The 111,914-nt window shown below is 46.7% G+C and overlaps 4 protein-coding genes across 6 annotated transcripts; 2 read left to right on the top strand and 2 right to left on the bottom strand.

The window, feature by feature from the left end:
* Nucleotides 1-13,778: 13,778 nt before the first annotated feature.
* SMTNL2 (smoothelin like 2) lies at nucleotides 13,779-35,899 on the top strand. Of its 2 annotated transcripts, XM_081027241.1 has the most exons (10): nucleotides 13,779-13,854; nucleotides 14,135-14,177; nucleotides 14,319-15,193; nucleotides 22,590-22,680; nucleotides 23,209-23,451; nucleotides 24,123-24,195; nucleotides 25,211-25,390; nucleotides 26,472-26,589; nucleotides 26,979-27,130; nucleotides 33,863-35,899. In XM_081027241.1, the coding sequence occupies exons 3-10, from the start codon at nucleotides 14,795-14,797 to the stop codon at nucleotides 33,987-33,989; spliced, it is 1,383 nt and encodes a 460-aa protein (XP_080883367.1). In that variant the 5' UTR covers nucleotides 13,779-13,854; nucleotides 14,135-14,177; nucleotides 14,319-14,794; the 3' UTR covers nucleotides 33,990-35,899. The 2 variants fall into 2 exon arrangements, with proteins under 2 accessions (XP_080883367.1, XP_080883368.1); XM_081027242.1 differs by lacking the exons at nucleotides 13,779-13,854; nucleotides 14,135-14,177 and having other exon boundaries at nucleotides 14,696-15,193; nucleotides 23,209-23,364.
* Nucleotides 35,900-62,937: 27,038 nt separating this feature from the next.
* On the top strand, nucleotides 62,938-81,955 carry TEKT1 (tektin 1). 2 transcript variants are annotated; one of them, XM_081027240.1, is made up of 9 exons: nucleotides 62,938-63,169; nucleotides 63,304-63,430; nucleotides 64,676-64,882; nucleotides 70,529-70,694; nucleotides 72,860-72,988; nucleotides 73,637-73,780; nucleotides 75,606-75,828; nucleotides 81,035-81,231; nucleotides 81,702-81,955. In XM_081027240.1, exons 3-9 carry the CDS (start codon nucleotides 64,693-64,695, stop codon nucleotides 81,907-81,909), a joined length of 1,257 nt encoding a protein of 418 aa, XP_080883366.1. In that variant the 5' UTR covers nucleotides 62,938-63,169; nucleotides 63,304-63,430; nucleotides 64,676-64,692; the 3' UTR covers nucleotides 81,910-81,955. The 2 variants fall into 2 exon arrangements, with proteins under 2 accessions (XP_080883366.1, XP_080883365.1); XM_081027239.1 differs by having other exon boundaries at nucleotides 73,568-73,780; nucleotides 81,702-81,947.
* Nucleotides 81,956-86,788: 4,833 nt separating this feature from the next.
* FBXO39 (F-box protein 39) lies at nucleotides 86,789-89,433 on the bottom strand (the record flags this gene model as incomplete). Its single annotated transcript, XM_081028552.1, has 3 exons — nucleotides 88,347-89,433; nucleotides 87,229-87,405; nucleotides 86,789-86,917 (listed from the first exon to the last, which is right to left on the bottom strand). The coding sequence occupies exons 1-3, from the start codon at nucleotides 89,370-89,372 to the stop codon at nucleotides 86,789-86,791; spliced, it is 1,332 nt and encodes a 443-aa protein (XP_080884678.1). The 5' UTR covers nucleotides 89,373-89,433.
* Nucleotides 89,434-93,203: 3,770 nt separating this feature from the next.
* Nucleotides 93,204-106,375, bottom strand: XAF1 (XIAP associated factor 1). Its single transcript, XM_081027972.1, has 8 exons — nucleotides 106,220-106,375; nucleotides 104,600-104,735; nucleotides 103,925-103,981; nucleotides 103,381-103,576; nucleotides 102,063-102,148; nucleotides 95,771-96,112; nucleotides 93,792-93,859; nucleotides 93,204-93,638 (listed from the first exon to the last, which is right to left on the bottom strand). Exons 1-8 carry the CDS (start codon nucleotides 106,249-106,251, stop codon nucleotides 93,608-93,610), a joined length of 948 nt encoding a protein of 315 aa, XP_080884098.1. The 5' UTR covers nucleotides 106,252-106,375; the 3' UTR covers nucleotides 93,204-93,607.
* Nucleotides 106,376-111,914: the final 5,539 nt, after the last annotated feature.

Genomic DNA, 111,914 nt, shown 5'->3' with positions numbered 1-111,914 from the left:
GGGAAATGGGAGGAAGTTGGCGGGCTTGGGGGTCTGGGGTATGAAAAGACTGAGCACCTGGAAGGGTTAGGAAGGGACTGGGGAGCCAGATGAAAATAGAGCTGGGAATGAATTTGGGATTTAATTTGCTGGAGGGGACTAGGAATGGAAGAAACCTAGAGAGAGGGGAGGAGATGAAATTTCAAATGGGATGGATGGAGAAAGAGAGACGAGAGGATGTTAGTTGGGGATGTAGGCGGAAAGAGGTGAATGGGGAGAGACTGGCAGAAGCTGGGAAGTCAGGGAGGTCATTGGAAAGATGTTGGGGTCTGGAGTGGGCCTGGAGGAACTGGCAGTGACACACAGAGACTGGGAGGAGCTAGAAGGTTCTGGGAAGAAAAGGGAGGTACTGCGAAGAAGTGGGAGTGAGACGTGGGGAAGAATGTCCTGGAGGCCTTGGGAAAAAGTGGGAACTATAAGGCAACATGGGAGGGACTCCTTTATCTAGAGGTAAAACCTCGCACTATGATTAACAGATTTCTCAACTTCTCCTTGTAGTTCTACCAGTTTTGGCATTTCCCCACTGTAGGGATGAGTTATGTACACGCCTGACTGGAATCCCTGCCTCCACTCTGGTCCCATTGAAATCTACCCTCCACGTAGCATTAAAGCAAATCATGTCCTCCCCTTGCTAGAAACCCTCCTGAACTCCCATACCCTGCACCATTGCCCTCAAAAACACCCCTCACCTGACCCCAACCCCTCACCTGGCCTTGTCTCCCTCTCTGTCCTCACGTCTGTCCCTCTCTGTGCATCCTTCTAATCACCCCGTGCTTTCTGGTCTTTAACACTCCACCTTGGATCCAGGCTCAGGGGTTTGCTTTTGCTGCTGCTTCTGCCTGGAATGATCATTACCACACAGGTCTTAGCTACCTACCGTCTTACACTTCAGGGTTCAACTCACATTTCACCTTCTTTGGACAGGCCTGCTCAGACCACCCTAGATAAAGCAGCCCCTACCAGTTTCCAGTTGTGTGCCACACAGGCCTGACCCCGTGCTCCTACTGGCACTGACCAGTGCCTGCCGTCAGGGGACTGTGTCATCTGTGTGCATATTGACCTCCCCCATGAGAATATAAGCTACTGAGGGTTGAGTGCTCTCTTGTTCACTGTTGTATTTTCCCTGCACCTGCAGCAGTGCCTAGAAGGATGGTACATATTCAATAAATGACTGTTGATTGTCACATTCATTCACACCCACTCACACACTCGTAGTGGCATTGTTTACAATAGCCCCGGGGTGGAAACAATCCAAATGTCCATCAACGAATAGATGGATAAACAAAAGGGGTATTGCCATGCAATGGAAGATATTCCAGCCTTAAAATGGAAGGAAATTCTGACACATGTTACAACAGGGCTGAACCTTGAGGACATTATGCTAAATGAAATGAGCCCGTCAGAAAACGGCAAATACTGTAAACCACTTCTACGACATACGTAGAGTGGTCAAATTCAAAGACAGAAAACAGTGTGGTGGTTGCCAGGGACTTGGGGGGCAGGACATGGGAAGCTGTCTAAGGGGTCCAGAGTTTCAGTTTTGCAAAATGACAAAGTTCTGGAGATGATGGTGGTGACACAGTGTGAATGAACTTAACACTACTGAACTGTACACTCAGAAATGGTTAAGATGGTCAATTTTAAGTTATGTGTCTTTTACCACAATAAAAAAGGGCATGATAGATACATTCGTGGTTGCTGAATCTTATTGGTGGATTGTTCATTTTATTACTATGAAATATCCATCTTAATCTTAATGCCTTTTGCCCTGAATTCTATTTTGTCTGACATCACTATTGCCACACCAGCTTTCCTTTTTTCTTTGGTTTTGTGCCAAAAAAATGTATACACATTTTAAGAAAGGAAAAAACCATTAAAACTACGCTGATGGTAACCATTTTGAGCACCTCTTGTAATTGCAGAAGTCAAAGGTGACTTGTCTTCGTCTTTTGTTATCAGTATATATTGAGTATTACAATTTTAATGCAGTTTTTTCCTTTCTTAAAATGTGTATACATTTTTGGGGCACACTCTGTATTTTTGTGCACCCTTTACATTTCAATCTTCCTATATTGTAGTTGCTTTTTAGGCATGTCTCTTGTTAGTAGAATACAGTTGTTGGATTTTATCCATTTAGAGAAGTTTAATTTTTTTAATAAGTGAATTTAAGCCATTTAAATGTATTGTGATAGATACATTTGGACTTGTTTTGCCATCTCATGCTGTATTTTCTAGAAAAATATCTGTATGTTGTTCTTTCTATTTTCTATTTCCCACGGGCAATTGCTTTCTTATTTCTTTTTCAGCTGATTAAAAAAAAATACTGCTGTGTTTCTAAATAACATGTTTGTGTCAGTATTTCCTGATTAGTAAACTATTATCTTGCAGCTAAAACCTACTCTTATTTTGCTCTGCCATACAATGGAATATAATTCAGACATAAAAAGGGCTGAAGGACTATAATACATACATACATACATATAATACATACATGGATGAAGCTCGGAAACACATACTGAGTGAAAGAGGCCAGTCACGTAAGACCACACATTATATGACTCCATTTATATGAAATGTCCAGAATAGGCAAGTCCATAGAGATAGAAAGCAGATTAGTGGTGGAATTGGGGTGTGACTGCTAATGCGTACAGACTTTCTGCTTGGAGTGAGGAAAGCGTTCTGGAATTAGGTAGTGGTGATAGTTGCACAGCCTCGTGGATGTACTAAAAACCATTTACTTTACATCCATAAAATTCATTTCGTGGAGGTAAATAATACCTCAATAAAAAACAAATGAGCAAATAATCTGTGTCTCTATGATCCTCTGAAGAAAACAAGAACCTTAGTGTCTTAGTTCAGAGTCCTCTTGAAAGCAAAGCCTGCGCTAAGAGCTTATGTGTTAGACTGGTGATCTGGGAGGTAATGGCAGGAAGCTGGAGAGAGAGACTGGGAGAGTGAGAGAGAGAGGAAGCCACTCGGGGTGTGTTAGTAGGGTCTCCAATGTGGGCAATTTGGACTCAGTTCCTGCGGGGATTTTCTGAGGAGCCTATAGAGAGAAGCCTTCTCAAAATTATCCACGTGAACCGCTGGTGGGAGAATCATTTATCCATCAGCTGTCACCCGCCCCCCTCCCCACGCCCCCACTGAGGGCTGTCTTTAGAGGTGTGAAACACACTTGAGGTGAGAGCCTGTCATCCTGAGCACCCAGGAACAGATGGCTACAGCCTTGGCTGAAATCGGAGGTGAAGCTGAGGGGATGTGATGAGCTCACCAGCAGCATCTGATACGCAGGGCTCTTGACTGCCCTCCATACTTTGTCCGCTCAACTCCCACGTTCTCGTGATCTGAAATTTTAGTACCAGAAACTACAGAGGGCTATGTAGATTTGGCAATACATTTAGGTGATTTATTTGCTCATTATTGCTTGTTGCAACCCACAGCGTTTCTCTAGGCTCATTTTTTTCTTTTAAATGATATCTGAAAATGTATTTAATTTGCCATTACTCTTAAAGGCTAATAGTGCTGTGTCCACAACTCTAGGTGAAAGTTTATTTTCCTTCATCCATTTGAAAATATTAATTTATTGTCTTCTGGCTTCTAGTGTTGCTGATGAGGATGGTGATATCAGATTCTTGTTCCCTGCTTTTAGCTAATCTGTTTTTTTTTCCGGTACTAGGCTTTTGTTTTTGTTTTTTTCCCCTTGATGTTTGATGTTCTGAAGTTTTACTAAAATGTGAGACCAGTACGGATTTTTGTTTGTTTATCATGCTTAGCATGTGGAGAAAATTTTTCCCAATGTAAGGATTTATGTTTTTTCATTTCTGAAAAAATCAGCAACCATCACCTCTTTAGCAATTCCTGTCCATCATTCTTTCTAGCTATCTGTTCTGCATACATCTATTTCTATTCTCTTTGTGTCTAAATTTTTTCTTTCATATTTTTCATCTGTAATTTCTTAGTGATACGTTCTTGGAGATTTCCTCAATTCAGTCTTCTAGTTTATTATGTCTCTCTCCAGCTGCATTCAGTGAGGTATTAAGCTCACCTTTTGAGGGTTTTTTTCTGTAATTTTAGTTTCCCATATTTCTAGTGGAATCTGTCATTTGTCCTACTCTTATATTATGACTTCCTTTTGTTGTTTCATGGTTGCTATCCCTTTGATTTCTTTGAGAACTTTATTTATTCGATTTTTAATTAAAAATTTGATTCAATCCTCTGCTTCATCTAGCCTGCTGGTGATTTCTTCTAGTGCAGTCTTCATTTCAGTTATTGTATTCTTCACTTCTGACTGGTTCTTTTTTATGGTTTCTGTGTCCTTTTTTGTGCTTGCTCTCTCTTTGTAAAGTTCTCACTAAGTTTCTTGAGCATCCTTATAACCAGTGTTTTGAACTCTGTCTCTGGTAGGTTGCTTATTTCCCTTTTGTTTAGTTCTTTTACTGGCGTTTCCCCCGTCCCTTCATTTGGGACGTATTTCTTTGTTTTCTTATTTTGGCTACTTCTCTGTTTGTATGTGTTAGGTAGATCCGGTCTCTTGTCAGGTGGCCTTATGCAGTAAGTGCCCTGTGGGGCCGTGGCACAGTCTCCCTGCTCACCTGCTCCAGGTGCTCCAGGAGTGTCCCTTATGTGGGTTGTGTGTGTCCTCCTGTTATACTTGAGTCTTGATTGCTGTTGGCACTTCAGTGGGTAGGATTGACCCTCAGGCTGACTGGCCGTGGGATTTGGCCACATCCACAGCTTATGGGCTGCTGTGTGGGGGGCTTGTCACACAGAGCAGGATTCACCTCAGTGGGCTCTGGTGACTGTGGAGACCACCCTTTGGGTGTGCCACTTGTGGGACTAATTGGACAGTGCTCTGCGGTGGTCTGAAGCCGACCTCAAAGTGTTGATTCTGGGGCCTCTTGAGAGGGGCTCTGGTGCAGGCCCAGGTCACCCCCTGCCTGTGACTAGTCAGGGACTACCTGGTAGGAGCTACAAAGTGATCCATGGTTGGTTGCTGCCTGTGCTGGACCTGGAGACATGTGGGAGAGGCCACACAGAACTGAGGATGGCTGCCACCAGTACCAGGCCTGGGGGAGCTCTGCAAAAAGCCAGAGGCATGGAGGCCTGCTGCTGCCTGCTACTGGTTGCTGTCTCTGGTAAAGTTCAAATGTAGACTGTCTTCCAGGCTTCCCTCCAAGACCACACACCTTAGTCTGTCTCCCCCTCCCCCATATGTCTCCAACGTCCCCTGAGTCAGTGTCCTTCTGATGGAGCCCAGGGTGAATACTTGCGAGAGAGTGAATTGTGCATGGGCCCTTTAAGAGGATGGCTGGGTTTCCCGCTGCTTTCCATCCCACCCTGATAGTAGGAATCCCCACTGTTTTTCACAGCCAGATGTGGGCCTCCTCTTCTCAGCACCAGTACTCTGGGCTGGGGAGGTTGGTGTGGGGGGCTGGGGCCCCTTGCTTCTCCAGGGGGAACCTCTGTGGCGGACTTATCCCTCCCAGTTTTCATCTGCCACACAGAGGTTTGGGATCAGCCCTTTTCACACCTCTGCCCCTCTGTCCAGTTTTGATGTGGCTTCTTCTTTATTTCCTTAGTTATACAACGTCTGTTCACTGTCTCTGGGTGGTGAACACATGACGTGATACATAGATGATGTATTAACAGAACTGTACATCTGAAATCTATGTAACTTTACTAACAATTGTCACCCCAATAAACCTTAATTACAAATTGGTAGTTAAAAAACAAAAATTTCTGTTCAGCTAGACTTCAGATGGTTCTCCAGGTTATTTTATAGTTTAGTTATAATTTTGATGGGTTCAGGGGATTAGGCAAGCACAGCATTTATGTACTCTGCCATCTGAATCATTCTCTAGATAATTCTGATTGCTTTGAGGACTTTAAAGACACCTACTTTAAATTGCGTTAAAACTTGATTTTTTTTCAGCTGTCAGTTGTTCCCTTTGCAGGGTTTGTTTGTATCCTCAGTGCTCTGTAATTTTTGGTTGTGAGGTTCCCTGGAGATTCTTTAAAACACAAGATCATCTGCTAGTGACCTCAGCTTGCTCTGTATCTGGCTGGCTCCAGACCAGGGTTTTCTTAGAGACGTCCACTGTGGGCTCCACTTCGTGGGAGGGTGCATTTCTGCGACAGTCCCTTTGAGTTTGGTGGCTCTGCTGAGGGCCCAACTACAGCCCTGCGGCTTTGTGTTTTTGCCATGATCTTAAAGGGTCGTTGTAGCTGCTCTGCTTTATGTGCTTCGCCTGGCAGCACGAGTCCTGCCAGCACTCAGGCTGAGGCCCTGCCTGGCTTAGCATTTGCATTGTAGCCCACACCGTACACACAGGCCCGCTCACTTCCCAGTCCCCAGGGATTGCCTTTCTTTTGAAGGAGAAGCCTCCATTTCTTGTCTACAAACACGTCCCTTTTACGGTATTGATTGCATTTGTGTTACGATCAAAGTTTTAAAAATCTCACGTCTATGTGTTTAGAGCAGGAGACGTTTTCAGCCATTTTTAACCAGAGCAATGTGACGTCTCCACATGGGATGTGGCTGCTAGACGTGTGTCCCGAGCAGCTCTGCAGAAATGCGCACACCCGGAACTGTGTGTTATTCCTTGACTTGGATTACAGCCACTCACATCAGGCCTGTGTGGACCTGTTGGTGACCAGGATGTGGCTCAGCCTCAGGCAACAGGATAAAAGTGAAACAACCTGCAGTGTTTGAGAGTCAAGTTCGAAGCATGTATGCATAATATGTATATATATGCATGTATATATATGTATATACATATCACTATCTGCCAGATAGAATGGCTTTGTAAGGACCTTAGAAACATGAACTAATTTAATACAATAATCCTGGGAAACAGATACTATTATTATAATCCCCATTTTACAGATAAGACAACTGAGGTACAAGTAGTGGTGAGCCATGACTGAGATTCGCCCTATACTGTGTGTGTGTGTGTGTGTGTGTGTGCTTCCACGCTAATTTGTACATGGGGATGGGGGCGAGAAGTCAAACACTGGCCGTGGCATGATTTTCCATAGCTTGCAGTGAAATAAGGAAGGACAGAGGAGTGGCAGACTCGGACCGGGCCCACTAACATGGGCCTCCTTCCCCAGATCAGCTCTGCCCACTTCCTCCCTGCCTGCTCGCGTGGTTGTGGGGCTGACCTAGGTCTGGTTCAGACTTAGCAGCCTGAGGGTCCCACGGGAGCCTGGCTGCAACAGGGGCAATGGGTTCTGTCCTCTCCCATTCTCTCCCACTCCTGTCCCACCACCGGGAAAAGCTTTTCACTGCAGACTGTGGGGACCAGGGGCGGGAGAGTGGGAAGAAGGTGAAATAGCTCCCCCTGAGAAGAAAGGGCTGATTCACCACTCCATCGTTATTCTTCATATCTAGGGAGATATAGAGAGATGGAAAGAGACCGGGATACAAGGACCAAGGAGAGCAAAATATGCAGAGAAATGTGGAGAGCTGAGACAGAAAGGTGCCAAGACAGAAAAACAGACACAATGACTAGGAGAGAGAAAGATGGACCTGGAGGGTGTCTGAGATGGAAGCCGTGGGGAGATGGGGCAGAGGGTGATTCAAAACTGAGATGGAGGGTGAAATGCAAAGAGCTGAACTCCGGGGGCCCTGGCCTTGGAGTCCTTGGGGAGTCTGGAACAGAAGGGCCTGCAGCCAGGAACCCTACCTACCTGTGTGACCCTTTATCTGAGGGAAGGGCTGGGTTTGAGGCTGGAGTAAGTGTGTGTATGTGTGTCCAGCCCCCTCCCTGGGCTGCTGGCTTGCTGTCCCTGGAGCTGGGGACAGGTGCCTTGCCTCTGTGTGCCCTCCTCCTGAACGGGGCCAGCTGGCCCAACATCTACACCTCCCCACCAGTGTCAGGTTCCCGGCTGTTCCCTGGGGGAACTTTGATCTGGAAAGAATGAGAGTGACCGATCTGGCTGCTTCCCAGGGCCGAGCCATGTCACCGAGCCCTGGCCTGGGCTGCCCTGCTGCCTTTCCGCCCACTGGGACACCAGGCAGTTACTCTGGGGTTCAGGAGACACAGAAGGGGTCTTTTCTACTTTCCTTCCCTGCCTTGTTCTCTCCACCTCCATTCACTATTCAATCACTAGTTCATGCACTCATTCATTCAGCACTCCTCCCCCTTCATTCACTCATTCAATAAACATCGGCTGATGGAACTGGGGAGAGGGCGATAGGGCAGAGGGATGAGTAAAATAGGCTCCTGCCCTTTCTGGAGCCCCTAGCCTGAGGGTGATGGGAAGCTTCCCAGACACCCTTAAACAGAGATCTCTGCTCAAGAGAGGCACAAGCCCCACATTGGAGGAGGCAGATAGGGAAGGACAGGAGGAATATACATATTCTAAAGGGCGTGGTGGGGCCTGGAGTGGAGGCGAGGAGTGGTGATAGCTTCAGCAGGAACAGTTTCCCAGAGGAGGCAGCATTATCACTGGGCTCTGAAGAACTGAAGAATGAGCAGGAACTTGCCAGACAGGATGGCAAGTGCAAGGGGACACTCAGGCCGAGGTGCTGGTGCAGGCAAAACTGCAGAAGTGTGAGTTTTGTGCATTTTGCTGGAAGGACCTTGAATACACCCTCAGGCATTCCCCTGTTGGTGGAGGCGATCCATGGAGCAGAGCAACCATTTTGTTAGAGAAAGGTGATTGTGGGGGCTTGCAGAGGATGTGGCAGCCTGGTGAGCTCGGATGCTGGTCTCCGCCCTCCAGGCCTCCTGAAGGAGGAGCTGGTCCCCCCGGGACCTCCTGTACAAGCCCCCAGCCCCAGTGCTTTTGAGGAAGCCCGCTTGTCTATGGACTGCAAAAGGCTCCCGCAGGTCCCTGGACCAGGCCTCAGCCCAACTCCCACCTCAGCCTGGCCTCCCCACCCCCACTGCTCACTCTGAGTGACCAGACCTTTTGCTAGGCTGAAAGCAGACACTGCCCAGCCTGTGGGGGCCCCTGGGGAAGGCCCAGTGAGCTGTAGCCCTGGAGCTCTGGCTCCTCTTGTCCTGGAGGCCACTGAGCCAGGCCCTATAAATAGCCCAGGAATGGGGAGGGGAGGTAGGCCAGGCAGGGCTGGAGGGGCCAGGCCTTTGGGTGGGCAGTTGTGGAGGAGATGGGAAAAGGGAGAAGGAGCCCAGAGTTCGAGCCCAGTTCTGCCCCCAGGTGACTGCTTGCCTCCCTGGGTCTGAGCTCTCCGGGCTGAGGCAGCCAGGCTGGGCAGGGCAGAGAAGCTTCCATGCAGGGACTGTTGTTATAAGAGGAGGGGCCTGTCCTCCTTCCTCCCATCTCTGGGAGGGTTTCCGGAGGCCCAAAGATCAGGATATAAGCTGTAAGGGCCTCAGGCTGGGCCTGTCCTACCCCAGAGACCACTTTCCCAGTCTCCAGTGGCTTTGGCAGAGTGCATGCTCTTCCCGGACTTCAGCCTCTCCTCTTGGCTCTGCAGATCCCAGGGTGGGGGTGGGGGGGTGGGTGAGTCAGTGGAGACCTCTCGAGGCCATAGGGCCAGGGCTTAGGGGCTGGGATCTGAGGCGGAGAATCCTGGAAATGGAAAATGTGAGCCCAACAGTCTTATCTGGGCTGGAAGCAGCTGTCTCCACTCCACACCCTCTGGAGCCCCCAGCTCTGGGGGGAGGACCACAGTCTCGTCCATGCAGGGATGCATGTTGTTTGCTCTCCGGGTAGCCTGGGCCTCAGCAGAGTCCTGTGGGAAATTGCTCCTTCACTGGGACCAACGGGGCCCAATGTTGGTCCAGGAGGGAGGGAAGCTCTGTTCTCTATACTACCTCCCCAGATTGGGGCCACCCTTAGAATTTTATATGCAAGAGTCTCTGCAGAATGCCTTCTAGAAACAGACTTCTAGGTTGGGTTAAAGAGTCAGCAAGAAATGGCGCATGTGACACATGTTGTCAGGCTCACACGTATACTCATGCTCACACAATGATACCCACACAGACGTCTGACATATGTAAGCACATGTAGACACATGACATACATGTGCAGGCATGTGCATAGTATCAGTGGCATAGGACACATCCTGATGTCTATGTTGACATGCGTACTGCCAGCATGTGTAACAGATGTGAGTTCATAAACACATTCACCACCTATGAGCAAATGCATAAAAATCCTTTCTAGAAACATGGGTACTTGCAAATGTGCACACACCCCACATGCCACATATGCGTGCAGGTCTAGAGACTCTGTAACTCCCACATCTTTCTTCTTCACGGACACACCCACACATGTATGTGCAAGCATGATACATGCACAGACATGTCCTCAGATACGTGGGAAAAAGATGAACATTACAAGTTTACACGCGTGTTCGGCACGGTGTCACTGAAATGGAGGGATGGAGTTTAAAGAAGGGCTTGGTAGAGGGGAATGGGAGTGACCCAGGGGCAAGAGTCTCTTCACAACCTTCCAGGGGCCTCAGGGTCCCAGGATCAGCCTCAGTGGCTCTGCTTCCGGCAGGCAGAGCTATGAGGCAGAGGGCAGAGTCCGATGTGCCCCTCACCTGGGTGGAGATAAGGCTTGAAATGCCAGCACTTGCCCACCCCAGGGCTTCTGCTTCTGCACAACATTCACCATGGCTCCTGCCTCCCTGCTTTGTACTCCTCTTGGCTCCTGAACCCAGCAACCTGGCAGGAAAAGATAAACACAAGCCCTGCGTCCCCACCCCTATGGATCTCATAACAAGGCAACGGTTTCTAGGGCAGAGGCTGGGTTTCAGGATTTGGGAGGAGGAGTGGGGGATGGTGTGTTTGCCAGGGGGGGCTAGTGTTGGAGTGTACTTCTCTGTGGGGTCCTTGTTGGCTTGTTCCCTTTGAGTGCCTGACCGTGAGAAGCGGCGTGTGGCTGTTTTCATGCACCTTCCCAGTTATGAAGCCTGACTGCCAGGCCCCGTAGTAGCCCCGTCAAGCTGAGGGCAGCATGGACAGTGTGGCAGGCCCAATGAGGGCCTGACAGATAATGACCCATGACACTCCAACCTGGGCCCTTCCTGGCAGAGCGGTTTGAAGGGGTGAGGTGACCAGTGAGGTCAGCAGCTGCCTTTCACCTAGCACAAAGGCTGATGTGACCTTGGAGACAAGCTCTGTGTAGCATCTATGAGCTCCGCATGGCTCACTATGCCGTCTAATGTACCCTCTCTGTGACCTGTCTTAGTGAGTGGTACCCCTACAGCCCCAGCCAGCATTTGGGAGACACCCTTGCCTCTCTCCCCTGTCTCTCCCCATTTTCCATCCATCCAGGAGTCCTGTTGGTTCCACTGGCTCTCCAATGATCCCCTTTTCCCAGGCATTCACCCAGCATTTATTGAGTACTTTCTGAAGATACTGTTGGGATAGATGAGCAGGTGAGACAGACAGCCCCTGATCTCCAAGGATGGAGTCCGACACGTGCATACGGATTCAGTGTGGAGGGCGGTAACAGGCAGGTGGGCTGCAGAGAACCGAACCATCTCACTTCCTATGTCCCTGTGATTCCTATATGTGTTCTCAGGAGTCCGGGGAGTGGGTGGGACCTTCAGGACAGAGCACCAGAGGCGGGTGGGTATGGGGAGAGAGGCTGGCATAGAGGTGGAGAAGTGGGAGTCATCAGCCTGGATGTGGGGGTGGGTGACACTCCCCCAGAAAGGGCCTGTGGGTGAAAGGGGACAGGCCTAGCTTAGAGCTCTGGGAACTACAAGGGATGAGTGAAAGAAGAGTCACTCAGGAAGTTCCCTGGGGAGAAAAAAGCAAGAAGGCAGGAAGGGAGTCTGGAGACAGAAGAAGAGGGAGTGGTCCTCAGGGGCTACTGCCAGAGGGCCATGGGGTAGGGCTTCTGGAGACCTGAGGAGCAATTCTAGGGGAGAGGAGCCTCCAACCAACCTGGGAACAGTGAGGAGCTGCCCAGACTTGGCTGAATTTGACTGTTGCCCCAGGAGGTGAGCTGGGACCAGCACACAAGAAAAGTCTCAAGCCTGGGGCTGGGACCCGGGGTTCCAGGCCTGTCTTTGTATGCCTTGCTGTGTGGTCTAGGGCCAGTCCCTGTCCCTCCTGTCCCTCTCAGGGCCTCAGTTTCCCCATCTCAGGTCCATGACTTCATGGTTTTGGCCTGGCAGGGATTGGATCTCATGAGGGGGACTGACAGGGGGACTCAGGAAGGCTTGTCCCACATCCCGCTTCCAGCCTAGAAGCAGGGCAGATCAGGGAGCAGCAGGCAGCGGAGGGGTCAGAGCCAGGTGAAGGGGAGGCGAGGAGGGCAGGCGCCAGAGACCCCAGGACTCTGTGGGAGGTCAGCCTCACCGGCTCACTGACATCAGGGCTGGTGAATGTGGAGGGAGCTCAGCCAGGTTCATCAGCGCTCACCTCCCTCACAGCCTGGTACTGGGCAGGAGCTGAGCTGGAGGAGGGTGACAGGAGGGGGTCTGCAGCCGAGGCAGCCTCCCTCCAGCTGGCCATGGAGCCAGCTCTTGGGAGGCACTGGTCTTCCAGCCTACCCCACCCCAGAATCACCCCCTACCCGCTTCCTTCCTTCTATCCCCGCGTCTCTGCTCCTCTTCCTCCCATTCCTGGTTCATCTCTCCTTACCTCCTAGGCTCATCTCCAGCTTCTGACTCAGTGGTCTGACTGCTGAGGGAGAGGAGCCAAGGGGGATGGTTTGATTCTTGTACTGTCTGCCTTCCTAGAACCCACAGAGAGCCCCATCTCTGCCCTTGACAGAGTCCCTATTTCAGCTGCAGATGGAGCCCTACCCTGCCCTGCCCCCAAACAGCCCCGCCTGGATATTCTCATGGTGGATCCAAACAGACCAGATCACCTAGGTGAGGTAGGAGAGCGCGGATGGGTCCCGGCCAGCCAATCTCTCCAGTCTCACTTCTTCCTCACTAGTGGGATTCCCACCCCCAGAGACAGACCCGGCCAGCCTTCTTTCCCCTGGAGGATGGGAGAGAAGGCTGGACCCCTGCTACCCCCAGCTATGCTGCTGCTCCAGGCACAGGCCCACGGGCACATTGGCTGTGGGGCAAGGGGTCAAGCTGTCCAGTCCCCTCTAGGACGTCCCTCCATGGTCCTTTCTTGGGTCCTGCAAAGAAAGGGACTGGGTTTTTCTGGCTGTAATCAGGGTCCCTGAACTCCAGGCTCCCATGCTCAGACCCGTAGGGGCTACAAGTGCCATCTGGAGTGGAAGCTGCAGCAGCAGTGTCTCTCACGGTCTCTGTCAAAGATTTTACCCAAAGAAAGAATGCAGGGAGCGGTTTGGCTCACCCTGTCCAGACAGCTACTTGGAACACACACACGCACACACACATGCAACATGCACGCCTTTTGGCACTTGACTTTCTCATGAAATAATTGCTGGAAGGCTGCTTGGATTAGGTAACCCAGCATTCCTTCCTGTCCCCACGGTAGAGGGGGAACAGCATTCAGCATCTGTTATACTGATCTAGGGGCAGTCCAGGCCAGTCCAGGAGGTCTGTGGCTCCAAACATCTTTGGAAGCCTCATCTGACAGGAACAAGCTTTTCAGTCATCTGGCCGCGCCTGCCCAGCCACAGGGCCCCCTTCAGGTGGGCCAGGCCTGGGAAGGAAAAGGCTAATCAGGAAAGTTTTTTTTTTTTTTTTTGCACAGAGGACGGGATGTGCCCATTTTTAAGTCAGTTTTGCAATACAGTATACATGGAAACTTACAGTATCTTTGCTCATCATCCTATCATCCTGAACGAACAACTGTTTCCACTCCTCCCATTCTTGTGATGGTTCAGGGCAGGTGTTAGAAAGGAGGAATATTTGGGCTCAGGCATAAAAAAAAGTGTTGAGAGGGAATAGAGGTGAGAGCCTCGCCTGTGGATAAAGGCTAGTGACTGAGACTGATGGAGGGAGTGGGTGATTAGTCCCAAAGTCACCCATCCCTGGATTTGGAGATTACACCCTTTCCTTTCTGACCTCAGCCTCTCCTGATCTAACAGGACTCCCTTGATGAGCCTGAAGACTCTATTGAATTGGCCGGAGGGCACAAAGATAGAGCTACACAGAATGAAGCTGGGAGGCAAAAGTGCAGAATTGCAGAGACAGGGAGGGAACCTCACCATCTTTCTCCTTCTCTCTTAGGTCTTATAACAGGTGCAAGAAAATCCAGACGAAGGTCCCACAGGTGAGTGTGTGCTCGTGAGAGCCGTGCCCACGGTGTAGAGAGGACAGTGACCAGCACAGGGTGAGGGTCACGGGGCAATTCTGGGGACTGGTGCTGCTATTCTCGGGTCTCCCTGAGTAGTGGGTACGTCCCCATCTCCAGGAGGACAACGGCCCTGCGGGTGGGAGCGCCTAGTGAATGCGTCACCCGTGTCTGTGGTCTCCAAAGTAAAGTCCTCTTAGGAGTCAAGGCCTTGTTCCAGTGGGCCTGCAGCCCCTACCCCGGGCCACACGTCGCTCCACAGGTCAAGGGCGCTCGGACTCAGCGCTGACCCGGTAGCTAGCAACGCCAAAGGTGGGGCGAGCTCTTCTTCTGCGCCTCTGCGGGGCCCCCACCCCGCACCTTGCCGCGGGTCTCCAGGGGGCGGGGTGTCCCCAAGCCGGCCCCGCCTCCGAGGTCCCGCCCCCGCGTGGCGCCCAGTCCCGGGGCTCGAGGGTCCGCCCCGCCCTCCGCCCGCCCGCCTCTCCCACCGCCCCTCGGCGAGCCCAGCTGGGGAAGGCCAGTCGAGGCCCGGAGCTGCGGAGCTTGACTTCCCTCGCCGCCAGGTCCGCTCTCAGTCCGCTGCAGCCCGCTCGGCCATGGAGCCGGCCCCCGACGCCGCGGAAGCATGCACGGTGCGCGAGGCTCTGGGCCGGTACGAGGCGGCGCTGGAGGGCGCGGTGCGCGCGCTGCACGAGGACATGCAGGGACTGCAGCGCGGTGTGGAGCGGCGCGTGGCCGAGGCGCTGCGCCTGGCCGGCCCGCTGGCGCGCACGGTGGCCGAGCTGCAGCGCGACAACCAGAAGCTGCAGGCGCAGCTCGAGCGCTTGACGCGCCAGGTGGAGGCACTGGGCTTGGCGACCGGGCTGTCCCCTGCGCCCGGTACACCAGGCACGCCCAGCCCTCCGCCCGCGCCCGGTGTTCGGGACCGAGCGCCCCGCCTGGGCACCGCACGCTTCGCCAGCCATGCCACCTTCTCGGTGTCCGGCCGCAGCCAGGTAAGCCTGGGAGAGCGCGTGCGCGTGCGCTGGGGGAAGGGGGTTGTGCAGGTGCCGCCCTGCGGTCCCGACTGCGTACGTCTGCTGGGCGGGTGTGGGGGTGTGCGGGGGGGTCGGGGGGGCTCTCCCTCCACCCGCCGCTAGGATTCGGTGGTGGGAGTCCCGCCGCTACTCTAAGGCCGAGACGCACTGTCTTAGCCCGCCCGCTGCACCTGTCTCGGGCCCCCTCCCTTCTTTGGAGACGGGCCCTGTTTGCTCCGATTTCTGTCTTCCTCTCCCCGCTGTCCCATGACACCTAGGGCTTGGGCTCTGAGGTCCGGCCCCTGACCATTCTACACCACCCGGGGCCTCGCTGGGGTGTTGGAATGGTCAGCACCCGCTACTCCCCCACTGCCCTTTACGCCCCCTCCCCCCGTGTTGCCGCTTCACTGAGGCCTGACGGTTCCGGTTATCAATTAACCCAGATTGAGAACTCAAGCCCCTGTGTGTGGGGAGGACACCATCTGGTCAGGTGCAGCGGCCTTTGGGAACTCGCATTGCAGGGGGCAAATCCCTTACCGTGAAGGTAGAGACAGGGAAACCAGCCTTGAGCAGTCTGCAGATTCCTGGACTCAGTGACTGGCTAGAGGCCACACCGCCTGGGGGTGGGGCCGAGGCCGGTGTGGACCGGTCACTACCCTGAGCACGGGGCCTCTTGGAGTGGCTGGTTAGAATGTTTTCATGGTATGTGCAGTGGCCCTTGGGTGGGATTTTCCACCCTGCTCAGACATGTGCCCTGGGGTTGGGTTTCCAGGGTCTGGTCTGAGTAGTCCGCACCTGTTGCCCCTCCTTGGTTCAATCCATCAGGCACTCAGGTCTCCTGTGTGCACCTCAGGGGGCCAGGGGGAGGGGGACCAGATTAGCCCTTGGAGGTCCCAGTCTGGGTGGAAGGTGGCCCTAGATGGAGCAGAATCAATAGTGCAGGCAGTCAGCAGATGTTCTGCTGCAAACACCACCGTCCCTCCCCAGTGGGTGTCCCAGGAAGGCTTTGTGCTGAAGGCTCAGGGCTTGCTGCTGCTGGTGTAGATATGCAGGGGTGCTATCGGGGGCTGTGCATGCAGCCTCAGGAAGACTAAAAGGACTCCCTGGCCAGAGGGAAGCCGGGAGAGTATGAGAGTGGAGAGGCAAGTTGTGACGGTCCCTTGGATGCTGGGCAAGGGAGCTGGGCTTTGCCTCAGGACGTGAGAGGTACTTCAACATGTGCTGGCGGCAGAGCCCCTGGCTGACCCAGTGCTCCGTGTGAAGTGGAGTGTAATTCTGCCCTATGAGCATGATACACTCCATGTCCATGGTATAAAGTCACCACTGTAGGCTCACACGTGCCCAATAAACCGTGTCATCGGCTGTTTCTGAAGTTTTATTTTCACACGCGTTTGTTTGCTGCTTGTCTGCTCATGGAAGCAGCTGCCCAAGTCTTAACAAAAATACTCCCAGTCGTATATGTATGAATATGTGTGCATGCATACGTGTACACATATGAGAGGATTCTCTCCAGTCATCTAACCTTTTCAGTGGGAGTTGGCCGTGATCACCTGAGGTGCTGAGGGGCGCTAGGCACGGGAGGGACAGGGTCCTTCTTATATCTGGCAAGCTCCCTCCAGGATGGGTGGTGAGTTGGAGGGCGGCTGGAGACAGGCTAAGTTGGTTGCGATGGTCCAAGGCGAGAGGATGGTCATAGCTGGGGCAGTAGTGGGTGGATGGAGAGCTGGGCTGCCTTGGAGACGGGTCTCAGAGGGGGAATCAGCAGGGTGAGATAGTCTTTGGATGTGAGCAGGGAGGCAGAGAGAGGAGCCCTTCCTGGGGAACTGCTGGGTCACAGACCTGGTGGAGATCCTGGGTTCCATTTGGGTTGGGTTGAGTGTGAGAGGCTCTGGAACATCCAGGGTGAAGCTGTCACAGAGCAGGTGGAGTCGTGGATCTGCTGCCCAGAGCGGTCAAAGCCGCAGCTCAGGGAGACAACAGGGCAGAGCTGGTCGTTGAAGTCCTAGAGTGGGCTAGGTCTTCAGGGCAGTTGTGCAGCAGGAGAGGGTGGGCAGCAGTCCTGCGCAGAGGCAGAGGAGCTGCCAGGGAGCTAGAAGGCCCTGGAGAGCCCACTCTTAGGAATGGAGAGGAGAGCCTCCTGGAAGAAGAGGTTGGAGGTCAGCAGGGAGGCTGCAGTAGGTGGGGGGAGAGGATGGAGACATAGTTGGGGAGTAGGTTGCAGACTTCAGAAAGGCCTGGTGTGAGTGAAATAGCAGGCATCGCTGAGGACTGTGGGTGGAGGATGGTCAGGGTCTCCAGTGGGGTCAGACGCTCACTTCCTGGGCTGGACGTAGCTTCCCCCCAGCTGACTAGAAGCACAGTCAGGTCCCCATGTCTCTTGCAGCCCACCTCTCAGGAGTATGACACAGGCTCCCAGCTGGTTTCTGGCAGTGAGGGGGGCTGTGTGGAACCATCCATCCAACATGTTCCTGCTTATGTGCTGTGACCAGAATCGTGTGATCAGGGGCTTGGTCATGAACAGGGAATCAGGGCTCTAGGGCAAGACTGGACAGGGTTACGGCTGGGTGCCAGGGCTGCTGCTTCTCTGGCCTCTCATACCCCCTTGTCTATGTTGTGGGGGAGGGGAGTGGTCTGGGTGTGAGGGTCTCATCCCTACATGCCAGCCTGTGGTAGCTGTGGTCAGGCATTGTGGGGGCTGGTGTTACATTACCCCTCTGTAATGAGCAGTGAGACTGGGAGACACTTTTGCGTCCTGCTCTTTCAAAGTGGGGACTGTAGGAGTTGGAGTGGCGGGGGTCATACTCAGCATATAAATGTGCCCTAAATTCAGTGTGGAAAGGGTTGATCAAGTAATCTACTGTGAGTATACAAACCTGACCTTGCTAAGGACCTTGCACATCTCCCTAAGATAAGTTCGATGGGAGCCAGGTAGTGAGGAAACAGGAGTAGCCAGGGAGGCCCCGGGAGGAGGAAAAGGGCAGGAGGGCAGGGCAGTGGGATGTGAGAAATCAGGGAGGACTTCCTGTAAGAGGCCCCGGAGCAGACAGGAGCTGGTTTAGGCACTTTTGCTGTGAGGCCTTGGGGGCACCTCCTTCCCGCTGAACCTCAGTTTCCTTGTATCTAAACCAAGGGTGCTTGGCACAGTCCAGTTGGGCCTGTCGCACAGAACTGGGTAGTTACAACAGTAACATTAGCCCAATCCGTTTACAAAAGTGTCCATAGAGCCACGGCTCTATGGCTGGGGGCCTGCAGTGGATGGTGGCAGCCTGAGGCCAGGCCAGGCCCTGGAGCCTGGGCCACAGTTGTTCCCTGGAAAAGTCCTTGGCTGAGCTGGAGCCACAGGGTCCCCATGGCCAAGGCAGTGCAGTCCCTCAGGAACTACTGCCAGGAGCGCCGTGTCAGGCCCGGCCATGAAAGAAACCAGACTCTCCTTATCTGCCTTCCTTTCCCAGACACACTGTGTGATAAGGGAGTTAAATGCTTTAGGGAGAAGTTTGAATTGAGTCTTTAAAACCATGGTGTGAGTGAGGAGGAGGGTGGGGCATCGTGTGTTAACCAGCTTAAGATGAGGGTTCTGGCCATGTGGGCTGGGCACATGCGTGGGCTCCCGTGTCCACACATGAGCCCGTATGGGATCAGGCAGCACTGAGAGTGTCAATATTATTCCTGCTCTCACAAAAGTATTTAAACACTTCCCCAGTGAGAGGGCCCCTGAAATCAGGTTTATCGCAGTCCCTGCCTTTCCCCTAACATTTCTCAGGCCCGGGCTCTCTCATGGGAGCCTCCCCTTCTTAAAACAAAGCCCAGACAGGGATCTTGGAGGTGCTAGAGCAGGACCAGCTCCTGTCCCCAGGGCTGTCCAGTGATTTCTGCCCAGCACACAGAGGTCCCTCCCCGCTTCCCTTCCCGGTGGCCGAGGCAGGCTGCCCTCCACTGGGGGAAGTCCACTGGGAGAGTATGCCCAAGGCCTTCATGGATGGGCTTGAGATCCGGAGAAGTGCTCGCTCCAGCCCAGCCTGGCTTCTTGGTTTCAGGGCTTAGGTGCTGTTGGGGTGGCTACCCCGCTCACACCCGGCTTCTTCCCCCTTGAGGGGCGCACCAAGGCTTACCCTGCCCCAGGTCCTGGGAGACATATGTGTTTTGAATTGTCCCCTCTGCCCTCTGGAAGGCCAGGGTACTTTGTGGGCAGAACCCTGAGTTGGGGTAGGAGACTTGAGTCCCAAACCTTTGCTCTGCTAATGCCTTTAGTCTAGATGTCAGGTTTGGGGTGACCCTTCTCACACTGGGCTTACGTGATGATGGGTAGGAGGCTGGTCTCTGCATAGCCCCTTGGCCTGAGGTGTGGGCAGAGCCTTTTTCCTGGGTGAGGAGTGGTTCTAGTCTCCGGATGGGGCAGTGACGGCAGGGGAACCTGGAAATGAGGGCTCAGCCCTCACCCGGCTGCAGCACCAGGCTCCCAGCACGAGTTCTCCCTATCCCCTTCCCCTCTGCTGTGCCAAGACCCTTTGGCAGGAATCTTCCTGGTAGTGTCTGGTCCCTTGGGGCATTATGGGGGGTGTGGGCCTGCAACGTGCAGGGGCAAGCGTGTCTGTGGGGCCCCCCATAGAGACCCACATTCCTGGGAAAATGGTTTTGCCATCAGCCTGTCCCTCCAGGCCGCTGTCTGGACCTGTGGAACCTGTTGGACCAGAGCAGGGTGGGTGGGGGGACATGGAGACCCCAGAGCTGGGTGGAACCTGGTGATAGGTGGAGTCTGGGGTTCAGGAGGGACTGGCTGTTTCTCTACCCCCTGCTGAGTTGACTTCAAGTTAGCAATGCCCTCCCCACTCTGTGTGCCAGGAGATGCCCCCCACCCTACTCCATTGTTCCTATGAGTAGGCCTGGCCGCTCCCGCTCTGTCTTCCTGAATCTGAAGTTGAGGGGTCACCCCCTGTCCAAGGCCAGGCTCTGAGTCCTGTCCTCTCTCTAGGGGGTTCCCTAGAGACCCCACCTCTAGAGGGTCCCTTCACCTTGCTGGAGCCTTTCTCTCAGCCTATAAATGTCCCACTCCTTCCATCTGGAAGAATCCCTCAATCCCCTTTTCCCCTCTCCCCCCATGGCTAAAGTTACTGTGTTGTCTCCATTTCTCTCTGGCTTCTCCCCCAGGCCATCTCCTGTCCCCTCCCCTCGCCTCTGATTCAGTTCCTAAACCGTCACCAGTGACCTCCTTTTTTACTAAACCCAATGGATGCATTTTAGATCTCATCCTGACCTTCTTTTCCTTGACCTGATGCCACCTTTGGACGCTGCTGACGTGCCTGGCTTCCTGATACACTTCTACCTGTCTTTCTCAACATTCTTCTGGTTTTCGTCCCACCTACCTGGCTGCTTTTTCTCATTCTCAACTGCAGATGCCTCTTCTGCCCCTGAAATGTGGTGCCTCATCCCCGGCCCTCTCAGCCCAGAGTCAGCTCTTCCTCTCTGTGCTCTGGATGGAAGACTCCTGTTTCTCCATCGTTTGTCTGTCTTTCCTCCTAAACTTCACACTCAAATACCCAGCTACTTCCTGGCCTCAACTCCCTGATGCCCCAGGGCACCTTCCCCTAGTCCTGTCCCAAACTGAAGTACTTGTTTCCTCGCCAACGCCCCCTCCCTTCTTGGCCACCTCACTCAGGCCTGAAGCCCACGCTTGGAAGAAGCATGATGTCCTCCTCTCGCTCCACAGCCACTCACTCTCCCCAAAGCTCCGAGTCCTTCTTGCCGCCATTCACCTTCCCTCTGTCCCATCTTTCTTTCCCACATCCCCGCTCCGGGACTAGTGAGGGCGCTGGCATCTGGTTTCCCCATTCCATGCCACTCTCTCACTGGCTTCTGAAGGATGTTCCTAAAACACAGAGCTGATGACCTTCAACTCCTTTTAGTCCAAGGAGTCAAGTCCAAGTTCTCGGCACTGGCACCTTGGGCTGCAAAGTGCTTCTGCAGCCACCGGATCAGTATGTTGTGCCCTGTCAGCTTTTGCAGACACGAGTCACTCTGCTGGGAATGGCCTTCCCTCCTTGTCCACCTGGCTTGCTCTAGATTTGGCTCAAGCACTCCTGCCTCTGGGAAGCCCTCCCTGGCCCACTGGGCTGGATGACATCTGTCTTAGGCATACCCTCAGGCTGCCTTGGTGCCACCTGGTCGAGGTCCTTGTTCCCCCACCAGACTGAGTCCTCCATGGTAGGTGGCCACCTCTTGCACTGGTTGCAGAAGTAGCTGAGCTGTCTGGGGCTGGGGATGGGCTTTTGTTACCTGGGAACCTTATAGACAAGGGGGCCGGCCTGGAGGCATCTAGGGAGAGGTGTAGCCAACCTCTCAGGCCATCCATTGTGAGTTCTTAGTAGAACCCCTGGTAGGGTTCTGCCTCGATCCCCCTCTCGCCAGCAGACCCCAGCAGACTGCGAGCCCTTCACACCTCCCTCATTGTGTGAAAGGCAGGACTGTGGTTGAGGAGAATGTCCCTTCTGGCCACATGTCTTGGCTGTTTCTCACTGTGTAACCTTGGACTGCACACCCTCTCTCTGAGCCCTCAAATCCCCTCTGTAAAAGGGGGCTGGTAGCACCTACCTGGGAGGATAGAAGCAAGTTGGTATACGTGACATGCCCAGAAAAAGGGCCTGACACTTGGTAAATGCTCAAAATGGTGCCTGCGTAGCCTGCTCCCAGATCTGAAACAAAAACACTGAGACTCAGAGGGGGCATGACCTGTCCCAGGTCACCTGGTAGTTGGCAGCACAGGATGCCAGGCTCCCCCGCTGGTTCTTGGTCTTGGCTCTCTCTACACCCCTTCCCCACTGCTGTATCCTAGGGTGAAGGGAGGGGTTACCTGGAGCCAATCAAGCCCCTGTGATTTGGACATCCGGGCAAATCTTGGGACCCTGCATCCAATGAGAAGGCCTCAGCATGCGGGCCCCCATCATCGGCTCAGAAGAACCTTATGTATGTCTCTGGGTTTCGGCTGTTCCCACACAGGCAGCCACACCAGCCTGCCACCTGGAATGAGCCGGAGCCAGGCTCTCCTGACCCCTGCGTCTGGGCCAGCCAGGGGGAGGGGAGGGACCACCTTGAACACTCCTTTCGAACCCTCTGTCTTGGCCTTTGTCCCTAGCATTTTTGGGCTCTGGATGCGTCCAGAGGAGGTATTTGCCTTACAGGGTCCCAGGGGCTCAGCAGCTGGGGCTGGGTCCTCCCCAGCTTGCTGTGTTTCCTTGGCTCATCACTATATGTCCTGGGTGCTGTCTCTCTCACACATGAGTGTTGTTTGCCCTGCCGGAACCACGAGGGGCTGTGGGGAGTGATTTTGGGGGTAGGCTGCCTGCTCTGGCTGACAGGGCCCCAACGGTGTTTGTATGTCTAGAGTGTGGATCATCGTGATGAAGCCAGCGAGCCAGAGACGAGAAGGACCTCCAACCCATGCATTATGGAGAATGGACACCAACCAGGGACAGGTAGGGGCCAACTGCAGAGGCTGGCTGGCTGGCTTTGGGGGTCAGGGTCTTAGTGGCCAGGCATCTGTGCCAGGGCATTCCTTGGCTGAGAGGGAAGGCTTGAGCTTGAACCCCAACGTACGGAGAGGCTGCCAGGAGAACAGCTTGATTCAGTGTGAAGTAGACTTTTTCCACACAGAGGGAAATGGGAGATCTCGGAAAGTGGCAAGCCTTCCTGTTTCTGGAGGAATGTAAGCAGGGGCGGAGGAATCGTCCATGCACTGAGCAGGGTCGAGAGGGGACTGACACGCCCACTGGTGTTCATTGACCTGGCTGTGAGGGGAAGTTGGAGCGGAGGTCAGCTCTGGTTGGAGCAGCGAGAAGTCCCCAGTAGGGAGAGGTCACGGAGACGGGAGAGGTCAGGGAGACCATAGAGATAGGGGGTAGCCGGAAGCGGGTTCAGGGAGACTGGAGCTCGCCTGGGGGTCTGAGGCCCCTGTGGATTCCATGACTGACACCTACCACCCTCCCGCTGGTCACATGTTCCAGGCCCAGGTGATGGACCCCCTGAAGCCGCCCAGACCTTCCCAGCACCAGAGCCACCCAAGCCTCGCCCTGCAAACCTCCCCTTGCGGCTGCCCCACCAGCCAGTCACGGCCATCACGCGGGTCTCTGAGAGGTTTTCTGGGGAGACCTCGACCACAGGTCTCTCGCCCACATCTGCCACCATCCTGGGGGGCCTCAGCTCGAGCCCCAGCGAGGCCACCACACCCTGGACTCCCAGTTCCAGTGGTAGGAGCAGGGGAGCAGGGACTTAGGGGTTGACCCCACCTCTGGTCCGGGAGGGTGGGCGGGGGCTGGGGGATTAGCAAAAGACTCAGAAAATTTGGGGCAAAGCCCTAGTGCCCCCTCTGCCTGTCACTGTGACCTCCTTCTCTATGCTGTCTGTGCCATCCAGTGGGGCCCAACCTTGCCTAACTCCTCTCCCAGAGATGCCGTGAAGTAGCGTCATCCTCTGCGGGTGACAACCCTGGCTCTTATTACTGGTTGAGGTTGTGGTTAGAAGGTGGCCTCTTACCCTGTACATTTTGGCATAATCCCCTCACCCCGCCCGTGGTCAGGTGTCAGTGGTAGACCTGAGGTGGGGCTCTAAGGGCTTCCAAAATGAGGGTTCGGGAACAAAATGTTTGCTGGATATGTAGCACAGGAAGCTCTGGGCCCTGTGTTCTCAAAAGCAGGTGGGGACACTTTAAAAGACCTCTTTTCTGTCATTGCTCTATGTTCCCAGCCTCCTTTCTCCTCAACTGTTGGCCAAGGTGGGGCCAGCTTAGCCCAGGGGTCCTGCCTGTCTGTGGAGTGATGCTGAGTAAATGCGTAGGGCTGGGTCACAGGAGGGAGGCAGAAGGGACTGCCCCTCCCTGCCACCAGGGTTTGTTCTTTCTCTCCTTCCCTTTGTTCTGCAGAGAAGAATTCTGTCCCACTGTCTTTGTTGGGCTCTGGCTATGGGGCAGTGACAGCAGGCAGAAACAATGACAGGTGAGTCAGGGCTCATGTTCCCATGTTCCTGGTGGGTGGGGTCATCGCTCCCCAGGTGTCATCTGGGCTTTGCCTTGGACCCCGGATGCCCAGGCCACCTGCAGGGAGCTCCCTGTGCTAGTCGCAGGAGGAGGTACACTCACTCCTTGGGTTGGTGCCTCCAGAGAACTAAGGCAGCAGGGTTGCTGGGTAGGATTAGAGCAGGGGAAATGAGGCAGCGGGGTTTGGCTGGAGAGTTTTGTTGGGAGAAATATGGCTGCAGGCTGGTTTCTCTATGGACCCTTCAAAGCAAGTCTGTCAAAAGATTGGAAGAGTGTCTCAGTCCCCCTGGAGGAAGGAGGGTAAGAGCATGTCTCCCACTGTCCTCTTCCTCCATCCACCCTGGCTGGGGTCCCTCGAGCCGGGGTGCTTCCTGCCTGTGGACTGTGGAGGTATCTGAAGAGTCCGTAGGCTGGGGCAAGCCTGCAGGGGTTTGTGGGACACGCCTCCTCTTGGCCTGTAGGTGTCCCCTCATTGCCCCAGGCCAGCGGGGCGGTGGGGGGTGGGATGGAGGTAGGGTTGGGGGACTGGCTTGGCTTTCTTTTTTCTCTTAATAATAAAAGAGTTGTGACTTTCTGGCAAACGGTTCAAGTGGGGGAAAACAAAGGGGGTCTTATCTATTGGTGGTGGAGGAGGGGAGTCTGGTTCTGGTGGGACTGGTTCTGGGTACAGCTCCCGCCTAAGAGGATGCTGTCTGCCTGCCCCAGGCACTGACACCCTCACCCAGGAGGGGGCCCAGTCTCCCTCCCTGAGTTGGGTGTGCTGGCCAAGGCTGCCTGCTTCAGCCAGCAGCTCAGTTCAGAAAACCTGCCTAACCGGTCAGAGACTAGAGCAAGTGGTACTTTCTTTCCGCCTGCCTGCTACTGTAGCCCCCATTTCTGCCTCATTCCTCACTCAGTGGGGAGGAGGAGCCTGGGGCCTGTGTGAGCTAGTGATGGCTGGACCTGTATTCCTGACTCGGTGGTTCTCTCCTCAGCCCAGCTCTAGTAACACCTCCCCAGTCGCCCCCATCCCCACAGCCGCCAGCCACCGCTCAGGCCCATCGCCAGGGGGAGCGCCGCCGGGAGCTGGTGAGGTCACAGACGCTGCCTCGTACCTCCAGTGCTCAGGCTCGGAAGGCCTTGTTTGAGAAGTGGGAGCAGGACACAGCGGGCAAGTACGGACACTAGTGCCCAGACCAGGGGGCCCCCAGAGTAGGTCCAGATCCAGACTGGGGTCAGGAGGGCGCAGCACAGCAAAACTGGCCCCGTCCTACATCCCATGGGTAACCTTCCCTAAGACGTGACCTCTCGGGCAAGACACAGATTGGAACTGGGCCCCAGGGTGGGCCGGGGGCAGAGAGCCAGGCAAGGCCTCATGAGACCCCTCCTCTGTCCCCCATTCTCAGAGGGGTCCCTGGGATGCCCTCACACCCACGTTCTTTGTGGGTGGTCGCCCCTTTGGTTTCTGGGTATGACTGGAAGACCAGAAGGTCCGTCGATTGGGATTCCCAGTAGGAGCCAGGAAGTGACACACAGGACCCGAGTGCTGACTGGTCCACTGTCATGCCTCGAACCTCCCCATTGGAGATGGGCCCCAGGCTTGCCCATTTATCTGGCCCTCCTATCAGTGCACGGTAGTGATGCCTGTTGCTTGCAGGGTGCAGCCCAGGCCTGAGATGATGAAAGGACCCCAGGGCTGGCTCCTGAGGCACCGCCTCTAGTGAGGGAGAGAGACCCAGGGAGTGTCCCCACTGGCCCAAACCACCTCATCTCAACTGTTAGGGAGTGTCCTTGGGGCCCAGAGGAGGAAACCATTCTTGTAGGCTGGGAAAGAACCATCAGGGTGGGCGGCCCCAGAGGGAGGCTCACAAGGAGACGTTGGATGGGGGGAAGGAGGTTTCAGCAGGGGCAGAGGCAGGATCACAGGGTCATGCAGGCTCAGATCCTCTGAACCAAAGTTGCCAAGTGACTGCTGATTCCAAGTGTGGGAAATAATCAGGGCACCTGGAGGCTGGAAGGGGGCATGGTCCTGCTGACACCATCAAGGGCAGCTATGTAGCTGGTGTGCAGGGCTCATGCCTGGATATGGACATGGGACGTGAGGGACACTTTGTGCTGACAGAGCGTCCCCTGGGTGAACAGAGCAGCTGGGGCCATCTTCCCAGTGGTGTGGGAATGGCTGGGGACTTCCCTGCCTCTCAGAAGAGATGGCAGCTGAGGGGCGGCCCCCATGGCAGGCCTGCGTTCTCTCCACAGGGGGAAAGGCGAGGCCCGGGCCAAGCTGAAGCGGTCCCAGAGCTTCGGGGTAGCCAGCGCCAGCAGCATCAAGCAGATCTTGCTCGAATGGTGCCGCAGCAAGACTCTTGGTTACCAGGTGAGCCCAGGGTCCCGCCGCAGGCCTTGGGCACCCCGGCCAGAAGCTCGGCTGAGCACCCCCCTAACTCATTTCCCTGACCAGGGCAAGAGCCCCAGCCTGGGGCAGAGAGTAGGGGCTAGAGCAATTATGCCTTTCCAGTCGGTCCCTAGCTGCCTGCAGCATGTGATTAGAAATCCCAGGAGTCCTGTATCTGGACCCCAGCAGACTGGTTTAGGGCACCTTACAGGGTGAAGTCTGGCGACTCCAGCTTGTGGCTGAGCTGGGTGGATGGTGGACCTTGGGAAAGGGCTGGGAGAATTTGCTTGTGGGATTGAACTGGGTGGGGGAGCCGAGGTGGGTGGGGGCTGTACCCTCACCTTCCTGTGTGGACGTCGCCTCGCTTGCAGCACGTGGACCTGCAGAACTTCTCCTCCAGCTGGAGTGATGGGATGGCCTTCTGTGCCCTGGTGCACTCATTCTTCCCCGACGCCTTCGACTACAGCACCCTGAGCCCCACGCAGCCGCAGAAGAACTTCGAGCTGGCCTTCACCATGGCTGAGTGAGTATGGCGGTCCCGCTGGCGACTAGCCAGGCTCTCTTCTCGGTGCACCTGGCCTGTTTCATGGGTGCCCAGCCTCTGGTAGGTGGTCTGGGAAACCAGCCACAGACGAGGCATGACGGGCAGTGGGATAGTGTCCTCCCTGGGCTGATGGAGAGATGCAGTTGCCTGGGTGAGACACAGCCCCCGATCAGTAGGAAATGGAATGTATCTGCCTGGGAGACATTAAAAACACTTCTCCCGTAAGTGGATTTTGCTTCCTAAACATGTTCTAGCATTCACATGAAATCGCCTACCTCTGAAGACCTGCTCATCGGGAGAAGATTGGGTAGGGGCAGTTGTGGGATCAGGCGGCACCAGGGAAGCCAGTGGGGATTTGGTTATTGTCTGAGGGTAAACTCCAGAGCATCAGGAGCACCGTGAGGCGAGCTGTATCTGCCAGCACTGTGGCGGGGGTGCATTCATCCTGAGTCCGAGAGGGACCCCTGACAAAGGGGTAGGCAGGAGTGGGGGAGCCGAGCCCGGCGCAGTGCAGTAACCGCAGATACTCAGCTTGAAGTTAGCAAACTGGGCAGCGTAGCTGTGTGCAGAGGGCTGGCAGATAGGAGCTGTGCTTTTGGGTGGTGGATGTGACCAGCTCACAGTGGCTTGGTCAGGGGATACATACTCTGCCCTCACCCTCCTTCTGCCCTCACGCCAGGGTCTCCTGCTGGCTGAACGAACACAAGCAGAAGACAGAAGGCGGGGAAGCCATTGCTGTGGTCCATTGAGGCCCCAGGGTAGCGTGGGGCACAGATGAGGGTGTTCGGGGCTGCCTGACGCTAAGTTCGGGGAGCTAAGGCGAGGAAGGTCAGAGGGAAGGAAAGGCTCCCCAGAGCTGAGTTTCCTGGAGGGAACATTTCTCACTCTTTCTTGCCCGCCCACCCGCCTTTGTGCCTGTGACATAAGCGTCTGCTAGCCACCTGCGTTCGACCCCCTTTGTTTCTTGTCTGTGTCCCCAGTGCCCATGTCCAGGAGCTCTCCGGTGCTTGTTGAGTTGGCCTTGCCTGCCCTCTTCACTCCATTCCCTGCCCAACCTCCCATCCTCACTCACCCCAGCCCCCCACACCCAGCCGAGCCTGGCCAGGAAAGGAGTCAGAGCCAGCAGGTGACAAGACCCATACTTGGTATCGTAGGTCTCACCTTGAGCCCAGGCAGCCGCCCCGCTCTGAGCAGCAGCTTTCGCTCTGGGGGCAGAATGGAGACCTGGCTCCGAGCTCCTTGGCCCAAGTTGTTGGAACATGAGTATTGCCCCTGTTGTGTTGTCTCGGATGACGCGCTTGTACTCTCGGCCCCCTCGGGGTCATAAGAACTCCTTGTATACTTTAAAAGCCTTCTCTTTCTTGGCTGCTTGGGATTAGCTGTCATCCTAATTGCAGAAACAGCTTTGGACGGAGTGTGTTATGGAACTGGATCCAGAGTATGGTGAAGTAGAGCCAAGTGCATGATGTTGGGGCGGGGTGCCTCCCCAGGACGAGGCCCAGCTGCCTGCAGCCCAGAAATGGGGGGGCTGTCAAAAATAAGACTGTCCGTCTGCAGGGCTGGGGCCATGACATGGGCACCCCAAGACCCACCCCAGCTGGGTGAGGCCACACTCAAGTTACAGAGTTCTTTTCCATCAAGTCTAGTGGGCCAGGTGGTGGTGCCAGCTCATGCCTTGGTTGCCTTGGTCACTCTCAGCCCTGGACCAGGCTGGGCTGTGGTAGGGAGAGGGAGGCCTTGGGCCACGGGGTGGCGGCCCTGCACCCCAGCTCCCAGGGAACACAGCTTCCCTTGGCAGCTAGAGCCAGAGCGATTCATGGATCTGTGTTCCCAGCACAAGCTTTGAGCTCATGGAGCCTCCAGACTCCAAACAGATGTTTCTTCTGTTCCCAGCCTGGGAGAGCAGTGGTGGAGACTGCTCCAGGTTTAGGCTCCCTCCTCCCCAGAGCAAACAGCGGGGGTAAAAAAAACTTGGCCCTGCCTCTCTGTGGCCTGAGCCTGCTCCTGGCTGGGGAGGGGAGGTTGGTCTGCCAGACCCCTGAGACGAATTCTAGCTTTTCTGCTGACTCGAGGGGGTGGGGAGGGGCGCCCACAGCAGGCCTGTGTGGGGAGCTTGCTCAGAGTCTGGGAAGGTGCCTCCCCTCATGAGTCAGCCAGGACATTACCTCGCAGGTACTCAGGGGAGACGGCTGGGAAGGGCCTGCCTGACCTAGGCCTCTTGGGAGGACAGCAGCTTGGATCGCCCAGTTATTTGGACAATAGGCTGGTTAGAGGAGCTGGAAAGAAAGCACAGGGACACCTGCTTGAGGATACTGGCTACCACTTTCTTAATATACAGTATGTTCCTTAGGTTGGCCAGCCAAAGCCAGGCAGACACGCGGGGCTGTTAGAAGCCACCAAGAGCCACGCAGGCAGCAGGAATGCGCTAAGAAGGGTAGGGTGGGAGCAGAGAAGCCTGGGCTCTGATGAAGGCACAACCTTTGGAAGGGAAAGGAGGACCCGGATGGGGCCTCCTCACGTTGAGTCCACCTTGTATCAGGAAAGAAAAGTTTCCCGACCCTTCCTTCCATGAGCAACTGCCTTAAAAGCACAGAGACGCGTCAGGAACCTGTGGAGTAAAAGTGGCTTGAGCTGTCCCTTCCCCCAATAATTCACAGTCCCAAAGATTCCCCGTGGCCTAATCTGTGTGAGCAATGTGGTGTTGATAGCAAAACGAGCTCCCCTTGCGGAACAGGTGTTCAGAGCCTGGAAAGCGGGAGGACCAGCCCCTTTTATGGGTGCTTTACCCTCTTCATCCTTCTCCCCTCATCTCCCATGAAGCCAGACATTCCACCCGAGGCTCCCAATTGCCCTGTGGGGAATGTGCCCTGCTCTCGGGTTACCCCAAGCAGAAGGGGCTTCCAGGCTATTTGTAGTGTCCATGTGTCTCTGCCTAAAACCAAATAGGACGCTGCAGCCCAAGCCCTGGCATCTTGGTCTCAGAGAAGGCTTAAACAAATAAAAATAACCCCTCAAATCCCTCCTTCCTCTCCCTTCCAAGCCAGCCCTGTGGTGGTTGAAGATCACAATAGAGTGGTGAAGGAGAAAACCCTCTAAACCCTTTTGAACCCCAAACAAAGTGGGGCTAAGTAGGTTCATCTGCTAATAGGCAGATGTTAACTCTGGTTCTTGCTGTGCGGTGACATTGGAAGTGATTTGTATTTTCTGCTTTGGACTATTCCATGTTGTTTGAATTATTTAAAACAAGCTTGTATCATTTTTACAAAAGCAGTTTTATGTTTTTATATTGAAAAGGCAGTTGGGGCCTCTAATATTTGAGACTGAAATATTTTTTATAAAAGTCAAGGCTGGTCATCATTTTTCTTGTCTCCTATCCTGTCTCATGAGCTGTGCCTGCAGCTTCTGGCAATCTTGTCATTAATGTTGTGGTGGGTGGGGTGTGGTGGGGACCAGAGGGATGTGGCCCCATCCCCTGGTTGTTTGCTGGGGAAGCCAGCACCTTGCCCACGGCTTCCTGTCTGGTAGTGGAGGGTGATGTCAGGGTGAGGCCTTAACTCCAGTCCTAACCGCCACCTTGATCTTGAGGACTTGCTGCCTGGGCAGCGATGTCATTACTAGGAAGGTAAATGCAGCTTCTAGGATGAAGAAGGGGGTCAGCTCGCTCTCCCTGCCCCTCTCCCAGGTAGGACAACGCTTGGGACATGCCAGTAGTTCTGCATGCCTTCTGTGAAGAGGGCGAGAAAGAAATTAGACCAGCTCGGCGGACAGGGTCCCAGGTACCCTTTGGGGCAGTGAAGGAAACAGATATTTAGTTTCAGGAAAAGACATGCATGTAAAGATTCTCTTCCAACACGTGAAAGGCTCTTTCGTAGGGGGAAAAATAATCAGCCTTGTGAGACCGATCGATCTGAAGTACTAAGAGGGAAAAGAGCATGAGAAACTAAGGGTAAACTTTGTCATGGCCAGTGCCACCTGCAGAAGGATTCGAATTGTCCTTGGAGGAAATGAGGGCCCCTTCCTTGGACCTGAAGGTGAGCAAGCCAGAGCAGGGCCTTCATACAGATGGTTGGTGCTTCTGATGGAGGAGTTTGGAGAATGATATTTCAGTGCTCTTCCAAGTCTGAGGTTCAGGGTTCTACTGCTGCCCTCATTTCATAGGGGGGCTGCTGAGGCTACAGCTGTCAGTGGGGATACCGTGCACACATGTGCAGAGCCTGCTCACACACGCCTGAGATCCTCTGACAGCAGCCTTGGGAGGGAGGAAGGGAGGGAAAGAGTGAGGGAGGGAAGGCAGGTGCTCTCGCTGTGCTGCAGGTGAGGAGGAGGGCACCAAATGCTAAGTGATAGCTCAGGAAGGTGAAGTCAGGTCCCTGGAGGACTCTCAAAGAACTCAGATTTTCAATCCTTGACCATTGACAAAGCACCTTGGCATGACTCCCCTTGTCAGAGTACCGACTTCCCTGACACCGAGCCCTGCCCTGGCCTGTCCTGGGGAGCAAGAGTGCCCGCTCATTGGGCCAAAGCACTCGCCACCCCACAAAGCTGTTGGATTCCCTTACAGGCTGCCCGCTCCAAACTGAGGGGGAGGCAGTGATGGGATCTGGGACAGATGTCTCCATTTCACCTTGACATTTGCTTTCTGATAGGAGGCCTGGCGCCAGGCCAGTGCCACAAAGCAGGGCCCCGTGCTAATGTCATGGTCCTTGTCTTGGGGGCATACAAGCCCAGGAGGTGATAGGAATGGATGGTGGAAAGCACTGCATGAACCAGTGCACTGGTTCACAAGTTCTGGGGTCCAAGGCACGTGAAGACATGCAGCGTCCCAAAAAGAAGCAGAGGGGGAGACCATGGGGAGGGGGAGCAGGGGCAGGAGGAGCAGGGGCAGGAGTCTGTTTTTCTGCTGAGGAAAGGCGAAGCAAATGCTAGAGCAAGGATCTGAACCCGGCAATCTAGATTTCAAATGTTGGCCTCTTTTCCCCAGTGATCCCCTCTCCTTCATAAAGTGAGGCACGATAATAAAAACAGCAATAATAATCTCTTATGTTTATTGAGCTCTTTCTGTGTACCAGGCACTGTTCTACTGTGTTTCCCCCCAAAATAAGACCTAGCCAGACAGTCAGCTCTAATGCATCTTTTGGAGCAAAAATTAATATAAGACCAGGTCTTATTTTTCTATAAGACCTGGTATAATATAATATAATATAATATAATATAATATAATATAATATAATATAATATAATATAATATAATATAATACAAATACTGGGTCTTATATTAATTTTTGCTCCAAAAGATGCATTAGAGCTGATTGTCCAGCTAGGTCTTATTTTCGGGGAAACACGGTATCTTGTTTGCATGGATTAGTCCACACCACCCTGTGAAGTGGTTATTATTCCAGATGGGGAAACTGAGGCCCAGAGTCTCTTGCTCAAAGTCACATAGCTAGTAAGGATGGCACTGGGATGGAAACCCTAGTAGTCATGCACTTATTGACATGGGGAAGAGAAGGACTGGGGACCCCTGGAACTACTAAAGTGCACACAGCTGTCGAAGGAAGGACACTGATGATTGGACAAGTGCGATCATTTTGTGCTTTCCGTTCTGCCTGGTGACGTCAGGACAGCCACATCTGGCAGCCAGGGGAAGCATTGCTCAGCATTCCAGAGGACATTGGTTGTTATTTCAAGACTCAGTGCTGAGATACTCAGTGCAATCAATGTACCTGAACTGGATACCCATCTTTCCGCTTCCAGGAGACCTTGAAGCGGGGGCCCTCAGCCCGCTCCCAGCTGGGACGGCAGAGGGATCAGCTTTCTTTCCAGCCCAGTGAAAGGCCCAAGTTTCCACATGCATCTACACTAGAGGCAGAGGGCCTGGGGAGGGGGTAGCGGGTGCGGGTAGGTGACAAGATGATTTTAGGCAATTTTTTAAACACCCATAGGCAATAAATTTATTGGCTCATGACCGGCATTAAGATAAGAGGTGGAGAGATAAATAAAGATGAAATATTATAAATATTGGTAGTAGAAAGGATCAGTAGTTTTGTGAAACTTCATTTCCACATATGTGTATGTGTTTGCTGAATCATGATGAAAAATCTCTTTCTATAGGTCATGGTAAAAAAAAGTTTTAAAACACTGTTTTAGGAGGCAGATGGGTGAATTTACTTTATTCTTTTTAAGGCAGGTCCTTGAGTAACATTGTTTTGTTACAATGATGAGATGCCATAGGAACGTAACTCTTGACTCTTGGTTATATTAATTAGCCTAAGGTAAAATTGACTTTGTCACACGTCATTTCATTTAAGTCACAGAACCTATCCGCGATGTTAAATAAGGACTTACCGTATATTTTTATAGTTCATGCTGACTTTCCACATACTGCCGATATCATTGAATTTTTTAGTGAAATTTAAGTTTTACATTTTATTAACAAAATTGGACTAAATTAAAAAATGTACTTTTTAATTAGAACTTAATCTAGTGAAATGTCAAGGTGAAATTTCATTTCACTGAAAATTGACATTAACATTTGGGAAACACTGCGTTAGACGAAGTGACTCTAAAGGTTCTCCTGGGGTAAGAACCTTTCGAGTTGGGGGCCACTTGGCAGCCTCCAGCTTCAGGCTGAGTTCTGCTCTTGGGGTGATGACGGCCGTGGGGCTGGCTGATTGTGGGGACCTTCGTGCTGATGGGGCATCTGTGTTTCAGGAACCTGGCTAACTGCGAACGCCTCATCGAAGTGGATGACATGATGGTGATGGGCCGCAAGCCAGACCCCATGTGTGTCTTCACTTATGTCCAGTCGCTGTACAACCACCTGCGTCGCTTTGAGTGAAGCCCTTTGGGCCTGGAGCGCCACCATTGCAACCCCAGGAGGAGACTGTGGGGCCCCTTGTGTTCCCCGAGTCAGGATGGCCCTAGAAGAGCGCTGTTTGTTCTGTGGTGTGTGACGACGCTGCCGTCCTGCCCAGCTGTGTTACTGATTAAAGCACTGCTGCGCTGCGCTCCAACTGTGTTGATCACAGCCAGGGCTCGAAGGAAAAGGGAAAATTACCAGAGAGAAAGAGAGAGAGAGAGAGAGAGAGAGAGAGAGAGAGAGAGAGAGAGAGAGAGAGAGAGAGAGAGAGACAGAAATTGGTGCTAACTAATTATCTTCCTTTAAAAAATGCTTGTCTGTAGATCCTGGAATGCTAAATCACAATTTTCCCTCTGGTGAATCTGATACATTGGTTTCACAGGGTCACACTGATTACCAATTTTTTTTTTTTTTTTTTAATCAAAATACTCAGAGTTTTTTACTTCCTCACACTATTGTAGGTTCCTTTCCTCCCTCCCTTTGGGCCACTGCCAGGAAACAGAAAGACCGCTTGCTTAATCAGCAGCTTGACAAAGAAGACCGAAGTCTTGGGAAGAAAGTGTTTAATCACTCCCAGGTCCTAGGCAACAGATGACCTTCAAGTCACCTCGGCTCTCTGGGGAGATGGGAAAGCTCTCGACTGTCCCAAAGTGCTCCTGTCCTTCCCGGGAGGCCCCACAAGTGTTAGGCTAAGAATAGGCTCTCGTAGAGTTAACACTTTTGGGGCCAGACAGGCCCTTTGTGTAGAGAGGTAGTGTTTATTCACAGCTTTTCTAGGGAATATGCTGCAGATATTTATAAAAAATAACTCCATCTGTACCATCGACCATTTGTACATAAAAAGATGTGTCGCACTTCACTTGGGGTTTGTTATTTCTGTTTGGGGGATATGGGGACTGTGACTAAGAGATTTTGCACACATTCCAAATGAAAGTCTTCTTAAATGCTCCCTTAACTGTTTCTGCACCTAAATCACATGGCCAGAAAGTTGAAAATCACATTTGCTCATCTCCGTTTGTCGAAGGAGCGTGAACAGAGAGTGCCCCTTGCAGATCTGTCCCTGGATGGAGACTGACCGATCTGTGGTACACAGGGGTCTGCCGTGGCAGGCTCTGGGGTGGTCCTGCGCGTGGAGGAAGAGCACCCAGGAGCGCTGGTTTATTTTCACAGCTGTTTGGTGGTAGGCTTTACAACATCTTTGGATCCTAAAAAGCCACAGCCATCAGCTTATTCTAATTCAAGAACCGTTTTCTAATTGGGTTGGATTTCAGCTCTGAACTTCTAGAACTTCCCTTTAAGGAGCTAATATGTGTCTTCCACTCATGCCATGGGCTCTAAATATCAGTGCCCATGTGCCTTCTCAGAGTCACATGCTTGTCTACTGTATTGTAGGTCGTGGGGACAGAGCTCTTTTGGGGTGATAGGAGGAACATGGCAGAGCTCTTTGGGGGTGGTGGTGATAGGAGGAATGTGGCAGAGCTTGCCAGGTGAGGAAGCAGAGGTCTTAGCAGATTTGTTTGTTCAGGCTGCAGTCTTGTTCAATCCTTTGGATGCTCCCACAGTGGGAATCACTCCCTTGCGGCTCTCATCTCTGCGAGGCTCAGGAAGGTGAGCCCTATTATTAGCAAAGACCCAGCGCCTGTTCCTTTTTCATACTGAAGCTTAGGGTTTCAAACCTAAAGCCAATTTGGGAGCACAGGGGCTCTATAAAACGCATATAAGCCTATATGTTCCTGAGTACTCGCACATGTTAAATGGAGCTCTCCTGAATTGCAGACATGGCCTTGCACCTCCGCAGATCCTGTCGAAATAAGGAACAATTCCTCTTAAACTTGAAGACCAATGTTCCTCATGCCTCACAATGAGAATAATACAGACTAGATATTTTTAAAGTACGTTCTATGTTGTTGTCTTTGGGGAGAGCTCCTAGATTGGATGGGTTCTAAACTTGATTACCTCTAGGACAAAGTCTGAGGATTCCAAGGCACAGTGTGTGTGTGGGGGGGTGGTGGTGGTGGTGGTGAAGGAATGCAAGAAGGCCACACAATCTCAAGACATTTGGAAACCACCATACGAGATCAGGATTACGCAAAAGTTCCCATTTGTGAAATTTGATTTCAAGTTGCCTTCTACCATGGTATAAATAGTTTCACATTTTTGTTGTTGTTGTTGTTTCCTGTGATGCTTGTAAGACTCTTCTGCTTTTCCAGATAGATTTCTTCACCTGGATTTTGTTAAAACTTATTTAGTCTGACCAAATTGGCTTGTGTATTTCCCTGAAGTGAACGTTTCACCAGAGCCAAGATGGGTTTTAGCTTTTCTGACAGCTGATGGATATTTGTCAAGGCAAGTGAGAGCTCGTAAGCACTTTCTGAATATGACATAGCACATGCTGGTTAGAGGAGAATGCACAGGCCAGGTGTTTGGGGAACAGTTTGTTAAAGCCAATGGATTTTGCAAATGTGTTCGATGATGAAAAGTTCTCAGCTTTCCCAGTTGCAGTGGTCAGAGCTCTGTAACCGGAGAAGACAAGCACGAGAGAATATTTTATTCTCTGGTGTACCAGGTCTATATGACTCCAGGCAATTGGATGGCAGATTAAAAATGCTGATGAAGTTGGTCAGTTTGGGGTGGGACATCTTACCAACCCAGCAGAAGCAACGTCTGGATTGGATTTCTCAAACTGGTGACAGGTGGCCAGCTCATTCTGATGAATTGATTCTGCCTGGATTGCTGACCAACTAGTTTCATCTTTTTTCCCCTCTCCTAGCTATGCTCTCACATCTACACGATCATTGATCATCGGCTTCTGCTGAATGATAAATATACTGGGCGTGATTACCATCCCTCATCTCTCTCGCTTTTAAGATTTGGTTTGGGCTTGCTTTTAGAGACTTTGATCTCTTATCTTTTACTTCTTGGACTTGCTTTGACATCAAATAGTCCTCTGTGTCCTTTGAAAGAGCACATTTAAAATGCCTGCGCCTGTCTTCTCCCTAGAAAGCACCAGACAAGCAAAAAACACCCAGGAAGGATGGGGCCAAGAATGCTGCGCTTTCCAGGGTAAACAAGCAACCTCTACAGGAGGGAGACGGTCCGACCCGGTGCAATAAAGAGCTGATCGGGGCTCCGAATCAGTAGGGCAGGTGATATGATTGGTACTGGAGAGATGCCAAGCAGCATTTGGGTGTGTCTAGGCCCTTTACCCTCATTCCTCGAGTTGATCCAGTTCTGTCATGTAGGCAGGGGTAAAAATCTGTACCTTTTACTAACCCAATTTTTAATCACAGTTAAGTGTCCTTAGTGTGTTTGATGTCTCAGTGGCATTTGCACTGTCGATCCCACTTCCTGGTCTCTGTGACCCCACCCACATTCTCCAGGGCCCTCCCAACTCTCTGGCTGTTTCTTTCCAGTCTCCATCGTGGCCTCCTTTCCCTCTCTCCATTGCTCTTCTGTGCTATCTATGTCTTACGCTCTGTGCTCCATCTTCTACGTCAGGGGTTTGTAACCCAGGGCTGGAGGGGGCTTTAGGACTCTGTGGATGTCTGAATTGAATGTTTTACTCCCTTTTCCCTCTAAAACTGGCCCCTTCTCCAGTGTTTCCTACCTCAGCAAGTGGCAGCATGGTCATTACTTGTCCATGCTAGAGAACTGGACGTCACCTTACACCTGGGCACTTTGGACCTACTGCCAAAGCAATTCACTTGCTTCCTTTCATGCATTGTGAACCAGGCATTCGCAAAACCCTTGCCAGCGGAAGCTCGAGATTTCTCTTCTATTGAGTATCCTGAAGCATCAGAGCTATTAGTGTTCCCCAAGGTTTTATTTTGAGAATTCTCAAATTTACTGAAAAGTTGAAAGAAGAATTCAATGGACACGTGTATCCCTTTGCTTTGTTAACATTCTGCCATGTTTGTGTTCTCCCTTCACTTTTCTGAGCCATTTGGAAGTAAAGTACAGATGTCATGACACTCACCCCGAAAATACTTCAGCAGATATCGCCCAAGGACAACAACATTCTCCGATGTAAGCATGATATATGTTAGCATATCTAAGAAATCGAACATTTATTCATCTAATGTATAGTCTATATTCAAATTTCCCTAATTGTTCCCACATGCCTTTTATGACTGTTCAAAATTTTAAGTCTAGGATCCAATCAGAGTTCACCCATTGTGTTTGGTTGTTCTGTCTCTTTAATCTCTCTTAATCTAGAACAGTCCCCTTCTCTTTTTTGTTTACTGTCTATTTTTCAATGGACTCTTTCGAAGAGCCCAGGCTGGCTGCCTTCGGAGACTGTACCCCACTCTGCTTTTGTTGGTTGCCTCCCAGTTAGATTCCGGTGAAACATGTTTGGCCTGAGTACAACACAGGTGATGGATATTTCCATGGCATCGCAGCAGGAGCACGAACTGCGGGTTGGCCCACTGTTGGCTGTAGGAGGCTTGATTGAATGATTAAGGGGTGTCCACTAGGCCTCTCTAGGGTACTGTTTTTCCCTGTAATTTGTTAGAAGTCTGTGAGTAAAGAAGCCTTGAGACCAGGTGAGTATCCTGTTCCCCAACACCTTCGGATTCCCAATTGATTTCTGCCTGGATCTATAATTATACTGGGAGTTGAAAACGATGACTTTTTTCCCCAAACTTTTGAATTTATTTTTTAAGTGTGTTCTTCCAGCACCCATCAGCTCCAAGTCAAGGAGTTGTTTCAGTCTAGCTGTGGAGGGCACAGCTCACAGTGGCCCATGTGGGGATCGAACCAGCAACCTTATTAAGAGCATTGCACTCTAACCAATTGAGCCAACTGGCTATCCCGAAAAGAGTCTTTTAAATTCCATCATTTCTTCTATATTTATTAGCTGGAATTCCTCTGTAAAGAAGGACTTTCCTTCTTCCTGCCTCATTTTATGAGTATTAGTATGGACTCATAGATTTCTTTTTTTAATTAATTTTATTTTATTTTATTTATTTTAATTCTTTTTTTTTTTTAATTCAGTGTGTTATAATCCCTTACTGTCATTCTTTTTATTTACTTTTTTATTGGGGAATATTGGGGAACAGTGTGTTTCTCCACGGCCCATCAGCTCCAAGTCGTTGTTTTTCGATCTAGTCGTGAAGGGCGCAGCTCAGCTCCAAGTCCAGTTGCTGTTTTCAATCTCTTTGCAAGGGCTGCAGCCCACCATCCCATTTGGGAATTGAACCAGCAACCCTGTTGTTCGTGCTCTGACCAACTGAGCCATCCAGCCGCCCCTGTCATTCTTTTTTTTTTTTTAAAAAGATTTTATTGGAGAAGGGGAACAGTTCTTTTATTGGGGAACAGTGTGTACTTCCAGGACTTTTTTTCCAAGTCAAGTTGTTGTCTTTTCAGTCTTAGTTGTGGAGGGCGCTGCTCAGTTCCAGGTCAGGTTGCTGTTGCTAGTTGCAGGGGGCACAGCCCACCATCCCTTGCAGGAGTCGAACCAGCAACCTTGTGGTTGAGAGGACGCGCTCCAACCAACTGAGCCATCCGGGAGCTCGGCAGCAGCTCAGCTTAAGGTGTCGTGTTCAATCATAGTTTCAGGGGGTAGAGCCCACCATCCCTTGCCAGACTCGAAGAATTGAACTGGCAACCTTGTGGTTGAGAGCCCACTGGCCCATGTGGGAATCGAACTGGCAGCCTTTGGCGTTAGGAGCATGGAGCTCTAACCACCTGAGCCACCGGGCCGGCCCCCCCGGTCATTCTTTTTGATGCCCATGTTATCCAATGTTTGTCTAGTGGGAGAAGACAGCTCTCGTGTCCTTTTGACAAGTGTCCATCTGCCTTTGAGCACTTGCTTGCTTTCTGGCACAAGACACTCCAGGCTGACCTTTTACTTTCTTTGCCCTAACCCTGGAATCAGCCATTTCCTTAAGAAATCCTGGTCTCTTTTAGTGGGGAATTGGATTTATCAATCAAGATCTGGGAACTGCGTGTGTTCCTTGTGACTGGGTATCATGCTACTAGGCCCTTTCATTGAACCGAACTAAGAAATTTTATATAGAGATGCCTCCAAGCATATCAATACCACTAATATAAATCTAAGACCACAGAATTCACCTATGCTTTCCTGTTAACCCATATTTATGTTTGTTTCTCTGACAGTCCTGATTTCCAACAGTTTCAATATAGTTACAAATGTCTTCTATACTACCATACGCAGACAACAGTTTCATCATTTAAAAATGGATGCCATTGCTAATAACAAACACACTAAATAAAGTTGAGGATTCCTTTGTAGCCCTCTTTCCTCCTAGAACACAGCCTCGTAGGGTGCACAGAATACTGGTTTCAAAAGTTACTTGCATTATTTTTTTCTATTTGAAGTCATGTAATGAATTTGATATACAGTTTATTTGTTTCTGTTTATGTTCAATTGAAGGTTTGTTTCCATTATTTTATTTTATTTTTTAAATATGTAAATTCTTTACCTAGTTCGAAAGTCAGAACTATATGAAAAGGTATATTTCCATTCATAGTCCTCCCTCCATTCCTGCTCACTCATTTAGTCTCTGGTTCATTCTCTCTCTCTCTCTCTCTCTCTCTCTTCCCTCCTTTTCTCCCTCCCTTCCTTTCTTCCACAACATTAAGCAAATACATACCCTATATTTTCATTTTCCTTTCTTTTTTACACAAAAGATAGCACAGCGCATACTCTCTATGTACCTTGCTTTTTATTTTCATTAAGAAGTAAAATCACTTAGAAATCCTCCTCCTCTTTAAAAAATGGCTGCAGAGTCCTGCATTGTGTGGATACTTCATAGTTTTGTTTTTCAATGAGTCTCCTATGTAAGGGTATCTCGGTTGTTTGCAGTATTTTGCTATTCTACACAGGGCTGCAGTGGACAGCGTGGTGCATATGCTGTTTTACATATGTGGGGATGTATTTTCAGGGTCAAATCCCAGAAATGAGATTGCTAGGTCAAGCAAAGGGTAAGCACCTATGTTGTTATACTGTCAAATTCCCCTCCAGGGGGGCTGTAACCATTTTGTACTCTTACCAGCGACCAGGAGAATGTGTTATTTTTCCCCAACTCACTTTTTCCCTGAGTGCTGACGAAGTTTTGAACCTCTGTCAGTCTCGTAGGTGACAGATGGTATAGGTGTAGTTGCAGTTTGTATTTTCCTTATAAGTGAAGATGAGCGTGTTTTCATATTTATGGGCCATTTGTATATCTTTTTCTGTTAACTCGGTTCATGTCTTTTGCCCATTTTTCTATCTTTTATTCCCCTTGGTTTTTAAGAGCTCTTTATGTATGAGGAAGATTCCTGTATCTCTTGATTCCAGTTTTCTTCATCCGCTCTGCCCTGTAACCTTGTCGAGCAAGTATCATGTCTCTCTTGGATTAGAACAATTACCTCCAAAAACTGGTTTCCAGGCCTTCACTCTTGGCCTTCTCTAATCCATTCTTTACACTGTCACAGGAATAACCTTCTTAAAATGTAGACCTCATCACACCTCCATTGAATGGATTCCCATTGTCCTCAGGATAAGCAGTTCCTTAACAGGACATTGGACACCACCTAACCTAGCTATGGGTCTCCAGCCCCAACTCTCACCTTTACCCTTCCTCTCCCCTATTCCCTCTGCCCGTTTGCCCGAATATCTCCAGTTTGTGCTCAGAGCTCAGTCTAAACATCACTTCCTCGGGCCTTCATTGACAGCCCTCTGCTATCTCTGTTGCCAGGGCACCATGAAACTTCCTTTGTCCTGTCACTCGCCACTCTTATTTTATCACTAGACCATGAGGTCCATAAGTGCAGAGAGGGGGCCTGGTTCTCCAGGGCCCCTGCTGGGCCTCCAGGGCCTACCATGTGCCTGACACATAGTAGGTTCTCTGTGAGCAGTTTTTGAATGGATGGCCAGTATAGCCAAGTCACCAGTGCCAGGTGAACACAGGAAGAACTGGCTGAATGAACCAGTTCTGGGCCCCATGGACCTGGCCCAAGTTTCTGAAGGTTAAGTGCCTACTTTTAGAATTAATCAGGTGTCATTGCATTTCTTTCCCAGGGGACATTCTTATTCACGATTGCTTCAATTTCAATCGCCAGACAGGCTTGAGCAGCAGTGGGAGGAGACTCCGGCTTGAGTTATGCTCCAGTAGGCATTTGTTTGTTCAGTAGATGTTGATAAATGAAGTCAAAGGTAACGAGCTGTAAGTTAGCTTCTCCAGGCTTGAGTGGAGCCACCATTGGTTAAAAGGTTCCGTTTCCAGTCCTCCGAGTGCAGTGTCACTGCCTGGGAGGAAAGGTAGTAGTTAGTGTCACGGGGAGACCACTGGTCTCCTTGTCTTCAGTCATTATCATGAGATTGGAAAAAAAAAAGAAAAGCAAAATTCAGTGAGAACTGAGAAGTGCTGAGACCCCAGCCAGAGACCGTGCGGGGACCTGCACTCACTGGGAAAACAGCTCTACTGGCTCTGGGACCCACAGAATGATCAAGAGGGCAACCCTTTCCAGTGACTAGAACTCTGAAGCAGAGTAATAATCCGATCCTGTCCTAGATAGTTAAGCAAACGGGATTAATCACACCCACACGCAGAGTTCTGCCTGCTAAGAAAAGTGAAGCCTTCCGGAGCCACTCAGAATTTGTCCACTGTGAGCCACCTGGGGACAGAGATGGGGCTTTGGTCACGTCTGTTCCCACTGCCATCCCAGGCTTTAGACAAAGTGTGCACACAGTAGGAGCACAGCAGTTTCTGCTGACCTGACCATTGCTGGGTCATCTGCCTATGTGTCGGCACTGCTCCACCATCCATAGTCACGATTGCATTGCATGTTGGCAAATTTGGGGCACACCGTTTGCCAGGCCCCTTTATCACTTTAATAAGGGCTTTGACATAACCAGAGCAGGATTCTTTGTGTAACTAACTACAAATCAGCGCGGTAAGTAGCTCTGCTGAAGGCTTATGGTCTGCAGGGAGTTAACTGATTTACAGTGATCTTGCCTCCCACTGCTGGGTTTCCCTGCCCTCCCCACAGAGGGTTGGGCTCTAGGGCATACCAAGGCTACCCCTGATAGGGGCTCATTCTGAAGAGAAAAAACCCCCACAGTTCTGCCCAGCTGTGTGCCCCCTGCCCCCTTACTGCAGTTTTCCTCTGAGCCAAGGGATTTCATTCCAAAGGAGACCTGTTTGTTTCTTTCTGTTACTCTATCCAGCAGGCTTACACTGACCTGAGGAGGGTGACTAAGGGAAAATGGAGCGTTTTCAGCCAGGGGCCACCACAGTTGCTGTATCAAGTATCTTTTGGGACAGTGGAGTTCATAACAGGTGTATTTTTATTCAGGAAAAATAATGCACTTAATTTAGAGGGATGGCCTTCCCTTCCAAGAACATTCTCTTTCTCTCTCCCTTACCCCCATCCCACCCTGCCAGTATAACCTACAGTGATGGCAGCCACCAGGCTTAGCGTGGAGAGACCATTAAACCATACACCAGGATTTTCCACTCTCTTTTAGTGAATATGTGAACTCACCGAGCCATAGTTTTCTCCTCAAATGGCATCAGCCCTGCCCTCCTACAGGGTCCTTCTACTTTGAAGGACTTGGGAGGGATTTAGTGAGAGGATCTGAGACTTGGAAACCTGCAGGGGTCATGGCTACGACAGCATGTGAATGGTGCCCCTGCAGGTGTCAGCAAACTTTTGGGCCAGAGATGTGAAGGAGAAGGCAGAGTAGAAAGGGGACAGGGTTGGGTATTTTCTAAAACTGCCCTCTCCGTATGGATTCGGTATTCTTTTTCTATACATTAAAAAACAAACAAACCAATTTTACTGAAACACAGTTTACGTCCTTTTAAAACTAGCTCTTTTATCAAAGTAGTACATATAAAACACTGAATGGTACTGGAAGACATACCGAAAACACTAGCCCCTTCCCGCTCTCACACACTCACTCCGTCTTGCCCCATAGAGGGAACAATCCTTACAGCGTCTCCTATGTGTTTCCCTTTCCTTTATCCTCACCTTTCTAATTGACATTGCTTCTTCTTTCTTGATTTTCCCTGTTTATATCCGTTGATTTCCCACAATGGGGAATGAGACCTTGGGCCTCCCACACGGTGACCCCATCACTTCCTTCCCCTCAATTCCCCACAATGTGGTCACACCACAATTTTGGGTTGAAGTAATGGTCAGTGTTTATTATGATTAGGCAAAACAGAGTTCAACTCAAAATGTTCCCGCAAATGAATTTTTATCTTCTTCCCAAAACTTTCTGTCGTGGTTTTAAATCATGTTCTCAAATTCTTTGAATCTCCTTTTGTCTAGAAGGGGAATCTGATCCCCTTTCTACTTGAACTTGGTGAACTCAATTCTAAGGAATAGATTGAAGCTGTGTTGCGTCTGATACTGGGTCGTAAAAGGTGATAGGGCTTCCCTCTCTGTCTTGGGACACACCTGTGTTGAGCCCTGGGCCGCCATGTAAGTCTGGCTATTCTGAAGCCACCACGCTGGAGAGATCATGTGAAGAGGAGAGAAAGAGAGAGAGAGAGAGACAGACAGAGAGAGAAAGAGAGAGAGAGAGAGAGAACTGAAGAGAGAGACAGGTGCCCAAGGAGCCCTAGGTGGTCTATCCCCCAGCTAATCGAATCTTCTAGTAACTCTCATCTCAGACACCAAGTGAGACATGTCGAGCTGATCCCAGTCAGCTGCCAGAACCATGAGAGCTAACAATAATCAAATGATGTTGTTTTACCCTACTCAGTTTGGGTTGGTTCAGCAACAGATAACGGGAAGATTGTTCACAGTGTGGTCTCCCAATCTCATTTGACTGCAACTTCCTCCTTCCAGTTGCTCAGACCAGAAATCTTGGAGCTATTTTTGATTCTTCTCTTTCTTTCAAACCCCACATCCAATATGTCAAGAAATATTTTGGTTCTGCCCTCAAAGTCTAACCAGAATCCAATCACTTCTCACCACCTCTAATGCTAGCACCCCGCTCCAAGTCACCAGCTTTCTCTTAGGCCATCATCACTGTCTTTCACCTGGACCACTGCAGTGGCCTTCTACGGGGTCAGACAATTAAGTTCGCAAACTCATCCTAGAAGAAGTGCTACATACCTCATTGCTGAATATCACTACAGTCACCTTCGAAGTACTCCCCTTGGGAAGCTATGCACCGATGCCAGCACCTAGTCCACCCTTCAAAGCAATTTTGGAACTCTTTCTGGAATGGCCATTAGAGCTGTCATCGTATTACCCTTGATGTCCCGAAAGTCATCCAAATGTCTTCCTTTCAATATTTCCTTTATCTTCAGGTAAAGAAAGAAATAAGGTGAGTAGGGAGGGTGTTCCAATACAGTTATTTGTTTACTGGCTAAAATCTCTTTCACAGACAGTGCCGTGTGAGCTGGTGCATTGTTTTGATGCAAAAGCCATGAATTGTTGGCTTCAGGTCGTTTTCGTCTAAGTTTTTCATGCAGCCTTTTCAGCACTTCCAAATAGTACACGTGGTGAACTGTTTGTCCAGTTGGTACAAATTCATAATGAATAATCCCTCTGATATAAAAAAATGGTTAGCAACATCGTTGCAACCAACAAGTTTGCAACTTAATGGTCAGACCTGGTAATTGCAATAGCATCTTGCTTCTACCTTCCCCCTCTCTATGGTTTATTCTCAACACATCAGGTAGAATTATCCTGCTAACATGTGAGTGAGATCACGTCACTCCTTAGCACAAAGCCCTCCTGCAGCTCCCATAAGACTCAGCGTGAAAGCCAGAGTCTCCACAATGGTCCACCGGCACTTCACATCCCAGCCCCTATTCTCTCTCTGACATCATCCCCTAGTCTTCTCCCCTCCCCACTTCTGTTCTAGCCCCACTCTCCTTTCTAGTCCTTGAACATATTAGGCTCACTTCTACCTCAGGCCCTTTGCCTGAGTTTATTTCCTGGAACTAATAATTACTTTTTGTAATTATTATTACAAAAACAAAATTTTTCTTCAGTTATTTCCTGCATTAATAATTGCTTTTTTTGTTTTTTATTTGCTTAGTATTCTATATACCAATTGCTAATTCTCCCTCCTCCCCCTAAGTGCTTCAATGTTCTGGATACTGCTATTTTCTCCATCCTCAAACATGTCATGTTTCTTTTATTCCCTGGTGCCTCCCATCGGGAGCCTGCCATCCTCCTGCTTTCCTCTGGACTGGTTGCTCTCTCTCAGCTGTCATCCTAGCATTTCCTTTCACTGCCTTCCTGTATGAATTCCCATGACTCCTAGTTCCACACCTTCTTTCTCAGTTTACTTCCTCATTTGGTTGGTGTACATTCTGTAGTAGCTATTTAAGAGAAGAGATACATGTGAGGTTAACTCTGAGCCCTTGCCTGTTGGAAATGTTTTATTCCACTTTCGTAGTTCATTGATTATCTTGTCACAAATATTCCAGGCCGAAAATCATTCCCACACATCAATTTGAAGGCATTGCTCCATCAGTTTTGAACTTCTGTGTGGCTATTTAGAAGTCTAATGCTGCTCTGATCTTTCGTATTTTTTTTTTCCTCTGGAAGCTTTGAAAATCTTTTCTTTACGCAGGGTATCCTGAGATCTGTGATGATACATTTTGGTGTGAGCCTTTGTCCAGTGTGTCAGACACTGAGGGGGGCCTTTTGATCTGGAGACTCATGTCCTTCCGTTCTGGAAAATGGTATTGTTTTCGCTAGACTTTCCTTCCTTCCATTTCTCCTTTTCCCTGTGTTCTTTTCATAGCATTCCTGTTAGTTGGAAATTGGACTTCCTGGACTGGTCCTCATTCTCATCTTTCCTCAATTATTATTATTTTTAAATCTCTCTGTCTTTCCATTCTACTTTATCTTCCAAACTTTCTTATACGTATTTTATTCTTACTCTCCTTTTAACATATTTGCAAAATCTCATTCTTCTTTTTTTATTAATCCCTTTAAAAATAACATCCAACTCTTGTTTAATGGGCATAATAGCTCCCTGCATCATCTCTGTTGCCTTTAGATTCTGCTTTCCTGTTTGGGTCTCTGTCATTCAAGTTGGAGGCTTTCCTTTAATATTTGATGATCCTGGGCTGCCATTCTTGTCTAATCCTGATTCACGAAAAAGATAAATGGAAGCTGTGAGGGAGGGAGTGGGGCTTGTCAATGGGAAGGACTTCCTATAAGGTGATTAAGGCAGCAAACTGGCTTTTTAATTGTCGCGGGACTCCAAAAGGTTAGACGTTAGGAGCGTTCTTTGGAGTCATTCAGTTATCCAGAGACAACTCAAATCTGCTGGCAGCGGGGGAGGGAGGGCCGTGATATGTGAGTGGAGAGAATGGGGTGGCCTGCCTGCTATGCCTGCTCACTCTCATAAAGAAGGGGGACCAACTACCCCTACACACACACCCGACTTTAATGCCATGCCTCATACCCACCTTCTGTAGATCTTGAGCCTCTAAGTCCTTAGAACTTAAGAGTTCTACAAGGCCAATCCCCATCTGCTTGTTGGGTCTCCCTGTCTGCAGGTAGTGATTCCCAGTTCCAAATGTTTCTGGATGTATATATCCACTCTCTCTCTACATGTATAGTCCTTACCTGCCATTTGAGTGGGGTTTTGGAAGAGGGAAGTAAGCAATCTGCCATGCTCCCTCAGAAGGGGGTTACATTTTAAGAATGGAATTGGCTGTACGGCTCAAAGATAAGGGAAGGTGGTTAAAATGCCCAATTTTTATGCAGGATGTACATTCTCACTCACAAGCCACCGATGCTTTACATGAGGGCCAGCGTATCAAATTCCCAGATGGTGGACATGGTATTCACCCCACAGAGTAGTTAGGAAAAGTCTGTGAGCTAAGACAAGTAAAATGCTCAGCACACTGCCTGGAGTTTGAGTGCTCAAGTGGTAGCAATTATAATTATAATTTTGGAATGTACTTGACTAAGGGATCTGGGGATTTAGGTGAACTTCTAACTACCCTATTATGTGCCCTGAAGCAAGAAGCAGTCTTCTCGGAGCTTCTCCTGGGCAGCCCACTAGTCCATGGGTCTCGCGACTCTGTATTTTGAGGAGGCTGGGGAAATCCCTCTGGTCTTGGCTGCTCTGGCACTGTGCATAATTGGCACATATGGGACATCCCAGCTCAGCCTGGAATGTTCTTGTTTCTTGATATGAACCTGTCTCTTTGCAAACATAGTCATTTCATGTCTTTCCCCTTAACCCTCTTCTACCCATTCCTGCCCATACACAACTTTTTCAACATTGAAGTCACTCTTTGTTTGTAACAAAGAGACCTAGATACTGGTTCTCCAACTTAGGGTCTAGACTCGATCTGCCTGGGTTTGAATCCCAACTCTGCCATTGATTAGCCATGTCCCCTGGGCAAGCATGAAATCCTTTATGGGCCTCAGTTTCCTCATCTGTCTGATGAAGATAATAATAATAGTACCTAATTCAGAGGGCTGCTGTGGGGAGTAAAGAGATCATATACTGTGAAGCACCCAACCTGACACTCAGAATTCAAAAAAAGCCAGCTCTAACTGTTAGTTTCTTTTCCAGTTGAAACCCTCACACAAACTTTTCGCTCCGGGCACAACTGCAGATGAGGACTCTCAGGGGTACGAAGCTTTTCAAATGGCTGAGGCAGAGGAAATGTGATCGCCTTGATTTTGTTTGTAGCCTCTACTAGACCACATAGCAACAGAACAACATAGCAACTAACTGAAAGCCATTCTGTCTTGTTCAACTCAGTCAACCTGCATTAAAAAAAAAAAAAGTCATTCCCACTTAAAACAACAAAAACAAAATTGCCCGAGTAGTTGTGTTATAAACCACTATGGTAAGAGTGGTATTTGATTTTTGTTTCTGCTCAAAGCAGTTCTCATCACAAATTTATAAACAAATCACAAACTCCCTCGGTTCTTGCTAGTCTGTTATTTTATAAACTAGTTACTAGATTATTACCAGAGTGCCCTCTAGTGGAACATGGTTTCCTTCAGTGTGGGGTCTGGGCTTAGCTTGGGTCCTTTTAAATAGCAGGACCCCATGTGTTCATGGTATTAGGTTCATGGTATCAGGTTCATTTGAAGATATGGAATATTTCACAAAACTCTTTTAAAAATTACTTATTGTTTCATTTCAATCTTTTGAACGATGAAGGTTGTTTTTCACCATTTAAGAGTCTACCTTCCTGCAGAGCTGTGGGCACGTCAGTCCTGCTTCTAGAGCTCCTCCGGGGTCAAAGGCCTGCTTTCAAATTAGTCCACTGCAATTCTGGTACAGTGGGGAGGACAGCCTCACCAGGGCCCAGGCTAATTGTACTGCTCAGGGGTTGCAGCTAGAGCTCAAAGAAACTGCCTGAACTCATCCTTTTGTGCCAGCCCCTGTTCAGCTTCTCCCCAGCTGGATGTACTGATGGTTCTAAAGGGGATTAGCATATTCCACCCCAAAATATGCCACTTTGACATAAGGATTCTTTTGAGCTGAAGGTAACTGAGAAACAGCAGGTATAGGAAAAGCTCTCTGCCCTCCCCTCATCTGCCTGAAAGCAGGGCACACATTTTTCTTTGAGGAAGGTACCCTTCTGTACCAGGAAGAGGAGACTGACTCTTATCACTAGAGATTGGGGGCGGGGTGGTCACACCAATATGAGTCTGCATAAACAGACCTTACTAAAATAACTCTCATCTTCCATTAGTTTCCCCATGTGCTTCTTAGTCACTTTTCCACAATTTATAACCCCTCTAAGCCCAAATCCCCTTTCCTTTGTCTCTTCACTTCCCCACGATTTATTGCCCTTTATTAAAGTGATATATAAGCCCCTAAGTCTAGCTGCTTCTTTGAGTTTTCACTTCTTTCTTGTGAAGCTCCTGTGCATTTAAAAAAGTAACATCAAGAAAATTGTATGCCATTTCTCCTGCTAATCTGTTTTTGTCAGTTTAATTTGCAGGTCCCCATGTCCTGAACATAAAAGGATAGAGAACACATTTTCCCTCTTCTTCAATCCCGGTTATAATCGTGACAGGATGAGGAGCCTTTGCTCCACCCTGCAGGGGAGTAGCTTGCCCCTGGTTCCACTCTTGAATGTTACTACCTCATCCAATTCAGCAGCCTCAGCTGCTGTGCCTGACAAATGGCCAAAGACAAAAAGCCAACCACACAGAGAGTCCGGTGCACACTTCGCTCTGCCTCATCTTGACTTTCAAGAGGCTTTATGTGCTCTATGAAATGTTAATACTCCAGGGTGAAATCCAAGCTGGTTTATCCTCAGAGCTACCAGGGCCAGTAGTGATGGTGAGCAAGGAGGTACTACATTTCTTCTGCTAAAATACAAGGGGTCTATTCAACCAACTCACCGTTGCAGTACAAAAAGCTATTCTTGTGTCAGATCAACAAAGGGAACTGGTCCAAGTGCAAAGACAATTTGAGATTTATGTTCTGTTTCCTGTGGAAAAGTGAAACCCAGGGGAAGACCACTAGCAGGACAGAGCAGGCACCCCTGAAGGTGCAGTGTTTCTTAAACTGAACTTTGGATTCAGCAGGTTTGTGATGGGGCCTGGGAACCCATACTTTAACAAGCACCCCTTGGGGGTTCCAATGCAGATTATTGGAGGGCCGCCCGCATTCTGAGAAACACCCGATGGCGTCTGCCAAGATTCAATAGCAGACACCATTAAAACTGTCAGGAGCACAAGGCCATGACAATATAGTAAAAGGAGAATAAGTATATTTATATTTTCCAGGGTTTGGCCCAATCAGCCTTTGCTTGGCCCAGATAGGTATTTATAAACTGTAAACATATGTTTAGCATCTAAAACTATATTTTAAACTAGATCATTAGGAGTTGTTATTTATGCAATTAGCAAGTTCTCAATTAATATTTGACACAGCTAATGATTACTAATTAACACATAATTTTGAGTTTTCACTTCTTTTTTGTAAAGCTCCTGTGCATGTAAAAAATTAGCATAAGTACTATGCAATACTAATTATATCTCCCACAACTCATGGATCAGGTGGTTGTTCCAACTTCCGCAGAAGCCCGACTTATACCGATAGCCGTGATTGTCTCCTTTTCTTGGAAACTGGATCTTCAGATTTTGTTGATGTGTTTGATCATTTCATCACAAAAAACAAAGACAACTGCTATATCTGGGCATATTCTGCCATAGTGTGAAATGGTTCTTTATATAAAATCTGTTCAATATAAAGTTTATATGAGAAAAAAATACCCTTCAAGAAAAAAAAAAGCCCTGGCACTTCACTTTTCTTGGAAGTTTCTGTTATGTTTATTAGGGAATACAATCCAGTTTAATCACATTTATAAATATTTTTTGGCATTCATTCATTAAAAAAAACAAAGGTTACTGAATGGTTATTTTGTTTCAGTTGTTCTCAGTATTGGCCTAACTTCATCTTTAAGGCAATGTTCAGTGAATATAATATACTAATTGTATATTATGCACTTTCTGACAACTACTGTAAGATGGAATAGTTACCATTAAAATAAATTATTTTCTTGGGCATCATTTTAGCAGAAGTTCTGCTTCTTTTTCCCTCTTGCAGCAGAAATGTGTTTTCCCTAATTCAGTGAGTGGCCAGGAGAGAATTGCTTTCTCTTTCCTACTGGACTCAAGGGCAGACATTATTCTAGCAACCACAGGGCAGGTGACAAAAGTGATCTCGTGTCCTAGTTGTTGCCACTGAAAGCTCAGGAGTTCCCCTGAGATCAGACCCTGCAAGTTCTACATCTTACACAGTGAGGCAATGGGGAGAGAATGAAAATATTTTCAGTTAAAAATATGCAAAAAGCAGTGTTTTGATGTATTCTTACTCAAATCACTTAGCAGAATATATGTTGTTTTTATTTACATTAGATGCATGATACAGTTCGAATGAAACATTCATTTTTTTTAGTAAAGATGAATTCAAAATTGCTTAAAAAGTGAATAAAAGGATTTTAAGAGTGCATAACAATCTTTTTTTCTGTGAAAATCACTGTGTCTAATTCTTTATTCTCTAGATAAACAGGGAATCCGTCTGAGAATTAAACAGAAGTAGAAAAGCTTTTTGTCATTAAGGGAAAACATATCACGGGGATAAGAACTGGTTATAAAGGAAAATTGCTCATAATGAATGAAAAATAGGAAATATCATCAGAGAAACAGAAATTATTGAAAAATAACCAAGTGGTTGAATTCCAGAATTAAAAAAATATACAGTTTAGAAATATAAAATCACTGAATGGGCTTACAGTAGAATGGAAATGACAAAAAAAAAAGTCAATGAACTAGACGATAGAATAGAAATTATACAATTTGAAGAACACAGAAAAAAATATTGGAAAAAAATAAGGCATATGTTTGGAAAAAGTGAATACCCCATGGGAGAGGAACAAGTGCTGGAGGAGTGGGAGTGGGAGGTTTACTTCTCTTTGCACACCCTTTTATTCTATCTATGCTTTTAATCATTAGCATGTATTACCTATTTAAATAGAAAATAAGTACATACTATATTTATATGCCTCAGCCCTGCCCTGGTGACTGACTGAGTAGGTCTGAGAAATTTTTTAAAAAGGTTTTCAGTTGGTGTTCATACGAACTGCTCCTTAGGAACTACTGTCCTATGGTACATGCTGTTTTGTATCACTTATTTGATACTAGTATATACTGCCTTGTAAATGAACGTTCCTCTAACATTCTCAAGACACCAAGCACCTAAAAGCAAAAGGAATAAAATATTTACTGAGCATCTGTCACGTGACAGCACTTTGCAGCTATTATTTCATGTATCCATATACTAGTACCCTAGGAAGCAGTCTTGGAGATGAGGGGCTGCTTATCACTGAGTCAAACTGCCAAAGCAACTGTCAGGACTCTGTTGTGATCTAGGAGTCCATACTTCCGGTGGTAGGACAGCTGGAAGCAGGACTCCCGCCCAGGATGTTCTTGGCTGGGTGAAGCAACTTACAGGGGAGCCCCCAGAGATAGATGAGGAGCACTCACCAGATCACCCACATAGCCCACTTTTCCTGGTAGAGAATGTGGTGAAGGACATAATGTGGCCATAATATGGCCCGTGCTACAGACTTCAGAAGGTAAATGTGGGCTAGATGTCTTCCCAGATTCAGAGAAGGTCTCAGTCAAGCCTCTGATATTATGCATTGACAAGGTCACTTTGGACTAGCTTGAAAATGACCAGCCTGTCTCTTGTGAGCACATGAGTGAGTGCAGTGCTCAGAAAATGGGTGCAGTGGTTAGATTACAGACTCTAGAGTCAGGTCCTTAAAATCCTACTTCCAAAATACAAAGAACTCATACAACTCAACAACAACAACAAGAAATTCAATTAAAAAATGGGCAGAGGACCTAAACCGACACTTCTCCCAAGAAGACATACAAACGGCCAACAGATATGTAAAAAAATGCTCAACTTCACTAGCTATTAGGAAAAAGCAAATCAAAAACAATGAAATACCATCTCACACCTGTCAGAATGGCTGTTATCAACAAGACAAGTAATAAAAAGTGTTGGAGAGGTTGTGGAGAAACAGGAACCTTCATACATTGCTGGTGGGAATGTAAACTGGTACAGCCACTATGGAAAACAGTATGGAGGTTCCTCCAAAAATTAAAAATAGAATTACCATACAACCCAGCAATCCCTCTTCTGGGTATCCACCCCCAAAATCTGAAAACATTTATCCATAAAGATATATTTGTATACACAATGGAATACTACTCGGTCATAAGAAAAGATGAAATACTGCCATTTGCAACAACATGGATGGATCTTGAGATTATCATACTAAGTAAAATAAGTCAGAAAAAGTCGAGAACCATATGACTTCACTCATATGTGGGATATAAAACTGAAAGAGACAAACAAACAAACAAAACTCATAGACACAGACCAGTTTAGTGGTTACCAGAGGGTAGGGTGGAGGGGGTGTGGTAGAAGAGGGTAAAGGGGGTCAAATATATGGTGATGGAAGGAAAATTGACTCTGGGCATGAACACACAATGCAATATATAGATGATGTATTATAGAATTGTACACTTGAAACCTATATAATTTTACTAACCAATGTTACCCCAATACAGTTAATAAAAATTGAAAAAAGATAAAAAGAAATCCCATTTTGTGCTCAAGATGACTCAACAAATTAGAGATGGAGCTGAGATTCCACTTACTTTACTGTATCAGTTTCAGTATCTAATACTCCTCTTTATTTAAGAAATTTAGCTGCATAATAATTAGAAAATCCTGTAGATAAGTAGTAACAAATGATATTATTTTCCAGACTTGCAAATTCAGTGTATTTTCCAGTCAAAAGCTGATTCTAAAGCTTATAAGAATTAGTGTGAAATTTTGGTTTCAAAGTAGACATACACTATCTCTCATTCCTTGTCATAATTATAAATGTCAGACAAATAATATCCTAAATTCAATGATCACTGAAGCTAGTACTGGCTCACTTTTGATTGTACACCTCACTATTGCATTGTGACAAGAGATTGCATCCCAACAGGTGGCCTGAGCCTTGCCTTGCATTGATGAGAGGTGTCATATATGTCTTCGCTATGACAATTTTATATGAATAGACACACACACAGGCCTGGATTTAAAAAAAGCTCTACTGAATAAACCCTTCCTAACCAAAGACACTTTTAGATGTAGTTGAAAAATATAAAAATATGACAATGCGGTTTTAGTCTGAGGTCTACAAAATGTTGGTTGGCTCCAATGAGCTAAATGGGCATATAACATTTTTAATATATGAGACATTCGACTGTATATATTTTTATTACTGCTTTAAAAATAACGAGTTTAAAATAAATTCAAACATTTGTGAAACCACTGAGACATCTCTGCAGAACCCTGGAATTCTGGGGTTACACAATGCCCTCTTTCTCATTTTACAAAGGAGGAAATGAGGTCCCAGAGTGGGGAAGTGACTTGCTCGAGGGGTCAGTGGCAGAACGCGCTTAGCCCCGCCTCTACGCTGCTGCCCCAGGGCTCCTGCCACGTGCTCCGAGGCAGATCATTTCGGGCTCTGCAAAGGGCCACAGTTAAGTCAATTGTGCTGCTGCAACCAAAAGCTCTCGTTCTGGGTTTTTTGATGCAAAAAAGTCATCCTATAAAATCTACTCCGTTAAAATAATTACCTTTTTGCTGTGGGAGTATTACATACAATTTTTGACTAGAGGTAAACTGAAACAAATGAAGAGGAGATAGGATACCACGGAAGGCTAGAAATACTGTGTCAAAACCCAAACTCTGCATACGGAATAAAACAAAGCAGAAAGACGAGTTTATGTTTACAAGGCTTTTGACAGGCAATCTGGGAAACTCAAGGCTATAGGGGCAATGAGTTCCAAGTTGTTCACACGCTAAAGGGTTTTTATAGGACAAATACGAAGTTATGTGGCTTTTGCCGTCGATTGTTTGCCTAGCGGTCTTCTTTCTTATTTGGATCAGGGTATTTGAGTCAGGGGAACAAGGACATCCAGAGATGAATAGACCTGGCTTTCGGGGATTGGTTGGTGTCCTCTGCTAATAAAAGCTGTAAGTTCCTGTACAGTGAGGTTGTTTCCTTTATGCACCTGCAATGCCTGTCTCCATTTTGTCCCTTACATAAGTGATTCCATTTTTGTTTGGTTCTACAAATATCATATGAAGAGGAGTTGAAGGAACTTCAATATTTAGCCTGGAGAAGAGAATTCTTAGAGGAGAAAGGGCAGTTGTTTTAAAATATCTCAAGGTTGCCCCACAGATGGTCCAAGATGTGAACTAGTGCCATGGATAGAAATTACAGGAAGTCTTTCCAGCACAGCAGCCCAAAAGACTTCCTGAAGAGGTGATGAGCTCCCCATCACTAGCTGTGTTCAAACACTGCACAACCATTTGGCAGGAATACTAGAGAGGGCATTTCAACATTAGATTGGACCAGTTTCTTACAATTCCAAGAATCAGATTCTCCAAAAAGGCATCTCAAAAATTCAAAAGGAAGTGTATGTTTAAAAACTACCAAAATTGCTTTCCAAAGTTCTTTCATGCAAAATGAAATAAAGATGAGTAGAAACTCTAGTACCACATACAACAAGTGCTTAAAAGTTTTAAGGAATGGAACTATAAGATGTACCTAAGCGGTCAGAAATGTACATCAAAAGAAAAGGAGTTGTAAGACGAAAGAACAATGCAATACCATCTTTTACTGATTTTTCATCACTACCTCAAGAAGAAGAACAACAACAATAACAACAAATTACACTCGAATTGTGGGCTTTCTAAGATCTTGAAGTGTTTTAGCTTTTTGATAATTGGAATTCATGAGTATATAATAATCTTTTAAAAACCTTCATAATTAAATTGATTCTTGATAGGAGAACAAAATCAAAGTTAAAAAGAGAATTTGTTTGAGGTGGCCAGATGGCTCAGTTGGTTAGAGCATCAGTTCTTAACAACAGGGTTCTTGTTTCGATTCCCACATGGGCCAGTGAGCTGCGCCCTCCACAACTAGAATGAAGAACAATGACTTGACTTGGAACTGATGGGCCCTGGAAAGACTCACTGTTCCCCTATTAAAAAAAAAAAAATTAAAAATTAAAAAAAGAATTAAATAAAAAGATTTTTTTTCCCATAGCCTTTTCTACATTGAATAAAATGGTACTTAACAAAAAGTAAACAGTGATTGGGTAACAACTCAGAAAGAGCTAGCACATTGATTTGTTTTACTGAGTAGCTTGTTTCCTAATATTAACACAAATTTAGGCAATAGAACTTTGTCAGGCATCTTCCTGCTACTTAGGAGAACCGGGTTCGTAAATCCGTGCTGCTCACTTTCATTAAGGGAGAGAGCTCAACTGATTAGAACACATTTATCAGCACACGGAATTGTAGTGAGACTAGGCACTGTGGGCATAAGGTTTAGTCCTAGCCCTCAAAGAATTCACACTTTAGTGAAGACAAGGTGCCAGGTCCTGGTTTCATGAAGTCCAGTTAGCTTCATGGCCAGCCATCTTACAGACGCATGCTATGAATAGTAAGGAGAACTGGTGGAGTTCACAACGCATAGTAGACACTGAGAAAATACTACTGGACTTGTGGATTTGCTGTGACCACATGAAAGAAAGATGGCTGAGAGCATTTCTTAGTGCTTATTGGCAGTGGAAATATGCTATTTCAAAAGAGAAACATATGCTTTGCACTCTATTTTCTAAGGACCTCTTACAAGCACACAGCTCTTACATGGTAAGTTAGTGGAAGTTTAAAATTCCAATGAAAAGCTCTTAAGTTATCATGTTTCTTAACTGCTATTTTTTTTTTTTTTTTTGAGTAGAGCTACTCAGCAGAGACAAGGAAATTCCTGGTACAGACCCAGGACACCGGGTTCTTGAGTAGTTAGCTTCACACAATGGCCTATGATATTGAGACTTGACATAAAGAATGTAGAGAATAAATGTTGATGGTTTCTTATCAACGAACTCACTGTTATACAGTGAAACCTAAGACAGAAAACAATTCACATCTTACTAATACCCTTATATGGAGGAAGATTTTTTTTCCTTATCCAGGTGCAGTTGGGTAGGGAAGCTGACACAGATCCCAATACCACTTGGCAATGCTACCGAAACAGAGGTCGTCATGGTTGCACTGTATGAGTTAAACAATAAATTAATGATATCTGATGTTTTGGTAGCATTTTTGCGCCCACAAAATACTCTCCTATCTCTGTTGTAAGCTGGGTGGGACAGGTATTAATATGGGTAAGAAAATGAAGGCTGTAAGTGGTAAGATCCAGGCTGTAAGTGGTAAGATCCAGGCTGCAAGGCAGGTTTCAGGCCTCTTGCTAAGTGCATTTCCATTATACCGGTTGCCTCCATTAGCTTCCTTCAGAATTCTTTCACTTTCAAAACAACAGTTTACCTCTGCCCCACCTCTTTCCACACCTGCTCTTTTCTTGGCTGCCCTATGTGTGCCACCCATTTACTTAAGTATTTTATTATAAAGAGCTTTTATATCTTTAAAAAGAGATAATATGCGTATATTGTACACCCCTCAAATAGTAGAAAGTATTCCATGAAATCTTTCCCCTCCAGATCCCCAGCCATGTAGATTCCTTCGCAGAGGCAAGCAGGGTTACCAGTTTTTTATGTATCTTTCTAGAGAAATTCTGTGTATACAATTACATTTTACTTTTTTCCATCATATAATGATAGAATACTATATATACTCTTCTGAACCTTACTTTTTTCATTTAATGTATCTTGATGGTTATTCTGTATCAAAATGCAAGAAAGAGTCCTAATTATATATTTTTACAGCTGAAAAGTATCTCATTCTAGGGCCTGGGGCCGCCCAGTGGCTCAGGTGGTTGGAGCGAGGTGCTCGTAAAGCCGAGATCTCCGGGTTGATTCCCACATGTGCCAGTGAGCTGCGCCCTCTACAGCTAAGATTGTGAACAACAGCTCTCCCTGGAGCTGGGCTGCCAAGTGCTGCCGCAGGCTGCTCTGAGCTGCTGTGGCTGTGAGCTGCTGTGAGGGGCTGTGAGCTGCTGTGAACAGCCAACCGATGATCAGTGACCAGACTGTCTCAGCTGTGGGAAGGGCAAGGCTCAAAATACCAGCATGGGCCAGGGAGCTGTGTCCTACACAACTAGACTGAGAAACAACGCTTAACTGTAGTGGGGGAGATGGAAGAAGGGGGAAAAAGTATCTTTTTCTATGACTGTTTCATCAGTCTTCTCTTAGTGGACAGTTAGGTTTAAAAATTTGTTTTTCTATTACAAACAATTTTACTTTGAATAACCTTTTACAAACATTCTGCATTATTCTGCACAGGTGCAGATGTATCTGTTGGATACATAACTAGATGTGAAATTGAATTGCCATGTCAAATAGTAAGTATATGCATTTGTAACTTTGATAGATATAACAGTTATTAGTAATAATATAATAATAAACTACTTAGGGAGCTCTCTCTTACTGTAAAGGTTTTGTGAAGGTTACTTTTAGGTTAATACAGATAAATAAGACTTCAACTCTTCTATCCAAGAAAATATAAGATGTAAAAATAACTAATTTACAAAGTGTTGTTTGAGTCAGAGTAAAACAGAGCTATGTTATAAATTCCATACAAAGGAAGGGGCTGTGTCTTCTTGTCATTTTTCCATCCCCAGTGACAAGCACAGGTCACAGTACTTAGTAGATGTTCAATAAATATTTGGACAAATTAATGAATTTTTCCAGAGCGTGGTCAACAAGTCTGTTGAATGAACCAACAAATGATTCAGAGTGAGTGAATTTAGCTGGGGTGATCAGTGATGCTTTCATGAAAGGGGTGGTGACACTTGGCACCATCTCTTATGTTTCATATATTACTGTGAAAAAAATCACATCAAATTTTAAGTTTCTTCAGTTACAACTTTCTTCTTGTACAGCTTTTTAATTTTCTCAGAATTTCTATTTGTCTTTCTTTTTATTGATCAGAAGAGATATAATTTCAACTCACCAGGAGTATGTGATTATACTTCTGGGGTATGAATCATGTAGTTTCTGTAATTCTTAAAGATATTCTTCAAGAACTCTTTTGACTTTCAGTTATAATTTGAATTGATTGTGTTCCAGTTGTACAGCTATTATACTGAGGTTTCTTTTCATCATACAGCTGGGTTGGTTCCACTGTTTCTTATAGTCAGTGTCTCCTCTTTCTGGATTTTTCACTTTTGCCCTAGTAATATTTTCCCCAAAAGAGTATATGCTCAACTTTTAGAGTACTAGCATGTCCAAAAATATCTTTCCTGTGGTCTCATACATACATGACATAATTTTACTAGTTATAGAATTCCAGATTTGAAATCATTTTCTCTAGAATTTTAAAGACCTTATTCTAGCAACCTGTGTTATAGATGAAAAGATGACACGTACTCATTCCTTTCCTCCTTATTCTTTGAATTAAGAAATTTCACCAGACTTGATATACATATTGTTATTTCAAGTGGGTGTTTCAACTAAAGACTTGAGTCTTCAGTTCTAGAACATTTTCTCTCCATCTTTGTTTGCCATTCTTATATTTTCTACTTTCTGGAAGTTCCACTTAACAAATATTAAATCGCCTGGATTGATCCTCTTTTATTTTTTTCTCTGGTATTTTCCATCTCCCAGTGGACACACAGTGACTTGGGGTGTTTGCCTGAAGGTCTCCTCCCCATACTTGCACTCAGAGTTGCCTAATCAGGCCTCCCAGACAGGAGGAATAGGCCGATTATGGAAAAAGACCTATACCAACTGTGGGGACAGAGCCAGGAGTGCAGTTTCCAGGCTCTCGGCCTCACATGGAAAGGTGCTGGCTCAGGTAGTAAATGCCATCAATTGTGATTGGATGGCCATCAGCTGTGGCTAGTTGGCCGTCAGCTGTAACCAGTGAGCCATTGGCCACTAATATAACTGCCGTGGCTACACTAGCAGCAAATGGGGGCTAGCAAGAAGATGGTGGCTGAGCTAGCAAGCAGCAGAGTGAGGGTTGCGGATCGTGTGGCTCCTGTTTCCTGTGTCCCCAACCCAGCCGCCAGCAAGACTATGGTGGTATGACTCCCCTATCCATGGCTCCGTGGGTGTTCTTTTTTGGCCTCACCATGTCCTGCGTTCTTATGTGGGGAGCAGGACCAGAGACCCCGCCTGACTCCCTGCATGACACCAACTCTGGAGGAAAATCATTGTACCTATTTAAAATCAGCTTGGTTTCCTGATTAAAATCCTTCAATTCCAGGGAGAAAGTGTCAAGAGGCGAGGCCAGATAATAAACTTTGTGCTAGAGACTTAAGGGGCTCACCATATCTGGTTCTCCTTTCCTTCCTGGGTCCACAGGAGGAATCCATTTCCTAGCTCCCTGGTGGACAAAAGGCACCAATTTTGAGGAGTAAATGCATCTTTGAACCTTTCTAAATACGTTTACTTAGTGAGTTGAGATTCCTAGTCTGATAAACACCAAAACTAAAAAGCAAGTACATAGCCTTAAACTAAGAAATCAAGCCAAATATCTATAGGTTCCTTTTTTTTATTGAGGAGTTTGCTTTCAAATGTGATTTTTTAAAACAATACGTTAGATTTATCATGACTTTTATCTCATTGTTTTTAATCAATATTAAATTTTATGATATTGTTTTGTTTCATTTTATTTTTATGGTTACTCTCCACCATGCTAGTTTTCCATGTATGGTAATGATGTCAAATATTTAAAAATAATTATGCTTACTTGTAAAAATGAGAGTACTTGAAGAAAAACACCAAAATAATTTTACACGTGGTACACGTATATGTCAAAAATTAAGAAATTGGTACAAGAATGACTGAAGTTTTGGAAATATAGCTTTATTCAACCAACAAAAATCTCAAAATCACTTTAAACACTTCAATGCACCTTGCTTGAGTATTTCTACTTTGAATATAAGCTTTGGTTGTACTAAGGAGCAAATTATAAGGTCTGTGATGGTTACCAGCTTTACATTCCATGCACTTAACATTCCATTGCAACTTACTGATAAAGTTGTTCCACACTTCCTCTATTGAGCATGCCTGGGCTGGAGTGCGCATGCGCGCGTGCAAAATAAGGTTTTTGTTTTTTTTCCTGATCAAATACTTCTAATTACACTTAAACTCCAGAATAAATAGATGGGAGTTTTTTTTTTTTTTTTTTTAAAGTATATCAAGAGATTCAACACCATCCAAGTTTAGAGCTTTCAGAGGGCAGAACACCAATTGAGAGATGGTTTAACTCAACTATAACCTGAGTTCTTCCTTGGAGGATCTCAAGGTTTTTCCACCCCCCCCCACCCCCGCCACCCTGTGGGGGGAGGGGAGGATTAAATTTGCATACCTACGCAAAATACAATGGTGATCTATGATTATAACTCATATAGCTAATTTCATGTACTTTTGCCAATTCTATCATGTTTCCAACAGTTCCAAAAAATTTCCCCTTCTGTAAATTAGGGGGCGATCCCAGGGTCTGGCCTCCAAGACGAGGAAACCGCAGAGGTCATTCAGGGCTGGCTTGCACCATCAGGTCTCCACCCCTTCTCCCAAGTGGGTGAGGACTCACCCCGCAGCGGGCATCTCCCCTGAGGGCTGCTCGCTGTGCTCGCCCACCTGCCCGCGCACGCCTGAGCCGGACCACCTTTTTTAGGTGTCGGCGCTAAAGCAGTGCTGGTGGGGGGGGCGCAGGCCCGTTCCCGCCCGCTCGCCTTCCCAAAGTGGGAAACCAGAGCACCACAAACTGAACACCGACCTAGGAACCAAGTCTGGGTCTTCTCTGGCGAGGGCCACCATGGAAGTGAGCCAAACCGCGCTCCTTAAGTAGCTACTCGGCCGAGGGGAGGAGATATGAATATGCAACACGAGCTCCTCCTCACGCTATTGGACAGGCGGGGTGTTTAATATTCATGAGGCTTTGCGTTTCTCCAGGAGGTTCCCAACGGTTCGTGATACCTAGGGGGCGGGCTTCGCGAGTCAAATCCTCCTCTGATTGGTAGATCTCAGAGAGAGAGGTTGCCTTCGATTGGCTGGTGTAAGTGCGGTGCCGTGCATCACCTTATATGCGGGAGAGTTGAATACCCACTTTCTGTTTGGATAGGGATCCAGGTCAGTGTTTCCAATCGCATTACCCTCCACTGTGTATTTTCTTTATTTCCTACACATTAATGCTTTACCAGTACTACAAACATAAAGAATATAATCTGAGCACTGTACTCTTAGTTTGGGGGCTACAATCCGCTCATTTTATCAATGGAGAAACTACTTCTGACTCCTAGCTCTGGGTCAGGCCACTCCCCCGGGGTTGGAGACGGCTGAACGCCTAGGAGCCAGGCTTGGGCCCTGGGTGGGGGCCTAGGTGACTCCTCTCACCTCTTCCTCCTTTCTCCTTCCCCGCGCGACAATCTCAGGAACCTCTCGCCTCTCCTCCCTGCAGCTCCTGGTCTGCGGTTGAGTAGTCCGGGCCAGCCTGCGGCTGCGAGGGCCTGAAGGCTTCGTCCAGCCCAATCGCCCTGTATACCTGGAGAGTCCGAGACCCAGTGGGAGGGAGCAGCGTGACCCGAGGAAACCCAGCCCGAGGCCCGGCCAGCGCTAGACGCAGGTCTCCTGAGTCCCAGCTTGGGCTTTTGGCCGCTGTCTCTTGATTGGTGTCCGTGTCTTTGTGATAGGTGAGCTGGCTGAGCATTTGGGCAACCTCTCCCAGGCCACACCCCTGTGTAAGGCTTGGGGGGACCGCAGAATTCGCGCCTGCGCAGAGCCTTCCAGCGGCTGCTTCGCGGCTGACCCCGCCCCTTTTGCCCAGGTGACGCGTCACCGGTTGCCATGGAGATCGCGCAGTTTACCTCCCTCTTCTGCAAGAGTCTGGAGTTCTAGTTGGGGTTAGGAGGCTCCCATCCCAAGCTGGTGTAGTTGTTCTTCGAGGCGCTGAGGTAAGTACACCCTTGAACCCACCCTGTTAATCCTTAACTGCAGCCCTCAACCCTACTCAAAGCCTTGTGCCCGTTGGGATTACGTCTAATTTCGACCTAATTTAGCCCGAATTTTGATTTCTCTGGAGGCTACTCCAGAGTCTTATCCAGAGTTTTGGGTTAAATTTTGAGCCCCACCCTCAGCCAAACTTGGTAAAGGCTATAGGAGAGACTGGACTAAGAAGAAATCCGGAGACTCCATGTTGCTTGAGGAGGCTGGGTGGCCTGGGGTGCTCAGCCAAGATCTGACTAGGTTCCATTTTTGTATGTTTGAAGGGCTTCAGAGATCCAGAGGCCCCTATGGGCAGGCGCTCAGAAGTCTGTGGGGGGCAGATTTTAGGCTCGAGGAACGCAGTTTTCAAAATGAAATCAGAGGTGTGCAGATGAGGTGGGGAAATTTTAGTCTTTTTGTTGCTGCAGGCCTCTGCCTGCTGCCTTCTCATGTGTTCCCCTTCCTGTTCTCTCCTTTGCTTTGTCCTGGGAATTTTTTAGATTCTTTTATCTGCTGAATAGGCTCAATACTCAGTTCGCAGTGTACAGATATCATACTTTCTCATTTTTTTAATGAAAACATGTCTGGGTTCATCTCTTTGGCAATGTCTACTAAAATTGAACACTACCCTATAGCACAGCCATTCTAACGAGTCATAAAAAGGCATGCATGTGTTCACCAAAAGACACGTATGGGAATCTTCATAGCATTCTCATGCTAACTCCAGACTGGAAACAACCCAAATATCCATAAACAATAAAAAAAGACAGATAAATTTTGGTATATTTATACAACACTGTACTACACAGCAACTAGAATGAACAAACTACAACTATATGAACAATACGGATGAATCTTAGCAACATATGTTGAGTGAAAGAAGTCAGATACAAAAAAGTACATACTGCATAATTCCATTTAAATTAAGTTCAGAAACAGCAAAACGATAAGTGTTAAAAGTCAGGATAGTGGTTACCCTGTGGGGGAGGGGGGTGGAGAATAGTGACTGGAAAGAGGCATGAGGTGCTGGTAATGCTTATTTCTTGATCTGCGTGCTGGCTGCAGATATGTTCATTCCGTGCACGGATATGTTCATTCCGTGTGCAGGTTATGATATATGCACTTTTTGGTATGTATATCATGGAAAAAAAATTGACATTTAAAAGAGGACAAATTGCTTTCAGTTAATCTAAAAGAAGTCTGCCTTTGATCAGGACTTTGGAAACCTCAAATGGCCAAACTACTACAAGCTCCACCCAAGTTCCTGCCTTTGGAGTGGCACATTGCTAATAAGAACCAGTACCACAGAGCGGAGGCCGAAAGGTCCCGGTCTGAACGCCTGGTGGCAGAAAGCCAGAGGCTTGTGGATGAAATTGAAAAGACCACAAGAAAGTCTCAAAGTGATGTGAACAAGAAACTAGGTAAGATAAGGCCCTTGGTGTACTTGTGAACATGTCTGGATGAAACTGTTCAGGTTTAGCTATGCTGTCATGTGCACTTCATATTCAGAAGTAGCAATGTATTATCTTGAAATATTAGAGAAAATGTGTATTCTCTAGGTTCTGTTTAAGTTCACTGCACTAAGATAGAGACATAGTAACTCAGTCTGACTTTCAGCCATCTTATCATCTATGATTCATTCATTTATTGATTTGATACACATTTATTGAATATTTAAGAGCATCTGTAGGCTAAGTACTGGGGATATCACAAGGAATGATCAGAGTCTGTACTTTCTAACGGCTCCTGGCTTGAGGAGGAGAAAAATACAAACATTAATAATTAGAATATAATCAGATAGGTGCAAAAGTAGAATTGGGAAAGACTTCCTTGGGCTGATTCTTAAAGGAAGAGTAATTTTCTCTTGACAATTCCATTCTTAAAAACAGCATTTAAAGGGCAGTGCCCTTAAATAAACAAAACAAAAATAAACATAAAATGAAACAAAACTCCCAAAATGCCAAAAAGTGATAAACCAGAGGCCACAAACTCGTGTCTATATAACGGTTGGGCAGGTAACATAGGGGGTTGAATAAGACCCCCTAATATAATAGGGAATGGTGGCAACCTGGAGAATGTGCTCCATCTAAGGAGGTAGCAGCTACTCAATTTCAACCTGTTTTTTCCAAGAAAGACTATGGGCCTGATGTTGCCAGATTGTCTGATTTTTTTAAAAAGAAAATCTGGAACACTGAAATTTTATACATCTTTTAAATGTTGGCAACTGATTTAATGTGTTTATAACATTGGGCAGGATAAGGAAAAACACATGAGAGTAAATCTTGGCCTAAGGGTGGCTAGTTTTTCAACCTCCAATAAACCAAAGCTTCTTCAGATCAGTCATGTTACTTAGATATTAGGCATATCCTGATGGGTTGATCTTTACCCCTGATATCAGCCTATAGGCTGGCCTGTTCTAAATAATTGTGCACATAGGTCGGTGTTATAATAAGGATGCACCATTCATTTTTCACAATGATTGTGTTTCAATAGGCATGAGAACAAAGTTTTCAAGGTCTGAAACTTCATTGATTTATTAACTGATTAAAAATATCAGCCATTTAACATGGTATCATAAAACATCAGCTATCTAGGAATTAACCTAACAAAAGATGTGCAAGAGGTCTACACTGAAAACTACAAACCATTATTCAAAGAAGTTAAAGAAAATCTAAATAAGTGCAGAGATATGTCAGTTTATGGATTGGAAGACTCAATATTTTAAAGATGACAATTCTCAAATTAATCTGTAGATTCAAATCAATACCAATGAAAATCTCAGCAAGTATTTTTTTTTTAATAAAATTGGCAAACTGCTTCTAAAATTCATATGGAAATGCAAAGGGTCAAGAATGGACATGGATATCTTGAAGAAGAACTAAGCTGGAAGACAAAAAATTTTACTATAGATTCTAAGACCCATGATAAAGCTGTAATAATTAAGACAGTGAGGTTTAGGCAGGGATAAACAGATTGACCAATGGAACATAATAGATAGTCCAGAAACAAACCTACACGTGTACATTCGATTTATGACAAAAATAGTACAGCAGTATAGCAGAAAAAGGGTAGCCTCTCCAATAAATAGGTCAATTGGAAAAAATTATATTCTGACCCCTAACCCCTATTCATTCTGTATTTTTTACACACACACACACACACACACACACACACACACACACACACACACACACACAGAGGGTGCCAAAAAAATGTATACGTATTTTAAGAAAGGAAAAAACTGTATTAAAATTGTAATACTCAATATATACTGATAACAAAAGATGAATACAAGTCACGTGTACACATTTTTTGGCATCCCCGGCGTATATACATATAAAATTAAACCTACATGGAGTGCATATCTAAATGGGAAAGGTGAAACAATAAAACTTTTGATGGATAACGTCTTTATGACTTGAGGAAGGCAAAGATTTCTTAAGCAGGACACAAGGTAACCAACCATAAAAGAAAAAATAATAAATTAGACTACATTAAAATGAAGAATATTGTTTATCAAAAGACTCCATTAAGAGACTGAAAAGGCAACCCACAGAGTATATTCATATTATATATATTCATATTATATGTATACAAAATATTCATAATATACATAACTGACAAAGGATTTATATCCAGATCATATGTAAGAACTTTTAAAAGTAGGGACAAAAAAGGCAGACAACTCAATAGAAAAATGGGCAATAAACTTAACAGACACCTTACAAGTGAGGAAATCTAAACAGTTAATGAGCATATGAAGAGGTACTTTAATTTCATTAGTCATCAAGGAAATACAAATTAAAATCACAGTTCAGATGCCATTACACACTCACCAGAATAGCTAAAATGAAGAAGAAGGAGGAGAAGGAGGAGGAAGAGGGGGAGGAGTGTTTAAATAAGAGGGGGAGAAAATAAAGAAAAAGAAAAATAGCAAGTATCAGAGAAGATGTGGAGCAACCAGAACTCTCGTACCCTACTGGAGGAAATGTAAATTGGAAAATTTATGCTGTGAACATTGGAAGTGTGACCATTCTGGAAAGCTTTGGCAGTATCTACTGAAGCTGAACATATGTGTACGCTTTGACCTAAATGTTCCACTTTTAGGTATATACCCACTAAGAGTCTTACATATGTTTACCAAAGATATATGCTGCAAAGCAGTTCTTTTTTAATAGCACCAAACTAGGAACTATCCATGTGCTCATCAACAATAGTGGTGGGACAAATCTCAAGGAGGCTGAGAGCTGAACAAAAACACATTTGAATTGGGGAATTGCAGATTATCAGTGACGTTTTAGATAGCAGGTCCAGTGGGGTAGTGGAGGACGCCAGGTCAGGGTGGAAGTCAATTACAAAGTGTGAGCGGGGAGACTTCAGTTTACATGGCGGATGGAACATGTGTATTTATCTTCCATTCCTTTCAAAATTCCAACAAAGTAATAGTAAAACATTAATGAAAATATGCCTCAAGGATGTGAGAGAGAGACAGAGAGACGGAGAGAAAGCAAGAAGGGGTAGCAATATTCGGCAAATGACAAAGACAAGATTTTGGAAACTAGAAAGCAAAAGGTCAAGTGGTAACACACTTATGGACTGCAAAAAGCCTGGGTAGGTAGAAGACAGTAAGAAGCTAGACAATTCACGTTACAAATTCATGCTGCAGAAAACTTGAAATGCTTAAAATTGGAAGCATCCCATCACTTCGGAAGCTTGGAGATTCAGGATAGAGCTGGAAACAAGATAGGTTGAAAGTCTTTATAAAGAGCCACTAACCCCAATCTGTCTTTCCCTCCCCCAACAGAAGGCTAAAGGCTAAAGAATTCAATGAACGTCTACTCACTGAACAGTAACTCTTCAAGCTCCAGGTTCCCAGGATGCTGGTCACCAGGCTTATAACCTCAGAAAGGAAATTGGAAGATTTCTCTATGGAGAAAGTAACTAGTTGAAAGGAACGATCTATAGATAATAACATTTGGGGATCCTCCAGTGAAATGCCTGGGCCCTGCCTGATCTCTCTAGACAATAGAGCATTCTGGTTGACAATCCCTGTCCCAGCAGACAGAGCTTCCAGTTGGCATCATAACATTTTATTCTTAAATGTACTCAGATGAAATCACCAAACATTTGAGGAAAGCCTGTAACAGGAAAGATACCAAAACAAAGAAACAAACAAACACACACACACAGAGAAACTCAAGAAATAGCCAGTGCACAGAGCAAAAGAGAAAACTACACTATAAGAGCCTCAGAAAACTTAGAGAAGATATTATATCCATGGAACAAGAGGAGGAGTTTTAAAAAAGAACATTCAGAGAACACGAAAGTGTTCTTGGAAATTAAAAATATGAGAGCAGAACATTTTTAAAAATCAGAAGGAAAAAAAAAATCAGAAGAAGAGTTGAAAGATAAAGTTGAAGAATCTCCAGGAATTAAAAAAAAAAGAGGAAGAGAGAGAGAGAGAAAGAGAGAGAGAGAGAGAGAGAGAGAGAGAGAGAGAGAGAGAGAGAGAGAGAGAGAGAGAGAGAGAGAGAGAGAGAGGAAACAGGAGAGAAATGATAAGAAAATTAGAGGATCCATTTGGGAGGCTACATATCTAACAGGAGTTCCAGAAAAATGGAGGAGAGGAAATCATCCATGAGAGAATACAAGAAAATTGCCTAGAAGGAAAGGATCTAGGTTTTCAGATTAAAAGGGCATGTCTAGTGTCTGGCATAATAATTAAATAAAGTTGATGCCAGTATGAAATTTTAGGACACTAGGAAAATAGGGAAGAAATTCCTAAAAGTTTTTTAGCTCACAGGTTATACAAAGAATCGGGAATCAGAAAGGCATCAGACCTCTCAACAGAAATGCTGGGAACAAGAAGGAAATGAAACGATGCCATCAAAATTCTAAATGAAAATTATTTATAACCTATGAATCTATACACAGTCAAATATAACTGAATGATGAGGGCAGAATAAAGGCATTTACAGCTTGCAAGGCATTTTATCTCACATGCATCCATTTCTTAGGAGGTTCCTGAAGGATGTGCTTCAGCACATTGAAGGAGTAAACCAAGAAAGAGGAGGAAAGGAAATCTAGGAAACAGAATCAATAGACTACTTGATGGGTTTGAACATATTGAGAGGATATTTATACACTAGCCCCCCCTTATATGTGGGAGATATATTCGAAGACAACCAGTAGATGCCTGAAACTGTGGATAGTACCAAACCCTATGCAAAAACATACTATGTTTTTTCCTAAACATACATACCTTTTCACTTAAAGAAAGCATATATGGCTTCTCTTTGGCATATCTGAATTGCCAGCACCTCTACTATTAGGCCCATTATTGCCATTATTAAGTAAAATAAGGATTACTTGAACACAAGCACTGGGATACCATGACAGTGCATCTGATAACCCAGACGGCTACTAAGTGATAACCAAGATGGCTTCTAAGTGACGAACCATCAGGTAGTCTATATAGTATGGATATGCTGGACAAAGGAATGACTCATGTCCCAGGTGGGATGGAGCAGGATAGTACAAGATTTCATCATGCTACTCAGAACTGTGCGTAATTTAAAAACCTCTGAGTTGTTTATGTCTGGAATTTTCCATTTAATATTTTTGGACTGCAGTTGACTGTGGGTAACTGAAACTGTGGAAAGTGAAACTGCTGATAAGGGGGCACTACTGCAGTTCTGTCAGAAAGTATGAAGAAAAATTAGTAATAAATATGTAGAAAGTAAAGCAAAAATACAATTATTAATCCCTCCAAAAACAAAAAGTTGTACAAGAAAAGAAATTTATCATAGTATACTGCATGGTTCAGGCATTGAAGACAACAAATGTAGAATGATCTTTGGATTAATTTGGTGTTGAATGTAAGAAGAAATATACCTCCCTCCCTCCCTTTTTGTTAATAAATGTTTAAAAAGATGCCCAAATAGCACAGCTCTAAGAAACAAAGAATATATCTCAGGTATTTAGCAATAGTCTTCAGGTTTCTAATGCAAAAGTTGGCTGAAGTGGGAGTAGATTAACCCTGGTGTTAACTTCTCTGTGTGCTTCAGAACAGAGACTTGAGGAAGTCAGGTTCTGGAAGAAGGAGTTAGATGACAAACTTGAGCAGCTTGTGTATGTGACTGAAGATCTACTCACATATCAGACCAGACTGGAGAAAGCCCTGGAGAGCTTGAAAGAGCCCTTGCACATCACTCAGACGTGTCTGGAATATAGGTAGGAGAGAAGTTTTCTCCAATGAATCATCTGTTGTGAGAAATGAAATGCTGGGTGGTAGAAGCTGCCTGTGCTCGGTGGTGGGCTAGATGAGGCAAATGAGCATGTGCTCCTTTAGAGCCTAAAATTATCTCGGCATGAGGGTGCTGCTGGGCAGTGCAAGGAGCACTGGACTGGATTTATGTCTAAACTCTGCTCTTGACTAATTAACTTAAATATAAGTTAGGACTAGGTTTGGCTGTGGGTCATCAGAAAACCACAAAATAACCCTGCACTTAAATAAGATAGTTTCTTTCTCTCTCACATTTAAGGACTCTGGAGCTAGTTCAAGGTTGGCATGGTGTGCCACAGTGTCAGGGTCGCGGGCCTTTTCTATCTTGTTGCTCCATTGCACGTGGCTTTTACTCCTAAGGTTACCTCGTGATTCAAAATGGCAGCTAGGGCTCCAGCCATCATGTCTATGTTCCAGCAAGCAGAAATAGTTAGGGTTTGGCATTCCGCATTTCTACTTGTATCCTATTGACTAGAACTTAGTCACATGGCCAAACCAATAGAAACCTGGGAAATAAATAAATAGCCTTTATTTTGGGTGGGCAGAGCAGATACTACAGTTACCAGAGGATGAGAAGTCTGCTCCGATACACAGAGGCACACGGGAGCACTTTGTCCAAGAGCACTGTGCAAACATACACTTTATTATAATTTCTTTCCTAGAAGTCTTAGGAGTAGGATTCTACTCCTAAGTATGATTCTCTCTTCTCTGGGGTCATGCTGTTGATTTCCAGACCTGTTCCCTGTTGCAATCCTTGCTGGTGTGCCCTAATAGGGCTTCTTGCTACCAGTGTAGCCCCCTCCAATCCAGTCCATCATCCACACGGGCTGTTGAGTGAACTTTTCCCAATGCACATTTTAAAAACTCATTTAAGTTACAACCCCATGCCCCAACTCCTTCTAGATGTAGTTCAGACTTCTTAGCCTGGCAAATAAGGCTCATCACAACGGGAGCCCCACTGACCCTTCTGGGCCCGTACCTCATCGCCAACAGTGGGAGGTGCTTAGGTGTGCTGAGCTTCTTACATTTCCCCAAATGCACCATGGCTCTGGCCACACTGTTCCCTCTTCCTGCAAAGCCCTGTTCCTTCAATGAGCTTAGCCAGGACCCGCTGCAGCAACCAGGCAGCAATCTCCCAGGAAGCCAGATTTCGAGGGTGTGGGGAGCAAAGGGAAGTAGAGGTGATCCAAGGGCCTAATATCCAATTAGCTGAAGTCTACACCTAAGGATGATTCGAATGTCGATGTTGCTAAATCGATTGGGGACATGCTGCTACGTGCCTGGTATGGTGCTGCCTGCTTTAATATCTCATCAGTTCCTTGCCACGGCCCTATGAAGTACTAATTATTATCCCTATTTCACAGAAGAGGACAGCAAGGCACAGAAAAATTATACAACGTGCCTAAAGCCACACAGCTGGTGAGGGGTGGAGCCTTCCTCCCAGGCATTAACACGCAGAGTAGAAAAGGACAAAATATTAGGCAGTGACTGGTCAATTTGGGGAGTAACAACACAGTGGTTAAAAGCATGTGGAATGCCCAGTTCTGTGACATTGGGCGAAACCTCTCTGAAACTCAGTTTCCTCACCTGTACTTGTACAGGGCTAATGAAGTGAGACCCTTCGTATGAAAAGCTCAGCACAATGCCCGTCACCTCCTAAGAGCTCAGTAGTGGGGGTGATATTAATGTTGGCATTAAGATTAGTATCATTATTATAAAGCATCTTTCTGGATTCAAATCCTTGTCAAAAAATGGAACTAGGATCAAGGAAGAAAACTTACGTCTTTGAAATTTTAAGCCTAAAGAAATGTTTCCAGTAAATAGGTAAGAAGGAAAAGGCTTCAGAAATGATGGCCAAATTAAGGGGGAAATGTCTACCTGGCATTTGTCATTTCAGACCAAGTGACCAATCACCGATCCATTTTTCTTCGTTGCGTTTTGGATTCTTTCAGGCTCAAAGACACCAATTAGCGTACACCCCCGCCACATCATCCAGGCCGATTGGGTGCTACTCAGACTAGTTGTCCAGATGGCTTCAAATGTTCAGATGCTGGCAAATACTGAGTTGCCTCCCTCTGCCCGTTAAATTGACCTGCTGCCTCTCTCTGGTCAGGGAGAAGCGAGTAGGCATCGACCTGGTGCATGACAAGGTGGAGCAGGAGCTGATCAAGGAGGCTGAGATCATCCGGGGGGTGATGGCCCTGCTGACCCGCAGCCTGGAGGAGACGACCGAGCAGATCAGGTCTTGCTGTGCGGGCCCACCCTCCGCGTCTGCACTGAGCGTGTCTAGAAAAGGCAGTGTCCACAAAGCCTGGGCTCCACGGCACCGAAAGAATGGGGTTTAATACTCCTAGGAGCGCTTTCCATGCCCGGAGGTGGCCTGGGACTCAGCCTGAGGCCTGGACCGCCTCCCATACAGGACAGGACAGTCGCCCTCTGGTGGTGGGTGGCGATGTCCGGATTTCACCGGTGATTATAAGCCGGAAGGTGCTGGAGCCGGTTTTTTTGTTTTGTTTTGTTTTGTTTTGTTTTGTTTTTTATTTTATTTTTTTTTGCTAGGGCTGATATATCTCATAGAGTATGCCACAGTTGTGACATCAGAAAATGTCACAGTTGGAGGAAGGATATTGAAGTCCAGGCTTGGTTACTTTAATTCTTTAATTTGTCACCAAGCATGTAATGAGGTGTGTGTGTGTGTGTGTGTGTGTGTGTGTGTGTGTGTGTGTGTGTATGAGAAGGGGGGAGGTAGGAGATGGTAATGAGAGGTGGGGGAGGGATGCCGCCATCCTGTACTGGACCTAGCTTTAGCTTCATTTTCCAGGGTCTCCGGAGAAACTGTAGGTGCCACCTGGGCATTCCAGAGGGAGACACCTTTACCTTCTCCCTTCAGGCTGAACCGCTCTGCAAAGTACAATCTTGAAAAGGACTTGAAGGACAAGTTTGTGGCCCTGACCATTGATGATATCTGTTTCTCACTCAATAACAACTCACCAAACATCAGATATTCTGAGAACGTCGTGAGGGTTGAACCAAAGTGAGTGGTGGCCTGGCCATGCTGTCTTCCTCCCTGCTGTGTAATGTCGCAGTGCTTCTCAGCCAGGCAGACAGGACCTAGCACGACATCCGGACAGCAGGCCGGAGCTAGGAGGAGGCAGGCTTGGGACAGTGGCAGGTGCTGAGTGGTGACCACTCTGAGAAAGGGCCAGAGGTTCCAGGTTAGGCCCCACTTTAAGAATGTCTGATATAAAAATCTTTAAACATTTAAAATGTATTCTTTTACCTATTTGTGTTTTTAATAAGGAAAAGAATCTAAAAATGTATAAAGGACAAGTTAATAATTCCCCTCTCTCTACCCCTTTACATTATTACCCCTTGAAATAGCCAGTGTTATTTGTATGTTCATACAAACGTAGGTATACACTCACACACACACAAATTTTGTTTTGTTGACAAAAATGGGGTTATACCATGTACCTTTTCTGCAATATCTAACTTATATTTTCAATTAACATTACATCACAGACCTAACTCATTCTAACTTTTAAGCCTTCTCTTTTGAGGTAAAACATACATACAGAAAAATACACAAATAACAATAAGCTTACAGTTTAACGAATTATCATTGTATTAGTTATCTTTTGCTGTATAACAAGTTATCCCCAAACTTAGCTTAAAATGATAAACATGTCTCATAGTTTCTGTGGGTCAGAAACCCAGGCACTGCTTAACTAGTGCCCCCGGCTCACGTCTCAGGAGGCTGTAGTCAAGCTGTCTCCTGGGCAGTGGTCTTATCTGAAGGCTCGACTGCGTAGGGGTGGCGATCCACTTCCAGATCCATGTGGTTATGGCAGGCCCTGCCATGTGAGACTTTCCCTGGGGCCGTCTCAGGACATGGCAGCTGGCTTCCCCCACAGTGAGTGAGCCAAGAGGAAGCAGGAGGGACAGTGCACCCAAAACTAAGGCCACAATCTCCTTTTAACCTAATCACAGACATGACATCTCATCACTTTTATTGGTGAGAAATGGGTCCATGAGTTCACCCCACAACTCAAGGGGGAGGCTTACACAAATGTGTGAATATCAGGAGGCAGGGTCATTGAGGGCCATCTAATTAAGTGACACTAATCACAGTGACCAGTCCCTGTAGAACCACCAACCTGGTCAAGAAATGAGACATTACCACCGCCACAGAAACCCCCACCCAGTTCTCTCTTGATCAATTTTCTGCCTTTCCTTTCCCAACGTAACCACATTCCTGACTTCTAATAGGTTTGTTTTGCCTGCTTTTATGCTTATTAAGTAGCATCATATACTGTCTATTTTGTGTGTGTATCAGTGTTTTTCCAATCAACATTGAGATTGATCAGTGTTGTTACATAAAACAGTTCCTGGTTAAACTAGCAATTTATTCACTTACTGGTTTCTATCAATATGGACTCAGTGTTTCCCATCTTATTCATTGTGTTGTAATCTGTTACTACTATTACTTATTTTGATGCTCAAATTGTCCTTATCTGTGTGATCTTGAATAAGTTACTCCATCTTTCTGAGCCTCAGATTTCCTCATCTGTAAAATGGGGGTTATAAAAGTTAGCTCGTTAGGCCATTGTGTGGATTAAATGAGATAACATCTGGATAGTGCTAGTCCAGGGCCTGGCACAAAGCAGGTTTCCCCAAAGTGACAGCTGTTGCCACTGACAGACCACTGTTCGCTCTGCCTGGAAGTGGGGAAATGTTCTAGGTGCTTCTGGTGGTGGAGGTAGGCTTAGGTTCCAGTGGACTTCCAGGAGCTTGTCCCCTCCCCACACCCCCTTCCCAGTCCAAATATGCTGTGAACGAAGGCATGGGTTCTGTTTCAGCTCTGTGAGTCTGGAAGACTGGTTAGACTTCTCCAACACCAACGTGGAGAAGGCTGACAAGCAGAGGAACAACTCCCTGATGCTGAAGGCCCTGGTAGACCGAGTCCTGTCCCAGACGGCCAACGACCTGCGCAAGCAATGCGACGTGGTGGACACAGCATTCAAGAATGGGCTGACAGAGACCAAGGATGCCAGGGACAAGCTGGCCATTCATCTGTCCAAGGTGAGCTCCTTGCGGGGAACATGGAAAAACACTCTCAGGTTTCACCATGGAAACCTGGAACGTCCTCAGGGCCAGGCCGCTGGTCTTCTGCACTTGTGATCTTGGGAGCAAGGGTCATTGACATCTCTTCATCTTAGCAGCAGGCTTTGGGTTTTGGGGACTTGGTCCCACTCTGGGCCTCCTTTGTCACTCATTGTTGCAAAGCACAAGCCATCTCTTCACTCTGGGCTTCAGTTTCTCCTTCTGTGAAATATGGAGATGTACTATATGGTCTCAGATCTTATTTATGATTCTGAAGTTCCATGAGTTGAATGCAATCAGTTTCTCTAAACCCAGCTGGTAGTCTCTCCTGTTTACCAGTGGGGTGCCAATAACCTGGCTCTCAGGAAAAAAAGGCCCTGTTTTGTAGAACTTGCAGATTTTCAGGGTACACGTGTAAATACTTCCACCATGGTTCATTTCAAACTACCCATTTAACAATGGTCTGGCAAACTTCCTGAATATTTAACTACGAGAGCCCACACAAGCCTGTTCCAGTACACTTCCCTCACCTGCAGAGACCCCTGGATCCTGAGTGCATATGACCATCCCACACGCTAAACTCAGCGACACTGAGTAGTCGAGTCTAGTAGAACAAGTGTGGAGTTTGGACTGAAGATAATGTGGACCCAAATCTGGTCTAGTGACAGACAAGCTGAGTGCCTCACGCAGATTTCTCAAGCCCTCTGAGCCTCGTGTCTCACCTGTAACATGGGAATAGTAACCCAACCTTTGCATTTTACTGATGGTGAAAGTGAGACGTGGAGAGCAGAAGGACCCAGGTGACAAGGCGCATTGCTGTCAGCCTGGGTCTAGAGCCTAGGCCTGCTCAACTCCCAAAGCCTGGTCCTCCTGCTGCATTCATACCCTGCCCTTCTGAAACTCAGAGTCTAGTTGTCAGACCAGATTTATTTATGCAAAGAGCAGGACAAGCTAGAATGTAATCAAAGGTCATTATGTGATAGTATTTCCCATCAAAATCTATTGCAAATTTTGATCTGTGAGTGCTGATCTGTAATGAGATTTTATATATTTCATCTTTGAAAATGTCTTTTAATTCAGATAGGTACTGCCAAGCACTGATAACAATCTACTAGCATATGATAATTGAACATATTTATGGCTTGGAAGGCATTTATAGAATTCTATTAGATTCTTCTCCTGATATTGGCCTCTTCGCATGTTGTTGCATTTCAGATTAATCACTTCCAGTTGAAGCATATGTAGGAGCTTTTTAATTGTTCAATTAAGTGGATTTTGAAATATGAAAATTTCCTTTGCACTGGCTTTGATATCAACAAACAAACAAACAAACAAACAAACAAACAAACAAAAACCCACTGCTGGAACTTGGGAAATAGATCTGCTAGGTACAAATCTGTGTGGGAATGGAGCTCTTACTTCTTGTTTTTACTTTTGACAGCACAGGAAGTGTATAAAGCAGCTGGACATTATTTGTAATTCAAACTACGTTAGTTGTTGAAATGACTTGACTTGACTGTTTGCTTTTAAGTGCTGTCTTACCTGGTGAATTTAGGTGGGATTCATTAAGAAATGGTATTCACTCTGCAGCAGAAGTTAACTTCCCTAGCCGTTCAGTGTTTGATAACAGTGGTTGAGGGTGGTAGTTCTTGTTCAGAAAAATTTCAGTCTTGGCTATGAGCTAAAAATAAATCACAAGAAAGTGTTGCCACTGCTCAACCATTGCTGAGTACTAGGCAATTCAGGTTATTCGTCTTCTATTTCTGACAAAAATTCACGTAATTGACGATTGTCCAATCCGTGAGAGCTAATGACGTTCACTGTTGATGCTATTGATTCAATAACACATGATCCAAATATTTTCTGCAAAGTAGTTTCTGATGAATAATACTATGAATAACCAGAGGCTTTAAATAGCTTACATTTCCACAAGCTCTGTAAATATGTTCAACCAAGTCTTTTTCTGCTCCACATATATTTATACCATCATCAGCTATAACACTTCCTAGCAGATTCCACTTCCGGTTGTACTGAATTAGTGTTTTCTCAATTTTTTGAAAATATCCTCACCTGTAGTTATTTCATGGAACCATTCCTAAAGGCTGATTCTTTAGTCACTTCAAATGCAGCACTGACTCAGTGAATAAACAACTGAGCAGCATCAGAACACCTGCCAAATCATGAAGAGCAAGAGAAAATCATCCAAAATCATGGGCCTTGTTTTTTAACTGACTATTGATGCTGTTCCCAATGTCCTTAATTCTTCAAGCAACTGTTCTTGCAGAAAGACTCATAGTCTTAAACAAATTTATATTCTCTGGACACACTTCCTCAGCTGCTGCAATCAAACATGATTTAATTAACTCACCATTGGCTTTCCTTGCGTGGATAACAAATGAGCCACTTGGAACCTTACATTGATAATAGCCTTATTTTCATTTTTGTAAAGAAAATCTGCACTGATGAGATATTCTGTTTTACGTTTCTAATTTTTCTGATCCCTGTTCTCCTGTGAGTTGGGAATATTGTGATGTATGGTTGACATCTGGTAATGACGTATGCTGTATTCTTCCAGCACAGCTGTACTGTCATTGTATAATAAACACAATGCTTTGCTATCTAATTAACAAAATCTACACTTCACTTCACCTTAAAAGTGCCATACACGAAGCTCACTTTTTTGTTTCAGCCTGATGAATATGTACTGGTCATAAAAAAGTAAAGTAAGATGTCACTGTGTGGTGATACACGTAGCAGTTGGAAAGCTGTCAAATTATAACTGTGTCATTGGGATTTATAATACTCTGGACAGCAACACAAAGCAATGAGAGTATTGCTTTCCAGCATACACAGACTGTTGCAACTTCTTAACTCTGCTGCTGTAGAGTTAAAAATAGCCATATACAAATGAACAAGCATGGCTGTGTTCCAATAAAACTTTATTTATGGGCACTAAAATTTGAATTTTATGTAATTTTCACATGACACGAAATAGTCTTCTTCTTTTGATTTTTTTCAACTACTTAAAAATATAAAAAGGGAATAGAAAGACAAGCCACAGACTGGGGGAAAATATTTCAAAAATACATATCTGATAAAAGATTGCTATCCAAAATACACAAAGAACTCTTAAAACTCAGTAATAAGAAAACAAACAGCCCAATGAAAAAATAGGCATGCTTCCCGCTCAGTTTTGCTGTAAATTTAAAACTGCTTTAAAAAATAAAGTCTATTAATTTAAAAAACATTCTTATTTCAATTTGTACAAAAACAGGTGGCAGACTTGGGCCCATAGGCCATAGTTTGTTGATTTTTGATTTAGCCCGTAGTACTAGTAGTTTGGTTTTAAGGAATCTGTGTATTTTGGATATTTTAAGTATTTGTAGAATTTAAGAGGATTTGGCCTGTTGTTTTAAAAATTGTAACACAATATGTAGTTAAATAATTTAGTCTTATGATTTTAGTTGAAATTTTAAGTTTGAAGACATGGTTATAATATGTTAAAATATTTAAGAGAATTTAAGATTAATTCTTTTTTATTAGTTTATTAGATTGATGAGATCTTTTAAGAACTTCAGAAGGCCTTGTTTGTTAAGACAACTCAAGTGTTTTTACAAAGTATGATATCAAATTTATAAATGCTACATATTTGTTATATGTCAAATTTATAAATGCTGCTTTAAATAAAGGATTTTATTTAAAGGATTTTAATTAAGCTTGAAATGGGAGCAACTATCAATCAAAATCAATTTAAAGTTATTGTTAACAGTGGCTAAATTTAAAAATAGTATAATATCTGTGAACTGAACTTAAGAAAAGCTTAAGAAATGTTAAGAAAAGGCTTAGGAAAACAAATGCAATGTGTGGACCTCATTTGGATTCTAATTTGACAAATCAACTCTTACAAAAAAATATGGGACAATCAGGGGAATTTGAACACGATATTAGATAATATTAAAGAATCATTCCTTTGTGGATGTATGTGTGAGAGAGACAGACACACACACAAAGGTATCATAGTTAGATTAAAAGACAGTAAGGGTCCTCATATCTTAGAAATATATACTCAACTATTTAAGACTGAAGTGATATAATATCCGGGATTTGCTTTAAAATAATTAAGCTTATGGGGAGGGGTGGAGAGAGGGGGTTACAGATGAAATAAGATTGTTCTTGTATCAATCATTGCTTAAATTGATGATGGGTACTTGAGGTTCATTATACTAGCTAGTTTTGTGTATGTTTGGAATTTTCCATGTAGTTTTTTTTTAAGCTTAAGGAAGAAATAAAATTTTAAACTAGTTAAATATTAATCTAAAAACCCAAGTACCTTCGCCCCGCCCCCTTCTTCCACCACCCTCCCCGCACTCCAATTGAAGCCGTTGTTTCTCAGTCTAGTTGTGTAGGACACAGCTCCCTGGCCCGTGCTGGTATGATGAGTCTTGCGCTCCCCCTGGCTGAGGCAGTTCGTCGCCGGTCATCGGTCGGCCGCTCAGGGCAGTTCTCGCTGGCCACTGGCAGCTCACAGTGGCACACGGTAGCCCACGGCAGCACACAGCAGCCTGGGGCAGCTCATGGCAGCCCAGCTCCAGGGAGAGCTATTGTTCACAAGCTTAGAGGGCACAGCTCAGTGGCCCATGTGGGAATTGAACCGGCGATCTCGGTGTTAGGAGCAGGTGCTCCAACCACCTGAGCCACTGGGCCCGTCCCCAAGTGACTGTGAAGTAATCTTTTCTGTGCACAAAGCCATCTTCAAAGAAACCAACGAAACTTAGATTGAACTGCTCACATTTTTTTCAGGTTTCTAAGGGGCAGAGCTGGTTTTAGTAGGTAGATCGATAAGGAAATAGGCAGCTTTCTGTTCATGATACAAAGGTAAATGGACAGCCTCCAGCCTTTGCTGAGGGCGTTCTCCAGGGGATTCACATTATTTAGGAAGGAGATGAGGCAACAATGTCCAGTCATGTCCATTCCATCTGTGACGTTTGGAGGTTGGGTTGTCTTGCCCACCAGCAATCACTGCCATAGGGAAGAGAAATCAGACTCATTGTGGGGCCCTGCTTGGGTAGAAGTCTGAGGTTCCCTCTTCCTAACTTACACCATCACAAGAGACCTCTGTAGAATGTCTGCTGTTGAGTTTTGAGGAGCCCAACCTGGTCTCACCTACTCTAATCCTGTTTGTAAGGTCATGGAAGAGATCGCTTCCCAGGAGAAAAATGTTACAGTTCTTGAAAAAGCCATCCTTGACCAAGAAGGTCCTGCCAAGGTGGCTCATACACGCCTGGAGACCAGGACATGTCGGCCTAATGTGGAGCTGTGTCGTGATGTGCCCCAGTATCGGCTGATCAAAGAGCTTCATGAGATCACCCACAACGTTGCAAGGTAGGCTGGCAGCCGGTAGGTGGAGCGCCACTGGGGCTCCATTTAAACCTGGACTGTGAACAGGCCTCGGCAGTGCCATGATGGGTGAAGCCTGGGCATGAGCACATTTATATCTATAATGTTTGGGAGGTTCCTTTCTACGCGTAGAGAATGGTCAAGGATTTCCTTTCTAACAGCACCAGCCAATTGCTGCCATGCAGGAAAGAGCACCCAGTGTTTAAATGTTTCTAAAGAAGTCCAAGTCCAGCCAGATGTTTAGGTAAAATGTAGAGTTTTAAATGTTGGCAGTTCATGTTGTGTGGTGAATCTGGCCCATGGCCACCAATTTGGAATCTCTGTCTTAAGAAGGAGCAAAGGAGAAGTACATATCAATTTGGCTTCTGTACTGAACACATCAATACTTCCCTCCTCCCCTAAATAAGCGATGCAGAGTGATAAATGATTCCCTTATGTTTTTCCTCTTCTCCTAGATTAAAGGAAACATTGGCCCAAGCTCAGGTGGAGCTGAAAGGGCTGAATCGCAGACAACTGGCACTGCAGGAGGAGATCCAGGTCAAAGAGAACACCATCTACATCGATGAGGTGTTGTGTATGAACATGAGGAAGTCCATCCCGCTGCGGGAAGGGGATGAGCATGGGCAGTGGGCCGGGGGTCTCCGCCCCGACGCCATCTGCTAAAAGTAGGGATCATTGAGATTCTCATTAAACAGTGTCATAAAACAGTAAGTAGTACGGAAGAACTCTCATTGCAGGACGGCGGCACTTCCAGTCAGCCTGCCACAACCTCTTGGCCAGGTTTTCAACCTGCTCGGGAGCTGAGATTTGCATGCAAGCCTCCGTGCTGCTGGTGCTGCTGCTGGGGTGGTGTTTTGACAGTGAAATTACACGTATTAGCACAGGTCGTTCCCATAATATTGCAGGACTTGGGGATTTGGGGGAGGCGTCCAAGACATTTTAGTTCAGATTCATTTCAGTTCAGTAGTTGGGCTGGACCCCTGATTCCACAAGAGAGGGGTACACACATTTCTCTTGGCTCTCCAGAATCCTTTTCCCTGAAAACATTGTGACTGCTGATTTAAACCCAGACTGGCCCATAGGAAGCTTCTTCAAGTCTTCCAGAGCATAGGTGAGAGGGGAGCAGCCGCTGGTCAGGAGGGCTCTTCTGCCTTCCCCAACACCTGTAGGTGTCTCTCTCGGCCTTGAAGAGGCTTTCCTCTGGGAGAAACGATGAAGACAGGGTAGGGCCAAACGGCCCGCCAGCTCTTAGAAAGTCAGTCTAGTGGTGGGGCTTGAGGGGTATGTGGGCCAGGTTGCTGTTGTCTGGAGTCATGGGGGACAGAGGGAGGACATCACTGCTTCACAAGCAGGAGGAAGGCCGAAGGGAACCAGGAGAACTGCATGTCAGTGGTGGGGTGGGCGGCTCTGGCAGGAGGAGCTCAGTGACACTCTGGGAAGGTTAGAGGTGGAAGCTAGTGTTCAATAAATACAAGCCATTTTTAATAGTCCCCACTCCCATACCCGCATGAATTGTACACTGTGGTACTCATGGCATAGGCTCAGTTTCATATAATTGTTTTCTTCCTTAATCATACACTGCAAATAGCTTTCCATGTTGCAATATCATCTTTATAATTACTTTAATGCTTACATATCTCTTTAAAAGTTTTCACCAAGACTATTTCCATATGCCTACTTTTTTTTTCCAAAGAGAGCTCTGCTTATAGCTGGCTGCCTTCTGCTGAGTCATAACAGCTCAAGAGTACATCTAGTGACTGTCAAAGAAAGACCTTTGCTGTGGGAAACTGCTTGTTCATTCATTCATTCATTCATTCATTCATTCATTCATTCTGCTAATATTGAAGGAGCATCTTCCAAGTATGGGGCCCACCATCTCAGTGCCTCCCACATACCGAGCTGCTTCCACGCTCTGCACCAACATTTGGTTTCCTAATGCTTATTGGACTTCCAGTGGGGGTTGGGCAGACCACTGGTGGCCTGGGGTCAGGAGGCCTGGATTCTAGTTCTGACGCTGCCAGGAAAGCCCCTCCCCCTCTTAAGGCAAAGTGAGAGGATTGGCCTAAATGGCCCAGAGCCCTTCCTATCTTTGACGTTCACTGTCTGGTGTCTCGATGCACAAAGGTACACAGACAGTGTAGGATTTGGGCCTGGCTCCCAAGCCGTTTACAGTCAAAGTGTTCCTTGGTCCGGAGATTCTGTGCTGTCAGCAAGGGTTTTCCTCGCCTGGGTTGGAGAAACCCTCTTTAAGGCCAAGAACATCAGCTTCATGCCAATCTGTGCCATGACCTGCCCCTCCCACGTGCTGAGCAGATAGTAGCCCTCCGCATGTCCTCTCTGCCCTTGGGAAGTGCTATTACTTCTCTGTTTACACAGAGGAGCTAACACTCAGGAGGTTAAGTACCCACAGGCACAGAGCAAATAAGCTGCAGGACTTAAACCCAGGCAGCTGGCTCGGAAGCCCAAATGTGTTGGGGCTGGGAAATGTGGCCGCTGCCATGTTGGTTCACTGTCATTTCATCCTCACAACAGCTCCAGCACCTCATCCCAGCATATTTGTGTCTCAGGGACCTGCGTGATATGTTGTTCAGCTTTTCCCATTTTACAAATAGCAGAAACAAAGGCCTACACAGGATAAAGCCCTTATTCAGGGTCACACAAAGAAGTGGCCTGAGTGGACTGAGAAACCAGGTCTCAGGACCCTTCCAGGCCAGAGAGTCAAAGATCCATCCTTGAGAGTCTTTTCCAAATCAAAGGAGCATCAAAGGAGCTGCCTTTTCATTGTAGGTTTGCCTGTGGGTAATGGATCACACCTTTGATCACAGCCCTGCTTTCCTTATACGCTTGGAAATTCAAAGTTGCTGCCCCACCCCCCTTCCCTTTGTCACCTGGGCTTTATCAGCTCAGTCATCAGCTGAGAGGAGGCACCTGGGAGTCAGAATGTGTTTCTCACTCATAAGTGCAGACAGGGACGTGCTGCCATTCTCCCATGCTGCGTCTCACCCAACAACTATGTGCTCTTTGAGGACCCTCAGCAGGCGTGTGGGAGAGAGCCGTCCTCTCCTGCTCTGTGCTGGAGGAAGACAGGCATGGATCAGCAACTTTCACACAGGTCACAAATCTGTGGGTTGTCTCCGTCGACCACTGGGCCAGTGAATGCGGTAATTAGAAAATGGATACTTGTTTTAGAATCTGTGGGTTTGGAAACCTCATGTGCCCTGCATTTTCCCACGAGCGCTCTCCGGGTCTTGATCCTGTTTTCATTTCTTGGGGAACTGGAATGTCTGTACAGTAGTTCTCTGTGTGGTCGGGCAATTGCTGAGGGTATTAACACTACTACCCAGATGTTATGTGCCTTTTTCTGCTCGCATTCTCTCTGGAGTTTCCCTGAGGCTACTTGGTCTGTGATTCTGCCACAGACTGCAGAAGCAGCGATGACGGCCCAGCTCTCTACTATTACACCAGACATGAAAGAGATTTCCAAAACTGCAAAACCAATCGACTCTTTTATAAAAACATGTTAACATAAATAACATGTTTTCCATAAAAGATCCTCTGTACACTGAGACTCTGTGCTTGAGGATGAAAGGAAACTAACCAGAACTCCTCCACACTATGAATAAATCATCATACCAATCATCAATCAATCAATCAATCTGTCCATCGATCCATTGATCTCCCAGGTGGTCTGGATTCCAGCTGCTTGATGCTCTCTCATCAAGCAAACCACCTCCTCTCTGGTCCACATGGAACTACCATGTTTCCCTGAAAATAAGACCTAGCCGGACCATCAGCTCTAATGCGTCTTTTGAAGCAAACATTAATATAAGACCTGGTATTATATTATTTATGTTAATTATATTATTTATGTTAATTATATTAATTATATTAAGTATATTATATTATATTATATTATATTATATTATATTATATTAGACCCGGTCTTATAGTAAAATAAGTAAGTAAATATAGTAAAATAAGTATAGTAAAATAAGACCAGGTCTTATATTAATTTTTGCTCCAAAATACACATTAGAGCTGATAGTCCAGCTAGGTCTTATTTTTGGGGAACCACAGTAGATGGCTCCCGAGGGCTCTTCTGGTTTCAGCTTTATGCTATGACACTTTATAGTGTCTTCTCCCATCAGACCTGGGAGCTCCCCCCAGGTGGGGGCCCTATTCTTGTCACCTGTGCCCATCGTTTCTGAGTGTCAGTGACACAGGAACTACATCTACCCAGAGCACTGCAGGGATATTCAGATGAGACCGCCAATGTGGAAATGCTGTGAAAGTTGAAATGTATCTGCACTGGACACATATGAACTTTAACAAAGGCCTAAAAGCTGAGCATAAATAGGGACACAGCATACACAAAATGAGACAAAATCTGAAATGCGACACTTGTCAAAAGTATTCTGAGATTTCATTAATTTATATCTATTGAAAGAAAAAAACCCGACATGTAACTATATGCACAAAAATCTCAAAAGACCGGAAACAATACATGTCTAGGGCACTGGCTCAGGAATTTATAATTACTCCCTATGTAAAACACACTGGATTTTCCCATGATTATAAAAAGAACATATAGTCATTGTAGAAAATTTGAGAAATATGGGAAAACGTTGAAGAGGAAAAGTAAAACCATCCATAATTCCACCACCCAGAGATAACTGTTAACATTTTTGGTGTATCTCTTCTATGCTTTCAAAAAACAAAAACCCTTATGTGTTTTACATGATGGACTTCACTCGAAATATACAGTTTTGTAATTAACATTGCATTGGGAACATTTCCCCATGACATTACAAATTCTTCATGAATATGAGTGTAACAGCCACTTTCGGTTCTGTCTCATACCTGAGGATGGGACACCATGCTGCCTGGATGGGAGAACGAAGGAAACACAAGAAAAGCAGATGCTAGAGATCTGAGTTCACAACATCCAAACATTTGGGGCTGAGCGCCTTCTGTAGGAAGGAGTTTTGGCTCCACGCAGACTCCTTCTAAAAGTGGGAATTTCCCTGTTTTGCTGGAGGACAGGCTGGTAGATTTCCATTCACCTGTGACCAGACCCAGCGAATGTCAGTGTCAGGAGGCTGTGACACGAAGCCCAGCCAGGACAGAAAGCATTTCTGAACTGATAATGTCAGTGAGTAAAAAACGAGGTTCTATTTGCTCTGGTTAGTTATGCCTTTTCAGGTGCCAAGCTTAGCAGGAGTCAGAGTAAGAAACTGCACTGAGTGGCTTTGAGCTTTTAGCTCTGTGCCTGGATGAGGGTGTCAACAATGAAAACCAAATGACGAAACGAGAAATCACCTCTGGATAGGTGGTAAAGATAGCACTTTAAAGTCACCTGGGGCCTTCACATCCCCAGCAGCCCCAGCCTTTGCTGGGATGTCCATGTTGGTGTGTGCCGCTGGCAGAAAGGAGAGAGAGAAGAAAAAGGGGTGGGGCAGGGGGGCGTCCCAGGTGTTCTTGTATGAGAATCACATTTTCAACTTCAAAGTGCTCCTCGCTGTCTTCGTCTGGAGAGCGCTCATTACATCATGGAGTAGGCGATGACAAAATAGTCAAGCTCTGACTCGATCAGCCTTCTGTACTTCCGGTAAATTTCCCTCAGTGTCCTGTCCTCTTCATTTGTCTCATATCTGTTTGTATAAATTCTCACCTGTGCCAGTAGAGAAACACACCCATGCACACACACCGTGATGGCCTCATTCAGGCAATGAAAACAATCTGAATGATACACAAGTACAACTGTTTGCAGAATCAGGAAAAGCCCCCAAACAGCTACTAAGGCAGAAACGCCAGGTTCCCTTCTGTGAAACTGTTCATCTCCAGTCAACAGACTCAAGTGAGATGACTGCCCTCACTCCCTGCCTCACCTCTGCCTTTTGTCCCCGAGCGGAGGTACCATGGCTGGTCGCCTGAGCGCTGGGGCCTGGACGCCCCTGTTCTATCCCCGGGGGAGGCTCTTACCTTGAGTGTATGCAGGGCACACTGCCCTTCTTTCTGACTCTTCAGGATTCGCTCCACAAAGTTCACATCCAGGAAAGCCCAGATTTTGAAGTACAACAACTTCCTGCAGGATAAGATTAGGCTGTGCAGCTCCTCGTCGAGGGACTCATGGTTGTTGTTGAACTCAAAAGTTAACTTCTGGAAAAAAGCACCAAAGGGGAAGATGTATGTGGGCAGAGATGCTGGGACGGGCAGGATCATTCTGTAATATGTCCATGACCTGGCTTTGGCGGTCTGAGGGCTCTAGATGAGTGACGTGTGACCGTTGGGCATGTTGGTCACAGAGGGAGAGATTTGGGAATGAAGGTGCTCTCATACAAGTTTGCAAAATTTGGGGTTTGGAGGCAATGTATGTGGAGCCCAGAGACCAAGGTGCTGGTCCCAGCCCAGCGGGGGACTGGCTCGGTGACCGTGGGCAGGCCTCCAAACCTCAAGTTCCGGAGCTTGGGAGGCTAACAATGCTGCCTGCCTGCGCGCTTCAGGGCTATGCGAGTATCAGATGAGCTGTTAGCACGCTAGTCCTTCACTGTTAGCACGGCTTCTATGTTTATAAATGTCAATCATCACCACCTCCTGTGAGGTCCTTCAGAGGGACTAAATGACCTGATTTTATAGATGGGGAGCTGCCAGATTACACAACGGCCCACACCTCGGGGCTCTTCAGTGACTTGGATCAAATTTGGCTTTTTGTTTGGTTTGAAGTCACCTGGTTTCCTGCCTCCTTCAACCGAGTGGAAAGGTAGGAAGGGGCTGCAGACCTGCTACTCACCCGTAGAGGCACCACCCTGCTCAGGCCTCACAGCTCTGAGCCAGGCCTATCGACGTTTTCCTTGGTTGACTGCCAACCAGAAAATTCCTTGTGTTCCATTTGTTGGACATGAGCAACAACTTTTGTTGTCCACTGTGGTCTTGGGGACCCATGGAGACTTAGTTTGGTCACATTTTCCAGAACCTCAATTTGAGAGTGAGTGTGTGCGAGCCCAGCCAAGAGCAGGTGGCAGTGGCCTTTCCTCTGGGGAAGCCATAACCTGGTTGGCGTTCACTCCTGGAAAGCCTCCCCACCCTCAGGTCATACCTACCCGCAGAGTGTGCCGGAAGGTGGGCAGGAGATCCAGCAGAGTGGGCCGCATGGACCAGTCTGGGTCACTGAAGTAGCAGCTTCTCAGACTGATGCTCCTGACCGGAATCTCCTGCAAGAGAATCCGGACCAAGCACTCGTTCTTCATGACCCGCTCAAAGAAGAAGTTCACTTTCAAGCGGGGGGCGTGCCTGGCCAGGTTGCCCCAGGACATGCCCCAGATGACCTGCCCGTGGGGGTCGTGGATGTGGCATTTGATGCTCATGGTCCGGAGGGTACTGGCATTGTTCTCACACAAGTTCTCGAGCAGCTCGTCAGAGATGCAACTGTAGTTCAGGGTCAGGGACACCAGGTTGTGGAACATGGCCATGGTCTTGTTGAACTGGACGCTGCTGTAGACAGCGAGGTGATGGCTGAAGAAGTCCTCAAGGTTGAGCTCCGAGGCCAAACTCTCATTCTTCAGGTAACTCAGGGAGTTGAGAACTTGGCAGCCCTGCTCCACGGTCACCCTGGCCCCTTTCAGGTTGAGATAATCCAGGTGTTTACCAACTTTCTTTAAGAAGAAGGTCAAGCTTTTGATAAACGAGGTCCTGAGGCTGTTTCTCCAGACCTGGCGGTCCAGCTCCAGGTGCTGGATGGAAAGAGCTTTCAGACGGTTGTTGCTCTTGCCCAAACACGACAGAAGGCTTCGCATGGTGACCTGGAACTTCCTGGTCAAGACAGCGTTGTAAGGATTCAGGAATTTGACCTCTAAATCCTCCAGGTAACGACCAAATTTCTTAACATACCAAAGAGCTGACTCGAATTCGGACGCGTGTACCCTGGAAGGTCTCCCACTGAATGTGATGGTCCTATATCGCCAGAGTTCAGCGGAATACATTATCTGGTTCCACTTTCTGCAGACAAGGGCTGCCCTGGACCTGTCCCTGTCTCCCAGCCACCAGAAAACACGACGCAGGCACACATCGGGCAGAGTGGCCCAGCAGCTCTGGTCTTGGGGCTCAATCAGTTGGCTTTCTTCATCCATTTAGGAACTGGGATGTCCAGTGCAGCTGTGTGATAAGCAGGGCTTCCAAAAATGACGAAAGGAAAGCAGTCACTCGTGTTCTGTGAGGAGTAAAAAGGAAGAGCCATTACCTGCCAAACAGAAATTAAACCCAATTGAACGAATTTGTACTGTAGGCCCATGTGTAGTAGGCACTGTGCTGATACTGGTGGTGTGATAATAAATGCACCATACAGTCCACACTTGCAAGGAGTCACAGGTGTGGACTGCATGGTACAAGAACTGCAAACTGTTTGGAGCTTGATTTGTAAGGGGCAGGAAGTGCTGGAGCTGGAGCTGGAGCGGGGGAAGTGCTGGATGAAGGGCCCCTGAATGATGTGATAAATGTCACAGGTCAGAGATCCCCACTCTCCTCTCTCCCCAAGACTTTGGAATCCTGACATGGCTGGCCACTTTCTCTAGATGAGAATCACTGTCTGTGGTGAGCTACATTGCTGATAGCTCTGTTGACATTCAAAAGGCGTAGCCATAGAGAACAAGAGTGGAGAACCTCAGCTGAGGTCACAGGGCAGTTTGAAGGGTCACATGTGTGGAAGTGATGTAGTCAGTGTTGAAGTATAGGAAGGACACTCTGGGGAGTGAAGGAAGGATGGACCAGAGCAGCGTCCAGGCTCAAACCTGGGACTAGGGTGGTACCATAGCGGGAATGGGGTGGGTTATGAGTTCTTTGGAGGACATGACTGGGGAATGCAGAACTGGGGAGAACCGGAAGTCTCTGACTTGGTTGTTGGATTGCAGGTGGTAGGGAGTCCCAAGGGAGAGATGGGCTAAGGCCCACCTCATACACCCAGCCCAAGATTTTTTATAGCCATATGCTGAAATCCTTATGACTTTTGCTTTCAGTGTTTCTCCTGCTTGAAAACTCCCCTTATTTTCTTTACCTTTCCCCAACCCCCATTCTTCAAGGTTCAAGCCCTATCATTCCATAAAGCTTTTATTGTCTACTTTACCAAGTGGCCCAAGATTATTGCTATGGCTCATAAAAACTCAGAGCCAGAAAACGTCTGATAATTTATTTCTTTACAGATGGAAATAGACCCAGAGAGGTGAAGGGATTTGCCTGAGGTCACACAGCAAGTTAGTAATAGGGTCCAGAGGAGAACCTGGCTTTCTGACTCTTTCTCCTGTACCTTTTTCCTACCTCCACAGGTGGCAGGCCTCACATGCTGAAGGACAAGTTCATCATATTTTTCAATTCAGGACAGACATTTGCCTGCGCGAGACCTCTCTTTGGTTTTATTTATTCACTTATTCCCTTTTAACTCTTATGTCTCACTCCATTGCCCCCCCACCCCACACCATAGGCAATGATTCCAGCGTGTTTGTTGTGTTTTTAGTTGTGTGTGCGCTTGCCCAATGTGTATATAATGTTTGTAAGCATCATTCATGTCGCTCTGCGTACATCTCACCCACTGAATCCATCATCTGAACAGATCCCTGAGGTGGGTGTCTCCGCCTATCTCCTGTCCACTCTCCCTGTGATGGCCGCAGGCCTTCTCCAGCTCCTACCAACACCACGTGGCAATGAGTGTTGTCAGGCGAGCTCCCGTGGAAGCCTTTGTCTGGGATCTTGTCCTCTGCCTTCATCCTCAACACCCCACAGTTGGGCTCCTGCCTCCCGCTGGCCCTCCCATCTCCAGATCCAGACACACTTCCACATGGGATCTGGCAGCCGTCTGCCCCCACCCAGGACACGGGACTCCAGGGGGTTCCAGGTGCTGCCTCTGTATTCAGCCTGCCTTTCTCTTTCCTCTCCCGCCAATGTCCATCCCTTACTGGGCCTTTCTTTCCCATGGGATCCACACACTCCTTGAGACTAGGGACAGCCTCATTCTTCTTTTGAGCCTCCTTCTTCACCATTTAACAAATGAAGAAACAGGGTTATCTCTTTAATCACCTATAGATGGTCCAGGTGCCTCCACAGCACTTAGCCAGGAGCCTCAAAGGTGCTCGAGAGAAGCTGCACCAATTAGGAAGCGAAAGGAAACCCTTTGTCCTCACAAAGTCACTGGTCAGAAGAAGTATCAGCCGTGTTAGGGTGGGTTTAGAAGAACATACGTGGTGGGCTGGGAAAGTTGTGGCGAGTGGTCCAAGCGTCACGCGTCATTACTGAGAACGTCTTCCACTCCCTCACAGACCTCCTCACCAGTGATCCTTCGTGGGTTGGGTCCTGGTTCTGTCAACTGCTATTGTGACCTTAGGCTAACTAATTTCTTTGTGCCTCAGTCTCCACATCTGTAAACAGAGGCAATAACAGTACCTTTTTCCTAGTGTTGGGAGGATTAAATGAGCTGCTCTATGGAAGTCACCAGATCCGTGCGTGACCCACAGTACATGCTATGCAAGCTGCCTTCAGTAAGTTGGTGGCAAGGTACTTGTACAACGTCCCTGTATGGAGTGTGTGAACGCTCCCTTTTCCAAGTGGGGAAACAGGTGTTGGAAGGTCAAGAAAGTCTCCCAGTGAGATGAAGCAGTAACTGAGGAGGTGGGATTCAAACCGTCTTAAGGACTCTCGCACCGAGGCTTGGTCCACCTTATGGCAGAGCTGCCCAGCAGGGAAGGAAACTTAAGGATGTCCTATCACCCAGGGCGCGGGAGGTGACCGGGAAGTTTCCAGGAGGAGGACGGCCTCGGAGCGTCGCCGGCCTCCCCGTCCAGTGCCAGCCTCGTGCCCGCGCCTGCCTGTTACCTGCAGGCCCCGCCCCGCCGCAGGTGCGGGGCACTAGGGCTGTAGGGACCGCGAGTGCGCCTGCCTGCTCCGCCCGCGCTGCCTCTGCTCTCACGCCAACTCTGCGATCTCCCGGGGCGTGCCCTGCCCCCGAGGAAGCTAAAGGCTAAGCCGCGGGCCGCCTTTGTGACGCGCCGCCACCTGTGGGGCGCTGCTCATCCCCACTGGGCTCAGGGACGCAAACCTGGGGTTGCCAGGTCAGTAGAGGGTAAGTGTAGAGGGCAAGACCGGTCCGCGCTCAGACGGTCCAGGAAAATGCCAGGCCGGGGGCTGCGAGGCAGGAGGCTTGGTCCGCTCCCCGTTGAGGATGGGCATCCCCCCTGCCCTTCGCTCTTCGTTCAAGGAAGAGATTCTGCCACGAACTTGGGGTTCAGGCCCACTCAGTCCGCCACCTTTCCTGTCCTGACCCAGCCCCGCGTCCTATCACATCCAGGGAGACTCAGCTTGGGCGCCTCTCCTTTGGAATCCATCACCACGTGCTGTGCCATGGCTTCCACTTGCCCTGCTCAGGGCCCTCAGAGGAAAGCCTTAAGCAAGCGTGACCCACCCAAGGTGACAAAGCTTGAGAACCGCCCCACCTTTTTAGTTTGGGGACCATGGGGGGCATCGAACCCACCCACTTTCCTCGGCGCTGCCATCCCAGGCAGGGTCTGGTGCCCTAACAGGTCTCCCCAAAGGCCAGGTAGAAAGGTAGGGGCAGGCGCCTACTGTCTGTGGGTTGCATGTCTAGGCTTCTCCCCGTCACTCTCTCTCCCAACAGCCTCCAAAGGCACCCCTTTGGGCTTCACTAGTGAGCCAAGAGAGGCAGGCCTGTGGGAAGTTTGGAACAATGTTTAGAGAGGCCTGTTATCAGGGGTGTGGATGGATAAATTAGAGAGCACCCATGCCAGGACATTTATGCAGCCTTTGCCACCACCCAGCCTCACTTCTGTCCCCCTCCTTTCCCTCTTTCCTTTTTGTCCTCCCCGTTCCTTGAGCACTGCCTCACCCTGCTGTCCTAGCTGCTGCCATCCCTCTCCTGGAAAACCAGTGAGGAATCTAAAGAAAGGTGAAGGAGCCGCTTTCAAGGAGGGTGTTTTTATTCTCCAGGGATTATGTGTATATCTCAAAACTCTACAGTAAAAGAAACAAACAGTCCATTGAGAAAATGGGAAGAAGACATGAACAGACATTTCAGATGGCAAATAAGAAAATGAAAAGATGTTCAACATCATTAGACATTAGGGAAAGGCAATTTGAAACCAGAGTAACACATGATCACATACCTATTAGAATAGCTGAAATTAGAAAGAATTATGACAACACCAAATGCTGGCCAGGGAATGTGGGAAAACTCGATCTTCCATACATTGCTGGTGGGAATGTAAAATGGACAAAGCTGGGGTCCCCCAGGTTTCCAGGCTGAGGGGCCCAGATGCTTCATCAGAATTCTCAGACAGAAGAGCTGGAGGCTTTTCTTTTTCTTGGCTTATCTGTAGCTCTTGAGTAAACCAACATTGCTGTTCAAAAGGAGGAAAACAGTTAAAATCCAAATATTTTCTCCCACAGAAAAGAAACCCAAGGAATATAACCCATCTTTCACAAGCAAAGACGACCACAAAAAGTGAGCAGAAAAGCCAATGCCAAAAGGCAATTTTCTAAACCTGTAGTACCTTTTCTTTTCGAGCTGGAGTTTCTCACTTGTTTTTTCTTTCAACGAAGCTAACCACCAACATTTCTCCTAAAGAAATGGATATAAAAATAGTTGGATGAGTTTAAAGTGGGAAGTGCTAGTTCCAGGGAGATCTCTGGATATTGCTATCCCCAGTTCTCAGAGCATAAACCCTGAACTACAAATGTCAGGGAACAGGCATGGAGCCCAGTGAGCCAAGAGGGGCCAGGGGGGAGCTTGGGACAGTGTTTACTAGAGGCCTGTTGTCATGGGGGGGGGATGGATAGATTAGAGAAAACTCACACCAGGGACTCTTATGCAGCCATTAAAAAAAGAAAGAGCCACATCATTTGACTTGGAGGGATGTCCTTGGGTATCACTGAATCATTACATTAAGATGCAAATTATATAAATGTCTAATCAGGTGTCATGCTGTACACCTGAAACTAATGTAAAATAATACTGAATGTCAATTGTAATTGAGAAAAAAAAAGTTAGGGGCCTGGAAAAAATGACATTAGCATGTAAAGAAATGTATATAATTGGACGCCAAATGTGTATGTTTGTATGTGGTTATATAATAGGGTTGCCAGATAAAATACAGAATGTCCAGTTAAATGTTAATTTCAGAGAAACAAAGAATTTCTTTTTAGTATAAGTATGTCCCATGAAGTTATTTTATAGTTATTTTTGTCCCAAGTAATGTATTTTTATTTGCTACATCTGGCAACCCTATGATATAGGGACAGAGGAAAGTATGGAAAGAAAAACAATTTGTGGGAGGCAAGAGAATATAGCACTAACAACACCCCCAGCAAGTATGAAATCCACCCATTTTTGTAAAATTGTATGCTTATGTGCATACATAGGTGCATAAAGAAGTTAGAGAAGATTTAGGTCTACTTTTTTGTAAGAAGAATGCATAATGTACTAAGTAAAAAAGGCAAATGGTAGAGTCATGAGTACAGGAAGATAATATATGGGGAAAAGAAAGAATTCAAACCCTGTGTAGGCTTGTTCCGGTTTTTGTGAGCAAAGGTAAAGCTTTGAAAGGACACCCACCAGGTTGTAGAATCTCAGGGATGGGACTGGGGAGGAGTTGGGATGAGAATGGGGAGGATTATCATTGTCTTTGTGTTTCTTTGTATGGTATTATGTCAACTGGTTACAACAAAATCTAGTACTTTTGTATTTTGAACAACAACAAATAATGAAAGCTTTTACTTTTTTTTTAGTGAGGCATTCAGTCTGGAGCTTAAGAGTATAAACTATGTACTTTGGAACTATATACACGTGGATGCCAGCCTGGATTTTGCTACTCTGTAATTGTATAATCCTGGGGAAGCTACTCAACCTTCCTGACTATATTTTATCTGTGAAATAGGGATACAATACCTGCCTGTTGTTTCTAATGAAGATTAACATTTGTAAAGAGCTTTGCGTTGTAACTAGCATATAATGGTTAACTACCTCTAATGCTAATTCTTATTATTACTAGAAAATAATCTAGGCTATAAAAATCAGGCTAGTGAGGCTACAAAATCCTGATCCATTGGAAGTAAATCTTGACCTGCTAGAGGCAAGACACCAACCGACTTAGGATCTTGACCAAGGCTCTGATGTCTGTCCTCAGTTGCTTTATCTCCAACATGAGAGAGCTAGACTGGATGCTTTCTGCTTCCTTCATTTAACTCAATAGTTTTGGAGCACTTGCTGTGGTTAGCCCCTGGGCCAGGAACTGAAGGCACAGAGATGAAAGATCTGGCCCTACCTTCAAAGGTGGCCCAGTGTCTGGGAGATTATGCAAATAAACCAGGTGGTAAATGCTATGAGAGAGTGAATGTGGGCACACAGAGAAGGGGGAGATAGAGAAAGGCCTTTCCAATGGCAGTGTCTGTGAACATCCTGCAGGGCTTGGATTTCTCCAAACTCTATCCAGATGGTTCACAGCCAGGTAAGGAGAGAACAGAGGCTGGGTACCTGATGTTGGTTCAGGGTCGGCAGGGGAAGTAGAATACCACACTGAGAACACCTCCTCAGAATGTCATAGGCTGCCTCGTCTTCTGTAGGAGAGGTGAACCAGCGCTCGTGCTCAGACTTCCAAGGTAGATCCTTGGTTTCGTTTGTGCCACTTAGTGCTTGCTTTGTTGAATTTTCAGAAAGAAGAGGGAATCTATTTATGTTTTTCATCTTTGGGCGGACATCTTTTTCTGCTGTGGAAGTTTGAGCTTCAGCAGCCTGACTTGGAAGGGATGGAGAAGAAACTCCCGGCTTTCCAATTGGAAAATATTTTGCAGATTCTGAGTTTGCACGACATTTATCCTGCAATTGTGAGTAATATATCAAATTTAAAAATGACTTTGACTTTAATGGTTGGACAATAGATTAGATAACCTGAAAACGTTCCACTACAGACATTTAGATATGCTGGATAAAATATGACAAAAATTCATTTAAGTTGATAGCTGACTTTGTAAGAAAGAAAGAAAGCTCTGTGTTCCAGGAATAAAGACCTGACCTGTTAAGCACATGAGCTGACACTTTGGGAGGAGATGTGGGGGTCAGTCTTGTAATTAAGGGCTTGGATGAGAGAAAAATCCCATCCACATAAGGTGGAGAATTGGAAGTAAGACTCTTCTTTCCCTGCGGAATCTTGAAGGTTAAACTATGGTGTCTAACAGAAAAGAATCAGCTAATTGGAAAAGAAAAGTGATAAGGGAGTGTGGGGAAGAAAAACTGGCGCTCCTGAAAATTCAGAATCATAGGCCCATGCCATTGTTGTGTTTGGGACTTAGATTTACATTAGCCTCATGGCCTGGGAATACCCAAGCAGAAGAATTAACATAAACATTGGAAAGTATGGCAGAGCAATTACAAAATCCCTCTGCAAGGTGTATAGCTTCAAATTAGGTCATACAGGATTTTCACGGGTAGTATCCCACCAAATAGAAACTCACAATTCCAACGTACAAATACACAAAGAAGCACTCTACTTTAAGAGTAATAGACACAACCAATAGCAGGATTAGACTCCAAGAAGTTCAGATAATAGAACTATAGGATAGGGACTGTAAAATAAATTAATTAAAAATGAATAAAACAAGAGAAAAGAATAAGATCCTATGAAAAAAAAGAGTAGGCAAATTGGAATGAGATTAAATAGAACTAGAAATGAAAAATACAGACATTGAACCTCAATGGATGTGCTAAAAACAGCAGATTAAATGTGGCCAAGAAAGAATGAACTTGAAGATAGATTGAAGGAAATTATCCAGAATATGGGAGAGAAAAATAGAAAATATGAAAGGTTAGAAGACATGAATGAGAAGGCCTAATATATGTCAGTTATGTTCCACAGAAAGAGTTGGAAGAACATGGAAGGGTTAGGTAACATTGAGGATCCACAGAGCTTAGAACTGAGACTTTTTCAACTGATTAAGAACATAAATCTTTAGATTCAGGTAGGAGAAATCCTGAGGAAGAGAGAAAAAAAATAAACACATTTGAGCACATTATTCTGGGCAGTATGAGTGAAAACAAACCCTTAGATACATTATGATGAAACCACAGAAGATAAAAGGCAAAGAGGATGTTGAAATCATCCAAAGAAAAAGATTATCTACAAAGAAATGACAGTTGCACAGAAAGCAGACAATTACATGGAAAGATTATCAACAGCAATCATAGAGGTGAGAAGAGGGTAGAATAGTGTTCAAAATGCTAAGCGAAAATAACTGTTAACCTAGAATTAGATATCCAACTAAACTACCATACTACCATTCAAGAATGAAGAAAAAAGAACTACATGTTTGGGCAACTAAAGATTTACTACGCATAGATTCTTGCAGAGGAACTAAGAAATGTATTTCAGAAAGAGAGAAATCTCCCCCAGAAGGAAAGCTTGGGATTCAAGAAAGAATGTGAGCAAAGAAAAAGGTAAACATGAGATTATATCCAAACAGGCATAAATTATATAAAACAACAACAATAAAAATAACTAAAGAAGGGTAATATGAAAATAAGGAGGAATTAAATGATTCCGGCAGCATTTACATATAAGGTGGGAGTAGAGGATCAGAGTTAACATGTTCTCAAATCCATATATTGTTTATAAGAAGGGTAGAGAATATGATTAATTTTAGACTATGAAGTCAAGTATTCATATTAAAATGTTAAGGGTAACTGCAAAAATGAGAGAAATAGAATGCAAAATTTCAAATCAGGAGAAAAGAAAGAAAACGAAGAAAATTTGTTCAATCCAATAGAAGGCAAGAAGAGAAAGCAGCAGCAGCAGCAGTGGCAATGAACAAGCATGGTAAATGGAAGGCCAGCAAAAGATAGTAGAAAAGAATTATTGTCAATATTGTGGAGCATGATAATGGCATTGTAGTTAAGTAAGGAAATGACTGTAATTTTAAGATGTATATTAAAGAATGATAGACGAAATGACAGGATATGTTGGATCTGCTTTAAAATACTTAGAAAAAAACAAAAAAGAAAAGAAAGAAAGGATAGGTGAAGCAAATGTTGAAAACTTTTGATTATTGATATATCTGGGTGATGACTGCATAGGGGTTTATTATATTTGTTCCCTACATTTGCATTTGTTTGAAAATTTTAGTAATACCATTTAAATAATTAAAATGGTAGAGTCTATAGCCATCCAAGCTATCATTTTCAGACATATAAGTAAGGCTTAAAAAAGTTAGCCTGTCATGCTTTAGTTCTCAAGAAACTATTCAAGGATATACTCTACCAAAGAAGAAGTAAACCAAGAAAGAAAAAGAGTTGAACCTAAAATTTGGCGAACAACTCCTACACTGGAGAGAGTGGAAGAAATTCTCAGAATGACAGCTACTTATCAGGCCTGGGGAGCCACATGCCCTCAAAATGAATTTAGTAGATTTCCTGATGTGTTCAATTGCATTGAGGAGGAAATTTTCAGATGTGGCAGAAAGTTTTTAGGGACGATTTAGTGACAGGTACTAGAAAGTGAAGCAAATGAAAAATCGAAGCAATTATTAACTCCAGGGAAAACAAAAAGTTGTGGAAGAAAGCAAATGTAATCAATTATAGTGTGGCATAGCCATTTATAATATTTATATGTTCATAATAATATAAAATTGATTATTAACTTAACCAGAATGGGTGATATCAATAAATTGGGAGGATGGAGAGAAGAAACTTGGAGATATGTGTAGGATAGATGGTGTAATAAAGCGAAATCCGTATCCTTAAATCCTTATGAATAGATAATATCTAAAACTGAAAAAAAGGAATAGCAGTATAAGAAGCATGGAACTAAATACCAGAAGAAATAGCTAAAAGAGTTAGAAAGTAGAATATTTGTGACTTGACAGCACTTAGCAAGAAGGGGAGCAGTGAAGCTTGTATTTTAACTGGGGTGATAGGAGACAATTAATGAGGACTATAAGAAAGAGGTAAATTAGATATATTAGAAGTTGATAAATGATATGGAAACAAAAACAGTAGAGAAAGGTAAGGGGGATGGGCAGGGGGTTACAATTTTAAATAGGTGGCTTATAAAATATTCAAGTAAAGATGGGGAGTAGGCAGTGATACATGATTCTGCAGTTTGGGAGAAAATCTGGAATGGGACATAGATTTGGGAGTGTCTGCCTGCATAAGGCATTTTTACAAATCATGAGATCTGATGAAATTATTGAGGCAGTGAGTACAGGTAAAGAAGAATACAGAGACTGAACTCTGTGTCCTTCTTTCCCCGCTCCCCCCAATTAAAAGGTTTGGGAGCAAGAGGAGGAGAGACTAGCGAGGTAATTGAAAACCAGGAGAGTATGACATTCTGGAAACCAAGAAAGAGGTAAATTAAAGAAGTGAATTGAATAGTGAATTGAAGAACAGAGTATGATGAACAGTGTTTTCGTAACTTGAGGACTGAGAACCAACCATTGGATTTAGCAATGTGAAGGTCATTAACGATTTTGACGAGAGCAGTTTTGGGGTGGGGGGTGGGTGGGGGACAGGCACAAAAGCCAGATTGGAGTGTGTGTAAGAATGGGTGAAGAAGAAATGGAGACAGTGACTACAGACAACTTGTTCAAACATTTTACTACAAAAGGGAACAAAGAAAGAAGTTGGAAGCTGGCAGGAAATGAGATCAAGAGAAGTACTTTTTGTTCTCCTGTTTTTGGGTCATATTAATATAAAGTGAAAGAGTGGGAACCATAAAACCACCCAGTGTAAAATAATTTCAGTCTTTACTTTGCAAATTGAGAGAGAGAGAGAGAGAGAGAGAGAGAGAGAGAGAGAGAGAGAGAGAGAGGGCGCTTTCCATGCAGGGCCAAGGATTGCACCATAATATAAGTATTTGTTAATAGTACACTTTAAAAACTTTGTATCATAACAAATGTTAGAACATACTGGAGTGGACAGTTCGAGACTCTATTGCTGCCTACATGTGCAGTTCATTCCACCTCTCCCTGTTGTAGGAGAGAGAGGGCGAGTTGCTGGAACAATGGAGCAATGACCTTGTGTAGGCAAGGAAGATGGGATGCAGTGACCAGCCAGCATTAGGAACATAGAAAGCTCCTCTATGGTTAACAGGAGGGCAGGCGAGTGTGTGTGGATGCTATTACACAGATGCATGTGGTGGTGAGATCATGGATGTCTCTTCTAATGAAGAGGTAGACACATCATCCCCATTTTCCTTGAAAGAAGAAAGAGGCTCAGGGAAACTACACAGCCTGTAAGTGGCAGAGCAGAACTAAAATTCAGGGTTTCTGACCACAAATCTAGTTCCATGTTTATTAGAGCCGCAAGTCAGTGTGTAGGTGCCCAGTCTGGACAGTCTGAAGGAGAGTAGTCAACTCCACTCTTGCTGTAATGCTCACCAAGTATCTTCTGATTCAAAGGAAAGACATGGACCACGTATGTACTAGAACAAGCATCCGTATTAAGGAAAACGCATGCACAGCTTTCAATGTGCAGCTAAGGCTGCGAATCCCTGGGCTGGATTCCGCGTGTCTCACACTTGAAACACTAGGGATGTGGGGAAACTGCATATTCTGATTTAGCATTTCTAGGGGGAGGGCCTGAGAGTCTTCATTTCTAACAAGCTCCCAGGTGACATGGATGCTGCTGGTCCACAGACCGCATTTCAAAAAGCAAGGAGCTGAAAGGTGGAAGTGACCCAAAGGTCTATCACTAGACAAATGGACAAAGGGTAGTGTGACCATAAAGGCCATAAAAGGATCAAGTTTGACACGTGCTGCAACTTGGATGGACCTGGAAAACTATGCTACGAGAAAGAAGCCAATCACATACGACCACGTATCATATAATCCCCTTTATATGAAATCTCCAGAATAGACAAATCCACAGAGACAGAAAGATTAGTGGTTGCCAGGGACGGTAGTGAGTGAGGAGTAAGGAGTGACTGCTTAATGGTACCTGGCGAAAATGTTCTAGAACTAGATAGAAGGGATGGCGTGCAACATTGTGAATGTACTACATGTGCCCAATGATATATTGTTATGTGTATTTTACCACAATACACAAAAAAGAGCTAGATCATCCTAGGGTTTCTTTAGTGCGGGTAGTCATAGCTCTCTGAATTGAAGGTTAAGAAAGGGTAAACAGCTCTCTGCTCAAGGAGAAGGAGATGAGTTCCTTGGAGAGAAGTCTTGGTAAGTTTCTCCAGAGAGAAAACGCTTCATCCTGCAAAGAAGAGGAGTGCCTTGGCACAGCTCATGCACCAAAAGGTGCTTAGAGGGATGGAGGGAAGAGTCTGTGAGTGTTCCCAGGCAAAATAATCAATCAATCAATTACATCATTACACCTCCACAGAGTCCCCCTTTGGTACCCAGCCCTGAGATCAGCTTCAATGTGGGAAGATGGAGAAAGTCTTTCACTTTTGCAAAGGAGCTCACAGTCTAATGGACAAGACTCCCACAGGGGAGTCTCACAGGGGACAGAACATTATAAGGCAGGTCCTATTGAGGACCAAATGGCATGTCCAGGCCCTGAAGGTTGAAGATGTTCAGAGGTGACCAGGGATAGCTGGGCTGGTTGGTCAGGGAGGCTCCTTGGCACAAGTTGGAGACCAATTATGTAGGATAAATTAGCCTAAAGCAATTCACAACATCCTATTTTGAGCAAAGCAAAAATAAATAAGAGACCCTCTAATACCCATGTGATGTAAAATTGGACCCAGAATCTACCTTTTCTACCATGCTTTTTGTAATACGAACAAGTTATGAGCACCATTAGAAAATGACGAATTGCTACTCACCATATGGTGTAAATACTTATTTCCTGGGATCATATGGTGGCAATAATGACAACAGGTACTGCTCTCAGGAGCTGAAGTTTTCTTCCCTGAATAAACACAGAAACACCACCACAAATGATTGCCCTTAGCAAGTTAGCCCAGCTGTCCCACAACTGTGTACATGGCCTGCAGTCATAAGTATGAACTGTCCTGGGCTGGCTTGGCCATGAGTGTCCTGTACTGCCAGTGTCCTCAGCCACACAGGCTACCCTTGGCCGAATCACCCACATCATTTCCTTTATGGCTACAGAGGTTCGCTCAGGGAAGCACATGACCCTAATGAAGAGACATTTTCCTGGAACAGGACTGGTTTCTAAGGAGACGAAGGGAACCATTATTATGGATGCCAATCCAGTCCCACCTGACTGTTCTGTTCTTTCACTTCAACAATTTCTGAGCTCCGGGATCAAATTAGGTGTTGTACATATCGTTGTTGATTGTGTTGTGCTGTGTTGTCTTGTTGAAGTTGTATTCTATGCGTGAAGCTGTGTGGGTTGTGTTAAAGCCCAGCCATGCTGGAATGAAGGAAATGTACACAAATGTCAAGCATTCCAGGTTTTCCTTTGCCAGTGTTGACCTTGGGTAGATTGTTTACCAGGAGAGATTCACTGTCCGAGAGGTTTTAGGCTCTCCACGTGTTACCTCGTTACTAAAAGCACCAGTGAAGTCAACAGAAGGTCTGTCACACTGATGGCTTGTCTTCTGTTAAAACACCTCATAAAGAGGTAGCTGGGTCCAGAGAACACGAAATGGTATCAGGGAGCTACCATGTAGGCCCAAAGGTCAGGAGCTACAGCTCATTTTCTTTGGTCCACTGCTGCTGGTGGAAAAAACTCCAGATTTGGTGTCGGGAAACTCGGGTGTCCAGCTTTATTTCTGCCTCTCGCAAGCCCCTGCTCCATGCTGTGTATGGGTTTCTCGTCTGTAAGAGGATGCAGGCGCATCTGTGCCAGGCTAGGATCATGCTGGAGGAGTTCCAAGGAAGCCTCCTATTTGGCAGGGCCCCCATTGCCTCTGCACCCATCTGTGTGCAGATTGGACCTCACCCCCTGCCTCTCAGTCTCCCTGGACCAGTCCTTTGAAGCTCACGGCAGACACACAAGAAGGCCAATCTAGTACGCAGTCTAGAACTAGAATAGCTGGATGAATTTGAGACCTGTACATCTGTCATACACACATGCCATGTCCTGTTGAGCACCTGCCTACATTCCTTGCATCCCATCCAGAGAGGCTCCTTTTCCTGAAAGCTTCCCTTTTCCTCCCAGCCTTCACTGCTCACCTCTCCCGAGCTGGGCCTGCTCACTCTGACACACATCTCTGTGCTGGGCCCGCACTTGGAGCTCGATGAGCTGGCCACAGTCTGGGCAGAGCTCTGTCCGGTTGCCACAGTGGTGCTCGTGGATCTCCAGCTTGCTGAGGCGCACGACTGCCTCACAGAACTTACACTCAACAGGGCGCTCCTGGCATTCCTTGGTCTGCAGGGAGGCAGGCAGGGTGGGCATGGTCTGGCCTGCAGCCACTGTGGCCGGGTTGGGGATATGAGCTTATTTTCTTGGGGGATTAAGCCAATAAGAAAGCAGATGGGAAGGGCCAGAATCGGGACTGTCTTGGGCTCATGGTCCACGGTAAGCACTTCTGACCAGCACCTGGAGGACAGGAGGCTCTGTGTCCCTATGGCCAGCTAGTTCTCCATGGTTCGCCAAGCCTACTTGGGTGAGGGGAGAGGTCAGGTGGAAGTCTTTATTATTGGCTGGTCCTTCCCCTCCCGCTCCTCCCAGGTGGGCTGCTTGGCTGTAAAGGGTGAAATCACACTGGACTCTCACCTCATGCAACTCCAGCAAGTGCTTCTGCATGCTCTGTTGGCACATTGCACACCCGGCCTAAACACAGAGAGAGAAACTCGGCTCCCACCCAGCACCTGCAGCCTTCCTCCATGTCTGCCTTGGCTCACGTGTTGCAGGATTGGGTCTGTGAGCTCCTAGGGGCCTGGGATCAGGTGTGGTTACCTCAGTCTCCCTGTGGCACCCGCCCCGTGTTCAAAAAGTGTTTGTGGTACCCGCTGAGTTGAAACGGATGTCTGAGTTTGACGATCTCCAGAAAGATAGACAAGGGCTCCCAGGAGGGATTGACAGGAAAGAGCAGGTGAGAAAAGTCAGACTTGGACTGACCTTGGCCGTGACTGCCTTCTAGAGCTTTAATTTCCCGCCTCCCCTCCTTACAAATCTCAAAAGAACATTCAGCCTTCCCTGCAACTGGGACCCCTTGCCTCGGCCAAACCCCCGAGCCTGTAGGGAAAGGGTTGGGAGTGGGAAAACCGAGGGTAGACTCAGTTTAGTGTGAGAAAGGCAGAATTACTATGCCCACTTCACAGAGGCGGGCCAAAGCGTGCAAGGGCTAAAGGACTTCCCAACGGCAGCCAAGCCAGCTCCTGCAGCAAGGACCGGACTCTGCCTTGACGCCCAGGGCTCCCACTTCTGTCCTTCCTTCGGCCTCCTCACCTGCTGGTGCCCGTTCTTGCGGTGCTCGTCCATCTGTGCCTGTGAGACGGGTTCCTTGCACTCTGGACAGAGGACCAGGAACAGCAGGCAGTGGGCTTCATGGAGGTTCAAGTGGGCAGAGGCCACCCTTCTTTTGCTGTAGGATCAAGGGGGGAGAAAAACAGGTTTATTTCATGGTATAAAACATGGAGCCATATTTCACACCCAGGGCAGCTAGGTTAAGATCTTTCGAGGCCTCAAGCCCTGAAAATATGATGTTGACACCACCTGTCTTCCTTCCCCATGTTGGTCTCAAATCAGAAATGCAAAATCATAAAATAAGTGTAAGGATGTTCTACAAAGTTATCATATTGCCTGGGCTAGTTGGGGTGGGCAAGAAGGAGCCGGAAGGAGAGATTACAAAGGGGCATTAGGAAACTTTTGGGGGTGCTGGATAGTTTCCTTATGTTGATTGTGATGATGGTTTCATAGGTATATACATGTCAAATGGTGCTCTTTAAAAATGGTGCTCTTTAAAAATGTACCATGAATGCAACTTATGTCAATTATACCTCGGTAAAGCTGTTTAAAAAATGGAATAGCAAATACCAAATTCTCTCAAATATTTAGTCATGTTTTCAAGTGTTCCCCTGCTTGGCCCACAGCCTGCGGGACTCCAGCCCTGGCACGCCCACACTTCCTGCAAGGGCAATGCCCACTTTCAGAATCTCCACATTTCGGGGAGTGAGAGTCCATCCGCCTATTCCCTGCCTCCAGGCTCACCTGTGCAACCCACAGAGAGGCCCCGAGTCCCTTCTTGGAGACCCCCGAGACACAAGCTTCTAAAGCTCTCAGTTTCTGGGCAGGGTACTTCTTAACACTCCTTATCACCAAGAAATGCCTCCTTTCACTTCAATCAGCTCTTGCTTGTGGCAGCTTGGGAGAAAGGAAACTCAGAGCTTGTAGCCCTCAAGGCCCAAACGATAATGAGAGGCAGGTGGCATAAAGGCTGCTTCGCTCTCCCTTTCTCTATTCTTGCCCCTCTCCCTGCCTTGTGCTCTCAGCTGTTCCTCCTGGGCTGGTTCATACACCCAAGAGCCAGGAGGACCTGGCTGGAGCAAAGCTCTCTGGGAAGGAAGCCCCCTGGTTCCTGCTACAGGTAGGGAGCTTACAGATTGAGGCCCTTCAAATGAGTCACGTCCCTTTGAGTTAGGGGCGTGGTCCTGGACTCCGGCTTGGCCCCCCTTACCCTGCCCCACATCTCCTACTTAAGGTGAGTGGGGAATGGTCCCAGATTGGTGTGAAGACCATTTGATCAGAACCCCAAACTAGGACCTGAGATCTGACAAATATGGGTAGCCCATGGACAGTTAACCTGGCTGTTAGGCTTCAGGACTGTCCTCGAAAGTCTAGACTATCTGAGGGGGAGGATGGGAGAGCGGGGTTCAGTAACGCTGACCACTTATCTCATCATCTCAGAGATCTCCTGAGTTTAAACCTTTCTTCCCTACCGTGCCACCGTACCCACACTGTCCCTCCCGGTCCTATTATGCCTGGACCCTTTCTCCTCATTTCAGAAACAGCCACATCCTGTCTGTCCCTCTCCCTAGGCAGGTAGCTGCTAGAGAAGCAATCCCTTACCAGTTCCTGCACACTTTGAACGCTCCCTCCATGATCTGGTCTCCGCAGTCTTCCTGTTGAGTTTCAGTTCTTGCAGAAACAAAACTGAAAGTGTTATAGCAGCCCGGCCCACAGCTCCAGGGAGGGAGGAGGTTGCCAGAATTCTCAGCCCAGGGCTGCTCCAAGGTTCCTGTGTCTGGACACTCCCAGGAAGCCCCTGTGCAGTGTGGGCAGCCCAGCCTGCCCCTGCTGCCTCCCACGGCCTGTGCTGTCACCCCTGTGGCTGTCGCCAGCTGTTTCTATGACCCAAGGAGGGGAGGCAGAGGCAGGTGGGCAGCAGCCCCTCCCCTCTCCCAGGTCGACTTCACTGTACGTGGGTCTCTCCATGCCCTTCCCCAAAACACTGACTTTCTTGTCTCTCCTGCTCTTGTCGCTGGTCCTTCCTCTACAGGAAAGAGATAGCTTGCAGTGTTAAACTTAAAGGCTGCTCCCTGAGAGCAGCTCCTGGGCTTCCTGCACCTTACTCTAGTCATGGTTGGTGATGGCTATGAAAACAGGGTCTGGGAGGAAGTGGGGATGCAGGGTGGTGTGTCCTGAGACTGCAGGCTTTGGGCCACATCACTTAGCAGCTTGGTGACTGAGGACAGCTTCCTGTCTCCCTGAGTGTCTCTTTCTTGTAAATAATTAGAGCAAACATGTCTGTAACACTAACAGGGTGATAGGCTGTAATGCAGGGTCTCTGGTCCCACTCCCAGGGGGTAGACACGGAATATGGTGAGGCCAAAAAGGAGCAACAATGGAGCCATAGATAGGGGAGTCATACCACTATATTCCGATGGTGTCTGGTTGAGACACAAAAGCAAACATCCGCCAGTACTCCAATGAGGGGTCTTCCTGCACCCCAGTCTCGATGGCGGCCAGGTGAGACACAGGAAGTAGGATCAACACGACCCGCAATCCACAATCCGCTTGCTAATCCCACTTGCTAGCCGTAATCCGCAGTTGCTAGTGTAGCCATGGCAGTTATATTGGTGGCTAATGGCCAACTAGTTACAGCTGACGGCCATCTGATCACAGTTGATGGCCATCTACCCGAGCCAGCACCTTTCTACGCGACGTCGAGAGCCTGGAAACTGCCCTCTGGGACTCTGTCCCTACACAGGCCAGTGAGAATGTTTCTCCTTTCATCATCCCCGTCTTCAGATAAAGAAACCAAGGCGGGATGTAACTTGCACAGTGCACAGCCAATAGGCAGCAGAATCAGGCTTTGCACCAGGCAAAGCGGCCCTCGGCTTGTCTCTCCTTGAATGGCCATAGGGTTGGGAGATTGGAATTCGAGAGTGTAAGTAACTGACAGCTGAGTCACCTTAGTTTGCGCTTTTGTTTCCTTGTTTTTTGGACAGTAGGACTCCAGGGGGACTTTAGGAGTCCAGGTGCTCCAAGAAATTGTGTGCAAAATTGCTTTCATGTGACTATGTGCTTGTTCCTGGGGAAGAGCCGATGTTTTCAGCAAACACTCAAAAGAAGTCCACGACCCAGACAGTTAAAATGACTGGACTCATTGACTCAAAGATTTGCGAGTCAAAGACATCCAGTTCTGTTAAAAGCAACACATGTCCAAAATTACATATACATCATTGAATCAAGTGAATGTAGAACATTTGTTTGACTGCTTGGGTTCTTTGCACAGGGAGAATTAGGGCGCAACTAGTCAGATAAACAAAAATGGTAAAACAGTGTGTACCTGATTGTTCAATGGGGATTGAAAAATTTGCAAATTTCAACTCCATTAGAAACATTTGGGTATTATATATTTTATATTGAAAAATGTAAAGGGGATTTCATGTGTATTTCTAGTTCCTGGAATTTTATTTGTTAAAGAAAAAATCAAGCCCATCTTTAAGTAGCTTCAACATTCACCTGTATTGTTTATAAACATAATTAAGATATTAACGTGTAGTTAGAGAATTTTGATTGTGGTTTTGCACATTTGTCTGAGCCTTTTATTTCAACGTTAGTGAGCACACTGTGTACATAACTTTATAATAGCTGATAAATACCTAACGGCTTTTCACTAAGATAGGAAGACGTTCCTCCTAACGTTCAGAACGTCAGGCATCAGGAAGGGATCACCGAGGCAAGAATCGGCAATACTGAAAGCACTTAGCATGGGGCCTGGCCATTTGCTGGGGCTCCCTACTCTGCCTGCTCAATAGACCCACTCTAGTGTGTATCCCCTCTGGAGTCCTCAGAACTTTCCCAGACCCCAGTCCCTGGGGTGGGAGGACAGTAGCTTCCAAACGTGGCTACCCATTGGGGGAACTCCCAGAAAGCCACTGATGCCTGCCCAACCTCAGACAGTATGATTTTACTGGTCTGGCATGTCGCTGGGACTTTGGCATTTTTGAAAGGTCCTAGGTGATTCCAGTGTGCAGAGAAGTTGGGAGCCACTGGTGTAGGAGGAAAGGCTGGTTCTGAGTTCCAGGGCCAGCACTGTGACTCCAGCCTTGGTTCTTGGCTTTCCCATCTGAAGAATAAGAGGATGGGGGCAGATGAGCTTCATTGAAGATTCTGGAAATGGAGACGTGCCGTGTGGGGAAAGATGCTTGATGTTCATGGAAGAAAGACTGGGGCTGGGTTGCTGCAGAGGGGAGAGCTGGGGTCAGTGGGTGGAAGTCCCAGGATACCCTGAGCTTCCTCCTGAGCACTACTGTGTCCCTGGATGAACAGGTCAGGGATGAAGGGGATCCGGCCCCAGGAGGAAGGCTGGGAGGGTCTAGGATTTGGTGAGCACCCAGCTTTCATGTCCCGCTGTGGGTGAGCTCGAAAGGAAGCCCATCCAACCCAAGGTTCAGACAAGCTCTTCATCTGGACCAGCCCAGGGTAGCACACAGGAAGAGAAGGGATGGTGGTCTGCTGGATGGGGTGCTTTGGGGATGTGGGAACAGGATATGGAGGCTGCTTACATATTCCTCCCTACTCTGCCCGCTCAATAGACCCACTCTAGTGTGATTCCCCCCGGGGGTCCTCAGAACTTTCCCAGACTCTAGAAACAGCTGTGCCAACAGAATTCCAAACCATGTATTGAACAAAGGCCACAAGCAAGCCGAGAATTCTTGTGAAGTCAGCAAATGGGGTGAGAGCAGCTTTTCTGAGGAGGATAATGGGATTAAAGTAAAGGCTCAGACATGGCCTTCAGCCTTCAGCCAGACTCTGAAATTCAGGTATTGAATGAGAGACAGTATGCAGTAATAATAATGATAAAAGTGATAGGAGGTAATAGCAAATAAATGTGTAATCACTTTCTATGTTCCAGGCCTTATACTAAGCATTTTACAGGCATTATCGTTTTTAATCTGCCCAACAGCTTTGGTGTAAGAATTATTAGCCCCATTTTGAGCCTATAGCAATGGAGGCACAGAGAGGTTAAGTGCCTTGCTCAAGGTCACACAGTGAATGTCAGAGCTAGGATTCAAACCAGGTTGATCTGAGTCAGGGGTGTATGTACCCGAGCAAGACACCATTCATCTTATTTTACAGCTGGTGATGAGGGGAGACCCGGGTTAGCAGCCTAATTCCCTTATCATCGGGCAAATTCCTTAATCCCTTTGATATCCAGGCAGTTTTGTGAATATCAACATTACTGAAAAAAACTGAGCTTTCACACACGTCTCCTGCTGAGATACCCCCAGAATGGAGGGGGGTGGTGGTGGTAGAGATGTAAAGAGGGGTGCAAAAGTGAGACATTCCAGAAGACAGGAATCAGTTGTGGGGGGGCCTTCGGAGTGGAATTAGAAATGACCCTGAGTTTTTTCATCTAATCCTAATTTTCTTTCAAGATGTTCCCTCTTTCCAGACTCTCCCACCCCTGCACCACCCCTTTCCTTACATATCAAAATCCCACCAGTTCTTCAGGGCCAACTCTGATGTTATTACTGATCTAGGACCTACCTCCTCTGTCTCTTGCCCCAACTTGTCCGTCTGTTGCCCCAACTCACCCCAACCAGTCACGGGTGTAGGTGATTTGAGATTCATCACCTTCTGCCAGAGGGTCCCACATGCCTTGTACCCAGCAGGCAGTGAAGCCCTATGCTTCGCAGTAGTGGGAAATCAAAATGTTGGCTGATCTGAATGGATGTGAAGGATATGTCTCTGAGATGATTACAGCAGAAGTTAAAAATCGTCCCTGCACCCCATCCCATCCCACCTCAGAACCCGAGTGCTCTCAAAGTAGCAGCAATGGCCATTTTCTCCTGAATTTTAAAGATAACATAATTTTATAACGAAGGCATGTTTATGCTTTCTTTCAAAAATTAGAATATTACAGATAAAGTAAACTTTCTTTTTGACCACCGTGCCTGCTCCTAAGCCATCACTATTTTTAACTGGAATGTGTAACCAGGCACATTCTGATTGGCACCAAAGCGTGTCCCCATTTCCACCCCCATGTCAATTAGTGCTGTGGGTCTGCATGATTTCATCATTCTGCCGCCCGCCTTTGACTGCTCACCAACCCCTCCCCAACCCCAATCCCATAAAAGACGAGATGAGAAATGCTCTGTTGTGAGCTTAAAATTCCTCTCCAGGACACTGTGGCTACCCACTTGGCAGCTGGCAGGAGTTTCCGGCAGTCCCTTTGTGTCAGGCCTGTGGGTCAGGGGAGGAGGGTAAGGGTTGTCACCAGGAACCAATCACTCAGACTAATTTGGCTGGGCTGCCCAATGTTAATCTTTCACTGGGAAGAGGAAAAGGAAAAGCAGAAACTTTGGGCTGGAGCAGGAAGCAGGAATAATAATATACACCTCGATGCATTGTTTTGAGGATATAAAGAGAAATAGTGTGCAAGCTGTACAAGGTCATGGGAGATGGGAGAGAATATTAAAAGAAGGTTATTTCAATCATTGGTTTTGAAAAGGGATCTTGGGTAGGCTTTATTGTTTCAAGGGATCGCTGTGCTAAGGAAAATGATGTAACGACAGAGGTATTTCACTTCCCAGACAAAAATTACATGGTGGAATTGTGCCCACTTCTGTGGGTCGGTCGTGCCTTTAGAAGGAATCCTGTGGTCAGAATGGGCCTTAATCCTGGGAGACATGATCATAGAGATTGCAGTCTCCCCAAGTATGACATGTTTGGGTGGGAGTTTGTTTTTCAGACCACATGCAATTGCACCAAATGACTAGTCTCTGGATGGAATTCAAGCCTGGGAATATCTGTGATTGTGTTTGGGGCAGACTCCAGGCCTGGCTGGACAGTGAAGTCAGGGGATGCCCTCCCGCCTCCTGCTTAGTTGGCATGCAAAGGGGAGGAACCTTGTCATTACACTCACGGGCAAGAAGCAGCAGCTCCATGGGCTTTTGTCTGCATTTGTGGTGCCGAGTACTTTTCCCTTCCCTTCCATCCAAGGCCTGTTTCCACACATTCTCAGTTCCTTTTCCTGGTTAAAGCCCCACCTCCCTCCTTCTCCCTCCCATTCCCATCCAATCAGCAATCACAGCTCCCTTCTTTGTCCCCAAATGCACATTTCTGTGGTGCCCCCCAAAGGAGTATTTCAGGGACGGTGTTCAGGGGCCTCGTCTCTCTCCCAGGTGATGTTTTTAGATCTCAATCATGGTATGCTCACCTTAGGTGCTGTCCACAGCACCACCTGACAATGTTATAAATTTTGTTTTAAATAGCTGGATGAATTCTAAAGAAATCATGTACCCGTATACAA

This window comes from Rhinolophus hipposideros (genome assembly GCF_964194185.1).
Source record: "Rhinolophus hipposideros genome assembly, chromosome: 20".
Taxonomy (NCBI): domain Eukaryota; kingdom Metazoa; phylum Chordata; class Mammalia; order Chiroptera; family Rhinolophidae; genus Rhinolophus; species Rhinolophus hipposideros.
The sequence above is the reverse complement of the archived record's forward strand: the minus strand, read 5'-3'. Positions and strand labels throughout refer to the sequence as shown.

Coding starts and splice junctions, on each gene's coding strand:
- SMTNL2 (XM_081027241.1), top strand. CDS start 14,795: ATGGAGCCGGCCCCCGACGCCGCGGAAGCATGCACGGTGCGCGAGGCT. Junction 15,194..22,589: donor CGGTGTCCGGCCGCAGCCAG/GTAAGCCTGGGA, acceptor TTGTATGTCTAG/AGTGTGGATCATCGTGATGA. Junction 23,452..24,122: donor CTGGACTCCCAGTTCCAGTG/GTAGGAGCAGGG, acceptor TTTGTTCTGCAG/AGAAGAATTCTGTCCCACTG.
- TEKT1 (XM_081027239.1), top strand. CDS start 64,693: ATGGCCAAACTACTACAAGCTCCACCCAAGTTCCTGCCTTTGGAGTGG. Junction 64,883..70,528: donor TGATGTGAACAAGAAACTAG/GTAAGATAAGGC, acceptor TGTGTGCTTCAG/AACAGAGACTTGAGGAAGTC. Junction 70,695..72,859: donor CAGACGTGTCTGGAATATAG/GTAGGAGAGAAG, acceptor CTCTCTGGTCAG/GGAGAAGCGAGTAGGCATCG.
- XAF1 (XM_081027972.1), bottom strand. CDS start 106,251: ATGGAGGGAGCGTTCAAAGTGTGCAGGAACTG. Junction 102,149..103,380: donor GCAGGCCCAGCTCGGGAGAG/GTGAGCAGTGAA, acceptor GTGTTTATTCAG/GGAAGAAAACTTCAGCTCCT. Junction 96,113..102,062: donor ATAAGTATTTACACCATATG/GTGAGTAGCAAT, acceptor TCACAATTGCAG/GATAAATGTCGTGCAAACTC.